Source organism: Marmota flaviventris, chromosome X (assembly GCF_047511675.1).
Source record: "Marmota flaviventris isolate mMarFla1 chromosome X, mMarFla1.hap1, whole genome shotgun sequence".
Taxonomy (NCBI): Eukaryota; Metazoa; Chordata; class Mammalia; order Rodentia; family Sciuridae; genus Marmota; species Marmota flaviventris.
The window spans coordinates 94,825,911-94,970,089 of NC_092518.1; the positions used below are offsets into that span (position 1 = coordinate 94,825,911).

The 144,179-nt window shown below is 37.8% G+C and overlaps 1 protein-coding gene across 4 annotated transcripts; it reads right to left on the reverse strand.

Annotated features, from left to right (window-relative positions):
- Window positions 1-11,582: 11,582 nt before the first annotated feature.
- Window positions 11,583-120,893, reverse strand: Chrdl1 (chordin like 1). 4 transcript variants are annotated; one of them, XM_027933009.2, is made up of 12 exons: window positions 120,548-120,893; window positions 116,824-116,972; window positions 99,417-99,529; window positions 96,357-96,450; window positions 57,427-57,569; window positions 55,846-55,939; window positions 38,020-38,087; window positions 30,407-30,575; window positions 26,699-26,893; window positions 19,847-20,014; window positions 17,538-17,627; window positions 11,583-13,969 (listed from the first exon to the last, which is right to left on the reverse strand). In XM_027933009.2, the coding sequence occupies exons 1-12, from the start codon at window positions 120,694-120,696 to the stop codon at window positions 13,839-13,841; spliced, it is 1,563 nt and encodes a 520-aa protein (XP_027788810.2). In that variant the 5' UTR covers window positions 120,697-120,893; the 3' UTR covers window positions 11,583-13,838. The 4 variants fall into 4 exon arrangements, with proteins under 4 accessions (XP_027788810.2, XP_027788792.2, XP_027788800.2 ...); XM_027932991.2 differs by having other exon boundaries at window positions 26,684-26,893; window positions 120,548-120,891; XM_027932999.2 differs by having other exon boundaries at window positions 57,427-57,572; window positions 120,548-120,891.
- Window positions 120,894-144,179: the final 23,286 nt, after the last annotated feature.

The following is a 144,179-nucleotide window of genomic DNA, read 5'->3' on the forward strand; positions in this document are numbered from 1 at the left end:
TCATAAAGTGGTAAAATTTCTACATTCCACTTGAGGTGATGAAATATTAATTCCAAAATTAAAAATTCTAAGTCAACTAGTTCTAAATCCCTATAGCAATCACTAAAGATATGAGATTTATTTAAAATTAAATGAAGTACAATAGTGAAAAATACCCAAATGATAGAAATAAAGCTGGAGGGTAGAAGCAAAGCACCAAACATAAAAATAAATGAAAATTGTAAACTAAATCCAAATATTGCTAATCATATTAAATGCAACCAATACAAAAGACACTAAACAAAAGATAGAAAATCAAGGTGACAAACACTCTTGTGATAAAAGAAACTGAAAAAGACAGAAAGAAACAGATAAAAGTAAAAGTATCTAGTGTTCATGATTGGAAGAATTAATATTGTAAAAATGCTCACAACACTCAAAGGGATCTACAGATTCAATACAATATCTTTCAAAATTCCAATGGTATTTTTCACAGAAAAAGCAATCCTAAAATTTGTATGAGACCACAAAAGCTGCCAAGTAGCTAAAGAAATCTGGAATTTTTTTTAAAAAAAGCTGATCTGAAAATCTACTATAAGATTCTAGTAATCAAAACAGCACAGTACTGGCACAAAAACAGACACATAGGTCAATGGAACAGAGCAGAGAGCTCCAAAATAAATTCGTTTGTTTATATCCAACTGATTTTTGACAAAGATGCCAAGAACATACCATGGCAAAAGAATAGTCTTCAACAAACAGTGATGGGAAAACTGAATATCCTCATAGAGAAAAATGAAATTGGACCCTTATCTCATGTAATACACAAAAACAACTCAAATAGATTAAAAATTTAAATGTAAGACTTGAAACTATAAAAGTATTAGAAGAAAATATAACATTTTAAAATATGCATGCATTTAACAATAGAGCTTTAAATACCAGAACAAAAATGGTTTGAAATAAGGAGAAATACACAAGTCCACAATTATTGGTGAAACTTCAGTACTCCTCTGATAGTACCTGGTAGAATGAGAATACAGAAAATACTATGAAAAACTTGGAACTAATTGCCATTTATACAACACCTCACTGAACAACAGGAGAATACACATTCTTTTCAAATGTGTGTGTAACATATACCAAGAGAGGGCATATTCTGGGCCATAAAACAAACTATGAGAAAATTTAGAATAGAAATCATGTAATGATCTTAAGAAAATTAAACTAAAAGTCAATAACAATGATATTCAGAAAAGAAAGAACTCATTTCTACATAACTCATGGGTCAAAGAGTAAGTCTCCAGGGAAACTTATTTTTAAAATATTTCAAGCTGAAAGTAAAAGTGTAGCATGTCATAGCTCTGAGACACAATTACAACAGCACTTAAAAGGAAGTTAATAATATTTAATGCTTAGAAATAAGCAAGGTTTCATTTGGTTAGATGAAATAAGCCAAACTCAGAAAGTCAAGGGTCATATGTTTCTCCTCATGTATGGAAGCTGGAGAGGAAAAAGAAAAGAAAGTTGGGGGTGGTAGAGATCTCATGGAAATCAAAGGGAGATCAGTAAAGGACCAAAAGGTGGGAATCAGAGAGGGAGAGTGGAAGTGATGGGGATTGATATTGGCTAAATTATATTGTTATATTGTACATATGTATGAATGTTAAAACAAACCCCTTCAATATGTACAACTATAATTCACCAATAATAATGTAGGAAAAACATTCACAAACCATTGAGGATTTTTTTAAATGGTAGAGCCATTATATTTGAGATTGCTGACTGCATAAGTAGTTTAATCATGAATAAATACTATCCACGAAAACTAAGAAAGAAAAGGGAAAATTAAAAAAGAAAAAGAAATAAGCAAGGTGTCAAATCAGTATTCCAATATCCATTTTGAGAAACTAGCAAAAGAATAGCAAACTAAACCCAAAGCAAGAAGAAATGATAAAAATAAAAGCAGAAATCAATTGAAACTAAAACTTGAAAAGCAGATGAATATCAACAAAACTAAAAGCTGCTCCAAGGAATATGAAAATCTGCCTGTGGACAAGGTGTTGTTCTCATTTTGAAAATAATATATCTCACACATACATTTACTAATATTTTTCAAGATAATATGAGTGTTATTCCAATTAATAGAGCATTAGATCTTTTAAACATATGGCTGAATTCCTAGTAATTTTTCATTGTATATATTCTCTTTTTTTATTGGTTGTTCAAAACGTTACAAAGCTCTTGACATATCATATTTCATACATTATATTCAAGTGGGTTATGAACTCCCATTTTTACCCCAAATACAGATTGCAGAATCACATTGGTTACACATCCACATTTTTACATAATGCCATATTAGTGACTGTTGTATTCTGCTACCTTTCCTATCCTCAACTATCTCAATCAGTAAACACTAGAAGTACATCTATTGTCATGAAATAATCACTGAAAGTTTTGATTGACAAAAGAAGTCATGTGTGTGCAAAAAGTTGAGAGAAAACATTGAATTAAATATAGTACACAATTTCCTCACTTGGTAAGGCATCAATTTGTTAGCAATAATTAACACATTAGTTTGAATTAGTTGGTTTGCTTCAGGGTAAGGCGTTAAACAATTCCATTCTAAAAGCAGAATGGGAATCAGAAATAGTCCTTAACAGTTCTGGTGAGTTCAAAAAGTCAGTCTTTGGGGTACCATGTGTACTTGGGAAAATCAATTACTTTTGTATTTATGAGATTCACACTTCAATGGATGGATTATTGTTTGGTTGGTAGCATTCTAAAGAGCCAAACTCCAAATGTTAGAAAACACTCAAGGAGAAATCAGAGGATTCAACCAGGGATGGGAACTAAAAGGGTGAAGTAGGCAACCAAATATGCAACCAAGACTAAAGTTTGTTGGGAGGGCAAGGACAAATGTTCCCCAAATTTTAAAAAACTGCAGTCCAGAGAAGATGGTTAGGTTTCCTTTCCTTTTGAGGGTCTCCCTTCCCTTTCTTCTTTCCCAGAAGCTTCTCCTCCCATACTTGCTATCAAGCCTTGCCCATCTCATCAACTCAGAGTCACATTTTTCTATCCAAAGTCATACAGTCAGCTGGAATGGTCTTTGTTTTTCTTGAGGGGTTCACTTTCCAAAGTAGTCAGAATGTCTCAGTATTCTTGGAGCATTGTCCTCAGTTTCTGAAACTTCAAGGTTCCCCCCCATATGTCACATTTGTGACTTCAAATGCACACTGACCTTTTCCTTTCAACCAAACATACTTCTTCTTCCCCTTTGTGCATCAGAGCCTTCTCTCAAGGCTGTTGTCTTGCTCCAGGCATCCCCCTGACCACGGCTTGGGGTTAATATCTGGTCCTTTCCAATCTCACCCCATGTGATTATGCCTTTGTTTCAGATCCAGGAAAGTAATCATACTCAGACTGGGTCTTCACTAGCCAAATCAAAAGGGACATTTGAGGAAACAATCAGCCAGTCCTTGCAGAAGGGGTTTTTTCGATTGCCTGACAACCAGCTGATTGCCTCAATTCTTCTCCCTGCCTGACATGACCTCAGGGCCATAAGTGGCTACTCCACCCGCCTACCCCCCCCCACACACACTAACACAGCAAGTGCACAGTGATGACTTCAGCTGTTTGAGAAGAGGCCATATCCCAAGAGGTCCTCCAGAGAGCTGATTTTCTTAGAATTTTAGAGAACAAGTCTCCTGAGAATTGGGCTGAAAATTCGCCTTTCTCCAACTTCTGTCTGACTGCCACCTAGTGGCATATGGGGGTGGGGTGGAAGTGCTCCAACAAGGTGCACTCAACTAATGGATGCATTGTCTATAAATTCCAAAACATATTTAAAACAATGAAAAAAATGGTCAGAGTTTTATTATTACCATGCACCTACAATTCTATACAATATCATTGGTAAAACAGTCCTCATTTGGTATATCACTGTCCCCATTTCACACCTGAGTGGTTTGCTCATCCCCTTTGGAAAACAATACAATACATTAGACTGAGTTGTCAGGAAATAGTTTGGATTTATATCCTTTCACCCCATAAAATTTTCCCTGTCTTGTGTCCCTTCTCCTTAGGGTCCTACTTTTTATTTTTTCTTGGTGTAATTACTTGGGAAGTTCTTTATAGGGAAAGGTTTGTAGTGGGTGCCCATCTTTCCCTACTAAGGACACCTACATTGTAACAGGAGTCACCTGAAGAAACAATGTTTTAGTCCAACAGTTGTACAAACCCTTTTAAATCAGTGAGACCCTATTTTAAAGTAAAATATGCTGTGGAACCCCAACTTCTAACTCTTAAGTCTCACCTTCATACCATTTGCTCTGGAAAATCTTCTTTGCTTCTACAAGATGAAGACAAGCCCCCAAGACCTTCACTGTCATAGCACCTTGAACTTGTCCATTTCCTACCATGTACCACATCTTAATTATTTGTTCAGTGTCTATATTCTCTAGTAGACTGTCACCTCTTTGCAGGCAGCTACTGCTTCTATCTGTTCACTGGAATCCCAGAGCCAAGCATAATGTTTGTTCCATTGGAGGTGTTTCATAAATAGCTGATGAATGAACAGAAGCCAGCCCTCCTATTACTACAACCCCAAAGTAAGTGAACACTGGAAATAGCCATGATACATATTATACTGTGAGCTTTTGTTGAAATTATGGTTAATAATAATCCTCAGATAATGTTTTAGATAAAAAGGACAGTTAACCAGGTTTCCCCTACATTGTAGTCAAAATATGACATTTTAAAAATAAATGTAGCAGCTTCAACTTCTGGTTTCTGGTGGGTAGCTTTTTCCTCTTCTCCTTGGTACTAAAGTCAGATTCTTGTTCTAAGTCCTAGCTGAAAATTTCCTGTCCTTTTTTATACCAGGACCCCCAAAGGCTTCTCTGCTGGCTATCTCAGGTTGGCACTTCCTTCAAAGCCATGCTCAGGTTCTGCCTGAAATTAACCCAAGCAGAAACTGATTTCTCCCTTCTTTTAACTACTAGAGTTCCAGGACTAATTTTTAAAGACATTTACTGGACACTTGCTATCATGAGGACTTTACATGATCTCATTGAACCCTTACAAGAACCTATAAGACAGGGGTTGTTCTTGTCCCCATTTTACAGAAAAGGAAACTGAGATGAAATAGAACAGGGAAAAAAGGAAATGAATCATAACCATGTATTAACTCTCTGTCTCCTGGTTTCCTCATCAGAGTGGACTCCTCACTGGCTTTGCTCCCAAAATTCTTATTTTATTATTGATTTTGGTGATTCTTTGAATAAAAATGAAGACTTTAGGCTAAAGCCTTTCTGAAGCCTTTTCTTTTTCCCCTGCCTTACTTTCTGATGAAGAGGGTTCCCTACAGGAATATGTTCTCAAACTTCAGAATTCCTTTTGCACCCGTTTCCTCCTAGGGTAGCACAGAACCAGGTCCAAATGAGTACTAACAGACAAATATGCAGATTGGTCTCAGTAACCCAGCAGCCCCTTCCTCTTCATCAGAACCTCTGCTACTTCCCACAGTAAATAAACCCCAATGTGGGCATTTTAGAGAAGTAGCAGGTTCAGAAGTAAAAGAAGGAGAAAGCCAGAAAAGCAGAAGTAACATTAATTTTTCTTACAAATGGTGGAGGTTAGGGCTACAAAACCAGGAACAATACACATAGCCTTCTTAGTGCTGCCTACTTTTCTTACTCCCCCAAACACACACAGATACACACACACACACACACACACACACACACACACACTCCTCTGCTGCTTCTACTGTCTGAAGGATCTCACTCACTTTAACTGTAATTATGTAATTGGGAAATTCAGCTTGAGGGTAATAAAGAATAATAAAGTCTTTAAAAGTGAAATGGCATCTGAAAGTTAAGTAACTATCATTCATTTCACTAAACTTGCTTCCTTCCTAATGCCAGACAGCTGCCCTGAAGAGATTCAAGGTTTGATTGGTGAGCCAGGTGGTTAATGGTGGTGCCTATGGTTGTTTGTGGAGCAATGCAAGTGGGGTAGTTGGATCCATAGTTGAATTCAAAGGGTGTAATGAAACCACTGGGTACCTGGAGAAGGCATGATGAAATGGAGGAAGAAGAGGAGACTGTCAAGTACAAACTTTGTCTTTTTTGAGATTTTTCCTAGAGCCTACCCTTCATGACCCCTGCCAGCCATTCTACCCAGAAAAAGGAAAGGAAAATCCCTGTTCACTTCTCTTTTCACCACCTGCCACTGCCCCTAGCCCCAGGACCAAGCATAGGCAGGTACTAATTAGTAGTACATCTAAATTTGCTACATTTAGGATTCAAGAGGTTTGTGTGGACTGGCTTGAGAATCTGAGCATCAAATAGAATGGTGTTTCTATACGAAAATGCACGCTTAATTGTAAACTTTTGGCTAATACTTCATTTCTAGATTAGGGTCTGCTTAGACTTGGAGACAATTCAAAACTCCTCTTGTCTACATTAACTTGAAGCCAGGCCTTGAGTCTCTTGTATGTGCAGTTTTGTGAAGGCTTCATACAAGTCAGCTTGGAGCCTAATTATTCACACACACACACACACACACACACACACACACACAGATATATAAGCATTCAAATATGTATTATAGGTATTCTAAATATTATAATATGGCATAAATAGCATATATACTATATACAATATAAACACAGAAGTTACTTCTCAATCATAATACTGAAGTCATACCAAGAACCCTCCACAGCTGAGAATCGCTGTGAGACCTATACCAGAAATGCAGAAACATCCAATTTAGAATTTTAAAGATGGAATTTAAATTTAAAAAGTAAATCCAATATTTATCACTTGTTCTAGATGACATTTTGTTGTAAATCATTAAGTAAAGCAAGCAATTTTTCATTTGTATTTGTTAACACAGATTTTATTGGTTTTCCTTAGAATAGGGTTAGAAAAAATATCCTGAAGGACTGCCTAGCCCCAGCATATTTAAGCATTCCCTGAGCTGCTTTCTTTTCCAACTGGAGAAAGAATCTCATCTGATGGACTCTTCACTTGGCAAATATTTACCAAATGTCTGGAAGTGTTAGGCACTGGGTCCCTGCCTTCTCAGAGCTTGCCAATCTAATTAGGAAGACTGTGGCTGGTCAAATATTTCACATTTTTACATATACAGTCATGTGTAATTTAATTACCAGGATATGTTATGCGAAATGTGTTGTTAGGCAAATCAGCTATTTGTGAACATCATAGAGTATACTTACACAAATCTGGGTGGTATAGCCTACTACACACCTAGGCTACATGGTATATAATCTATTGCTTCTTGGCTACAAACCCATATGGCATTTTACTATACTGAATACTGTAGACAATTATATCAAAATGATATTTGTGTATCTAAACATATATAAATATAGAAAAAGTACAAAAAGAATATGATGGAAGATAACAAATGATACAAGTATATAGGGCACTTATCATGAATAGAGCTTGGACTGGAAACTGTCCAGGTAACAGTGATTGGGAGTGAATGTCAAAGCCTATGACATTTCTGTACATGACTATAGGATTTATAAATGCTGTATACTTATGATGACATGTAAATATTCATAATAATTGAACCTTAGATTACTGTAACTCTTTTACTTTATAAAATTTTAGATTTTTTTCCAAACTCTTTGACTCTTTGGTAATAGCATTTGAAATATAAGCACATTGTACAGCTGTCCAAAATTATTTTCTTTCTTTACATGTTCATTCTGAAAGTTTTTTCATTGTTATTATTATTATTTACTTTTAAAACTTTTGTGTTAAAAATTAAGGCACAAACACACACATTAACCTAGGATGACATGGGGTCAGGATCATCAGTATCACCGCTTTCCACCTCTACATGTTGTCCCACTAGATCATCAAGGGTGGTAGCACCCAGGGAGCCATTATCTCTTATGATATAATGGTTTCTTCTGGAATACTCCTGGAGAATTACCTAAAAGTGTTTTAAAGTTAACATTTTGGGATGAGGGTATTGGGAATCAAATCCAGGCATGTTCTATGCCACTGATCTGTATTCCAAGCTCCCATATTTTTATATAAGTAGAAGGAGTACATTCTAAAATAATAATAAATAATACACTATAGGAGCTGGGGTTGTTGCCTAGCATGTGTGAGGCACTGGGTTTAATCCTCAGCACCACATAAATAAATAAATAAATAAATAAATAAATAAATAAATTGTGTCCAACTACAACTAAAATAATTTTTTAAAAAATACACTACAGTAAATGCAATAACCAATAGCAGTCATTTAATATCATTATCAAGTATTATGTACTCTATGTAATTGTGTGTGCTATACATTTTATGAGTAGCAGATGTGGCAGCATGCCATGTTTTCTTTTACACCAGCATCACCACAAATATATGAGTAACACATTGGTGTACCACATTACAACAGCTAAGACATAACCAGATAATAAGATTTTTTTTAGCTCCATTATAATCTTATGGGACTACCATTATATATGCAGTCTTCCATTGACTGAAAAATTGTTGTGCAGTGCATAACACAGCATGTGAAAGGTAAAAATCTTTAATGTCCCCATCTCTAAAATAGGTTCACAATGGTCCCTGCCACATATAGCTGTGGGGAGGATTAAATGAGAAATAATGAATACTACAGTGGCTGGTGCAGGGTAAGAACTTCTGTTTTTATTTCCTGTGACACAGAGGAGGGAACAACTAACTGTGCACTGAGGAAGTGGACAAGATCTCACATGAGCAGGGTGAAGTCTTAAAAGATGATGTCTTCATTAAGTAGAGACATCAGAGGATGAATATTCCAGGCAAAAGGTGCTCTGTGTGAAGGCATAGAAGCATTAATGATAAATTCCAGGAATAGGTATTAACCTGCCATGGTTGGATGATATAGCACATAGAAAGGGAAATGGTGGAAAACTACGAGGGGGAAAGGCAAGGCTCCACAGAAATGGTAATGTTTGGAATGGGTTTGAAGGTTGAGAGTAGAGTTTACCAGTCAAAGAACAGAGAAGAACTTTCTGGTGGTGAAAAGAGCATATAGAAAGACAAAAAGTTATAAATGTATGAAATATTTTGAGGACTGGGTGCTGTTACTGAAGCCCTGAATTCAAGGAACCACCTATACCATTTGGAGATTTTAAGTATGTCTAGGCATGTTGGTTAAATTGGTGAAATAGAACTTGAAGTTAGTTTGAATGAGAGTTTTGGTGAGAAACGGAAGCAGTACATGAGCCCCAATGGGGAGAGTCTTGTAGAACAGTCTTATCTGTGTCTTGGAGGGATGTACTCAACACAGACCCTGCACACTGGCAATTAATCCCTGAGAAAAGGGTGAAAGTAGTATGTGAAGGATTTGTTTCTATGAGAACTCTGTATAGAATACAAACTCCCAGAATGATTTGATCACTGCTTTAATATAAGGTGACATTAAAGTAATATGGGGTGAGGCATTTTCTCCACTTATTCACAGAATAAAGTGCTGCTGAGAAACAGAGGATTACAAAATTCCAAGCACCACCACCACGGTGACAGCTGTAGGCCCTCAGAAGAAATCCCCACCACCAATAGCACAGGAGGTGTGTGGAGATGAGGACAGTGAATGGGCTTTTTTTTTTTTTTCCTAGCAGTGCCTATCACAGAGGTAGGTGTTGGGGAAGAAAATCATCTTTTACTTTCTTAGGTGTAGTGATAGTGACCCATGAATTAAATTAGCAAAGGATGGATTAACAGAAGAAAAGGCACATTATTTTTATGACTATTTACATGTACAGAAGTTCACAAAAAGGAAGTAAAACTCAAAACTGTGGTCAGACTTAGGGGCTTAAATACCTTTTAACATAAGAAAGAGGATTTGCACTTCAAGGGATGATAAATTATGGAGAAGTTACTAGGAAATAAAATTCCCATGGGGGAACTGATGGGAGATAAAAGATTTGTTTTTACAAACTGATTCGGTGTTGACTTCCCCCCTTTAGTGATGAATCACTCTTCTCTCCTTGGTACAGGGGAAGGGGGACTGTCCTCAAAGGGAAATTTGTGTCCTGAGTCAAATAAGGAAAGGGCATAGAACTCTTCCTGCAGCTATTGATTCTCATTTGCCTTTAGTTCAGAATAATCCTTATGCCAAGTGGCAATATTTTTTGAGTGGCAAATTCTTCAAGTCATATTCTTTGACTTTTCTCCAATAGTTAAAGCAAAAAATGAACAAAAGGGAAGGTAACATGAGAGTAAGCAAGACTTTCTGTTGAACCCATTTGAGATGATCTTTGGTGCTTCCTTGGAATCATAGTGGGGCTAGGTGGGTGAAGAAGATGAGGTTGGGGAAAAGATCCTGCAAGAGGAGTTGATAGAGAAAGCCTATAAACTTTATCTCCATTTAGAAGACTAAATTCACAAGGCTGGATGAAATCTGGATGCAGCTAATCAGGAAAAGGGAAGAGAGCAAATGAAACCAAGATGTCAAGGGAGGTGGACCAATATTGGGATTTATAGCTCATCATTCCAGAAGAAAGTAAACTGGATTTATAAGCTAACAGATCAGTAGGACTAGGTGTACCTCAATGTAAGGGGTTGGTAAACAAAGGCTAAAATTTCATCTAAGTTGTGAGTCAGGAATTTTGAGTTCTGGGTGCACCATAGGGGAATGGCTCCTCACTCATCTCAGATATTAGGTTAACCGCCATTGTCCACTATCTTCAATTTTTCCTTTCTATTGTATTTCCCCCATATTTAAGAAAAAATTGCTTTTCTTTAACCTCATTTCCTTCTCTAGCTACTTCCTTCACCATACCTCTTTACACTCTGCAAACTCTTCTCCATAAAGAGTTGTTCTGAGCTGCTATCTCCAATTCCTCATCTTCCCATTCACTTCTACAATCCACTCCAACTAGGCCACTGTTCCAGTCACTCCAACAATACTTACTCTTTTTTACTAACCCCAACACATAATTTTGTCCGTATATGTCCTTATATTATTCAACATCTCAGTAGGAGTTGATACATTTGAGTCCTCTCTTGAAGCACTCTCATAGTTTGATTTCTGTCATAGGTCACATTTACCTGATATTGGAGGTTTGAGGGAATTTAGTCTGCATCAACATGCATGACAAAACTCTTCCCCTCCTCTTTATACACATTTTTTGTATAAAAATGACTAACAGAGGACCAATATTGAGTTCCTTTTTGAATACATGTCAACAGCATAAAGGGAAATGGTCAAATTTCAATTTCATGCTATCCTTGAATATCTATGATCATTAACGAATGCTCATTATGTACCAGACACCATTCTAATCACTTTATATGTGTTGACTAAAGTAGAACTCACTATAACTTTGCAAGCAAAGGGTAATGGTACTACTATTATCCCATTTTCCAGTTGGGGAGACTGGCAAACAGTCGGCAAGTGAAGAACTGGCTGAAAAATCCAGGTAGCCTGACTGCAAAGTTCACACTGTTAACCTCTATGCTATGGTATGAGAGGGGTATCAAGAGGACTGTAAAACCACCAGGCTTACCCATCACATGTTACCCAGTCCCAGGTCAGAAAGTCAATTACTCACAAGACTTGCCGGCAGATGACTTTTCAAAATTAAAATTTTATTAATTTAAAAATCCAGAAATACAGTGACTACATAAATAAGTACCATATTCAGGTACATGTCCTGTGAGAAGAGTGTAAGGGTAATACTGTTATGTTACTCTTTACTTGTTTACATGAGTTAACTAGAAAATGGTTAAACTGCAAGATGGTGCTTATGGTCTTTGTTGTTCCAAGGGTTTATGATACAAATAAATACACAAGAAGAACCACATCCATTCTTCTCTACTAACTACAGCTGGCCTCTTTTCTCCCCTTTTTCTATGTCCTACTCCCTACACAACACCAAATACTGGGGTTTCTAAGTTGACTTAACACAGCTCCCAGCTCATGCTTCCGACAGCACTTTGGAAAGGTGTGTCCCAGCACTGGGAGCCTATCTAGGGAAGCTCTCTGGTGTTCCCTTAAGGCTGAGCTTTCAGAGAATATCTGGGTGGGAAGGCTGTAGGGGGAATCATCTAGAAGGGAAATCACCACTTTTCTTTAGGATCTGGTTACTGGCCTCCATGCTATCGAAACACTGCCACCTCAGAGAGAGACAATGGCTGCCTAACCACCCCTTCCCCCACCAGACACACACAATATTGTGTGGGGCATTTCAGCCCAGGACGCCCTACTTCCCATTCCTAAGGGGAATGTGTGTGATGGGCTTGGTAAGGGCTTGTTCTATGAAGTCCTGGTCACAGGGCCCTTGCATCTCTTATGAGGACTGACTGTTATGCCAGGATGCCATCAAGACTGGACCTTTTATGTTTTATCCTACCAGTGTCAAAACACTAAGGAAAACATATTATCTCTCCTATGGCCATGGAATAGGAAATAATGGGATTTCTTGGTCTTTAATATTTCAAAGTACTCACTAGAGTTCATTCATGTTCCTTAGAGGAGACAAATCCAGAGGGACAGCTTGAGATCCTTGCTGTGAAAAATTTACGTTTCCCAGAAAGATGATTTCTAAAGCTGGATCTCCGAATGGATAATTTATGTTCTGGTATTGGACTGCAAATAGACATTTTAGGAGTAGCCTTCCCTAGAATCCTCAATTCAAATCCACTCTCCTTAGTAGATAAGGCAAGGATGATAGGGGGGTTTAATCTAAAGATCTTTATCAGAATTCTCAGCTCCCCAAATGCACAATAACTCAACTCTCTTAACTGAAGAACCAGCATTCAGAAGCTCATGAGGGTTGAGCCTCTTTGCAAAGTAAAAAATAAACTCCTGTAACTTCCCTTTTAAGGAGCTTCTACAACTTAATAACTCCACCTCAATTTTCTGGCTAGACAACTATGGCCTTAAGAAAATTAGTATCACTCTATTAGTGGGTGAGTTTTATTGCTGTGAAAACAAAAATGACCTATTTTATTATTATCAATTCCTTTCTTCAACAATTGCTTTGTCTTATATTGATTTAGTTTCTGGCAATTTTACCTAATTCTAGCTTCTTTATGGAGACTCCATATGCTCAGGGAGAAAAGAGAAAGTATATCATTAGGGAAAATTTATTTATCACTTCAAAGTGATTAAGGCCATGACATAGTGCTCTTATTCTTCACCTTGCCACTATTGTTGGTGACTTCAATGGCCACCTCAAAGGCCTAGAGGCAGAGCCTTTTTCTTCCAATTCTTTTTTGTTCTCCATGGGTACCAACACTCTCCAAGGTACTTCAGAGCCAGACTAAGGAAAGAAGGGCAGAGTCTAGGCTGGCTTTGCCTCAGAGTGGACACTGTAATTTCACATGCGTGTGGTTGTAATATGTATGTGTTCATGCCTGTGAGTATGGGATGTAATGTTTTTATAAAGAACAAAAGACATTCTGAGATTCAAAGATTATAATTTCATACAAATAATTGCTCTAAACTCCAGAACTTCTACTAAGCAATTCCCTTCTCTTTCTTTCATTTGAATAACTTTCTAGATAGAAACCCTGGGGTTTTGTTAGCTCTTTAACCTGCAAAGAAATGTGATTCTCCAAGAAACTAGAGCTGCAGTGTGATCTTCAATCTCCGCTCCTCCCATTAATCATTCAAGACTCTTTGAGTCTCTTTAGAGAAGATGTTTAAGGGCTGACACAACACTTCACATAAAGGAGCAAGTTATGCTGTGCATGGCATGAATAATTGACTGCATCTGAGTTTGGGGTTTGAGGGCACTGTTGACTTAAGCAAAATAAGCCGGCAGTCCAGCTGCAGCCTGGGTTGTCTTGCTTGACCCTATCAAATACTGTCTGTCTCACCTAACAGTGGCCCTTTTCAGACCTCTCCAAGTACAGAACCTTGACCAAATCTTCAAGTTCTGTTCTGCACACACGACTTGAACACATCTGGCTGATCTGAGCTTCTCCTTCGGTGAATATCTTCCACTGGCCTAAAAGGGAAACACACAATGTCCAAGAGACGGTAAGAGCAGAGCACAGCAAATTTAGAATAGAACCAATACACACCCCCATCCTACTCATGGACCCACCAGGAGATCTGAAACACAAACATACAAACAGCAGGTAGTATCAGCAAAAATGGTCCCCAAAATATCTTTCTGGGAGCAGATATGGAAAACAAGGCATGAAATTTTTACTTCAACACATGGCATTTGTAAGAATCCCAAGAATAATACATAAATGCCTCCTTAAGAGTAAAACCTAAGAATTTTAGAGGGAATATTTATAGTATATTTAGCATTTGCAAATGCTCTACTATCTGTTAGCTATTTAGGAGGTTCATTTGGCACCAGGTCAGAAAAGGCACCGTGGAAAATAATACCTACTACATTACTAGTGCCTTGCTTAATCTTAGGGACCTTACATACTGTTGTGGATTACTGGATTATTTACCAACCTTTTCTTTATTCCTGAAATGTTTTTGTCAAAAGCCTTTCACTTCTACTTCCTTCATATTCACGTGTTGTTCTTTGTAATTCCTCAACCTCTTTAAATTCTGTCTCTTGGCTCCTTACAGTGTTTCATTCTCATGTCCCCATATCCCTTTCTACTTTAAGTAAACTCAGCTATATCCCTTCATTCCCGTTGTCTCTGCCCACTCTGGAAATTCTCTTTATTCTTCTTATTCCTGATTATGGGGATGATCCTGGAGAATCCCTAATCCAAGGTCAGAAAGCTCCTCTTAACCCCAAACCTATTGTGAAACTCTTGCTTTCCTTAGCTACAATTGAACATGACTTCCTCCACTTGAGACCTGATGTCGTCTTTTATCCTTTCTCTCTTGGATTCCTCACTTTTCCCAATTCTCTCTGATTCAATGGGAAGTTAGAAGAGAAAAAGAAGGTCTAGGCAAGCAACCAGGCTCTGCTAAGTGCCCACTGTAAAGGAGTTTGGTTTATTTTTCTTTGTTCCCAGGTGACCCCATAGAATCATCTCAATATCTGTTTCCTTTAGATGCATACAGTTTGAAGCAAATACTATCTACCTCCATTGTACATTCTAAATCCTAATTGCTAAATCATCTTTTAAGTCCCCTGGAGCCGAGTACAGTACCTTGCTAGGTACTTAAATATATTCTTTGAAATTAAATGGTAATTTCCAAAGTCACATCATTGATCCTCGGATGCTAGACTGTGCCTCCTTTACTCCTTACACACATGTAAGGACTCCCACCACTTTCATTCAAATTTTTATACTATTCATTTAAATTTCTATCAGTCCAGCAGAAGACTTTGGACTTAATTAACTCTATTTCCAGCTACCTATTAAATAACTGTTTTCAGATGATCCTCAAGCATCTTAATTTAAACATGTTCCAATTGATGGGAATTTAAATTAGTACAGTCACTATGGAAATTAGTATGGAGATTAAAAAAAAAACCTATGAATGGAAACACTCCATATGACCTAGCTGTACTATTCCTTGGCATTTGTCCAAAAGAACTAAATTCAGCATACTATAGTGATATAAACGCATCAATGTTTATAGCAGTGCAATTCACAATAACCAAGTTATGCAACCAGCCAGATGCCCATCAATACATGAATGGATAAAGAAAATGTGGTGTGTATGCCCAATGGAGTTTTACTCAGCCATAAAGAAGAATGAAGTTATGTCATTTGCAGGAAATGGATGGAAGTAGAGAGCATCAGGTTAAATGAAATAACCCAGACTCAGAAAGTCAAGGGTCATATGTTTTCTATCATATGCCAAAGCTGGGGAGGAAAATGGAATTTCATGAAGATAGAAGACCAGTAAAGTAGAGGAAGGGGATCAAGTGGAGGGAGGAGTGGAAGGAAAGTGGAGGAACTGGGAAATGAAACTGACTGATTGTTATGTGCATATAGTTTGTATGCCACAATGAATCCCACTCTTCTATATAATTATTATGTACTAATAAAATCTTTAAAATATAGACACAAGAGTTTAGCTATAATATAGCCTGTATATGGACTCTAATAATAATGATAATGATAATGAAATTCGTATCTTCCAAGTGAAACACACATACTATCTATCTTTTCTACTTAATACCTGCTATTCTTAAGAGTTTCCTATGGGTACATGGAATTACTATTCTCTAAGTCTACGGAGTTGATAATATTGGAGTCACTTCTTTCTTTGACACTTATCTTGTTGATTTAACCTCAGAAATGCCCCTCATAGGAAGCTCTCCTCCCCTGTCTCACCAAATTAAGAAAGAATCATAGCTTCCTAATTCAGACTGTTGCCAGCTCATTCACTAATAGTTCACTTCTCACTCCAACATCAAGGACCTCTGCCTAAAAAACAGATCTGAACACATTCACTTGCTTAAGTGCTTCCATGGGGGTTCTTTGGCCTGTAGATCAAGTCTAACTTCTTAGCACAGAAAATTGAACACTTCTAAATCTGGCTTCATCAAAATAGGGGCTTAATGAATCTATCCAAAAACCCAGAGACATCTTTCCAAAGCACCATTTTGATACCACTCGGCTGTGTATACTTTGTGGCAACTCCCTCAGTTACCTGTCCTACCTGTGAACTTTTTACTGGCTTCTTCTAGGCCTACTACTTCCTACCAATTCTTCTCATCTTTCAGTGCACCCTATGTGGCTTTGTGATTGTTCCTCACCCCCACCCACATTTCTTGTTTGCTCCTGTCTGAGGCTTCTCTTAGGCTGCACCCTCTTCCTGGACTGATTTCTTGACCTGGTGCCCAGTCACACCCTTCTCTTTCAAAACACACCTCCTCCCCGAAGTCTTCCCCGACTAAGCCCACCTGGCTCTCATCTCATTGTTCTTTGCAGATTCCCCTGAGCACTTAGGTATTTAACTCCTCAGAACTATACTAATTCATGAAGGCATTTTCATGTTCTGTCTCGCCCATTAGAATTCCCTGTGGATAGAAATTTTGTGCCTTTTATTCCATTAGATGTGCTCCCCACCCCACCTCCCCAATGCCTAGCAGTATCTAGTCCCTAGGCTCCATCTAGTGTAGAAAGTGGGAGAGTTGCAAGCATGTTTGAATGCCTGAATGCTTTTAAAGAAACATGACCACCCAGGGACATTTCTGAAGAAGTCAAAGAGCTTCGATACAACACAGGAATTGATATACATTCCTTTTTTCCTCTCATCTCCACCACTAGGGAACATAACCTTCCAGATGTGAACTGTTCACAATTATACCAGACCTGGAATATTGGGAGGCTTTCTCCAACCCTCTTGAGACTTTGGGTTTAGCAGTTTCATAAAAGATATTCAGGGATGCTTGACCTGAGGTAGCTTATACTCACACTACATCTGGGTTTGTATTCATCATGTCCAAGCTTTTCAGTTCACATTCAGAAATCTTATTTGCTTATAAGTCCCCCAGGGAAGAAATTGAGCATCCTATAATTTTAATACTGCACATTGTTAATGTTCACTGGGAACACAGAGGGACTACAGCTGTAGCTATACTATAGTGAAAAGCTGGATGCATTTTTCAGGGAGGAATAAAGAGAGGTACCACTTACTCATGGTTGTCCTGGTCACCAGCTTGAAATGATGGAGCTCCTCAAACATCCTTTTGGAGATCTTCTCAATGTGGAAGTGCTGTAGAATGCCTGGGGCCGAGCACAAAGTAGGGCAGGTGGTCAGGCACTCTCTATGAGCATATCATCTCATTACTGGGGCTTAGGAGTATCGAGCTAGGCTGTGTAATGTGCTTAACCAGGAACTTGGATGGCTCAAAGGTTATAATTGACTCCATTTGTTTCCTTGGCTCACTGGCCTCTACTTGGCTTCTCTAGGGAATGGAGATAAGGGAGATAGTGCTGCTGACCACAGGACCTCCTCCTAGGGAAAGCCACATGGAATCAAGCATGGGTGCTGGTTGGAGCTTCTGCAGCCAAAGGCAGTATTAGAAATTCTGCCTTTGCCCCAGATCTGGGTAGACTACTATATTTATGCCAAACCACTGGGCTGCCCTCCTGGCTAAACAATGAGAGCCAACAGTAGGATAGCAGGCAGGTTATTTGTATAGATGGAGAAGCCATTCCTGTTCCTGAACTCACTGAAGAGCACATTTATCTTTGGGAAATATTCACAGCTCCTTTAGCCTTTCTTTATTAAAAGTAATAGGGAGAGTTAAAATAGAGTAATCTGCAGTCTCAACCTGGCCTGGGTAGCTTTAATCAGAATAATAGGTAAATAAGTGAAAACTGCTTATTAGTTAAGCAGCAACATGTCCCTAGCCCACTTAAATAAATCCTCAAGAGGTCTACAGGGGGCAAATGAGATTAAGTCTGAGTTTTTCTCTGATCACCAACACAGACCTTGATGACCCAGCACTGTGAACAGGAGGCTATTTAGATGCTACACTAGAGAGTTGCAAACCATCCACATATCTTAGTGGGGAGAGAAATATGAGGTGACAAATACTGGGCCTACTGCTGGGGAAGCCAATAGACCAGTGCCTAGATGACCAGTTATAGACCCACTATGGAGTTAAAGATGGAAAAATTGACATGCCTAAGTATAAAGCCAAAATAAAAATGGCCAAAAAAGCACGTGCATTCTAGCATATTTATTTTATTTTCTTTTTTTTAATATTTATTTTTTAGTTTTCGGCGGACACAACATCTTTGTATGTGGTGCTGAGGGTCGAACCTGGGCCGCACGCATGCCAGGCGAGCGTACCACTTGAGCCACATCCCCAGCCCTAGCATATTTATTTTCTAAGGGGTGAGGAAGAACATACTCTTCAGAGAAACAAAGGCTGTTATGAAAAGGGAGAGAAAAAAAATCCCCTTTTTAAAAAAAGTATGCAAGCAGTATTCCTGAAAGTGTGGTTCAAGTGTCACCTGCATTATAATCATCAGGCTATGTTTTAAACATGTAAATATTTAGGTCCTACCTAAGGACTGCTGAATATGCACCTCCAGGATAGGGCCAGATAGCTGCATTTAAAACAGCTCTCTGAATGATGCTGAAGCACACCAAAGGTTGAGCATTTTCAAGCTTTAAATGGGAGCCAGTAGCAGGAGGATGTGTAAAATTTTCCAACACTTGTGTATAATATTTTACACTTGGATTCCTGGAAAAGTTGACCAGACTAGATCAATACCAGCCTTATACCTACAGAATGGTGTGAAGAGCTGTAGGATCTCAGTGAATAGAATGTGGCTTGTTATGGTTGTCACTGTGAGTAATCAGAAAAAGAACTGGACATCATGACTGGGATTGTTTCTCCATAGAGTCTATAATCTTGTCAAGTCAGTGATGATGTTTTTAATTTCATACCCCAGAACATACAACATAGTTCTAGGGACTTAGCTTCACACTGAATAAATGGGTTTCCTGTTTGTTAAGCTTTGTATTGGAGAAGCAGAGCACAGTTTGGTAGTTTGCAATCCTGGCTACAGATTAGAATCACGTGTGGAGCTGGAAGAACAAACACTGATGCCCAGGCGCTACCAAGACCAACTAATCAGACTCTTGGGGTAGAGCCCGGATATTTGATATTAAAACAAAGCAAAATAGAAAAACTTTCCCAGATGATTCTGATATTCAGCCAGGATTAAGACTCACTCCTTCAGCTTTTGGTGGCATGAGAAAGACCATAGGAACAGCAAGGGTTAATATTAATACTAATCTTTAGCACAGACCATGGTTAAATATGAAAAGCCATAATGACAACTGTGTTAGACATGTCAGTTTCTAAGTAATCAGAAAAACTTCTGATTCAAACAGAGAAACATGTTGAAGCAAAATTAAGATGAGTCTTTCCTTCCTTCTCTGCCCCCACCTTACAAAGACAAAAAATTAAGGTTATCTTGCTCACCCTTTCGAATGGTCCAAACATGGACCTCTACCTGAGGTGGTCTCTCTGTTTCCAGTGCTATTTTTCTGGTAGTCTCCCCATCCTCCATGAACACAGACTCATACACAGGCATTGTTTCTTCTCCACAAAAGTATCCTTTGCTGTCAAAGTTTTGGCCTGGAAGTTCTTCTGGAATTAGGGAGCAAGTAGAAAAAGTAGAGTTTTATCATGGGTTTCTAAAACTCAAAGTGAATTTGTGCATTTACCTATCTCACTGTTAGCTATAACACCTTAGATAATCAACAAGAACATTTTTACAGAGACAGATTCCACTCATATTTTATTAGCTCAGGCTACCCTTTAGCAATCACCAAATCAGAAAGCAGCATGCAGCTATTGATTGAAATCCACATGATGACAGAATCCATAGTTGTATAGAACACTGGCCCACCAGCTAAACTAGATCTCCTTACCATCATCCTTGAGAAACGGACTTTTATGAGGAAAAAGAATATAGCCAGGTATAAATATCTTTGGCACTAAAGGGAACATAGGATTTTCCATACTGGATCAGGATAATTCTCTGTCCAGCCCAGTGTTGCCAAGAGAGGCCCAGGGAATGGGCAGACAGAGGGCCTTGGTTAACTTCCCTGACATCATTTACGTATACTTAGAAAACATTCATGACACTCATTTATGTGCATATACTTGCCCAACGGATCTATCCAAATTGGCTTGACATTTCTGAATGCTCTTTGATTTGTTTGTAAGGGGAATGATAATACCGGATCAACACTAGTGCCAAAACCTAGATGTCAGATTAGTCATATGCATGCTATGCCAAATGAATGGTTAGGAGACACAAAAAATTGGTCAAATCCCTCAACTATGGATCATTTCACGTGTAAACTAAACTGCTGGATTTTAGCTCCCAGGCATAAAGGTGCCAGCCCCCTAATATGTCCCCATTCTACTTCACCCTCCCCTACCTCAGCCCTCTTCCCCCAAAAGTTCCTCCTGGTTGGTTATCAGTGAGTTAAGTTTCTTTGCTAGCTTCGTAATCAGCACCCTCTTCAGCTGTGTATTTAAAGTGTACACTCAAATCAGGAACAACAAAGAGAAGCCTTAGACACCCTGAAAACTTTGAGTATGTGCAGAAGCCATCTGTAAGAATGTCTGAATTGTCGAGGATGAACCCGCTGAGTGTTGAGTGCTTTGGAGCTGTGACTCTAATTGGGGAGACTCACTGTCAGCCAATCAGACACATTTGGACGAGAAGTTGTAATCAAATTGCTATTGTATGTCTCTTGCTGACCTGATTAGCTTTCCCACCCCCACCACCATTTGGCACTGTAAGGACAAAACTATCATCTTTTCTTGACAATTCCAGGTTGGATTAGTCAATTTGTGGATTATCTCAGAATCCAGCTTCCTTTCTCCTTTTGTCTTTCTTTTCAGCTAATTAATTACTTGGCAGCCCAGTCTTTTTGGTGATATGTTAAGCAATTAAAGGATGTTTGCTAGCACTTTCCAAATGGGTGGAGGGAGGAGGTCACTGAGTTTACAGGGACTTGTATGTGTACAACTATCACCTTTAGAACAAAAGATAAGTTCATTTGTTAAACTTTGCTCATATCATTGGCTTAATATTGGCTATGGCTATCACTGATGTATGAAATTCATGATGTCACTGGAAATACCTGTAATATGCTCAAAGTCCTTGCAGTATACTGAAGAGTCCTACATCACCACCCTCTCCCCTCCAAGAGCTGAATTTATTAGACCAAAGAGATCTACAAACAACAAAAGCCATTAGTGACTCAGCCCTGGCTGGCACTTGAAAATACTAAAGGAAGCAAAATTTGTCTTTAGAAGGACCTATTCAGCAACATCTTCCACTTTCCATACTCTTACTTGAAGGTGCTTTCTGACCACTGCATGCTCACCTTACTTTTATTTCCTTCTGCCAGGCATGCCACATTTGACGTCATTTCTGACTATTCCCATTTCCTGTACGAATGCTCTTGTCAGGAACCCTCTAGAACTATGAAATTAATAAACCATTCCTTATGGAAGTGGTGACGACTGATGAAGAAAATATGTGAACTCAGTTCAGGTAAGTTTGAAGTCACAATGGGGCATTTTATGCCAAAATGCAAAAGGAGTATATAGGGACTTTCAGGTATCAGGGTGGCATAACTTATGTGAGAGGTGAGTTGAGGAACCTTCAGGAAGTTGAAGTCTTACCCAACCCTGTAGGTGACCACTGATGTGCAAGGCAAGGCCAGCTTCTCCCAGAGTAAAGGGAAGAGAGACAGGTAAGATACATCCTTTTATTTTGGTCCTTGTTCATTACTGGTAGAGTCTGCAATCAGTTGTTGCAATTAAACTTTTGGCTGGATTATTAGTGAATTTTATTTCTCTATTTACTTTATCAATATAACTGAATACACACTTCTTTTTCCTTAGATCTTCTTCCCTCTTCACTCCCTTGTTCTTTTTCCTCTATTGTCATTTGTCGTTTTTTTAAAGAGGCTCACAATGTCGTGAATTTCCCATTTCTCATCTCTTCACATCATAGAGGACTCTACTCAAATATTATCTTTTTAGAGAAATCAGTCTTTGGAAAGTGCTTCCTACCACAGTCACTATCAGTCCTGATCCCATTTGGATTTTTTTCACAGTGCTTCATCACAACCAAAAATTATTTTATTGATTTGGGTTCACTGTCTTCTCCACTAGAAAGTGAGAATCGTCTCTTCCCTCAGTGTTTATAAGTTTTTTTTTTTTGCACACAGTAGGCACTTAGCACATATGTCTAGATCAGATGTATACAGAGAGGCACATCCCTTGGTGTTCTGTAGTTGCTGAGTACCTGGAACAGATGCCCTATGTCATGTTACTGGGACAACGTGACTAGCAGGGATGATTCAACCTGGAGACAATCATGTCTGGCCCAGGGAGAAATACATCACCCAGAATGGGACAGAAATTCTCTCCTTCCATGTTGCCAAGTCAATCTATCTCCACACATCTGATCAGGATAAAAATAGGAAAAGCAGGCCTTTTAGAGAAACTGGTTTAGTCAATCAGATTTTTCAATATATTGCCCACTAGCATTTTGCAGGCCAGGTTTTTCAATGTCTATTGATCATTTTTTTTTAAAAAAATATTGGTACTTTTTAGTAATACATAATAATAGAATTTGTTTTGACATATAAAAAATATGAGAGCATGGAATATAATTTGCTATCATTCAGTCCACAGTAGTTCCAGTTTCCCTCTCCTCCTCCCTCCCCTATTCCCTTGTCTCTACTCTGCTGATCTTTCTGATATCTATCTATCTATTTATTTATTTTTAAGGTAGTGCCTTGTGAATATACACGAAGGTGAGATTCACTGTGGTATATTCATATATGTACACAGGAAAGTGCAGGGCAGTTTTTAAAGTAATGACTTCTATTATCTTTTCGAATTTAGAAACACTACACATTTACTACTGAAAATTTAGAAAATACAAACAAAAAAAGAAATAAGAATTACCCATAATTAAGTTACCCACAAATGACCAGTGTAAACATTCTGCCACATTACCTTCCAGTTTAAAAAGTCTAAGCATATATGAGCATATTTATTTATATATAAATATAATCTAAGCATATATATGCATATACTTTCTTTTTAACACAAAAATGTGTGACCATACTAAACACTTTTGTAGCTTGCTTTTTGTACTTAACATATGGCAAATAACTTTCCATGCCATCAATTCTTGGTGTACAATTATTTTTAATGGCTATTTAATACTACATAGTACAACTACACCATAATTTCAACATTCCCATGATGGTGGATTTACAGATTATTTCCAATTTTTCAAATCCTTCTTTGTATATTTTTGTGTATCTCTGATTATTTTCAGAGGACACCTGGGAGTGGAAATGCTTATCCAAATATTTTAGTAAACATTACAAACCTGAGAGGAAAACTATTTGAAAATTAATGCCTACTTTGTATACTGTTCTCACAACTTTTAAGTTCTTTTCCTTTTTGTTTGAATCACCAACATCAATAAAATCCTAAGCACACAGTGAAATGTGATTTGGTCTGGAGGTCTGAGATTCAATTGGAATATTATATAGCAAGAGGGTTTATTTTATCTTGGGTATTTAGGTAACTATTATATTTTGTCTGAAGTAGCTTCTATTACTATTTAAACTATAGATGTTAGACCCTTGACAGAAAATTATGTTGGTGGAACTACAAAGATGACGCTAAAGATTTGGAGATCCAGTGAGACCACAGATGTGGAAGTCATAACAGATCACCATAGTTGGATGACCTCAATATCCATATCATCCTTAGAATGAGGTTTCTCTCTCTCCCCCTAATAAATACATTTCATGAATTCTTATCCCTTCTTTCTACTCTATGTCAGTTAGTTCTTATCCTTCCTATCCATTCCATGCCCCATTTACTCTGGAAGATTGGGGTCATTATATTGAGGAAGATTTTGTTTGTGCCTTAAATTAGCATCTCAAAGTTTAACATACAGTAAATTAAAATCAACTGGGGATCTTGTTAAAATGCCAATTCTGTTGTAGTAGGTCTGCACTTGTAACTGGCTCTCAGGTACTGCTGATCTACCAGCCACACTTGGAGCGTAGTTCCCAAACTGTCTGCGCGTTAATATTACCTGGGGATCTTTAAAAATTTCCAAAGCCCAAGACACACATCAAATTGATTAAATCATAATCTCAGGGGATGGGACACAGGTATTTTTAGAAGCTCTTGGGGGATTCCAATGTGAAGACAAGTTTGGGCACCGCTGGCCCACATGAAAATGCTTCATTAATACACATCGACTAAGTGCATGTTTGCCTGTTAGTAAAGAGGGATTGCCTAAAGTGAAGGAATGAATGATTTAGCTCTCTGCCTACATTAAAAAAAATGTTTGGTTTCTCATCTGTGTTGATACAACTTATTTGTAGAAGGCATGAGAAATGAGAAATTCATGTGCCTGGGAGTAGCTACTTCATTGACTGTAGAATATTAGAACTGAACAGACTCTAGGATATCAGCTGCTCTAACCCTCTCATTTTGCAGAAAGGGAAACTGAGGCTCAGAGAAGTTGTTACTTGGTCTCAATCACACAGGAGACCAGTGGCAAGCCACAGTTAGAATACTTGATTACTCATCTCATATTTTGTCATTGCCAGGACTACTGATTATGTTTTTATTTAGCTCATGTCTTTAAAACAAACCACAATTTAAATAATTACTTTGCCTTTTTAAAAAATTAGTAAACATTTTCTGCTGGAGAAGACAATACGGCTGAAGTTGACCTGAGTTACAGGCCTTGGTCTTTTTGTTTATTTGCTTGTTTTTTAGCTTGGCCAGATTTACTTTTTAGTTATTTATTTTTATTGGTTCGTTTTAGTTACATATGACAGTAGAATCCATTTTGTCTTAATTACACAAGCATGGAATATATCTTGTTCTAATTCAGATTCCAGTATCTCTCCTTCCCCTCCCCTCCCCCCTACTCCCCTCCCCCATGCTTCTCTCCCCTCCCCTTCCCCCTACTCCTCTCCCTTCCCCCCTACTCCCCTACCCCCTACTCCCTTCCCTCTACTGATCTTTCTACCATTTACACATAGTGATCTGTTTTTATTAATTTATTGTGGGCCTTGGTTTTTGTTTTGTTTTGTTGGTACCAGGGATTAAACCCAGGGGTGCTTAACCATTGAGCCACATCACCAACCCTTTTAATATTTTTATTTAGAGACAGCATCTCACAGAGTTGCTTAGGGCCTTGCTAAGTTGCTGAGGCTGGCTTTGAACTCGATCCTCCTGCCTCAGCCTCCTCAGCAGCTGGGTTTACAGGCATGAACCACTGCACCTAGCAGGGCCTTGGTTTTTAATATCAATTAGTTCCATGACTTTGGTGAAGTCACTTTGTACACCTCAGTTCCCTTGTCTTTAAAAGGCAAATAATATAATTATAGGATTTTAGTGTTGGGAGACAGGGCAAGAGGGGAGATAGAGAGCAGTTAGATAATAGGTGCCAAAATACAGGTAGGAGGAATTGGTTCTGGTGTTCTACAGCATAGTAGTATACATAATTAAAAGCAATTTATGATGTATTTCAAAATAACTAGAAGAGTCCAAAGGTTTCCAATACATAGAAATTATAAACGTTGGAGGGGGTAAAAATGACAATGACCCTGATTTGTCCATTACACATTTGATACATCTATCAAATTGTTATAGTATGCCCCATAAATAAATACAAATATTATGTCTCATAAAAAGAAAATGCAAACACAAAAAAGAAAAGAAAGGATCCTAGAGATCAATTGTTCTAACCTTTTCACATGAGGCTGATGAGGCCAGGAGTGGATATGGCACATTTTTAAAGTTACACAATAACTTACATTTGAAGCTGAACCTGGTCTCCTACTATCATTCATCTATATTTCCTCCTACCTGAAAAGTGTAATGGATGTGACTGTGCTTTGATGAGCTAAACAGTAATAAAATTAAGAGGTTCTACTGTTTTTCCTAACAATTATAATAACCTAAACTCTCTGCTATTTATAAAAGCAAGAGTAAATAAAGCACTTAGGGCTGTCTGGGAGGTGTGGTAGACACGAGGAAATCCCCAGTATATCTCAGAGTAGTAAATTTCTTCTAAGTAATCATCTTATCAGTCCCTCAATTGAAGTTAATTCTTACTAGAACTATTATCATTAGAATTATATGACAGGTTAATTATGTTTCTGATGCCCAATGAAAGTTGAGAAGAACTATGTGTGGATCTCAGTCAACCAAAGGCAGGGCCTCCAACCAACGCACCTTTTGCCTTTTTACCTGGACACACCTTGCAGCACTTTCCATCTATTTTTTGAGGATACTTGCAGGGATATCGATTGGGGCAGTGGATTTTCTTACACTCTTGCTTGGTGACATTACAAGTGCACAACACACACTCCACAATGCCAAATGCCCGGAGGTTTGGATGCCAGGACTCGCCATGAGAATAGGTCTTTCCATTGGAAACACACACTGGAAGAGAACATAGGACTCAAAATTAAAGGCAAGGGAGCTAAGATGGGTTCCTAGGCATGCAACCCAAGGCCTAAACTCCTTAACACATGGAGCATCCTTTGTTCTTGTCATGGGCATGGAGATACATTTACAGAGCAGTCTGTGTGACCAAAGCTCAGCTTGGGCCACATTCTACCATCATTAGTTATCCAGGTTCTTCATCTGCAGTGGCCTTTGAATGCTCACAAATGGCCTAATACACATAGGCAGATAGTGAACATTTTTCAAATATTTATTTTTTTAGTTGTAGTTGGACACAATACCTTCCTTTTATATATTTATTTTTATGTGGTGCTGAGGATGGAACCCAGGGCCTCACACGTGTTAGGTGAGCATCTACTGCTGAGCCACAACCCCAGCCCTAATGAATATTTTTAATGCAGACATAAATGAACACATGAAAGTGGAGTTCTATCTATCCTGAGCACCTGCTAAAGAGTCTACAGTAGAATGTGGTATTAATATCTACAGTGCCATAGAAGATTTCTATGGCACAAGTTGATACATTTTCAGGCATGAAATTTCCCAAGCAAATGTGCTGATGAGGGAGGATAGATGCAAAAACTACTGCTGTTCCCAAAGGGCCAGTCTCTTCAAGACCCTGAAGCCAATCCATTCAAAATTTCAAATAGTATGAGAGTCTGATCCACCAATATGGGTGGGTATGGAGCTTAATGCTGCTTGTCCACTCTGTGGTGTGGGAAGGCAGCTGTTAAGAAAAGACTGAAAGGGAAAGGGCCTATAACTTGTGAAGGGGTGGTTTTTTATGACTCTAAGCTTCAGGAAATTTCCTCAGTCTCCCTCCTTGTAGTGGCTGTAGAGATTGGCTACAGTGAATTACTGCCCGCTCCACAGATATCCTTCATCACTCTGGCATTTGTTGAGTGGGAAGTATAGTTTGTTTCTGAAGGGCCTTGAAAGACCAAACACCCGGGCTGCAATCTGAGGTGCCCGTGAATGGAAAGGGTCACAGGAGCATCTTTCCATGCGAATCAACTTAAAACTTATTAGGCTCCTACGGTAAGCCATGGACTTAAGCCCCAGGGAACAAAAAAACTGTACAGGTCTGTGAATGGGGGAATTCTGAGAATGAGTTCTCTCCCCTTTATAAAGTGCTGAGATTGTGGAGATTTCAAGCTATGAGTGGGTCTGAGTATGTTTTTCATTATTCCCATCACCTCATCACACCAAGAGAGACCTGTCGGCATCCCAATCAACAACATCTCTAGGGTGGGTTGTATCACTTTGGGTGGGGTTGGGGGGTGAGAAATAGGCCCACTTGGGGCGTTTCTAGGAATTGACTGATTTGGCTGCAAGACAACAGCTCAGGATGAATCACTGGGCTATTTCTTTCTCATCAAGTCCACTGGGTCACATTAAGAAATATGAATGATATTGGCTGCCTCTTACTGTCCTTTGCAAGAGCTGCTAGAATGCTGGGCACTCTATGGGGTCAATCCATGTAAAGATTTCCAAGAACCTCAACATGAGTCAGAATAGAGACTTGGTACCTAAACTGGGGCTTAAGGCTGTAGACAGAACAACAACAACAACAACAAAAAACCAGACCAGATGTGTTATTCTCTTGCGTGCCCTCACCTCTTGTTTCTCCTCAGAGAGTGACACTCCCTTCTAGGTAATGTGGGCAAGTGCATATGTAGTATGCTTTAAGAAAATTTAGGCTGGATTCAAGTTCAAAATGGTGGAGTACTATTGCTTCTCCTCTTTGGTTCCAAGAGGGAACCAATAGATATATCTGAAAGGACCACATTGTTAGCAAGAGGGCTAAGGAGAAGGGTGAGCACATGCTGAGGAGCAAGGCAAGAAAGGCCTCTCAGTATCATATAGCTAGGTTCCCTCTCCTCTAAACACGTGGAGTAAGGGAATAGTCCAGACTGGGTAAGAGCCCACACTCAACAGTGGGATATGATGAGGTCAGTTCTCTAGAGGAAAACCCAGCCTTCTCCCCACCAACAAATTCTCAAGATGATTTTCAATCATCCAGCTGGGGAGTTGGGAGCTGGGGGTGGACACAAGTGATTCTCCAGTAAACTATAACAGAAAGGTCAGAAGAGAACTGCTGCATCCAAGTCAATGGGCGCAGATGAATAAATGTAAACCAGCTGGAGCTTTTATAGAACACAGAGACAATCAAGGGATGAGCCTTACACTGAAAATGAAGAAGCCTTATGGAAATTATGGGATTTAGGATTTTTAAAGTCCATTTCCCCACACTTGCTTTAAGGCTTTGAAATACTTTCAAAGCAAATGAAATCTACTAGGGGAAATTTGGATTGAAAAATAAAACTGCATCTTTACTTAACTCCTCCTCATTTCATAAACTGGTATCAAAATGCTTTAGAACATAAACATACTAAGTTTTGAATCAAACACAGATCAATAGCAAATATTTCCAATTATTTTAATACATCACCATTTTATTAATAATCTTATTTAGACTATTCTTTTAAGCCTGTAGGTTTCAAAAGCAATTTAATTTTTATCTGTAATCTGAAATTTACATCTAACTAGTAACAGATGTGATCAACTAGCTTTGGCTTGAGGAGCATTGTTGAGATTTATAGTAGGGGTTCTTTGTAATGGATTGTTTTTCACCCCTGTTATTCAATCATTTCGTTTAATAATTTATTACTTTAACTCATTCAGAGAACTGCCTTTCATTTGTTTTTCCTTTAAAGGTAATAAAACATGTTTGTGGTTTGGTAAAAAGGAACCAGCTGAGCTGTTAGTTTGAAGAGCTGGTTGACAGGATGCCTAAAAAAGTAAGAAGCAGTCAATTGTTTGATTGAATTTCTCCTCCTCCTACCTCTGCTACTGGGGTTGGATCAGTGGAGGCCAGATAATTCAGTAAAGGAGAAAACAGGCCCTGTGCATGTGTGTGGGTGCTTGCTGCAATCACTTGGTCAGTTGAGTGGGCTGTAGGTCAGTGTTAACCTGATCAGTTGTCCTGGTGCTCAGCCAGGTGGTTTCTGGATTTTCCCTAAATTACTCATTTCTCAAGACAATCTCATATGCTCCACATTGAACCAGAATTTCTGAGCATGGGGCCTGGAATATTTAGCAAGAGACCCAAGAGAATCTGGTTTGCACTGAGGTGTGTGAACGGCTATTTCTAAGGTGTGGATAAGAGCTTCAGAATGTTTGGCACTTTCAATGTTGGGTGCCCTACTGAATGAAGACCCCAGGAATTTTCTCAAATGATCCATGGAGGCAACTGAGAAAGCATGGGGGGTGCTGTTTCAAAAGCACAAAGGGAATTTGTCCACACTCCTTTAGCTGCATTGAGGGAAGTCCAAAGATTACCCTGGAGTCACTTGTTCACAACCACTTTTGTAGACTTCTGAGTGACCCACATGCAAATATGTGCTGTTGGTGGGAGAAAGGGTCCTTACCGGCTTCAGCCCTTAAAAAAATATGTGGCTGTAGTACAAAAGGAGGATGGTTCCTTACCTTGTCCGTGCTTGTGTTTGTTATTGATGACAATCTGCACGATGGTCCCTGATCCTTGCTGGGAATCCATAAGAGCTCCCCGGTGACTCCTAGCCCCTGGAAAGCGAGACAGACTTCCAGCCTGTCGGTTTGGTGGAGGATCATGATGAGGGCGGTGGTAAGAATGTCTCTATAAAATGATAAGAACACATTTTGTACAAAAAAATCCTCCAACGAAGTGGCACAGATTGAGTTAGATACATTAGATGACATTTGATGATTCTGATTTTTAGTGATGAACTCAGATCTTAACTGCATGTTTCCCTATACCAACAGAAGTGAGAATGTGATCATCTGAAAGCAGCACTGGCAATGTCTGAGGTTTTTCTCTTTCCTTGCAGAAGATCAGACTAGATTCAGAAATAAATTCCTGAGAGAAAAAACAACCAAAAAGGCTAAAAGTGTCTTTCCTGCTCCTCAGACTCTCAAATTTTCCAGTTTCAGGGTTAAGATAGTAGTCCACAACACACAGCAGAGGTGATGAAGGGCACAGGAGAAGTCTAAAATGCTGTGCAAATCAGGAGAAGAAAGAGAGCTGCTACTCAGGAGGGTTTGTGACCTGGGCCATTTCGGGTGGGTAGACTTTTTACAGGCAGTTTCTGGGGAAAATTCCAGGCAGAGGTTTCCAAGTTGAGAAGGTGTAGCAGAGAACATAGAGTCCATAAAAGGGAACAGCTGAAGGATAACATTCCAAATGGGGGTTGGTGCCGGATCATGGAGGACTTTAAATGACAAGCTAAGGGGTGAGGACTTTATTTGGTAAATGATAGAGGTGGGAGTGTGGAACCATTTGAAGGATTTTTTTTTTTAATGAGAGAAATAACTTGATTACAACTGTGTTTCACAGCATTGAACTCTGATTATGTGTAGGGTAAACTAGAGAGGAGAAGGTGGGAATCAACTACAGTCTTAATAAGATGCACTGAGACTGTAAACACAGGCAAAATGGCATAAGATCATACAGCAGGCCATTTTATAGACAGCACAAGACAGGATTACAATGCAAACTCCAGAGAGTCAAGGATTTTGTTTTTTCACTGCTGCAATTCCAGTGCCTAGAATGGTGTTTACCATCTAGAAGGTGGTCATCCAATACCTGTTGAAAGAGAGAAACTATGATCCTTAGGAAAGCTCAGAGTCTTGTAGTATAAATAATCTAAACATTCTTTGTGTATGTGTGTGTGTGTGTGTGGACTGAAACCAGGGGCACTTTACTACTGAGCCACATCCCCAGCCCTTTTTATATTTTATATAGAGACAGGGTCTTGCTAAGTTGCTTAGGGTCTTGCTAAGTTGTTGAGGCTGCCTTTGAACTTGTGATCCTCTGCCTCCCCAGTTGCTGAGATTACAGGCATGAGCCACCATGCCCAGCTCCAAGCATTGTTCTTTCATCAGGGGTTCAAGACACATGGTGAGCTCACTATCCTGCTACCTACTCTTCTCCCAGGAGTTGTGGCAGGCTGTGAGTACAGGATTATACAATGGGAGAAGAATAGAATCTTAAGGTTTAAAGCCTTTAAGATAAATAACATTAACTGTGTTATGAGTGAAGGAGGGGAAAACCTATTTAAAAATCTTTCATAGGCAATTAAAAGGGAAGATCCTTATATTTAGTGATAGAAATAGCAGGGAATGTTGGGAAGATAGTTATGGGGTCCTTTGACCCCACCATCCATTAAAAAAATGACTAAAGTTATGTACCACAGACACACATGTTGCAAATTTAGCTTTGGGAACTAATATTGCTCTCTTGGCAGGAGGAAGGAAGAGTGAACAGGAGCTAGAGTAAGTGGACCTTTTCTAGCCTTTTGAAAGAGAACATTATTATCTATATCTAAAAAGAACTCATTCTGGTGCATTGTTATAAAAATTCACACACATCAAATGTTACAAAAATTTGTTATCATGCACATGAATAGGATTTTCAGAGCAAATATTTCTCATTCCCACAATGGCTCATATGTTTTTTTTTTTTTTCTGCCATAATCACTCACATTCCACAAAGGCCATTACAGATCGTTCTGTCCTTTCTGTAGTTTGGCAAAGTTTTGCCAAAGTAACACAGAAAAGAAAGTTTGCCTGGTGGGTGTCCGACTGATGCTAAAAGAAAGGAGTTCAACAGGGAGAGAATTAGAGGGAAGGTCACTAACCCAGGAAAAGTTGCAAGTACAAGAAGTTCTCTGATTCATAATGGTGAGCACAAATTGAAAAGCTGTTCTTCAGCACCAGGAACTGGTAGGGTGGGAAAATGATTTGAGACAAAAAAAAAATCTCAAGGATTTTTATCAGAGGCACTGATGTAGACTAGTAGTCTCTCACAGTTTCACCTTGTTGTATTTTGTTTTGCAAGTAGAGAAATTGAGGCCAGAGAAGAGAGGCAATTTATTCAGGATGACAGTGAAGGTTGAGTTTTTAGAAATGGTAGGAGAGTAAGAATGGGGGAAAGCAGAGAGGATGGTGAACAAGAGGAAGAGGAAGTGGAGAAAGAATGGTCCACAAACATTTGGCTAAAAGCTGCTCCAAAAAGAACTTCTTTCAAAATAGAGCTCTTTCAGCTATAGTGTTCACAACCACTGGTTCTCCAACTTGGCTGCACAGTAAAATTGCCTGAGAAGCTGTAAAAATACTGGTGTCTATACATGGCATAATAAATACAACTATTAGGTTTAATTATAATGTACTAATAAAACTTTTTTTTAAATGCTAGTACCTGGATCCTAATTCCAGAGACTCTGAAGTAACTAGAATGAAGTGAGGTCTGGACAGTAGGATTTTTCTATAAACCTCAGGAGTCTCTAATTTAAAGCCAAGATGGAGAATCACTGACATGGATTTTCTGTTTGGGGTCAGGGGTGAGTAGTGATGGTGTGTGGTTTTGATTTAATGGTTCTTTTTGAGTTGTTCTTCTATACAAATGAAAAAGTCTTATCGAGGGCCATTCTGACTTTGTAACTTTGAGTAAAGGAGGAAAGACGTAAATACCTTGGAGTTGTAAGTGAAACTGTGGCTTATCATAGAAGTCGGTTGCAATTAGGCAACGTGCAGAGGCTGCTTGAGAAAACAGGTCAAAATCAGTTCATTAGAAATTACCATCAAGCTATGCTTTGTTGTATTTTGCTCAATATTTTGGTATGTCTGGTTTACTGACTTGAAAGACTGAAAAAAATTTTAGGTTTTTGAAATAGGCTCTAAAACAGTTATTTTCTGGTGTTGGAAAATACCCTCCATTGTAAAGGCTCCCCAGGATTTTTTTCTTCACTTTTCTCAGGTTTAAGACATAAGAGTTGGGAAAGTATGGGTCAGGGAAGGATGCAGAAAGATCAATTAATAAGTACTAAGTTTGATCAGTAAGTACTAAGTTACAGTTGGATAAGAGAAAGACGTTTTGACTGGGCACAGTAGTATGCTGGGAGGCTAAGGCAGGAGGATCACAAGGTTGAGACCAGCCTCATCAATTTTGCAAGACCCTGTCTCAAAATAAAAAAATAAAATAAAAAGGGCTGAGGATGTAGTTCAGTGAAAAACTAACCCTGGGATAACAATAATGTACCTTTTTTTTCAAAACCTAGAAGAAAGGATATTGAATGTTTTCACAATTACTAAATGATATATATTTGAGAAGTTAGATATGTTTAACATGATTTAAACATTACACAATGTATATATGTATCAAAACATCACATGGTATATGTATAATTTTTATTTTTGTATAATTTTTATATATGAGGTAATTTCTAAAAAGATGTAAAGGTTTTCTTGTCAGAGACAGGAGAACATCTGAGTCCAGAAAGGGCCTTTGCAGTGGTAACTTTGTACTATAGATTTGTAAGATGTTACCTTGGGGTAAAAAGTGGGCAAAGGGCCTACTATCTCTTACAATTGCCTGTGAATCTATAGTTATCTTAAAAGAAAAATCTTTAATTTAAAAAGTGTTTTCAGAAAGTATTCTAAACCACATATCCATAAAAGTATTATATTCTAGTCACTACTAACCTACAATAATCCCTGGCTGGAAGACACTTAGGCCAGTTTTCTTCTTAAACCACTGTTCTGACAATGTGGATGAGACCTGGATTTTTACCTCTTTTATGTTGTTTCTATTCCAAACTCCTTTTCTTTTTGAATAGCAAATTTCAATGCAATTAACTGGGGGCAAAAATCAGTCTGGCTGTTGTCCAAAAGAAAATCATGCCTGCTTTCATGTTTTAGCTTTCCATTCCTTGCCTCCTTTTCCTTCCTCACATCGCATGAGCATGCACACGTGCATACACACACACACACACACACCACTTTGTCCAGTGGCATAACGACCAATTTATGTAAAATTATGACCTGGAAGTAAAACAAAAATGGTTTCAGGTTTTTACAAAGGAGACATATTTGAACCACTGCTTCCTCTTCCTATTCACTTCATAAAACTTGGTAACCTGATGGTTTTCAGCCTACTTAGCCAAATAAACCAATCAGCTGTGTTTCTGTAGAACTGAGGTTTTGATAATTCCCCATAAAATAGGAACAGTCTACTGGATAGACAAAACGTTTTGGGAGCTGCCTTTTTGTTTTACCCCAGTGCAAGAAGTTGAGCCTGCAAAGGATATTCAGAAAGGATTCTCTTATCTTTTTACATTAGGCTGGGCAAAAGAAAATACCAAATTTAAAGAATTTCTCTCTGACTTGAGACAAACTAATGTGCATTAAAATCAATGAAAAGCCCCATCTCTACTCCAGCCCTCCCTCACGTACATTTCATTGCACCTTCCACAGCCATTCAGTCAACATGAATTTATTGGGTGCATGCTACGCACCAGGTATATATTTTCATTACTACAGATGATATTTATTATTCAAATCATATCCCATAATATCTATCCACTTTAGAACAAAGAAAAATATTTACTTATAATAAAGTGGAACCATCTGGCCATTTTATTCTACCATTCCCAAATGTTTGTAACTCCTTTGAAAATCAATAACTATCTCAAGGTCCTGCATTCTATACATAACCTCTTTTGCTAAAAGAAGTCCTAGATGAAGTCTTTCCCTATCATAAACAGTTTAGAAAAATATTAAATCTGAAAGACCAGAGATGAGGTTTGTGTACAGCATAAAATGAAGTCAAGAAGAAAGGCTAATTAATAGCATTACCAGAACAACCAGTAAGGTGATCACAGTGCTTACCATGAACCCTAATAATTTCAGGTGACTGGGCCATAAATTTGGTTTGGAATGACATCTGATTGACAGCCACTACTTTAGCTACTCAGCTTCCTACCACAATAACAAAAATTCAGGGCTGAGATAAAGAGGGCATTCACACAGAAAACTGAGACTGATCCCATTTCCTGCCATGATCTGGAAGACATCTTACTGTTATGGTTTAGATATGAGGTATCCTACAAAATGTCACATGTGATACAATGCAAAAGCGCTTAAAGTGAAATGATTGGGTTATGAGAGTCTTAACCTAATCACACTTAGTCTTAATGTAATCAGTGCATTGAACCCCTGAAAGGGATTAAGTGAGTGGTAACTATAGACAGGTAGGGTATGGCTGGAAGAGGTGGGTCATTGGGGGCATATCTTCAGGGTTTATATTTTGTTGTGATGAGAGCTCTCTCCCCTTGCCCCTGCTTCATGAGCCATGTCCTAAGCTGCTTTCCTCCTCCACATTTTTTTTTCACCATGATGTCCTGTCTTGCCTTGGGCCCAGAGTGATACAGCTGGCCATCTAATGACTAAGACCTCTGAAATTATGATCCCACCCCACAAGTTTCCTCCTCTAAAATTGTTCTTGTTAGGTCTTTTGGTCATGATCGTGAAAAAGCTGACTAAAATGCTCACTATAAAACAAATACAATTGGATGGAGAAAAGCTTCCTCAAGATCTATATTAAATGGCAAATGGGGAAGCCCACCCTGTCCTGTGGGATGCTGCTGTTTTGAGATATCCAGAGGATCGTTCTCCACTCCTGCCATAGTCCTTCAATATTCACTCAGAAACATCAGTGTCTAGTAAACAATATCACTGGAGAAAAATGCAAATAGAAAGTATTTAATCTCACTGCTCAGGCTTTGGGTTGAATGTTGGCAAGCAGGGGGCATGTAAATTAGATGTGATCCATGTGATGACCAGGAAGCACAGACTCAGCAACACTGTGATGTTTGTATTGGTCATTTGATTACAAAAATTCTGGACCCTTTCCTCACACCCTCACTATCCTCAGGTGTGCTCTATAATTCCCTAGGCTCCTATCTTACCTCCAATGCTTGCTGAGAACTGGTTCCTAAGGCTTTAGAAAATTAAATTTTATGCATTACAAAACTAATTCATGCTTATGGAAAAAGCATCAAATAATATAGAAGACAAAGTAAAAAGATAAATTTTACCAAGCCTCCCATTCTTCCTGTTCATTTCTACACTTCTATGATTACCATTTTTAACATGTTGGTATGTGGTCTTCCAAATCTTTTTTCTTTTCTTTTTTTTAATTTGTTCCTTTTAGATATACATAACAGTACAGTGTATTTTGACATATTATAAATACATGGAGTATAACATAAATTCTGATTAGAATCCCTTTCTTGTGGTTATACATGATGTGGTGCTTCACTGGTGTCCAGATCTTTTTTACATTCATTTATATACATGCACACACAATTTTTATGTAAGGAAAGCACCTTGTTTTGTTAGATAATATATCTCGGAGTTATCTCCCCTTGACTATATTTATATATACTGCATATACCCATAGATTCAGTGTATTTAACCACACTATTATTAATAGATGTTTAAGTTATCTCCGTTCTTTTTTTATGAAAACAATGCTGAAATGAATGTCTCTGTACACTTTATGAATAGGGTGCAGTGAACACATTTATGTAAGTCCCTTCTGAATCAGAACATCTCCTTTTCAGACACTAAGAACTTAGAAGTGTTAACTCTTCTTACACATACATTTTTGTAAAGGGGTTCTATTTTGTTAATTATTTCAAAATACTACAACGGAACAAAAGATAATATTACTGTATGTAGAAAGATGTTTACTTGTGTGGTTTATTCTAAGATTAGCAGTGATAGCAGAAATGAGATGCTATGGGGTGAAGGGAGGAGAAGCTGGCCCTCATCTTTCCTTTATTTTAACCATCTGATTGAGAGCCTTAAGGCTTATGGGAAGATTTATATGAACAAGTCCAAATTGATCCAAAAAATCCCATCGAAAGGATGGAATGGACTACTTTACAATCACACAGAAGACGCTCATTGTTGAGGATGGGGTAATGACTTGCCTTCTTTACAGGGGACATAAGATTTGGAGAATCATCCTGAAAGGGTATAAACTTCTAATATAGATGAAGGGCTGTGGTTTCTTTGTGTTTGTATCCTGGCCTCAGTTAACAATTATACAGTGTACCTAAATGGTTATAGGTTGGTGATGATGTCATGCTAATTTCTGAGGAAAAAGAAGAAAACTGGTGTTAAAAAAGGACCCTTTTTTTGGATTGCTGGGATAGTAGCCACAAGGAAAGGAAAGCTTGGCTGTGGAGTATTGAATTATTTGAGCTATTCACACTTACTGCTTCTCTGTTGGCAGGTTGCCGGAAGATATCACCATCAGAATGTTCCCACGACAATTCTCCATCCCCTGTTTATTAAAAAGGAATAAAGAAAAATAATACATACATAGAAGGGAAAACTATCACCCTTGTGACCCCAAAACATTTTTGGTAGTATGATTCCAAAGTTCTCAAGACGTTTTAGCTCTTGTGGCTACTCTTCAAGAAACAGTACTGAAGGATTTCTCTGGGTGTGCCTCATGGTTCAAAACAACTCTGAAGAAAGCTGCCACTTTCTAAATAGATCATCTAGCAATATTATCGTGAGTTTGGAAAATAAAAGGGAAAATAATCACTTTCCATGTAATATAACCAGCATTGTCACTTTTGCTTATTATTCCAGTGACAGTTTAGCATTTTACAGGTCATATTTAATTTGTGTTTAAACTAGCCTTACACAATGAGTTTTCAGAATTTGGTCTGCCTTGATTTGTTCAGTTCACTATTATGTCTCTGAGAAGGTATATGCTTATTTGAAAGTTAAGATAAAACTTGCTGTGATTACAGTATTTACATAACAAATATCCAGAATGCTCTCATCTATTTCTGCCTGACACAATTTTCTGTAGGTCTAATATGGCCCAGTTTTTGAACAGCAAACGCCTATCATTGCTGTCTTCCAGAGTAAGTGCTTTTAACAGGAGGATTCTACTTTAAGCATTGAGAGCAACAAACACGCAACAGATATGAATATTCCTTAGCTGACTGAAGGTCAAAATAATAGGTTAATTTCCAAGAACCTTGTTTTATCTATAACCAAACAAACAGATGGGAAATGGTCTTAGAGATGGTCTTACAGATCTTTTCACCACTCTAAATAAGTACTATATAAATTATACATATGGTTGAAGTTAAACACAATATTCAATCAGATATTTTGTGGGATAACAAGAAATATGCAAAAGTATAATTTAAATTTTTCTTTTCTAATTAATCTCTCAAGCCTTTAAAAACCTAAAACTAAATATTATTTAGTTAATGGTTCAATCATTGTTCAATAAACTGTTAGGGAAATTTATGCAATATCATTGGCTTTAAAGGACTTGAAAAATACCTGAAAATTAGTTTGATGGCAATAATATTATCAAGTAGTCTCTTGTTACAAAGTATGGATTTAACCCTTCATAATTCAAAGATAATCTTATGGAAAAAATGATGAATTTTGAAGACTTAATTGTGATTGCTAATCTTCCTAAAACACAGCTTTGATTGTATAATCATATCATTCTCTGATCAAAACCCTAAGTGAGTCCCCATCCAAGACTCTCTACAATCAGCCCCTACTTCATCTTTATTGAATACTTACCTTCTATCCAATTATCTCAGCTACTCTACAATGGGAACCATCTGACCTCGTTGTTTCTCATTAAATATGTGACTCCCTCTCTTGCTTCTATGCTTTAGCTCATGTTCTTTTCCCACCCCTCCTCCTTTTATTTCTTTTAACAAAATATTGTTAGTTATATATGGACACAATATTTTTATTTTGTTTATTTTTATGTGGTGTGAGGATCGAACCCAGGGCCTCACATGTGTGAGGCAAGCGTTCTACCACTACCTAGAGCCACAAACCTAGACCTTTTCATTCTTTTTTTGAGACAAAGTCTCACCATGTTGCCCAGACAAACTCCTGGACTCAAGTGTTCCTCCCATTTTACTCTCCTGAGTAGCTGGGACTACAGGTGTGCACCACCTTACCCAGCTTATATTCTTCTTTTGAAATTACCTTACTATCTCCCAATCCCCATAGCTCCTCTATGCCTATGAAAAGCAGTTAGGATTTTCCTCCTCTACAAAGTTGTCCTCAGACACACATGTATTTCTGACTGCTTAAAAAACTTAGTGTTATGTAGCCTTAGAAATGTAGAAGATTTCAAGCATGACTTTGTTCAACTGCTCCAATTAACAGATGGAAAAACCAAGGCTCAGAGAGGAGAAGTAGCCATTTACAATCAAATCTTTAACAGTACCTGACACATAGTAAACAGTCAATACTTGGCAAATGATTAAATTGGGAGGCTTTTCTGATCAACCTAATAAAATTCAAACCCCCATCTGATTTTTAAAAATTCCTTCTTATTGCTCTTTCTCTTTAGAACTTGTCACTATCTTACATTTTACATATGTTATTGTTTATTGTTCTTTTGTGACACTATAATCTTCATGACAACAAGGAATTTGGTCTGTATTTTTTATTGATATAATAAAAGTACCTTGAACAGTGATGGGCACATAGTTGATACTTATTCAATATTTGTTGAATGAATGAATTCTAAAACATTATAAATATTTTGTGCTACTAAATGTTTACCAGGTCTGCCTTATCTCCCTGAGTAGAGTATAAATTCCTTGAAATGAAAGACCATGTTTTAGAACATCTCTATATCCCCTCAATCACTACTTCTTGAAGTATGGTCCCTACATGACCACATCAATGTTTATAGAAGCTCAATTCACAATAGCTAAGCTATGGAACAAACCTAGGCATCTTTCAACAGATGAATGGATAAAGAAAATGTGGTATACATACCCAGTGAAATATTACTCAGCTATAAAGAAGAATAAAATTTTGGCATTTGCTGGTAAATGGATAAAACAAGAGACTATCATGCTAAGTGAAATAAGCCAGTCCCCCACCCCCAAAAAGATCAAATGTTGTCTCTAATATGTGGATGCTAATACACAATAAGGCTGGAGAAGTATAGAAGGTTCTTGCATTTGACAAAAGGGGAAATGAAGGAAAGGGACGGGGGATGGAAATAGGAAAGACAGTAGAATGTCGGACATAATTTCCTATGTTCATATATGAATAACCAAGCAGTGTAACTCCACATCATGTACAACCAAAATAATTGGAAGTTTTACTGCATGTATATATGTCAAAATACACTATACTGCCATGTATAAATAAAAAGAGCAAATAAAAAAAGTGTGGTCCCTAGACCAGAGCATAAACATCACTTGGAAATTTGTTAAAAATGTAAATTTTGGACCCCACAATACTGTATCAGAAACTCTGGGGTGGAGCCAGTGATTCGGTTTTTGATAAGCTCTCCAGGGGATTCTGATGCATGCAGGAGTTTGAACATAACTGTACTGGAGAATTGGCATATTGCTGGGTACATATCAGGTTCTCAATGTATGTACTGAATTAAACTGCAGTCAAAAAAATAAAAACAGAATTAAGTTTCTGGGTAGTCCACTCTCCTCTTCCTGGTTATTCCATATCTGAGGCAGACAAAGACTGCATGAAGACGTAGGAGAAACCTTGACTGTCCACTGTAAGAGTGAAGATTACAACCTTTGGTTGTAACTAGGAAATGATGCTCACGAGTCCGTTAACATTCATTAAATGCCATGTATTTGGAACGCCTGATATTGACAGGAGGAGGACAGAAATCAGGTTGGGCTCTTGCACTCAAGATATGTACACCATGATTGGAGGTGACAGGAAACCAATATAGGAAACAGCCTCAAAACACAGGCAGATCATCAACTGGAAATACAATTGGAATATGCATGCTTAGGAAATACTGAATAGGAAGATAAGCAGTCCGATATAATTGCAGAAATCTTCCTAACAGATCTAAGCCCCATTGTTAGAAGTAGATGTTGCAGAGCATAAATGGACAGCAATGTTGGGCAGAAAGTATGTCTTCTGAATAGAATTACATTTGCAAAGAATCAGAGCTTTGGAAATAGAAGTCATATACTGGAGGTAGAAGGCAAGTTGTGGCTTGAGCAGAAACTAGATGTGAAAACAAGAGAAATGGGCTGTTAACTGCATGGGACAGAGAATGCAGGGAGAAGGAAGGAGAGAATGGGGTGGGCTGTTGAGATAAACAGGGGTAGTAAAAATCACCACATGGATTTCAAAAATAAGCTCAAGAATTCACGTTTGCTCCTGTTATCAATTTTTAGGTAGGGATTCTTATGGTAAAAATGGAGTTTGTGGAAGCTTCTTCTGGCAATGAAATGTAGACTAGTCAGGGAGCAAGTGTAATCTGGAAAGCCAATCAGGAGGCTGCCACAGTAATAGGTAATAGGCCATGAGCATCTCCACAATAATAGAGAGGAAGGGTTGATTCAAACTACTGCAGATAAGAAAAGAATAAGAACCTGATGGAGGATCTGATCACAGAGGAGAAAGGCAGAAAAGAAAACAGTATAAAATGACTCTGGGGTTGCAAATCTGGAAAGCTGGAAACTACCCTTGACAGTGATTGAGTAGGGATAAACTTAGATTTACTTGTCCCATTTTAGCTGGCAGTGGTGGGTCTGAGCCAAATGAAAATAGACTAGAGAAAAGATTAGAAACCAGGAAAGATTTAGCAGCAAATGGCAAAATGAAATGTAAAAGCTATAGGATGTGGCTTCAAGCCTAATCTAAGTAGCTAAAAGAAAGAAAACAAATTACCAAAGAAAAATCATACAATAGCTCTCTTCATCAAATGCCCTTTTTAAGTGTAGATTTCATGATTGGTATTGACACAAAATGTTTACATAGCATGGCCTTCTCAGAAGTTCAATTTAGTACATTTAGACAATGGAGTTTTTAAAAGGACTTTTAAGTTAAATAGTGTCTTTAAGTACTTATAATCTAGTCAGAATGTTGAAGCATTGTGGACACATATAGTGCCTGTTACTAATTAACAGGAAGGTAAGATGGCAAAGCAATTAGGCAAGTCAGTATCAAGTATGGAAGCAGAAGATTAATACCCTGAAATGAAGGGAAGGGATAGGGAGGGGAATAGGAAAGACAGTAGAATTAATTGAACATAACTTTCCTAGCCTTGCATTTGAATACATGACCAGGGTAACTCTGTATCATATTCATCCACAAGAGTGGGATCCTAAATAGAATAAGTTATACTCTATGTATGTATAATTTGCCAAAATACATTATCCTGTCATTTATAACTAAAAAGAACAAATACAAAAATGAAAAATAAGATTAATACCCTGTGGCACAATTCAGATGAATTTGTTACAATCTGTATTTGAAAACCTGAGCACTTTTATATAAACTGAAACAATTTTACTCATTAAAAACTACTAGAGCTATTACTTTTGAACACACACACACATGTGATCTCTTAGGAACTGATAAAATTTCTGTTACCTTTGAGCTTTTGAAGTCATTAAAGGACATTATCTAAGAATGGATGTTTTGTTAAGTAACACCTGAAGGTTCCAATATTTTAGTTATCCTATTTAAATTTAAACTATGGTCATACTGAAATGAACTTCTTAGATGTTTACACTTTTTATGCCCATGAATGGCTCTCTAGACCTGGGTAGTATCTGTCTGGATAGCTGAAAATAGGTACTGTATGTCAATTTATTATCTCCGACATTATATCTTGAAAAAAAAAAAAAGCACAAACACCCTAAAAAACCTGTTTCTTTGCTTTTTTTCTGATTCACTGGACAATTTTTCTTGAGTGAGATGGAACCTCTTTCTTTCAGCCAAGGCTTTTTGTAAAAAAACAGTGATTCTAATGGAGACAGATGGATTCTAGTTAATTCCGAGAAGCAACAAGATGTAATTTTAACCAATTTTTTAAACCAAAATGAAAAACAACTCTAGTGTACTGTATGTCAAACAATATTCATTTAACCTTAAAAGCCACATGTGTTGTTTATTCAAACCTCAATTATACTCTGAGTGGTACCCTATGGGGCTGGAATGGCTTGGCTTTTTGGTAATGGGAGAAATGGAGAACAAGTATTTGAAAAGTGGTCAAAATCTAAGCTGAAATTCAGACTGTTTATAACTCCCATGGCTTCCATTAATCTCTGGTTGGCTCAAGCAGGTCAGGAAAGTAATTCCTGTGCTCTCAAAATGACCAAGTGTACAGTGAGATTCTAAGATGCCCACGAAGATAAGCCTTAGACAGCAAAACTACGCCAGCATGTGGCCACTTCTGAACCACACAAGACAACATAAATAGGATAGCCATAGGGCCTGATTTATTTGGGATAACCTAGTTTTATCGCCTATTTTTTCTGACAGGCATAATTATTAAGATTTCCCTCTTGCTTTCAAAAGCATCTTGGTTTGGATGGTAAACTACTTAGTCACTCCAACCATAAAGCAAATAGAAATGAAATGAATCCTCAAGACAGTAGAGTGATCTCTTCATTTTCAGAGGAATCAGTTAAAATCAGCAAAATTAGAGCAAATAGTGAAAGGGCTTTTGAGGAAAAGTGAAAGAGAACAGAGAGGAAGAAAGAAACCCATCATGAAATCTCTACCTACCATGTTCCAGGTTCTACATGAGGGCACTTTATTTGCCAATACTCAGTAATTGAGCTAGAGATGAAGGAGCAGGCGGAAGCAAATGCCCTCAGGGTGCTCCTGCCAATCATCTAACTTTACAAATTCTGCTAGGAGGAAGCAAGCACACTGAAACTTGAGGGAAGCTTTAATGGACACTGGAATAAGTTTCTCTCTTTATAGACATTTGACCTTCCAATAATTGTATGCATATAGTAGTATAAGAAGTCTTCCAGTATCTTGTAAGAGGACAGTCATTTTTTTTAGAATATACTTTATGGTCAAATAAAGCATTTTATTATTTGGTCTGTCAATACAAACTAGCATTTTAAACAAAATATTTTCAGAAAAATACTAAGAAACAGAAAAGGGGTAACTTCCTGCCAGAACTAACAAGCCAAATCTGAAGTATTCAAAAGTATTTATCCAAAAAATGAGAAATACTTAATTTTTTTAAAAAAAATGCATGGGGGAGAGAGTGTGTATGAGTGTGTGTATGAGTGTGTGTGTGTGTGTGTATAGGAGGGAATCAGAAGAGAGTACATAAACTACTAGCTGGCTGGTATCCAGAACCTACCCTCTGCTTTTTCATTGGAGATATGACTAAACAGATCCAAGTTCATGGTTAGAAATGGAGTCTTTCCTTTCCAGAGTAGTCCCAATGTATCTGTTAAATTGTTACCATATTTTGCTCCTGGGAACACAGTCATCACAAAGACTGTCTCTTCCAGTGGCCCTGATGAAAACAGTTCCCCAAATTGCTTAATTATCCCCAAGTTGAGAGATGGTATATGTAATGACTACGAGAATGGACTGGAATGAGACAGCCTGGGTCCAATCCTGGTTCTGCTACCTCCTCCTGCATGACTTTGAGCAAATGAATTAGCCTCTTTGTGCCTCAGTTTCCTTATTACTAAAAGGAGAGACAATAATTGCTCCCTTACCTGGTTAGGATGATCAAATGAACTTGTATATACAAAGCACTTCAAACAGTGCCTGGTACACAGAAATTATCATGCAAGTATTGTCTGTAAGTATTATTCCCCATTACCTTTTCTCCCCTCCTTTCCTTCCAGTTCTTTATTCTCTTATCAAAAATAAGTTACACATGGGGAAAACCCAGCTTAAGGGACTTCCACAAATGTGATAGGTATTTCACAGAGGAAAGAGTTTAGATTAAATAAATAAAGCCTGCTGCAAAGGGCAAAGTTATGCTTTCACATAGAAAGGAAATCATTTTGTTTCTAAACCTTCAGAAGTCAGGGTCCTAGAGACACAGATACAATAATAATAGCTACAGAGATTCCTTCAGCTCAGACCTTTCTGGCTTAGAGTCTCTCATAATTATGCGACTCATCTCTTCATTTTCATCTTTTTAGAAAACGAGTAAGCATTTTAATTAAAACCCTTTTCTCACTTGGCTAAAATGAGGCTTAAAAGTATAGGTATCTTCTTCATTGAGATGCAGTTCAATTTACATAGTTATAAAGTAGAGAGTTAAAAATTCCAAGTACCCAAATAAAATTGAGTCCTGTGCCACCACATCATAAGCTGAAAATAAAAAGCAGGACAGAGAAGGGAAAGTCAATGATCTACCCGTGCTTAGGGCCTGGTCAACTTAGAAAAGAAAGAGTGAGTCATAAGGTCCTTCTTTGCATGAACAAGATGTTGACTTTCTGTCCTACCTGAAGAGGACTAGATTAATAGGTGGAAGTAGAGGACATGAATCTGGTTTTAATAGCCAAAGCAAAGCAGAAAGTGGATGTAGTCATACTGGTTCCTTGCTTGTAAAACAACAACAACAACAATAAAAAACAAACAAACAAACAGATAATCAACTTCCCTTTTCCTGGACTGTGGAGATCCAGAATTTGTAAGTTCTAGTGTGGGTAGTAGTCAAATATGATTCCTGTGCCTGACAGTACTCTTCTTTCTCATGATTCTTTCATCTGTTTTCACTGTTAGTCAACAAATCAGATTGATTTCTATAGAGGTTAGAATCTAAACTCATGAGGTCTGTTCTAAAGAGAAAAAATGAGTACATACAATAGTGTGTTTCTGGGCAGTGATGCCATTCCTTGAAGTGATCAGAAAGACTAAGTCTGAAGAAAGAGTGGCTGTTAATACCTGCAAAGAAATAATTGCTGTGAAATGCTTCAAAGGAAATTCCTTATTTTTATTATAGAACCAGACTCATACACACACACACACACACACACACACACACACACACCCCTCCAACGTTATGAACAGGGTAGGGCATTATTGACCCTGATAGGAGATTCCAAATGGCCAATTGGGAATCATGGTTATCAATTTGTTAAGTTCAATATGAAAGTCAACACTATCCCATCCAGTCTGAAGGATTCTCTGTCTAGGAAGAAATATTCTAGACATAAAAGACATGCCAAGAAGGAACATGATGACCTAAGAGGGGTGGAGGTCCTGGGATAGTCAGTAAGCATGTGGAGATGAATTCTGAGCACAAGGGATGGAGAGAGAATAAAAACAACACAGAAAGTTTCCATGGAAGGAGAACAATTCTACTTAGAATTTAGAAGAGGAGAGTTAGGCAAGGATGGAAAATCTCTAAGATGGTCCCTATTTCTGAACATAAATGATTACTAATGGTCAGACTATTTTGTAGCTTTGAAAAGATCCAAATATTTCAATATATTTTGAAGCACAGGTGAGAACATATTTACTCAAATTTTGAGCTAATTTAAAAATATTTATTTTACTGTGGCAAGAACATTGAGGCATGATATTATACAGTAGATCTCTGTAACTTATTCATCTTGGAGGAATAAATGGGAATTGCTAGTCAAAAGGCACAAAGTTTCAGCTATGCAAGATGAATTTTGATTTTAAGTAGTAATTCTTCTCAATAACAAGGTTTCTTTCCTATCATTATGACCAGGAGATGGTGATGTTTCTGCAGAAAATGTGGGTCAATACACAAAGGATTCGAAATTGATTTATTAAGCTCTACATTTGGAGATGCTGTTAGCTCTTTAGTTTTCTTTGATTTAAAAAATCTGAAAAATTTAGCAGATTTTTTGATGTTTAGAAAACAACAGAGTATTTCATACACCAATTCCCTAAGATTCAAGCCGAGGTTGCATCTGAGGTGCAATTTTTTGTGTGTTTTCTGTTTTGGGAAAGAGAAATCAAGAATTGCAAGTACAATAGAAGTTGTTTGATACTGAAAAATTACTTTTAAAAGGAGCTTCCACTTTCAATTACCTTGAAGGATTTAGCAGAAATATCTCAATTTCATGAAAAGAGACCACAGCTCTGTCTTTGGGCTCACTTGAGTTGGGTTGGATTGAAAAAAAAAAAAACTGTGTTTAGTCTTCTGCCTCCACTGAGAACCCTATCAAGAACTTTCTGTGACTGTGACTCTCTTTGATTTTAGTGTATCCATCAGCAAAATATATGGTTTTTTCTATAATAGGAGATACATAGGGAGACAAGATGGTCCTTTACTTACAGAGGTTCCCAAATGAGAAACCAAGATACACAAAAAAGATGGCCAATACAAGAAAATATATTTAAATACTAAATTCTATTGCTGTCATTTGGATGTGATTTTTCTTTAAGAGGTATTATTAATGCTTTTCTTGGTAGACTGGATTAGTTCTTGCAAGAGCAGGTTGTTATAAGCAGGTTAGTTCCTTTGTTCCCTTCCTCTCTTCCACAAATACTTGTTTCCCTTTCCACATTTTTGCTGCATGGAGTAGCAAGCATATGGTCCTCACCAGAAGCCTAGCAGATAGGGCAGCCCAATCTTAAGACTTCCAGGCTCCAAAACTCTGAGCCAAATAAAGCTGTTTATTTTATAAATTTCCCAATCTCAATTATTTTGTGATAGTAATAGAAAATGGACTGACTTGTATGAGCTAGAGTAAGCTCTGAAGGTGGTCAAAGAAGGGGATCAATGAGGATTAGAGTGATCAGGCAGGGCAATTAGAAGAGGTAGAATTTCAGTTGGACTCTTCAAAGATGAATGAGATCTTAATTATGTAGGAGAGAGAAGAGGAACTTTTCCAAGCTTGTGGAGAATAGAGCTGAAGAGAAAGAAAATGGGGAGAAACATGACAAGTTATAGGATGAAGAGCTGAGCCAGCCAAGAGCAGGTGTGTGTAGTGATGTTAAAGAAATGAGGATGGGGGGGGAGAGAAATTAGGATGGGTAGTAGATTAAGGAATGACCTAACTGTTTTACAGATGATGCTTAAAAACAACCTGAAGGGGCTGAGGAAGTGGCTCTTTGGTAGAGTGCTTTCCTAGCATGCAGGAGACCTTGGGTTCATACCCCAGCACCACATAAAACAAAAACTAAAAAAAGGAAAAAAAAATGCATGCACATTGCAAATGCATTCATCAAATTACCAGAATCACTTAGTAAAGATACGCATCCAAAAAAGAAAGAAAGAAAGAAAGAAAACAAGCTGAAGAATTTAGATTGCATAATATGGTAAGAAATGGTAGTAGCTACAGTAAATCAACATGACCCAGTAGTTCCTTATGAAGAAAATTCTTACAGTATTGGGGAGAACATACAACGTAGAAAAAATAGCTTAGAAACCAGTGTAGCATGGAGGGGCTGCTGGTTTCCTAGTTGGATGATAAGTTGGGAATCCCAGGAATATAACACTGCTACCAGTTATATCTCTCCCCTTCCATTCCATTCCATTCTCTTCCCTCTCTGCCGCCTTGTGTGTGTACTGGTGATTGAACACAGGGGCACTTAACCACTGTGCCACATTCCCAGTTCTTTTTATTTTGAGACAGGGTCTCAGTTGTTTAGGGCCTCTCTAAATTGCTGAGTCTGGCCTCAAACTTGCCATCTTCCTGACTCAGCCTCCAGAGTCACTGGGATTAGAAGCATGGACCATTGCACTCAGCTTATCTCCTTAACTTTGAGCCAGTCTTTCCTCACCTTGGAGAGGGTGAAGAAGAATGTGTGAGGCTGGAGTTGAGACTGGAGAGATAGTCCTAGGAGTCTTCTTTTACCTCTCTGTCTAGGATGGCCCCCCTCAATTACTGACTTTCATAAAACCTGCCCTTTTTGTTATATAGTACCATTGCAATTTTTGGTTTACTTATATCATTACATGCTAAATGTCTGTATTATCCACTAAAACTTCATTAGAGTCAGTTCCATGTCTGTTTTTGTCTACCATTGTTTCTCCAGCACTGGCACAGTACCAGCTACTTAGAGGTTACTTAACAAATGTCTGATGAATGAAAGAAAGTAGATATTTACCCTTGGGACTCTTTAAGCCTGAAGACAGAGCAAGAGACAGATGGGATGAAAGTGGTCCCCTGTGGTTGTGAGTGGGAGGTTGAGGCCTTGATGTGGAAAGATGGGCAGTGCAGTTACTCTCTGAGGAGTATCTGCCAATCCCGATGTGCTATGTATGTCTCTCCTCCCCCTTTACTCTCTTGCACTAGGAGAGGCCTTTGTGACCCTGCTAATGGACTCAAAAAAGTGGTGTGGGGGTTAAGAATTTGGGACTCTGGAGTCACAGTAACTGGGTTCAAATTTTAGTTCTGACACTATCATGTACCTTTGGGCAAATCACATAGCTTCTCTGCCTACACTTTGTTGTCTGTAGAATAGAGATTAAAATAGATCGTACAATTGTGAAGATCAAATGAGTTATTGCATACATAAGTGCTTAGAATACCCCCTGGCACATAGTAAGTGCATATCATTTAGTATATATAGTGTACACACACACACACACACACACACACACACGACTTTCAATATAGTCAATGACCTACCCAAAATAATATTCCCTTGTCTATAATCAAGTATATAGTCTTCCTCTTTGCTTTGGCAAGATAGACAGAAGACAGGCAAGCAGAAATGATAAATGGTCGAGAGAAGCTGGGTGTGGGTTTGGGTTTGAGGCCTGCCTGCCCAGAATGTGGCCGAAGTACAATCTTTGAAGAGATCTGGTCTTCTGATAAAGTTTCCCTTAAGGTTCTAGTGGCCGTTTATGCTCTGCTTCCAGTTCAGATGAGGTTTGCTGAAGTGCCAGCAATGACATGTACCCTGCCAACACTCTCTTGAGTGTCCTAGCCTCACAGACATGTCTAAACAACCGAGGCTGGGTCTGAGATTCAATCCACATCTAGGATTGCTGTCTGATCCAGGGAGAAAGGCACAAATTAGTGTTTGGTGACAGTGCAGAGAGGCTTTTTCAATGGGGTCCTTTATATGAAGGTTTGCAAGTTCAGCACTCAAAAGGTTATTTCTTCTTCAGTATTTGGCCTGCAGTTAGGGTGGCCAGCACAGGGGAGAAGTGTCTGGGTTCCCTGCTGTGTGAGTAATATGCTTATATAAGGTACACCTTTGTAAAAACATCATTTCAACAGAAAAAAATAACTAGGTACTTCAAAAATGAGAACTTCAAAGGAGTTTCAACCATATTATATACAACTGAAAGATGTAAAGAAATGGGAGGCACAGAAAAAACAACAAATTTTATAAAAGTGTAGGACTTAGTCTTTATAAGGAAAGATGAAAGGAAACGGTGTTTTTAGGCTGGAGAAGAGATGGCAAAGGAAGAATTTAATGAATTGTGAAGTATATGAAGGGACAATACATGGTCAGGAAGAACTAGCTTTCATGTTCTGCTTCTGAGAACAAAATAAAGGGAAAGAAATGTAAATTGTGATAAGAGAACTGAAGATACTTAGTCCCAGGATCTGTTACCATAATGAATAGAAAGAAAGTTCTATGAGGCTTAAATACACAAAAAGACAAAGCTACTGGAAATTGAAGAGAGGATTCAGTTCTATTAATTCCAGGTTAATAATTGCCACTTCTTAAGCATTTTTACAGTTGAGAAATGCAAGTTTCTAATTGGAGTAGCTTGTTTAATGTAACTGCACTGTCAAATCTATGTGTTTCTGACTTCAGAACCTATGTCCTCTGCAATTCATTGTCTCTTGAATACAATAACATGTGTTTTCATTGTTTCCTTTTCTTTCTATTATTAATTATTCTTCAGTTTATATTTCACAATCCTTTACTCAAAACAAAATAATCTTAGCCTAAGAACTGTTTTATAGTGACCAGCTGGTTATATTAACAGCCAGATGTATGTTTCTGATCAGTATGGATTATTTTCCATTTGGGGAATACTCAAATTAAGTTGCAGAAAAAGATAAGAAGGCAGGTGAGGAATAAAACATCTATTTTTTCCTGAGTGAAATGTAATAACAACACTGGTACAGATATATATGAATACATTTTAAGAAATAGGTATGAAAAGACCTGGGGCCTTACCGAATGAAGCATAAATCAAATTAGGCCGTAACTGAGTCTATGTTAACTTTTAAGTGCTGGGACAAATCGCATATTAAGAGCTTTGTAATGTATTGAACAACCAATAAAAAAATAAAAGGAATGAGCATACACTGATAGTCAAAACTGGGTGAGTTATTTCAGAAAGAAATATTAACTGTTGGGTCCTAAAGTGGGATGGAGGAGAAAAAAATCTAGGGAGCAAGACTAACAACAAATCATTTCCTATTGACTATGAATTGATACATAGTCAGTAACATCTTCCACCGATGCTATATGGTGATTTGTTCCTCAAAGTTTCCTGAACTTGGAGTGGAGTCCCCCATGTGGCAGCATTAAGAGGTGGTGTGGAACATGTAAAAGGTGGAATGACTATTGGAGGTATTGCCTTTGGAAGGCATTAAAATAGTTTTCATGAGATCCTAGTAGCTCTCCAGAGATGGTTGCTACAGATAAGCAAGCCTGACCTCTTCCCTACTCTCTCGCCTCTTGTCTAGAGGAGATGTGATCTCTACCTCTTGTATGTGGTCCACTATCATACCATTTGCCATGAGGTGATGCTGTCAGAGGGGCCTTCACCAGAGCTGGTGCTTGGACTTGCAGCCTCCCAAATGGTGGGCTAAGTAAATCTCTTTTCTTTACAAACTTCCCAGCCTCAGGTATTTTGTTATAGCAATGACAGACTGATACAACAGTCAGTAAAAACAATAATTATATGCCATTTTAGTACTTTAGTATCTAATTCAAGTCCTGGGCAACCTTCTAGTAATCTTTCCAACCTAGTGTGCAGTCATTTAAATAGCACCTACTCCATGCCTAGTGCAGTGGGGGAAATAAACATGAACCAGAAAGAATTGATGCCTTAAGAAATTTATACATTATTAGGGATGAGAGACACAGATATAGATAATAAATGACTAAGATGACAGGTGATAAATGCTACCGGAGAGACACAGGTTAAGTGCTAAGGGATTGTAAATGTAGAGGCAGATTTACTCTTAGCTTGCAGGATTAAAAAATGCTTTTAAGTAGTACAAAAATTAGGGATAGAGGTGGGAAGGCAGAGAAGAGAGAAAGGCCTTCCATATAGTGTTTATCAAAATATGTCCTGATGATGATTAACTGCATTAGTACCTAATTAGTGCTTTGGAGATAGGTCTTGAAGGTCTGGCAGGATCTTCATAGGCAGGAATGAAGGGAAATAATTTCCCACTAAGAGGCACCATTCCCTGCTCCCACTCTTAACTTACTTTAGTGTACATGTGCAGTTTTTACATAAGCGGTCATTCTATCTCCTTTTCCTCCCAGTTCCTTATCATAAAATGGCCACCACTCATTCACCCCAAACTTGGTTACTATATGATTGGAATTAGACTACCTGACCAATCAGAAATCAATATTAGTTACTTTTCTATAGTTTATTTGGGTCTCAGACTTTTAACAGGCTGTTTCAACACACTAAGATACATAACCATGGTTCCAGGCTATCTCCAGTTGGTTATGTGATTTTGGAATGTTTTCTCAAACTGATAGTCCATACACTACCATTCTGCATCAGAATGATGATGCAATCTATCAGATTCCTGGGCCCCAGTCCAAGGCCACTAGATCAGAGTACCTGCAAGTATGTTCCAGAGATATGAATTTTAACACATTGTCTAGGAAATTTTGAAGCAAAATAAAATTTGAGAAACATTAAAAGAGGGAAGAAAGAGCAAAAGTACAAAGGTAAGAAAGCACAGGAACAATATGAGTGAAACCTGAAGGGTATGAATGGAAGAATATTGGGCTGTAGAGGTAAATGGAAGCCAGACCAATGGGGGATTCCAGCATCAGAGTCAGGGGCTTGACATGTATTCTAGTGGCAATAGGCAGCATATCTTTCAATGGCAGAGTATCATGGTTAAGAGCTCAAATCTTGAGCCAGGCTTCCAGAAGTCAGCTCTTAGCTCCTAAACTCACCAGTTACTTGACTTTGTGTAAAGTTCTTAAGCTTTCTCTGCATTGGTTTCTTCATGTATAAAATGGTATAATAATAATAGGACTCACCTCATAGAATTGTCATGAGATTAAATGAGTTCATATATGTGAAATGCATAAAATTGGGAGTGGAACATAGTAAATATGATGTGTCAGCATAAAGACTTTCGAAAAGGCGTGTAACAAGGTTAAGGCTATCTTTGTGGAAGGTTAAGATGGCAATAATGCATATAAGTCACCAGCCTGTCCTTGTTGAGCAAACCCTATATTTCCTCTAACTCATGTTTCTCAGCCTTGGCTGAACATTGGAATCACTTCCTCCTCCTCCTCCTGGTTGGGGCAGAAATCCACCAAGACAGTTCTGATTTGAGAATCAGTGTTCTAAGTATATTTCAAATCTGTCCCCTTTCCATTACTGACTCCTCACTATATGCAACACAATAACCTAGGTTCTTTTGTTGTGTTATATCACTTAAATTTCAGAACCATTTTTGAGATGGATGCTAATGTTATCCTCACTTTAAAAGATTGTTTGGAAGGTTGAATAAGGTCATCTAGCTAGAAAGGAATAGGCAGTTTGATTCCAGAGGCAGTTTGATTCCAGAGGCACCACCCAAAACCACCACTTGGTACTGTGTCCCCAGTCCAAACAGTCACCCTTTCACACTAGAGAGGTCACCTCCCTGGTCTCTCTACTTGCATTATTGCATCCCTCCATTTTAATATGGAAATTACAGCCAGTGAAATCTTTTGATACATCAACTGGATAATGTCACAATCTTGCTCAAAAATTTCCATTGATTTCCCATGTGCTTAAAAGCTGAAATTAAAACTTCTTCCCATGGTCTTCCAAGTCATGTATGGTCACACTCATCTGTCCACCTCTCCAGCCTCATCTCATTGTCCTGCCAGTTTCAACCACAATCACCATATTCTAGCCACAGTTGTCCTCAGGCTCATTGTATGCTCCAAGCTTCCCTACCTGGGGCCTTTGAACTTTTTTCCCCTCTGCCTGGAATACTCTTCCCCAGGCTCTTTACATGGATGGCTCCTTTCCATCTTTCAGATCTAAGCTTAAATGTCATCTAGTCAAAGGTCTTCCAGACCTGTTATTTCCTCAGTCCTTTATTTCTTTAATAGTACTTATGTTGTTTACATTTGGATATTTTTCATGTATTTGTTTATTATTTGCCTGAATGGTAGAATGAGAGTTCCAGAAGAGCAAAGAACATATTTGTGCTGCCATGTATGCTACATATAGTTGTGTAGGTTATATAATGCATGAGGGTGCCATAGCTAAACAGATGCATTCCCAAAGACTTTCTGGCAAATGGCAATAACATATCTTAATAAGGGGCCACTTTTTTGTGATACATATAATCCTGCCATATAGTCTAGGAGTACCCTATATGTCTACTCCATTTACTAATGTATACCTACTTTTAGCACCTTGTTTTGCATATAGTAAATACTCCAAAAACATGTTGATTGGATATAAGGAAAGAAGACAATATTAGGATATTGCCAGTGGGAAAACAGAGGAACACACAAGATGGCTGATAAATTTGGTTATTTATGAAGAGGGAACAAAGGCAAAATTAAAAGTGACTAGTTCTGACCCTAGAAGCCTAGAGGGGAAAAGTGGTACCATTCTTAAAAAAAAAAAAAAAAAGAAGAACCCAAAGAAGAAAAGACTGGTTTGAGAAGATGATGATGATTTAATTTTTTTTTCATTTGAGAAGATGATGCCTCCCATTTTGTTGTTAGTGAGCTTGTCATTATTTTATTGCGAGATTTTAAAAATAGAACTAACTTGGTCTGCACAGTCTTTGAAATGGTTACACTAATACTTTGCAAGGTCTGTTCTTCCTTTAAAGGATGTACATGGAAATGGTTGTGTTTTACGATACAATAATTTAGGGACCAAACTAGAAAGGATTAAGGAAGGAGAGATAAATATAATCACTTTCACATTAGATGACTCCCACCCAGTATTCCCTGCTGAACTCCAACACAGTTTCTTTTAGGCTGTGGCCCTTAAAAATCAATGCTTTTATTCTTCTTTTGTGAAGCACTTCTGAAAACTATGATTACCTTAGCCAAACTCCTTTCCCTAAGAGAATAGACAAATATTTTCCTCTTTTCTAATTTCTGCTACTCAGGATGGCAGCAGCCCAGGTCTTGGTATGTGAAACACCTACCTCTGCATACCCGGCAGCAGGAATCTGGAACCGAGACTGGGAATGCACAAGTTAATTTGGGACAAGTCTTGAGACCACAATACACATTCCCCTCCTGCCAAGGAGAAATAGAATTAAATCAGAATGATCTGGGATAATATTTTTAAAGGCTTATCTCAGTACCAAGGATATAGTAAGGACTCAAAACATGGTGCTGCTCTCCCATAGTCAGTTCTAGGTACTTCCTTCATTTCACTATGCATTTTTTTTTTTTTTTTTTGCTTGCTTACTATTTCTCCTTGCCAGAGATTAAGTCTGAGAAGAGTTAGCAAGCCAATCCTAGCATCCTGGTTGGTCCCAAGTGGTAGAAAGTATTCTGTGAGGGCTGATATGAGCCTTTAAAATATCAAATATAGTCTTGCTTCTTCCTTCTTTGTAAACTACATACCTTGGTTCCCATTATACCCGAGATGGATGTTGGGAGCATAAGGGCATGAAGATTTAGGTCAAAACTACTGTTTGTAACATTCATTAGAGTACCTTTTTCAAACCAGAAAAACAGGCTCTCTTTGAGGTAATACAAAATTATACAAAATGGTCTGAATTATGCAGCTCAATCCAGTGCAAGACAAGAGAGAGGATTCAATTTGCTTGCTGGTTACATCTGTCCTTGCAATAATTTCCATTTCCTAAAATTCTATCTTTTGAATGGTGTTCCTTAAACCTTTCTCTTAGTTCTTAGAAGCATATCCTTCTGGGACTAGAAGGTTTGCTGAAAGCTCATTAAGAAATCAAGGTCACAACAAAATTCTTCCATATTACTGAGATACTACATGTTTACCATAAATCCCAAAGGGAAGATTCTAGAAATTTCCTTAGCTATCCAGTACTTAATGCCCCTTACAAGTGATGAAGTTATTTCTATACCTAACTTTATTCCTTAATGCTTCATTTTAAATATCCATTTTGTACTCCATTTCCTAGTTTTATCTATGCTATTCTCTGGAGTGCACAATTAGGTAAAGACAGAATGAGTGTATTTTATTTGTGAACTATATGCAGTTCTTTCAATAAGTGATGTCACAAGAATTATTGTAATTAAGCATATATAGAATTTTCTCATTGTAGCACACCAGGAATTATCTGGTTAGTAAAATACTTCAGAGATGGAAACAAATAGATACCACATTTTTCTTTGTGAATTGGATTGAGTGGCCCTATCCAATGACAATGGCCCTAGAATGGCACGGAATTTTCGACCAATAATATTTTCAGTGCTTCAAATAATTATGACTCCCTTAGATAAAGGCTTAGGTGGTATAACAATTATCAAAAGGAGTGAAGATCAAGTCAAACAGATCATCATCACCCATTTAAGCAGTCTTACAGCTTTAAGCCTGGGACAGAACTGGGCCTGAGCTCTTCAAAAGAGTTGGTAAAAATTGGGGAGTTTGGATTGGCAGGGAGGTTTATGATTTGAATATAATTTATCTTTCATTCAAACATCTTACAGTGTAAGCTCAGAGGAAAAAAACACAAATAAAGAGGAAGCTTTCTTATTTGGGTAGGAGTTGGCAGGGACACTGAGAGGCAAGGTCTTACCGAACAGCTGCACTGGGTGCACTGATTGGGTTGCCGGTTCTGAAAGAGCCCTTCAGCCACGAACAGCTCCCCATGTTGATAGGTAGTCCCATTGTACTCACACGACTTGCTGGTCACCTTACTGTTCACTGGGGGTAAGGAGTCTTCTGAAACAGGGTAGAGAAAACAAAAAAACACATAAAGTATTGAAAACATTGCAAAGAATTTCATAAATCCCAACAGCAGATGGGGCTGTACTACATAGAGGGAGTTAAAGGACAATCCTTGCTTCAGTGGCTAATGATTTCACATAGCACTAAAACAGCCGACAAAAATAGAAGCTGACATCATCATCCATTCATTCTTTTATTTGTTGGGCATTTATTGAGCACCTACTATGTGTCAGGCATTGTAATAAGCATTAGAGAGAGAACAGAGAACAAAGACAAGGTCCCTGCATTGATGGAGCTAATAGTCCTAGATAAATGAGATATTAACTTGCCTGAAAGGAAACAGTCCATGTTATCTCTTTTAAATCTTTTCCACCTATTCATTCAGAAGAGGAACAGTCTATTATAGCTACTATAGAAACTTTACCTTCTATTGTGTTGTTTTTTTGAGGTGGGTAACCAGGGATTGAACTCAGGGGCACTGGACCACTGAGCCACATCCCCAGCCCTATTTTGTATTTTATTTAGAGACAGGGTCTCACTGAATTGCTTAGCACCTCACTGTTGCTGAGGTTGGCTTTGAACTCATGAATCACCTGTCTCAGCCCCGCCAGCCGCTGGGATTACAAGCATGCACTGCCTCATCTGGCTTCTATTGTGTTTTATATCAGTTCTTGGATGCTTGTTCCGGCCTTTGCAGGTTTTGCTTATTGTTAATCCCTCTACAAGATTGCTCCTTCTCTCCACTCTCTTCCAGTTACTGAAATCCTAACTGATACAGGCTCTGCTCATGTTTCCTTACCTCTACAAAGTATTCCCTAATAATCCCAGTCCACCGTCTGGAACTCTCAGGGAATAAGATGTCTAAATCACACAATTCAATATTTGAATATTATTAGAACTCATTTGATATCTGAATATTATTAGAACTCATATTTGTGAATCATGGTAACCTAGAAAACCATTTACAAAGAAGCTTCATATATATTGTTATAATGGAGCCTCAACAATGCTGTGGATCAAGTAGGGTAGAGTCTTATCTTGTTTTTCATTTCAGGGAAACAAGTAACTGAGATTGAGTGACTTATCTGAAGTCACAAAGCTAGTGAATGGTGAAAAGAGGAATCAAGATCTGGTTTCCTGAATCTAAAGTTCACCTTCTATCAAACAATATATGCATGTGTGTGTGTATTACTTTTTAAGAACCAGGATTCTCAAATGTCTCTTTCCTCCATGGAGTCTACTGTAGGGTTACCATGTAGCAAAGGGTCAATATACTCGGTGAGTTAATTCTAAGTGAATGATCTCTAGAAATCTTTTCACTGTGTTTCCTTCAGTACTTGATACATATATATGCACACACATCCACACACAAACATACACACACCAAATAATAATGAACATGTTCTAAGATTAAACTGATCATTGATTTATGAATTATCAAAAGGCACAAGCAGAACTTGGAAAATGCCTGCCACAGGACAGTGAGAGAAGAGAACGAGTTGGGTGTTTCATTAGAAGCTTAGAGAGTTGGACCATCCTTGCTATCAATCAAAACTATGATGAATATCAGTTTAATTTATGTGGACAAATTATACCTCCATATAACTTCTTTTAAAAAACAAAATGAAGCCCAATGTGGTGGCACATGCCTGTAAAGTGACTTGGGATTCTGAAGCAGGAGGATTATGAGTTCAAAGCCAGCCTTAGCAATTTAGCCAGGCCCTAAGCAACTTTACAAGATGCTGTCTTAAAATAAAATATAAAAAGTACTGGAGAAATGGCTCAGGGGTTAAGCGCCTCTGGGTTCAATCCCTGGTAGCAAAAATTTAAACAACAAAAAAATGAAAATAATTCCCAGAATGTAATGGAAATGATTGATAAAGAGCAATAATTTCTATTTTATTGTGTGATAAATGCTAATAATACCTACAATACCCATAATAATAATATAACAATACATGAGTTCTAACTCAATGCCATGCACAATGGAGAATTCTTATGCACACATTATTTCATTATACTTACTAACCATGTTTTAATGTAGACATAATTGTGCCCTTTTTGCAGATGAGAAAAATTAAGGCTTAGAAATTGATTTGTCCAAATTGATTTGTCAAATAACTTGTAAGTCGGCAATACCTGGATAAATTAATATCTGACTGATTCTAGAACCTTCCATCCTAGCCACTATCAAGAAGGGTACTGACCACTTCAAGTCTATAAAAAGGAAGAGATCATTTAATTTGAAACCCAAACCAACAAAATGTGAAGGCTGTGGTGTCTCTCCACCACCATGTGGCCCCAGATATCCAGAAAACATAGGCATTTTCCTTCAGTTTCAACAATTAGAGTAATAATTAAATTTCTATACTTTGCAGCATTTAAAAATTTTTCCTTAATTTTGCTTTAAAAAGAAGAAGTCTCCACTCCGAGGAAAAGTTTAACTTATACTAACTGCCCCTTTCACTGGGCTAAGAATTCTAGCTTCTGCCTATATGTGCATATATCCAGATAGCAGGAATGAGTAAAACTCATCAGAGAAAAGACAGGAGTGGGATCATTTGCTCACGGGATCTAATTATTCCAAATCTCAGACTTTTGTGATAAAGGAAAAGTATGATGATCTACAAAATAGTATTTGCCATGGCTTTGACAGAAGCCAGTAGATCTTTGGAATGCCCTCCTCCAGGAAAAGTTTGGAATTATTTAGCCTTAAAAAATGGTGTTGGGGAAGTTAGCCACCACCCCCCCACCCCCCCAAAAAAAAAATGCCGAATGTTTTTTCTGATATAAGGAGGCTGACTCATAGTGGGGTAGGGAGGGGGAGCATGGGAGGAATAGACAAACTCTAGATAGGGAAGAGGGATGGGAGGGGAAGGGAGGGGGCAGGGGGTTAGCAAGGATGGTGGAATGTGATGTACATCATTATCCAAAGTACATGTATGAAGACATGAATTGGTGTCAACATACTTTATATACAACCAGAGATATGAAAAATTGTGCTGTATATGTGTAATAAGAATTGTAATGCATTCTATTGTCACTTATTTTTTTAAAAAGATCAATAATTTTTTTTAAATGTGGAGCTGGTGTTGTGGCTCAGTAGTATAGTCTAGCACATGTGAGGCACTGAGTTTGATTCTCAGCCACACATGAAAATTAATAAATAAAATAAAGATACTATGTCCATCTACAACTAAAAATATATTTTTTAAAAATGTGCATCGATTTTTATAATTGGTTTTCCACTAAGGTATAAATGGCAGTGCAACTGTGGAGTGAGTTTTTCTACTGGAAGCAGAAAGTCTTCCTTAGAATAGTCTTGGGAGTAACCTGGCATTGGAATCTATTAATCTTCTCAACAGGAGACAGGGAGAAAGCAAGGCAGGAAGACAAATGAGAATCAAAGAAAAATAAAGCAATTATGGTCAAGCTTACAAACAGTGTATGCAATAAAATTAACATCTTCTCACTTATCATTTTACTCTTCGAACATCCTTAACAGTGTAGGCAGGAAATTATGAAAGTTAGGCCCAAAATATTTAACCTATGTCATACAACTGCTTCCTAGGCACTCCTCTGCCTTCAAGCTTATGTTCTGTTTGCAGAATGGATGTGAAAACTTTGGGATAGGATCACTAGGTCATAACACTAGCATGAGCACCAATTTCCATAACCTTGCACTTTACCTCTTTGGGGCTCAATTTTTCTAAGAATGGGGTATGAGACTCGATCTCCCCTTGTCTCTTTAGAGGGCCAACACAGTATGCTTCCCAATCACAGAAGCAAGAAAAGCCACCTCAGTCTCTACCCTCTCCTTTCCCAGATTTTCGGAGGTGGCTGGGCTTCTAACTAACTGTCCTTGGAACAAATTCAGTGTTTCTGGCCAAAAACTGGCAGAAAGTCAGTCTAAAGCCATGCTGGCTCCAAGACCCCTCAGGAGAATGCTACAACAAAAATGACCAGGCTACATGATGTCTAGCCTTCCCATCTCCCCTGTTTCCAGTCAAATTCCCACAATGCACTATAAAAAGGAGAGGAGGAAGAACATCACACAGTAAGCAGAGCAGCAATAAGGCATATTAGTACAAATGTGATGAGAAAAAAGCACTTCCCTCAGGGGAGGAAATCTTATATGTAAGCAGAATGATTTCTGAGGTGCTCAAAAAGCACCATTTATTCTAACTATCTCGTAACACCTTTTCTCTCACTGATGCCTGAAATGGCTGCTTTTTTACCATCAATTTTTGCAATCTCAAGACTTTCCATGAGAGGCTATGCATTGTCAGTAACGTCTTAGTGGGAATAACCATGTTCTAGGTTTTTTCTGCTCTTCAAAGTGCCTGGAAATTTTTACCAAAAAGTCTGTGGTCCTACCCCACTTCCTTTGGTACATTATTCTTCCCTTTCCTGGTACTACCCTTATCCCCACTCACTGGAACCCCAAGTCTTCAATCTGTTTGCTCCTTTCCCCTTTCTCCCTCCACCCTCAGATTTCCATTTTCTCAATGGGATGGTTCTCAGCTAGTATATATCCAGTTCCACATCAAGCTCCCATTATGACAACATAAATGCAAACCTCCCCAGAGCTTCGAGGGATCAGTTGCTAATTTCCTCAGTGCCAAGCTGTACCTTCTTTAGACATTGCAATCATTGCTCTGGCTTCTACTTCACTTTTGATACCTGAGCCTCATTCTAATGTTTATCTGGTACTCTGACATTTTTACTAGCACATCTGCAATCAACTGGTGGGTGAAGTGATGGAGGAAGGGAATGGAGATAAAGGTTTGAAAGAAGAGGTTTATACTCCCTTTAGTTTCCTGTGAGGTACAGAGAGAGATGCACACATAGATCCATCAAAATATAATTGTATAATCCAATTGAGGAGAAAATTGTAGAAAGGCTGGGAAATTCACTGCTTGTGAATTGTGTTTTTCAGCTCTGTATCTCATCATGATGCAAGAGAAAACAACTGAGCCTGGTCTCTGGGGTCTGCAAACATTGGATCTCTAGGATCACAGATGCTATGATCTGAATGTTTTTGTTCCCTCAAATTCATACGTTGAAATTCTAACCCTCAAGGTGATGGCATTAGGAGTTGGGGCTTTAGGATATAAATGCTCTGCCTTCATGAAATCAATGTCCTTATAAAAGGTCTAAAGTGGCTTGTTTACCCCTTCTATCATGTGAGGTTTCAGAGAGAAAGTGTCCTCTAAGAACTACAAAGTGGAACTTCAGCAGACACTAAATCTGCTGGCAACTTGATCTTGGATTTCCAAGCTTCTATAAATGTGAGAAATTAATTTCCCTTGTTTATATTCTACTCAGTTTATAGTATTTTGTTATAACAGCCCAAAGGGACTAAAACATACACTTTGGTATGCTTCTGATTTGTGATCCTGGGAAGACTACTTAATCTCTTTGCACCCAGGTTTCCTCACCTTAAATATACTTTGATAATACCTTTGATAAGTCTGCCACAATGCCAGGTTAAAGCTACAAAGATAAAGAAGATTCTTCTCTAATTTCAATAGGATAATGTTCTCATTAGAGGAGCAGGTTTTAAAAGGTGATAAATAATAATGTATTTAAATAACATGTAAAGGTTCATAATAGAAGAAGTCAAATATTACAAACTGCCAAATAATATCAAGTGGGAAACAGTATCTTGGGATTAAAAATTCTATTTGTCCCTAATATATAAAGAGTTCCTAGAAATCAATTAGAAAAAGGCAAATGATCCAATAGAAACAATGTGCAAAGAATATAGACAAATGACAGAAATGGCTTTTGAAATAAGGAAATATGTTCAATTTCTTTTTAATTCCTTCCTCCCTCCCTCTCTCCCTCTCTCCCTCCTTTCCTTCCTTCCATGCTGAGGATTGAACCCAGTGCCTCACATGTGCTAGGCAATCTCTCTACCACTGAGCCAAAACCCCAGCCCCCAATTTCTTCTTTTGTGTTTTTTAGATATACATGACACTAGAGTATATTTTGTCATATTTACATAAACATTTAGTATATCTTAATTCTAACTGGGATCCCAGTCTTGTGGTTGCCCCTAATGTAGATGTTCGTTGTGGTGTATTCATATATGTACATAGGAAAGTTGTATCAGATTAATTCCACTGTCTCTCCTATTCCTATCCTTCTCCCTTCCCTTCATTCCCCTTTGTTTAATCCACTGAATGGAAAATATGTTCAATTTCATTTGTAAGATAAATACAAATACAAATTAAATCTGCATCAAGATACCATGTTTTTCTTTATAAGATATCAAAAAAAAATCCAGAAGTTTGAGTAATATACTCTCTTGGAAAGGCTGTGAAGAACCGATAAAAACAATATGGATGGCAATTCAGCAAAATCTATCAATTTGAAATACACATACACTTGACACAGCAATTTTTCTTTTAAGAATTCATTCTGCAGATATATTTTCTCACATGTGAAATATATAGCAATTATATATTACAGCATTGTTTTTACTGGCAATACATGGAAACAACTTCTATATCCATCACTAGACACCTGGTTAAATTTGTGGTGACTCATTAATGATATATTATGTAGTTATATAAAAGAATGAATATGCTCTCTATGCAGTATGATAGAAAAATATATTATTAAATGAATAAGGTGTAAATGATGTGCACAGTGTACTAAATTTTATATAAAAATAATATAATTTAAAAAGACTATGTATTCACTTTACTTGTATTCTCAAAAGAAGACCTGAAAGATACATTAAAATGTACTATAAGATACAGGGGAGTTATTCTTGTGGGAGTAAGATAAGAATAGGTAGGATGTGAGGCAGTGGTGAATCAGACATCTGAATATATATATATATATATATATATATATATATATATATATATATGTGTGTGTGTGTGTGTGTGTGTGTGTGTATACACCTATGAATATATATATATATATATATATATATATAAACACCTACATACGCATTCACAATCTTGAATTATAGAAATGTATTTCTCACTCAAAAATTAAATTTAAAAACTATGTTTGAAATAATTTTACTTGGAAGGTCATGAGCTAGACTACATGACCATTTTAGATCTCTTCTAACCATAAAAAAAAAAAAAAAATCAGTCTTCCAAATCTGGTCATCAGAAGCCCAGATCTGTTCCTACTAGTCAGATAGACCATAGTTAAGATTCTGTGTTCTCAGTCTTATTTTGATGAAGGGGTTTTCTCCTAGCAACACTATTCAGCACCTCTGGGAGAAGATGGAGCTATTGCACTGCTTTCTTAAATAGTTTAAAGTCATTATACAAATTTGGGCTGGCTTTTAGGCCTTTAAATGGAAGGAAAGTAGAAGTAGAGGTACTGCTTCAAATTGGTCCATCAGCTGAACTGGTGATGCCTATAATCTAAGTCCTTCTTTTCAGAGCTCCAACCAGCATCACTTCTTTTTGCCCCTTGATGTGATGACATAACTGGATCTACTTTTCTTGGGCAGAGTATTATGACTTCCAGATCTTTCCCCAACTTTCTTTGGCCCACCACATTGAAGTCCTGCTAGTGGGCCTCAGCATTAGTCCCATTAACTAATTCATACTAGGGGTTAATGGAAGACAGAGTCATATTCTAGATAATTATATTGTGATATGGGCTTTTGAAAGTGCTTTATCCATATTAAGGTTGTAGAACACAGAGCAAAGGGTGTGAAACTCCAGAACTTAGGATTCATGTGAGAGAGCTTGCTGAAATTGTAGCTATCAAGATCTGTGCTAATAAGGGGAAAGGCCTTACTTTATAATGTTCCATTTGTATTCAACTAACCTACTTAGTTATTGTTTATTATCTAAATTTTGTATTCAACTAACCTATTTAGTTACTGCTTCCCATCTTTGAGCCTCAGTTCCCCTGTCTGTAAAATTGGGATAATAATACCTGCCTCACAGGTGAAAGAAGCAAACAAGATAAGATATAGAATGGGCTCAGCATAATACCAGATACATATTAGTGTTATAGTCTATCATTTGTATCTTTTAGCTAGCTATAAATATGGGATTTCTGGATGGAAGAAAGCAGACTGGTAAGGGAAGAGCTATGGGGTGACCTAGTCCTGTCAGTGAACATCCTCTTCCCACACTGGAGACCATGCTCCTGCATAAGGCTGATGCTGAACTCCAAACAAGCAGTAACACATTTTAGTCAGTATTCTGTATTGTAACTTAGAAATTCTCAACCCCTGCACCATAGTGACAGCACTGTTTTCACCCTCATGCAGTCAATTATTGTTTCTCTACCACACAGAAATTCTCAGCAATTGCCAGACCTTGAGTGGTGACTAAAGAGTCACTTCTGAGCCATCAGATTCATAATATGTGCTTTGGTATCACATTATGCTCCAGTTCTAAGTTGACACCGTCTGTCCCATCCCCTCAGGTCAGCAGGAGGCCAATCAGGTGTGATTTTTTTTGGCCCAGCATTTTCATTATGGCCAGAGGCATTTACCAAATCCATATACTAGATTCTGCTTTGGATTTCCTGAAGGCTCAGACAGGTGGACTTAAGGGTAAAAAAGGCCACAAACATATTTGTGATTATGAGTGGTCCTAAAGCCAAGGAAAAGAAAGAAAAAATGAGCTCCTCAGACAACTGTCCCACTGTAAGTTAGCCATCATTTCCAATCTCCCCTACTGTTGCATGTTCTCCAAAATTGCTAAATAAAAGTTATTCTTGATTGGTCTAAGTTTCATCTGTTTTGATCAGTATCTAAGCTGCTTTTCAAAGAGGATTTTACTTTTTCCCATTTAGGATGCCTCTCCACTTCCCCATTTATCGATCTTGCTACTTCCCACTCTTCATGGTCCAGTTCTAGTTTCACCTCTGCAAGGAAGCCTCACCTATTTCTGCACATGACGGTTTCAGTGGAAGAAAGAAAAATGAGCAGTCAGTAGATTACTGCCAATATGGTAGAGCTTCCAAAGGCGGCAAGTTCACCATGACCTACACTCTCTTCCTTTTTGTTCTATCAGAATGCCTGTTATACTCCCAGGTTCAAGCATTAGTTAGAGCAGAGTTTTAATAAATTTGTAGTAATGGGTACAGAAGATTGGAACAATTCCCTAATATAGAGCAATACCAGGTCAGGGGACCAAAATAACAAAACAAGATCCCAGTTTGCACCCACTAGGTTGGCTATAATGAAAAAGACAATAATAACAAGCATTGGTAAAAATGTGAAGAAATTAAAACCCTCAAAAATTGATGGTGTGAATGTAAAAACACGAAATGGTTCAATAGCTTTGGGAAACAGTTTGGGTGTTTTTCAAAAAATTAACCCATACAGGTATCAGAAGAATCAGCAATATCACTGTTAGGTATTTTCAATTCTCAAAAGAATTGAAAGTTCAGAAACAAACAGATACTTGTACATGAATGTTAGCAGCAGCATTATTCACAATAGTCAGAAACAATCCAATATCCATCAATGGATGAAAGGATAAGCAAAATATGGTATATTCACATAATGTATATATTCAGTTATAATGGATGAGGCTTGAAAACATTATTTCATTATGCTAAGTGAAAAAAGCCAGTCATAAAATATCACATATTGTATGATTCCATTTATATAAAATGTCCAGAATAGTCAAAGATGTACAGACAGAAAGCCAATGTGTGGATACCAGAACTGGTGTAGAATAGGCAATGACTGCCAGTAGGTACAGGACTTCTTTTGGAAGAATAATGAAGATATTCTGCAATAAGTTAGTAATGTTGGCTTCAATATCTTGTGAATATACTATAATCAAATATACTGTACACTAAAGAGCGAATTTTATAGCATGGAGATTGTATCCCTATCAAGCTGATACCCCAAAAGTTAAACCACTAAACATTCTACAATACAGACAAAAAGCTATGTATCAAAATGGGAGAGGCATAGACACAATAAAGGTACTTTGTAGCATGGTGACAGGGAGGCAGGTAAAGAAGGGAAGTTACGGGGCTGTGGTTGTGGCTCAGCGGTAGAGTGCTCACCTAGCATGTGCAAGGCCCTGGGTTCGATCCTCAGCACCACATAAAAATAAAATAAAGATATTTTAAAAAGGGAAGTTACTAGCAAATCAAAACTACACTGAGATTCATCTCACTCCAGTTAGAATGGCAATATCAAGATACAAATAATAATAAATGCTGCTAAGGATGTAGGGGGAAAGGTATATTTGTACATTGCTGGTGGGACTGCAGACTAGTACAACCACTCTAGAAAGCAGTATGAAGAGTCCTCAAAAAACTAGGCATATAACTCCCATATGAGCCAGCTATCACACTCCTTAATATTTATCCAAAAAAACCCTAAAATCAGCATACTACAGTGATATACACCAATTCTTATAACAGCACTAGCTGAATTATTGAATCATAATGTACCTAGGTGTCCATCAATGGACAATTGGATAAAAAATGTGGTATATATACACAATGGAATTCTACTCAGCCATAAAGAAGAATGAAGTTATGTCATTTGCAGGAAAATGAATAAAATTGGAAAGCATCATGCTAAGTGAGATAAGCCAGACTCAGAAAGTCAAGAGTCTTATGTTTACTCTCATATGGAAACTAGAGAGAAAAAAAAAGAAAGAAAAGGGATTTATGAAAGTAGAAGAGAGACTAGTAAAATAGAGGGAGAGGTTCTTGGGGAAGAAGGAGGGAAAGGAAAGGGGAAGCAAGAGAGAATAAAACAAAATATGCTATATGCTCATATAAATATGTCACAATGAATTCCACTATTATGTATATAATTATAATGAACCTATAAAATTAATTTAAAAAGAAAGAGAGAATCACAAAATGGTAGGGGATCCAATCCTAAATCATAAGTTTGCTCCATGTCCCCTGTCATGGGGATCCACTTTGGAGATGGAGTGGGTCTGTCAGACAGCTGAACTAAAGAAGACTGATAGAGGAAAGACTTTGCTCCTTGGAATATTCAAGAAGACTCTGTGTGGGCCCACACCTTCAGCAAGGCTAGTGGCTTCCCTACTCCTATCCCCAGTCCAACCCCCAGTGGGATCCCAGGCCAGCAAATTCTTGTAGCAGATTCAGCAGATCACTCTACAGCTAAACAGACAGACACAACATTCTGTCCCAACCAAGAAGGTGGCGAGTGAGAGGAAACAGTCATCTGATGCTCCAGCTGGAGAGAAGAGAGTAGGAGAGGGCGCTGAAAGCTCACACCCTGGTCTGATCCCAGTTGTCCCCATCCTCATCCGGACCCCATCTGCATGCTGTTTTTCATCCCATTTCCCTTAATGTTTCAGCTGCTGTCAGTCAGTAGCTGACCCCGCCTGAATATGCAGGCTTGTTAGGCAGATGGCTGGGAAGGATGGCTTGAGACATTGTGTGAGAAGAGACCAAGTCTCTGTGAAACCAGGGGTGTTTGCCAACTGGACCTAGATTTTTTTGGGGGGCTGGTTATTTGTATTTTTGGTTGTGCCACTGCCTGGCTCTGTGATGGGACTCCTGGTTATTTTGCATCCCTCTCTCTCTCTTTTTTTTTTTACACAATACCTTTATATATATATATATATATATATATATATATATATATATATATATATATATATATATATATATATATTATGTGGTGCTGAGGATCAAATCCAGTGCCTCACATGTGCTAGGCAAGTGCTATACCACTGAGCCACAGCCACAGCCACAGCCACAGCCCATATTTTGTATCTCTTGTCCTCAGTTTCCAAAGAACTTTCTGTATTTCTGAGTGTGTGTGTGTGTGTGTGTGTGTGAGAGAGAGAGAGAGAGAGAGAGAGAGAGAGAGAGAGAGAGTGTTATGTTGGGATTAACTATTTTACCTGCTTCTACTTCACAGAGATGTAATTACTTTTTAAAAGGTTCAGGGAGTAACAGAGCCATATGCAACACAACCCATTGATTACAGATGCATCCAGATAATTAAGTGAATTCCCTATGAATGCAAAAATATTTATGGTTGTGTCCACTCTGATCATCCAGGATTGAGACATTACTATGTTCCGTGTGGACTGTGGCAACTTAGAAAAGGCCCTTGGCTTGGGATTTGTTGCCTTCCAGGTAGCAATTCTAGCCTTGCAGTGTCAGTCATCTGTCTGGGAGCAAGCACAAAAGGGCTGAAGCCTCACAGATGGAGAAGCATCACAGCAAGGTTCAGCCAGGGTCATGAAGTACATCTCAAAGATGTCTCCATCAAAGATGTACCTCTTGGCTCATCAATGCTCTACCAGCTGGTCTGGGCCCCTGTGAGCTCCTTGCCAACTCTGCTCTGACTCATGTGAGACTCAACCACCCCGTCAGACTACCCTTGGCTTACTCATATCCTACTCAGGCCCAAGGGTCTGTCAAACACATTTTGATATCTTGCAGCAATTGTAATGGTCTATCTTTCCCCTACTATCTAGTGCCTGACAACAGGTGTATCTCTTTCTAAATTATTAAAACCCACAAAAGAGATACAGCTTATATTTTGTACTTCTCCAACTTCTGCTGACTCTGACACTAGAACAGAGCATAGCATGGAGGAACAAACATGGTATATGCTTCCATGTTGAGAGTCTATTGTTAGATTCAGTAAGATATAAACATAACTATCCAGGAACAAGGTGGCTTATTATTTAAGACCCAGATAGATGGAAAGAAGTAGGGTGACTCTCAAGAGTGATTGTGAGATGAGTTACAGTATTTGAGTGAAGGAGAATGTATACATAGACATTCTCTGGGAAAAGGGTCGATGGATTCTACAAGACTCTCAATGTGTTCTAGGATGCAAAAGAGGTGCCTTCCCTATTGAAATGCAAAGCTAGTACCAGTACCAGAGCTCTGCAAGCAACTCTGATCCATATTCTAGGGCTCTAGAGTTCCACATTCTAGGGCTCTAAAGTTATACAAACTCATTTTCAGCTTTCTGTGTGATGAGAGCACTTACTGGTGGATGTTTCTCACAATCCACTCTTTCAGAGGGAACCTCTATGTTCTTCCCTATCCAAATTTCTTCCACTCTACTGAACAGCTTTATCATCAGCTCCATTATTCAGCTCATGGACCATTCCAATCTCATTACATAAGCTTCCTAGGATTTCTCACATATATCCCCAAGAGAAAACTGGAAATGGCCTTCTCTTTTGACAAAACAGAAATGAGGCACCAAGATACAAGAGGGACACTATTCTTTAGTGCCAGAGCAAGGAATCAAATTTAGGTTTTTCAATTTTACTTATAGCCACAAAACATGAGAGTTAGAGAAGCCCAGGAAAATCCAGTCCAATAACTAAGGAAGATACAATACAAATTCCACTGTATTCACAGGCTAAACTGCTCAAGCTTAAATCTTCATCTGACCTTGGATTGTGTAGCCCAACAAAAAGAAACCCTTTTACAGGGGATCTGATAGGTTTGTATTATTCCTTTACTACTAGACTATGGATTTTTTAAATTTCTAATGACCAAAAGGTATAATAAATGGACTTGCAATTGCAATGAAAATGCTAAGTCTACTGTTCTGCATGATGCCTAATTGTTAATGACAGGTTTTGTGGTAACATGTGTCACTCATTGCCTTCCTCCTCTCCCTAAATAAATTAAGAATGAGTTCTACTATTACTTGGTTAGTTCTAATCCTTTGGGAACCAGGCTTTTCTTTTGAAGGTCAATGACCCTTTGAAATGGACAAATTAGTCACTACCCTCAAGCAGCATTTACAGAAACAATGTGAAGCATCTGGATGAGACAGTGGGGAGTTCAGTGGAGCATTCCTTTGTATTGCCTACACCAGCATTTCCCAAGTCTGCTGTGCAGAGCACTAGTAGCCCACAAGATGTTCTGTGAAAACAAAATTCTGTGATTCAAATAGAGTTGGAAAAAAGATCCATAGTCAATGTTCACAGTGCCCCTCTCAGCATGTTAAAGGATCTCAAAAGTCCCAGAGTAAAGAAACCTGTTGAACTACAACTTAGCATTTTCTTTGACTGACTTTACTAAACCACTAGGAACTTTTTTTTCACCTGGTTAACAACTAAAAGGATCCCAGGACCACCCCCTTGGAAAGTGCTGCCCTGAACCACATCTAATAAGCAGATATTCTGAGGATATGGATATTTGCCATCTCATGGACATTATTAACCACTGAATTGAGGATCCTGTTCCCACCCTGAGTTACTCCACTTTCAGCTAAAACCAAACATTATTTCTAAATGCAGCATCTCTTGTAACTCTTCTCTTCTTTCATTCATTACCAAATCCATTACATCAAAGGGGGAAAGCCCCCTCTACTCCATGAAACACTAAATAGTGCTAATAAATGAAACCTCACATTTTGCCACCTGCAAGGATAGCCCAATGCTATCTACCACCTGGGGATACAAAGAAGTCAAGCCAAGGAGTTTCCATTTTTCCTGCATATGATGAGAAGTTAGTGTAGTGATTTAAACAGTGAAGTGATTTAATGAGATTTTACATTTTTGAAAGAGTATTATGGGATGATTGGAAGAGACAATGAAGTAGGAAGCAAGACCTCCCAGAAAGTGATTGAAAAAAACCTATTGCTATCATATCACATACAAAAGGGAAGAAAAGACGCATTCAGTACTTAAAGACTGACAAAAGTTATCCTCAAACATGTATTTTGTTGTGTTTAGAAAACTGTTAGCAGCGGGCCTCAGAAAGTGGTCCCTGGGGGCCACTGGCAGAGTCTGCAGAGAAAGTGGTGGCAGAAAGGGCTCCAGACTGCTGGAACAGGGGGAACACTCTTAGGAAAATGCAATCTCCCTCTTCCTGGAGACCAAAAGAGGGGACACATCTGACATGTCATGGAATTACTATAGAAAAAGAGAAAGTATCATGTTTATTCTTCTAGGAAATCATTTAAGAACGAAAACCCAAAGGTCTAATGTTCTCTCTGATATGTGGATGCTAACACACACACAATAAGGGGTGATGGGGGAGAATAGAAATTATTAGATTAGACAAAGGGTAATAAAGGGAGGAGAGGGGGAAATAGGACTAGGAAAGACAATAGAATGAATCTGACATAAGTTTGCTATATACATGTGTGAATACATCACAGTGAATCTTACTGACATGTACAATTAGGACTGGGATCCTAATTAGAATAAGATACACTCCATGTTTATATATCTAAAAATAACAAAAACTAAAACAAGCTAACATATTTAACACATACATACACACACACACACACACACACACACACACACACACACAAAACCAAAACCAAAGCCCCTGTAGGAGAGAGAATAATTTAGGTACCAACATACAATACAGAGAAAGGAAAGGAAAGGTGTTACAGAATTTAAATTCAAAAGAAATCCATTGCTGATTGCCATGGGATGGTGACTACTATTCATCAGGAAACAGTAGTGTCAAAGGTGAAAAAAAGTCAAAGATTAACAAAAATCTGAAACTCAGATTCTTCTTTTGGCAGCCAGATGCTCCTCATATTAGTGCAAAGTTATTGAAGGGAAAGGTGATTGTAGTGGTTGGGGATTAAGCGAGTAAATAAAATGTGTTAACATCTTGGATTTACCAAGGCTGGAGAAGCAATGAGGTTCAATCATTGTTTTCAGACTGGGATTTCTCAAAAGGAGAGCAAGTAGACCAGAGACTAGTGGGAGTGGTTTCAAACTTCACATATCACTTCATCTTTCACTGAGAATCACATAACATAATGAGAGATGTCACTGAGGAAAGAGCAGAACATGCAAATAATGTGAAGACATAAAAGAGCTTGAAGGTCACAGTTCCAATAATTGCAGTAAACACACAAATATATTAACAATGAACATTTATAGACTCATGCTTTCACTGAGGAACTTCAAGTTCCTGTTCATTAGCTCTTTTCTCCCTACAGCAACCCTCCGATGTAGGTATTGCTGTTATTTCTCATTACAGATGAGAAAACTAAAGTTAGGAAGCGGTCAAACCAGAATTGGAACTAAGGTCTGTGATCCCCAAAGTGGAGTTGAACTATATTGTTCTATGGATGTAGGCTGCATTATCTGAAAATACATGTAGGATAAAATAGCCACCTACACAGAATCTTTTCTGTCTCTAATGGCTTTTCCCAAGTTCTTTCACCTTAAATGGTTGGAGAGAGGGAGGAAGAGAAGGAGGAGGCTATATTGTCTTAGGCTGTACCCATGTCAGAATGGAATGACAAAAAGAAGGAATGTTTAAAAAATGGCACATGACTGAAGTTACTGGGCTAATGGAATAACCTGAAACAGAACAATTCCCTTTTACAGAACCTGAAAATGGCATCTCAGACACCAGCAACTCTCTCCTCAAAGTGTAGTACAGGGACTAGCAGCATTAGTGAGAGATAGTTAGAAATGCAAAACTTCACACATCCACACCAGACCTATAGAATCATTGTCTGCACTTCTATAAGACACCCAGTAACTCATGTGCACATGCAAGTTTGACAAGTGCTATTCCAGGCCTTCTGGTTTTAGAGCTCATCTTATTCAGAACCTTCAGAGATGCCTTATAAAAGAGTCAGATTCTCAAAGGTTGAGTGAGTATTGAGAAGCCTGCTCTCCTATTCTGGACACACACATGCAGAGTTGGTTTAAAAAATGTCTCACTCGAGAGTTAACCTTAAAACTAAACTACTAAACTATAACTTTTGTCTCTAAAAGTTCATCCATCTCTGTAAGAAATGACAACATGTATTTATCCACAGACTATTATCCTGGTAAAGTGAAGGTATCTAATCAAAAAAATAAAATGACTGTAAAATTAGAGTGATAGTTCTCAATGGGGGACATTTTTCCCATAGGAAACATTTGGCAATGCCTGGAAACATTTTTGGTTATCACAGGTGGGGGAGGGTGTTACTGGCATCTAGTGGGTAAAGAAACCCTGGATAGAGGAAATAATAGGCATGAATGATCTAAATATTCAAAACTCAGCTCAGGAGAAAGGAAGCCTGAAAGATCTCTCTCAATTTTAACAGATTTAGATTAGACACTGAAGCTCTAGCTGCCCTTGAAGGAGTGATGTGCTCCTTTGAGCTTTTCTTTGACTTAAAATAATTCTTCAAAACTACACCATGTAAAATGAACTGCTCAGGAAATCATAATACCCACAGAAAAAAAAATCTTTATTATAAATACTAGTCTTCTATCCTAGCATCAAATAAAACAGGAATAAACAATACCTACATTTTCCCTTTTCTGCAACACACAGTATATAGCATGAAGTAATTAAAAATTAAAAAAAAAAAACCTGAACCAAGAAGTAACTAAAATAAACACCAACCAATAAGGTTAATGTAATTATCGTATTTAAATGGTAAAAAAAAAAAAAAAAACCCTACATGCCTATAAGCCAGGGCAAAAGCAAAATGGGAAAGATTAGTTATATATTGTATACACACACACACACATTCACCTTATTATGAACTTATATAACTTTATTTTAATGGCTTTTCTTTACTTCCTAAGAGTATTAATGGTTTATGAATGGTTCTAGATTCAGAATGAGTTGACCAGGTTCATTTCAATCAATGTCATCTCCTTCATGTTCCTGCCCCAAGGACTCACATTCTAAGCCTCTGTGTTAATAACAATATAACTGGGCTGGGGATGTGGCTCAAGTGGTAGCACGCTTGTCTAGCATGCGTGAGGCACTGGGTTCGATTCTCAGCACCACATAAAAACAAAATAAAGATATTGTGTCCACCTAGAACTAAAAAATAAATATTAAAAAAACAATATAACTGCCCTTACATACAGATCCAGAGAAGTATAAAACAAGATATGAGATTTCGGAAATCAGATTTATCTTTATTTATAATATAGGGCCTCTGAAGGCATAACTAGTCTTCTACTTCACCAAGTCCTATAACGCCTATAATGAGTGGCAAACATTTTAACATTGAGGTTATTTTGTAAAGATTTCAGTCTAAGATTCAGCCAGTCTCAATTCTTCTTATGAAGAATCACCCTGGCTTCAGATATTATAGTGGCATACACAATATTGTTTGCTTATCAAACCCATTTTGGGACCCAGCTATATGACAGTTCATTTCACAGTTTCACCTGTTGTTAGGAGAGTCATGTGAATGAGTTCTAGTTAATGAAATTATGGTGAGAAATGGTGTACACACCTTAGAAACCTGACCCGTTAAAATCTTCTACACAATGTTGCTTCTCTTCCCTCAAAAACTGAGAGTCACATGCAGAGGATACAGTAGAGGACTATGAAGCCCTAGGGGAAGGTGAAGCCACTCAAGTGAAAGGCACCTGAGTCCCTGAATGACTACATGGAGCAGAGTCCTCCCTTTCCATGGCCACCCAACTTTACCCTCATCATGTTTAGCCACTGGGGATTTTAGGATTGTTGGGTAATTGGCTTATCCTAATTATTTTATGTTTGCAAATGTATTCCCTTCTCCAAAATCATTAGCCCTAAGTTTCACTTCAGTCCATAACATTGCATTGATATCACCTATGATTTCAAGTTCCATGTCCCTCTTCCATCCTGATAATTGTTATCCATAGCAGTAAAGGAAAGAACTGCCTAGAGTCAATGTGCTTAGAATTCCCTTTCTGATTCAAATTCCCATTAAAATCAAATCAAAGTGAAATCAAAACCAGAGACATGGGAGGTCCAATTGTTGTCAGGCTTGTTGCCCAATGGCAATCAATTCTTGGATCCAATGGCATGTAGGACCTGGCTCAGAGGCCTGAATTGTTACTCATGGCTGGTTTACACAGCATTTCAAGGAATAATTAGTATCTCAATGCTTTAGCCCCTATGCTATGTTTCCATATATTGAGGGCTAAAAAGGCTGAGGAAAGGCAGACAGGGTTATGTAAAAGAGAAAATTAGACCAGATAGCCTATTGGTGAGGTAAGAAAGGACACAAAGAAGAAACCTAAGAGGGAGTTCTTGGAGCGTTCTATCACAAGGGTTGTTTGTCAATACTCCAGTTCTCCCCTGTCCAAGCACGTGATAGCACTGCATTTCCCTATCCCCTAGAAGTCAAGTCATGGCCATATGACTTGTTCTCACCAATGACATAGGAGAAGAAGTAATCTGTGTCACTTCTGGACAAAGTTTTTAAAAGCCAGGGCACTGTTTACTATGTTCTCTCCCCATACCACTGGAACTAAATTCTAGATGGTGAGGATCTGTAAGCCAGGGTCCCTGGATGAGAATGACATGTCAATCTGAGATGGACATGTGGTCTAAGTAAGAAATAAACCTTTATAGTTTTAAGCCCTGAGCTTGGTGCATTTTAATGTATTGTGATTTAGTCAATTCCAATTATTACAGAGTATCCAATACTTGATGAGGAATGGACTTTGTTATTCAAAATGGAAAAGATGAAAAAATTCCTACAACTTCTATATCTCCTCCCAAAAGAACTATAAGGTAAGAGCAGTCGCTTCTTCAAAGTTATCCAGATACTCTAACAGTTGAAATTGGATTATGATCTGCTAATTTGTTATATCTACAACAGGAGTTGTGGGCTAACTCCTCTGACCCATGACTTATTTTTCTAAATAAAGTTTTATTGGAACACAGCCACGCCCATTAATTTACATAGTCTATGGCTGCTTTCACACTGTAATGGAAGAGTTGTTGCAAGAGTTGCCTGCAAATGCTAAAATATTTACTATCTGGCCCTTTGCAGGAAAAAACTGTCAGACCCTGGTCTAGAAGAAGCCAAATGAAAACAGATCCATGGAGGATCTGGAAAAGAAATCCAACATGCACAGCCACTCAGAGTAAAGAGTACATACTCTTGATGGCCATGTAGCCAAAAGCAGACACAGATCAAGAGTTGGTACTGGCAGGATTTTTCATAATGAGCTTCAAACCTTTTGGAGGCAGAGAGGCAGAGGAAGCCCTAATTCATATGACTTCCAATAAGCACATCATTAAAGTTCTGTTGTTTATACCCCATTTCCCCAGAATCAAGATAGGGACAGTTTCTGAACAAAAGATATACACAGTATATGTCAGGATTAGTGAACCTGACAGTCCTCAGGATGACTCAGTGGAAAGTTGCTTAAGTGCTTGCTCAAAATGATTCACTGCCCAGAGAGTCCATGGCAAGTGAGATTCTTAGGTTAAACTGGGTGGTGCGGTTTGTCCACTTCCCTGAACTCAGCACAGGGCAAGCAGACAGGCCCTAAGTGAGGAAGCAGACTCTTGGAGGGTCTAATGAGGGTCTCAGCCTGCTGGATGTGGCCTTTGGTGAAGCCACTGGCTGCCCTCCGGGGGTGGGGGTGTATATGGTGTGGCTGGAATGCTAGGAATTCTGGGCTGGCTTAGCAGGCACTCCAATTGGCTTGGTATTCTACATGCTCCAAAGACTTTCTCCAGTGTCCTTGGCATCCAATGACTATACTTGGGATTCAGATTTTTAGGACTGGGTGGGTCCCTGGAAGCCTTCTATCTCAGTACCAGATCACTCCTTCATTAGGTGGTACCAGCAAAGGAGCCGGCCATTCCACTGGAGATGAGACACAGGCTATTTGCCTCCTTGCCTTAGCCTGGCTCTTGGCAGGGCTGACTGGAAGAGCCAGCTGCCTGGCTGAAACTCAACCTTTGGTGGCTGTTAACAGGTTTTGCTTTAATTTAGCTATTGCTGTGTTACCGTTGGTTGGCTCTGGGTTGGGGCAAAGGCCTGGCATAGCGAACAGAAAGGATAAGAAAGATGAAAGGAGAATGAACTTGAACCTATGAATTGAATTGTCTTCCCTTTTAGCAGCTGCTTCTGGGGTTAGTTAGGACTAGGTGTTTTCTCTTGCTTTCTAAGGTGACCAGAAGGATATAGCTCCAAAATCTTTTACCTGTGGCATTTTTTATCCTAGATTATTGTGGAAATGTGCGGAAGGGAAAGAGTTATATGATACCCCTGGTGACCATCACGTGTAGAAAATTCAGAATATAAAGACACTCAGAACCCAAAATATTACAGCCTCTTCATCAGTCTGCCATACAGATTCTCAGCATTCTCTAGTTTATACCTGAACACATAGAGGCCAAGACTCCCTGGACTGAGACAAAGATGGCATGAGCTCTGGCTGACTCAAAGGCACTGAGACAGAAACAGAGTTTCTTGAAAAATAAAACACAAAAGATAACAGACAATAGGGTTAGAGAATTAATTCACTCCACAAGCATTTGCCTTGAGCCTACTTTGTGCCTTGGCACATGAGGAGATAAATACAGACTTGGGATCCAAATTATTTCCAAATGTCAGGGGATGAATCTCAATTATAAGCAGTGAAGAAAGTAGTATTTACTCTTCGAAAATTTGTCTGCAAGGGAGACAAGGTAGAAGAACAATCCAGGAGACAGAGAGACCTGGTTCTAGATTCACTTAAAGTTACTAAGGAGTACTGTGGCCTACAGTAAGTTACAATCTTTCTCAGTTTCCTTTGTCAGACATGGGGAGAAGGGGCTAGACCAAATATCTATGGCTTTAGAATATGTGATTACTGCCCTAAAGAAGTTTATGATCTAATTGCAAGACACTTAAACAAACAGAATGTACAAAATTAAACACAACATTAAATTCAATGCAGCACAAATCATCCAATGAATGGGAGAGAATTGCATCATAGACTACAGTAGCCTCTAGTCACATGTGCCTAGTTATATTGAAACTAGTGAATACTAAATGCAATTTAAAAAGCAGTTTCTCTCTCTCACAGTAGTCACATTCAAGTGTCCAACAGTTACACATGCTAGGGGCTATCATAATGGAGAGTGCAGAAAAAGAATATTTTCATCATTTCACACAGTTCTATTGGACAGTGCCAGTAAAGACATGTACCAAAGATGTCAAGAGAAAACAGAACTTCCCCTCTATGCCTTCTAGGTCAGGACTCACCATGGCTGTTCAGTTGTGACCAACTGCTGATCCTCTGAGATGGTGGTGTACTCTGTGTCTTATGAAGGTTATTGTCTTGTTCAGAGAGCTGAGTAGCTCCACACTTTCCCCATTGTCTCTGTTCCTTTGATCTCTCCCTAGGGCCTTGAGGAATGCCATAGACATCCAGTCCTCTCATGAAAAATTCCCTTTTAAGCAGATGTATGAATAATCTAGATAATCCGGGAATTCAGGCATCTTTTAGAATTCCCTGGGCTACTTTCTCAAGAGGTATTGTATGCAAAGTCCTACAAAGACCAGTTCAACTGATCAGTAAAAGTCAGCATTACATTTCTGAGTCTGGACAACCAAGCATGGCCAGGACTGAGGAGAAAGTCCTTACATGCTCCCTCCACTGCACTGTTAATAACATTGAAAAAAATATCCAATGTCATCCCAAAGACAGATTTCAAATCAAAACAAAGCAAATAAAGGAAAGCAAAACAAAAGAACAGCAAGACAAGCACAAGGGCTCCCCAGGGTATCTGAAGCTTGTGGGATGGGTGTGGGTGTGAGAGTGTATGTGAGAGTTCATGTGTTCGCGAGTGTACACACAAAAGTCACATGTGTGTGAGTGGGACTGGTGTTAGGGAGAGACTCAGAGGCTTTTATTAGGGCTAGGCAAATGTGCCTTTGACTCAGAGGAGAAGCCTCTGTTTCTCCTGGTAGGGAGAGGAGAATGTAACTTTTGTCAAACAACCTCATGCCTGTCCTTGAAAGGGGGGCAGGGAGGACAGTGTCATAACACAGAGAGTGTTAATGGCTGCTATTTTAACAATCTAAACTTACTGCCCCAGGGCGCCAGTAGAAGCTAAACAGTCTTACTGCTAAGGATGCAATTTGTAAAAATCAAATAAATAGCTGAAGGCACACTCACACTGAACTTGTGCCCAGCTCAGTGTCAATCAACAAGTTTCCATTGAATGCTGGACAAGCCAGCCCCTCTTCCAAAGAGAACACAGAAAACATTGTAAGTTCACTTTGGGGGCAGCTGGATGATCTTAAGTATCCTGTCCTTCCTAGTATTTTTCCCTCCCCTTTTGTTCCTTCCTTCCTTCTCCAGCTAAGACTTTTATTTCTTAATTCAGCCCCTCCCAAGTTAATTTCTTTATAAGTTATGTCCCTGGCTCTGGAGTGAGTGGAGGGGTTCCCCTATTGGGTGTTCCTATAATGAGGACAGACCTGCTGACCTGGGCCTCAAAGCAGGTCCTCACTTTGTAAAACAATAGCTTTTCGCCCACCACACATTCTGGAATGGAGACAGAGTACACAAATGTACATAAAATGATATCCAAATGTACACTACATAATTTTCTGTCTCCATCTGGGAACATCTACATTCTGATAAGCCAACATGTTGAAATATTATATTGTCCCAGTGTTAAGATGTGGGCCTAGGCATGTATTTGAAACTAGCCAGACACCGCTGCTAAGTCTTAACATAAAATCTTGATCTCCATTCTGGCCAGCATGTTCCCATTTCTCCACACTGAGCTCTCTGTCCCTGTATCCTGAAATAATAAAAACAATAGCTTAAATTGATTAAGGTTTGACTATGGGCCAGGCACTGTGCTAAACCCCTTATATACCTTAACTCAGTCAATCCTCAAAATACTGTTTTAAGATAGGAGATAGTATGGTCCCACTTCTCTCTCTCTCTCACACACACACACACACACACAAACACACACATACACAAACACACACACATAAACACACACACAATCTCTCCTGCTTGCATACTCACACATATGCTCATTTCCACTCATACTCACATTGAATTCATGTAAACTGAACCAAATCCTCCACCCCATCTCCTTGGTGCTCAGTACATCAAAGTCTCCTTCCCAAAGTCTCGCCCACTGACATCTGGAATTCTATTATTTGAGTATTCTTGTAGCTTAGCATTGATCCTTTGCTGATAAACAGAAAAACCTTCTGGAAGGAGTAACCCTGCCTCATCTCCATCAGATATGAATGACTGCTTGAGAGTTGAGTGGCTGGGAAGAGGCAATAATGGGAGAGATTACACAAGAGGAAAAAAAGGTACAAAGAAGATGTCTGGGAGCACTGAAGACAAACTTGACCTACTTCCTACTCCTCAAAATAATGTCTAACTATAGAACACGTAAGGTCCTCTGGAACTAGGGCTCCACCAACCTGACCTTTCCAGCCTCCTCCCTCCTGCCCAAATCACATTCAACTGCAGTCAGAATTCACACACATGCCTTTGCATATGCCCTCCTGATCTCTCTCTTTCCCAACTGGCAAAATCTCATTTATCTGTCAGAACCCAGCTTGAAAGCTGACTCCTCTATGAGACTTTGCCTGGCTCCTGGCTCTTATAGATTGTCTTTAACCTCTTTCTGTCTGTACAGGCATTGTCAACACCCCTACAAGAGTACTCATCACATTCTGTTTCAATCGTCTTGTTATGCCTGTTACCCCCACTACACTATGAGCTCTTGAGGCAGAGACTATATATATATATATATATATATATATATATATATATATATATATACACACACACACACACACGCATAGGTAGATAGATATAGATATAGACATATAGGTATATATAGATATAGATATAGATATATAGATATAAATATATAGATAGATATAGATATGAATAATCTGATCCAAAGTTTGTATTTCGTAAATGTATATGACGTGGATGAATAAATGAATGGATAAACTGCCATCACCAAATCAAGGTTAGGTGTGGACTGCCTTCACTGAACGTCTCTGGGTAAGGCTGCTGTCCAGTGTTTCTCAATAGGGTTACCACTGGAATTTTGTGTGGGACAATTCTATACTGCATTGTGTTCCTACTCATTGTGGAACACTTAACATCCTTAGTTGCTACCCACTAAATGTCAATGACATTCCCCACTATATCACTGTGACAACAAAAACAATTCCAAAACTCTGGGAGAAGTATTGTGTATGTGTGTATGGAGATGATCCTCTTTGGTTTGGAAGTGGCACCACATCAGTGGCTCTTTTCCCTGATCTCATTGGTCTAAAAGGCCCCTTATAGTAGGATCATGCTGTGCTCCTACAAGAGGTGCTAGAAGATGGCCTCTGACCAGAGCAAAAATTAGTAAGTAGGGACCAAAATAGTCCTGGTCAGCAAACAGGAATCATGGCAGCCTAATCAGCATGTAACAACACAGAGCAAACAATCCTGCTCCCTATTTTTATGATTTGGAAGAAGGATGGGTCGTGCCTAGTCAAAAAAAAAATTAAAATTTTTTAAAAACTTCAAGTTTTCCAATCAGTTCAAGGACTTTTTGCCTTGTCTCTGAGTGCATTCTCAGCATTACCCCATGTTTCTGCTAAGGGATTTCTCAGCTTTGAAAAGAAGGTTAGCATTATTGTGTAGTATGTTCATTAGGCACCTCTGAGAACTTACAGGAAAATAGAAAGGCAAGGCAGAAGTGATGCCATTTATTTATGCCTTCTGTGTAACAGTCATTAAACTTGTCACACTTTCCTTTGGACCTTCCACATCTTTTTCCTTAAACTGGAGACCCATGTTCAGTGTTTGGTTATGGGGTTGCTATTGGTGGCATCCCTGGGAATGTGTATCAAAATGCCAAGGTTCCAGCTTTGACCATAGTATAGATATGCCCAAATGTAATCTGGGTATGGGATTTAAATTCCCTTCTTTTCAGTAATGAACATCATCTTGCTTTCATTTACCTACTTTTCAAAGCAATTTCCCACATCAACATTTTTGTTCACTGTCAATGTAAACCTTAGGAGAAGGTAAAAATTATCACTCAATTTACTAGTTGGTACAAAAAAATCTAATCTGTGAACATACCACAGTAAACTGAAGAATTTCTTTTCTGGCCTCATATCTTTCTCAATCCATGATAGCACAGTCCACCCTTACCTGGAAGAGGGCATACATACCTGAAAGGATCAGAGTTCCCCTCTCTTTTCTAAAGGTGGCCTGATCTGCCTGACTTCTTGGAAATACATGGGCACTCTGGTCAGTGATCTAAGCTTAGAGCTAGATGGTTTCATCTACTTGCCAACTTACTACGCACTTGGCAGCTTCGAGATCAAATGCCTCAAATGACTCACGTGCCTTCTTACTAATTTCAAGGGCCCATCTAGAGGACAGAGGGCACACCATTCTGTAGACTTTGGTACTGCTCTGCTTTGTACAAAAAAATAAAATAAAAAGACAAAACCAAACACCAGGAAGACCAAAACTATATAAACAACTACCTCACATGCAGTCAAATACATGTAAAGAAACTTATGCTTGGTCACAATTTTTCAAGGTCATCTTTTTCATATTTTTAATTTTTATTTCCATATTTTAATTATACATAATAGTGGGATTTGATAAGGTCTTTGGATCACCTTTGCTTCTAATCATAACTATCTCAAAAAAGTGAAACTGTAACACCATTGAAAGGATTCTATGCTGGAAAATGTTTTCAACATGAATGTGCAGTTGAACTGATGATTATAATGCAAACACCATGTGACCACCTTGTAGATGCAGATAGCACATTGGCAGCACCCCAGAAACCTTCCTACCCCACTGGAGGTCACCACCATCTTGATTAGTGTGCTAAACATTTCCTTGCTTGTCATTGTAGTCTTATGTACATTTGTAGTCTTATGTAGTCTTATTTATGTACATCCTCAAACAATATAGTTTAGTTTTACCTGTTTTGAATTTTTTATTAGTTGAGTCGAAATGCATGCATTTGTAGATTTTGTGTGTCTTGCTTTTACTCAGCATTAAGCTAGAGCTGTAATATGCTAACTTTCAGATGACTCTTGCTCCCCTTATTCATGCCTAGAAGTACCTCCTTGGGAATAACTTTCTTATACTGAAGCTAATTTCTGTTCTATTAAAATAAAGAAATAAATTACAATAATAAATGAATACACCACATCAACCCCTTTTGGAGATGGAAAGAGAAGCCATTTATTTTTCTGAAGCTCACTGAAGTCCTCCCTTTCTTTCACCAGGGTCAGTAATTACAGATTTCCTTCAACATTGCCTCATGGATTTATACTCTAATCCTTTAATAATCTTTCTATAATAGAATCATATTTAATGGCTCCAGATATGAATTCCCTCATGGAGCAATCTCCAGAGAGGCCCTTTTAGAAGTGTACTTCTCCATATAAGGGAAACTGGGATGCATTTATACCATTATGGATTCTTCCAAAAATAAATGGCAAAAGTTGATGGTAATCAGCTCCTAAGAAATGATACTCTCTGACATACATTAATAAGAAATATGTTTGCCTTTCAAAACTTAATATCTTATACAGTCATTAATACTATTTCCTGTTTGCCATATCTGCCATTGTCAGAGACAGTGTGGTCTCTTCATTCTATGAAAGGAGCACTGAAAACCAATAGTTTCAAGATTCCACTAAGACCCTTTTGCTTGCCTCCTGACTTCACTTCCTCATCTGTATTATCAACCTCCTCCCAGGTGTCTTCTAATATTTCTTCCCCATTTAAAAAAGAAAGAAACATAGCATGGATGAACCTTGATGACTGTGCTACATGACATAAGTCACAAAAGGTTAAGTACTATATGATTCCACTTCTATGACAGACTAGTCAAATTTACAGAGATGGAAAATTGACTGGTGGTTGTCAGAAGGTGTGGAAGGGGAAAAGTTGGCAGTTTGTGTTTAATGGGCAGAGGGTTTCAATTTGAGAAGATGAAAAAGTTCTAAAGAGGTTGTTGGTAGTTTTACAAGAATATGAATATACTTGATGCCACTGAACTATATAGTGGCTTACATAGCTAATTTTATGTTGTGTATCTTTTATCTGATAAAATATTTTTTGAAAAGTGAATAAAATGTAGGAAGGAAGGAAATTAAGAAGGGAAACAAAATAAAGTAAGGGGGAAATAAAGCATGTTTCTCTGTTCTTTCCTTAAATATCATTTCTCTTCTATTAAAATAAGAAGTGAATACACCCATAAACCACACAACGGTGAGTATGGGCTCTGATTTGGCCTTAGATCCCTGAGAGCATGATCCTGTGGATTTGGATAAATCAAAGCTTATTGAATTTATTAAAGGAAATAAAACAAAACTTGCAAAGATAATTATTGTATCATCACGTATTTTGAAAATCTCTGCTCCTTTTCTTCTCAATTAAACTAAAATCCAACCAAACCTCTTCCTACCCCTCCTGAATGCAACTTTGATGTATCTTAAAGGATACAGTACATATGTTTTATTTATAGCCTCTCTATAATTGTAGGAGTACAACCCTAGAAAACTCTTTATAAGCAGCCACATGTACATTGCTAAACTACTTTCCATTCTCTGGTTCTTAGCATGTATGGGGCAAACACAAGAGACAACAAACACATCAAGACATTTATAAAACTTAATACTTGGATGGCCAAAAATGGAGTCCTGTGAGGAGGTAGATTTTGGAACACATTTCAATAACTGACACCCTAAGTCTGCCAGTTTCTAAAGTCACTTTTAGGGAATAGCTGATGGTGTAAAAATCTAAATACAAAAATCAGACAAAATCATTCAATAAAGACTGTTATTTATCTTAGTGGCTACAAATAATCTGGCAAACCTTTTGGGTTATAGTTATTTTCCATCCAAAACCCAGAAGTGAAACCCTTTGGCTCTAGACAACAGATAGCAAAGATATTTGGTTACTTCAAGAACATATTGGTTTTAAATTAATAACCCCAAAGTAAAAAACTTGAAAGCTGGTAACTCATCCTAGAAACAACTATGTCCTCTGCCATGAATAAAAAATTTATCCTTAACATTGGGGAGAAGCTTGGTGCCCCGCAGGACTGTAGAGAAGGGAGAGCCTGATGCTCTAGTTTCTTCCTTTGACTCCCTGCTCCTCCATAACTCTTCCAGGTACCCAAATCCATCTAGCAGCTTCAGGACTTTTTTCTCCAATACCCACCTCCTCCCTCTGCAATCAAATTCTGCTTTCTAAATCCAGTGTTTAGATTAAGTTAAAATGATTACAGAGAGTTAAGTTGCCACTTCCAAAGGTAGACACATGAATGTATCAAGAAGCAAAGCTTACATGAAAAGGGTGAAACTGTAATAATGACAATTGCAGGTGTCAGGCAACTTGGAAGAGAACTGGAGATGAGGCTGATCTGATGGCTCAATGGGTCTTGGAATCACAAGTCACAGGAAATCAAGGTAATAATCATCTCCTCTGCTTACTCACGTAGAAATCAGGCCCTGGTTCAAGGGTAAGCCCTGCAACTAGGATGAAAACCCACTATAGGACATTTTCATAATCCTTTCCTTAAAATACCCTAGATGTGACTCTTTGGAAACAGACTAAGCTGAAAACACTGATTTTATTTCAAACTATGTTGATTGCTTTTCCCTTTGAGAGTTTCATTTGTTTATCAGCAGAAATTCCTGGGCTAATTCCGAGAAATGCCATTCATTTCTTGCCAACAAGTCATGAACAATGGGTGGGGTAGAAGGGGGAGCTCCCCATGGAGGGTCCTGCTTCTGGACATGACAGCCAGGGGCTGTGAATGTGCAAAATGGCAGAAGAGAAAGGCTTTGGATGGGATCCCTGGGAAAGAAGAGGAGGCAGACCAGATGGCACACTATGTACATGCTACTACGGGGTTGGTCCTGGGGAAATGCCACATAAGCAAAATGTGTTTCCAGGGTGCCTATGCTCCCCATTATAACAGAAACAGCATTGTCATGTTTTCCATAGCCCTTTGCAGAATTCACAGGGCCCTCTATTCCAAGATATTGCCCAGGAATGCTCTCTCACATGTCCTGACCTCCATTCTCAAAGCCTCTCCTGGGCCCTATTATTGTAGTATATTCTCCAGTGTAAGTGATTAGAATGAAAGTGGTGTTTTAAATGCATGGTACTCACTACAGATCAACAGAAGCAGAATTTCTAGCACAGAGGCTGGGAGTTAGCATTTTACCAAATTTACCTAAGGTTACCTTTGATCATGTTAGAATTTAAGAAACACTAGCTTCAAGTCTTGTGCAAAAGTGATATGCTTCCCAAATGAACATCTGTAATGAAGTATGTACCAATAGCTTATTGCTATAACAAAAATAACTTCTGGGAATAGAATGGCATAATCTAACACTTCCTAAAACACACTAAGGAACACTTATCCTACAAAGTGCTCTATTAAAAATGACTCCTAGGGCTGGGATTGTGGCTCAGCAGTAGAGCACTCTCCTAGCACGTGCAAGGCCCTGAGTAGGATCCTCAGCATCACATAAAAATAAATGAATAAGGGTACTGTGTCCAACTACAACTAAGAAATAAATATTCTTTAAAAATGAGCCCTATGGCTGAATAAATTTGAAGAACACTGCATCATACATACTTCTCTAGTAGATTCATACTGTGTAATAATAAATTAAAGGCTCTGAGAAGTCCTGCATTAAAAGAAACCTTTTTAAGTTTCTCTAATTCAGAAACTCAAATTTATCTGACCATATAAATATTTTCCCTAGTAAACCCTAATACTATTCCATAAAATTATGTTCCTAAAAGCAAACTTTGGGAAATACTGTCTAAACCCTGAAAAGTAATTATAAAAATAGATGTTTCTCTTGTATAGAAAGCAAGTGGAAGATTTATTCAGGACAAATGGAGGCCTCTTGATATCCCTCAGGCAGTGCCACCTCTGCACCTTCTTGAGGGACCAATGTTGGTTAATATCCACTGAAAGAAATAGAGAAAGCAAACAGTTTTGCTCTATCATAATGGAAAATTACATTTTCCCCCAAAATCCTTTGTTTTTATGTGACAGGGGACTTTAGCATGCTAACAGGAAATCATTCTTCTTCATTCATTTTTATTGGTGTATTATAATTATACATAATAGTGAAATTCATTATGCCATACTTATACATGCACATGACATAATTTGATCAATCTCATTCCCTAGTAAATCACATTATTTCAATGAAATCAAGTTATATAGGCAAAGATGATCTCACCTTGCAGGAGGCAAGTTAATTGCCACTTCTTTGGAAAAGGTTTTAACCCTTCATACTCTGAAAAATGTCCAAGGACTAAGTGTAGAAGAAAAAAATAGAAATAAGGTATAAAGACAGTTAAAGCAGTTTAACAAAGCAGTCAGTATAGATATGGAGGGTATAGTGATCAACAGTGAACATCTTCTTTGGCAACCCTCAATAATCAGTTTAAGAACAATGATAATAACAGCATAATGACTGTAATAGAGTAAAGCCTCTGCTATCTAAACACCAATATTCCAGGATCCTTAAGCTTTTGATTAGCTTGGGATTCCAGAAAATACTTTTTTTAGAAAAGTGTAATCTTTTGCAGGCAAAGAAATGGCATCTGACCGTTTTGCATACTAAAGCTAGGGTAGTCACCTTACTAAAAATAATAGTCTATTTGACTGTTGTTGTTTAAAAGTAATTGACCTTTAAATATAATCCTAGAAGCAAGTGAATACAGAATTCAATAGAGAACAAAAGAAGAGAGAAGAAACTGAAGGGCCATCGGACATGGATAATGACAACATTAGCAAATCAGTAGCAGCCATGACAATTGCAATCAGCCATCAAAGAGATGAACCAAAAGAAGATGGGATGGTCTTAAAATTGGGGAGAAATTGTTTAATCAGTAAAACATAGAATTACCAAATGGCACAGAAACCTCACTCTTAGTTATATACCCAGAATTGAAAACACATGCCACACAAAAATACATACCCAAATGTTCATAACAGCATAATTCACAGTAGCCAAAAAGTGGAAACAACCCAAATAACCACCAACTGATGAATGGATAAACAAGTGATCTAACCATGCAGTAGAATATTATTCAGCCATAAAAAGGAAAGAAGTACTGGCATGTGCTACAGCATGGATGAGAGCCTTGAAACCATTATGCTAAGTGAAAGGAGCCAGAAGCCAAAGACTGCCTACTGATGATTCCATTTGTATGAAATATAAAAGAGAAAAATCTACAAGGAGAGAAAATAGATTAGTGGATGCCAGGAGCTGGAGTGAGGGGGATGAGAAGGGACTGTGTAATGTGTACTGGGTTTCCTTTTGGAGTGGTGAAAAATTTCAGGAACTAAATTAGTGGTGATGGTTGCACAATATCATAAATGTTCTTAATGCCACTGAATTGTACACTTTTAAATGATAAATTTTATGTTATGTTCACTTTACCAAAATAAAAAAATAAATAAACCCCCTCTTGAACTTTTGCCCTTTGAAAAAAGAAACTTGAAGAAGCAAAAAAAGTCTCTCTCCTCGATTACTATAATACAGGAACTCACAGACACACCATAAACCTAGATCCCCCTTCTTATATAAATAAATGTATGAGATGGGAAGAAAGGGGAACAAAATCTTTAAGGTCAGAGCAGAAAGCCCAAAAAATAGATACAGAATGGTCACGTGAATTAAAACATCTATCTACCTCAACTTATGTAGTCCGTTTCTGCTATATAATAAATTTGTACAATGTAAAAATGTTTATATTTGTTTTAAATGAGAGGACAAGGTTAAGAGAGAAATTGCCTATGTTCATACATAATATTTCTCAGCAAACGATTATTCTGCTTTACCAAGTAACAGTAGCTAAATGCCAAGTACACTAAACTCAATTGAAATCAGGAAGCATAAAGAGATACAGTAAACACTCTATTATATTCCCATTCACTCTACTACATTCTTTTTCTTGGTTCAGTTTGACAGCATGCTATCTTTTAAGTATATATTACATGATTCTCCTGTATATTGGTGAATTTTTCTCTTGTCTCTATAAATCATCAGCCTTAATCCTTTCTTATATCCCCTTGCTTCCATCCAATGTCACTATTTTAAAAGGTGAAGTCTATATTTCCTATATTCTTTTATTTATTATACAAGTAAGCTCTTTTCAAACCATCCTACTATTTTATTAGTATAGTTGTTTTTTAGTACTCTGGTTACAAACTTTCCTAAGTTTTGAGTGGTTTTCTCCAATCTTGTTTTTTCCTTAAGTCCTGTTATTTTTCAGTGTATAATTTTGCAGAATGTGAGGGTTTTCTGAAATGCATATTGCACTGTGGCAGTAATGCCTATGTTTGATAGCTCACTCAACCCAAATACTACTGAAAGAGAAATGACTTAGGGCTCCCAGCCTTTCCCTTATGGGAACATGGTGCATTGTTGGAATTTAGAAGCCTGGGCTCACCCCAGGTGCCTCTCTTGGCAAAACCACACTGTCACTATCCCTATTAAAACTATATGACAGAGCCAAACTTTTTCACACCTAACCAAAAGGAAACATTGTGGATTAGGTCTCTGGTAACCAGATCAAATCAGTTATTTTGGCAATTTTATAACAGCTCTTTAATAACCCAGGAATGCTGGAATCCCTCCAAGGGAACCCAAATTTATTAATTCTGAATCACAAATTCTCAGTGGAATGACCATAAAAAACCCTTAGATAATATTATTATTTAAGCTCCTGGTCAGTATAAAAGTCTCTTTGGTGATAAAATTATGTAAAAAACAAAAGGAATGAAGTTGTGCTGTTTTTCTGTAGTTCCTCTCTTTATACCACTTCATTCCACCAAAAGATAGGGAATTTCATTCCTACGTGTTTCTAATTATCAGGGACCAAACAGAGTCCTACTAAGAGATCAGGATGAATTTAATGATCTTCATGACTTGTGCAGTTTTTTTTAAATGTGTATTGATTGGTTCATAATAATTATATATCAAACTGGGATTCATTGTGGCATATTCATACAAGCACATTGTGACTTTTCCATTTAAAACGTTCCAGCCTCCATGTAGCACCAACTTCTTTGGGCCTGGTAGAGCCCTGTGGTATGTGACCAAGACTTGACCTCTGCCACAGAGACTTGGACAAGTTATGCTGAAAAAAAAATTCATTTGCTGTTCATGGAAATGAGTATATATTTCTCTCTGGAAACTCTGGAAAAGTAGTCTGTATACTCTGATTGCCATGGTTTAACCAGAGCTGCAGGAGAAAAACCTCAAACACAGGTGAGATGCTTAGACAATTCAAGGGTAAGGAGTTTAAAAAGTCAGAACTCTGAGAAACACAGAAAAAATGGAAATAGACAGCTCCTCCATCTTTTCCAATGGAAAAATTCCTGCCTAAACATGGCAAGTAGGACTGCCCCATCAAGTTTGTCACTATCTAGATAATATTCCTCCATATCATACTGCTGATATAGGACTGTACGTAAAAGTAGTGCCTTATGTATGTCACTAACTGGTTTTCTCTTTTGGACAGAAAATTTGTTCATCATCTTGGCTTTAAATACTCCTTTTTTAAGTGAGGACATTTTTCACAGTGTCTTCTATTAGATTAAGACAGAAAATGAGAGCCCCTTCCTTTGACCAAACATTTCTGTGGCCCTGAAGGCATGAGTTTCTTCATGCCTAATATTCACTGGGGTGGAAGGAATACAGAGAGTCATCACATCCATTGCCCTAGCTCAAATCAGGGCTGTGCCAAGTCTATCTCAGATGGGTGGGTACATTTTATTTCTAGAAATAGTAAAGAGAGTAAAATACTCTAGTCATTTATTTCAGAATTTAACAACTGTAGCCCAAAGGCCTTCCTTTATCAAACTCCATTCTTCTGTGCTATGATTTAAACCCATTGATTTTGTTTTATCTTTAATAGAAAGATTAGTTGCATTCTGGTTCAACATGGCAAAGATAGTACATGAGAAATCTTTTCCAAACAGAGAAGAGCAATGATGTGAGAAGCTGAAAAATGAATGAAACTTTAAAACTGAAAAATTACAGAAACAAAATGAAACTCTTTGTGGAATAAAATATAGGTAGAAAGAAAGATCAGTAGTTAAAGGGGGTCAAAAGGCAGTTGAGGCTACATACAGATAGTTGGTTCTAAACAGCTCCAGTGAACTACAGCCTGCAAGAGGCTTCCTAAGTGAAAGTGGTATGAGGGCTTAGATCTTGAATGTTCCCCAAAGGCCCATGTGTCCAAGGCTTGCTCATCATTATATGGCATTATTGGGAGGTGGTGAAACCTTCAGGAGGTGAGGCCTAATGGAAAGAAGTTAGGTCACTGGGGGAGTGCTCTTGAAAGGAAATATTGGGATCCCAGCCCCTTTCTCTCACACTTTCTCTTTTTCTCTCTCTCTTTCTGCTTCCTAGCTGCTACAAGGTGAAATGTTTCCTCCAGCATGTGTTCCCCACCATGATATACAGACTAACCACTTACTCAAAGGCAAAAGGGTCAGCCAGCCATGAACTGAAATGAGACTATAAACTAATAAAATAAACCTTTCCTCTTCTAAGTTGATTTTCTCAGTATTTTATCACCATGATAGAAAGCTGACTTATGTAGCTGGGTAACAGGGTCACACTTCTCATATGTAATAAGGGGTTGACATAGTTCTGCCCACCCAAAGTTGTATCCTAAAGCACACTGATTGTCCAAAGTAGGCAGTTGTACCTGAGGTACCAGTCCAAGATCTTCGTTATTAGCGAGTAGCACTGCACAAGAAAACAGGTGGAAACAGATCACCTAGGTATGAGGAACACAAGCTGGGACACTAATACATAACCTGGTTTAGAGCTAAGTGAGCCACAAAGTCAGAAACAACAATTCTAGAAAGAAGGAAGTGCTTATGTAAGACACAACTCCCAGAGATATGAGCTTTTAAACAAAAACTAGAAAATTAAGAAAAAATTCAGAACTAAGAAGGGTTTCCAAGAAACACAAAAAGGTTCAGAATTTACATCTAAATAAATAAAGATATTAGAATGATATGAAGTACACATTAAATGCATTTAAAATACTATGAAGAAATAAAAAAAAAAAGATCCCCAAAATAATGTGGAATTACAGAAGAACAACTAGTAGATATTTTTAAAATAATTTGTAAAAGTGGAGAAAAATATATTTATTGAATATAAAATAAACAGAAAAACCCAATAGATGAACTAAATAGTATACATGAAAAAATACATGAATTGGAGTATAGAGTTGAAGTAATAACATTAAGTATACCGAGACAGAAAAATAAAGGAACTATTAAGAGACATAGAAGACAAATTAAATGAGATACAAAGCATAAAATAAAACTTTGAGAATAAGAAAAAAAGATAGAAAGTGAAAAGGGAATGTTTACCAAAATAATGACGGCAAATTGAAGAGGAAATTAAGTACTTTGACTGAAAAACATCATATGCAGAGCTGGCTAAACAAACATAAATCACATATCTACACATCTCACCATGTGCAACAAAGAAAGAAAAAAGAGAAAATATGAAAAGCTAGACAAAGAAAACAAAAAGACCTACCAAAAAGTACAATCGAATAGTAGACTTTTATTAACAAACAAAAGAAGTCAACAAATCATTTACTAATATCTTCAAAGTACTGAGGGAAAATGAACATGCCCGATTATCATTCAAAACTCAAGACATTTTTGCATATAAGGATTACAGAACTTTAGCACTATTATCCTTAGAAAGATCTTGCATAGTTAATAAGAAGTACAATGAACTGACAAGGAAGTGAGCTGCAAGAGCAAGAAGGAAAACAAAAAAGAAAGCTTGTTTGTATACTCTGTAAAATGAGATTTTTAAGTCTTAAAAGAAAATGATGTTCAATTCTTTCCATTTCCTGTCCTCTGGGATTTAGGACCTCAATTTTTATGGTTTTTATTGAGCAATACAACTATACACAATAATGGGATTCATCATGATGTGTTTTTGTTTGTTTATGCCTTTATTTTATTTATTTATTTTTATGTGGGGCTAAGGATAGAACCCAGTGCCTCACACATGCTAGGCAAGCACTCTACCACTGAGCTATAGCCCCAGCCCACATCATGATGTTTTTATACATGCACATAGCATAATTTGACCAATTTAATCCCATAATTCCTACCCTTCTCTCCTCCTGATTCTCTTCCCTTACTGCATTGTTCTCCCATCTATTTTCATAGTATCCCCCTTTTTATTTCCCATTTCTCCCTAGCTTCTATATATGAAAGAAAACATTCAACCTTAGACGTTCTGAGTCTGGTTTATTTCACTTAGCATGATGTTCTCCATTTTCACTCATTTTCCTGTAAATCTCATAATTTCATTCTTCCTTATGGCTGAGTAAAACTTCATTATGTATATATATACCACATATTCTTTAGCCATTCATCTATTTACAGGCACATAGGCTAGTTCCATAACTTGGCTATTGTGAATTGCACTGCTATAAACATTTATATGCTCAGTTCTTTGAACATTTTTTTTTTTTTGCTTCAAATAATTGCTGGCCTATACTTTCCTTTATTTCTCAATACTTGCTTCCTACCATCTGCTTCCCAGGCAATTGGGGTAGGTGACAGCCATACTCTAGTTTATGCTTTACTAGGTTCTGTGTCATGGCCATGCCATAGTGGTTTAGATAGTTTCCTATAGTATTAGACCACTTTTGGAGAATTCTAGGAAAGAAAGCTTTTATAAAGCAAGTTGACAGGTTGCATGGAAGGTTAAAAAAAATAACAACCCCAGAGTAGTCATTTTATCAGAAATATTACTCCCATTTACCAGAGCCTCTCATATATCACACCCTTATAATCCAGCTTAAGCAGAAACAAATAATCATATACAAAAATAGTAAGCCTCATGTAGGAATTTATTCCAAAAAAAACAGTTTTCTGATTCATCATATGCCAAATCAATCTCTCATATCTTGAAGCATGTACTATTATCACCAATACTCAGAAGGATAAACCTGTGACCTGGTAAGATCTTTCCCATCAGGGGAAGAATTGCCTGTGTTCATCAGAGTGTATTCACTGATGCAGAAAAGTATAATTTATAAAGAAATAGCAATAACAATGCCAAACTAGGGATACCAATAAAGCTATGGATCGATCATCTCTAAAAGAATTTTCATCTGTACATAGTTACACCAAAACTGCCAACAATTTTAAAGCATTCTCTGACTCCTTAAAGTCCACCCAAGAACCCAGAATCAAGAACTTTTGTCCTAGAGGGAAACAGAATTGACTTACAGGATGACAAGGCTTCTACTTCACAGATCCGAAGACTGTCACATAGCTTTCCTAGGACTGCTGTTGGGAGCACAGACATTCTCTGAATCTTTCCATGCTTCCACGCCTTTGGTGTGGGAACCAGGCTCCAGTCAGACATGAACAGTGTCATTGACGGAGTCCCTGCCTCAGAAAAACACCCTAACCACAAATCATGAAAGTAGTGGTCCTAATGGTCTTGTGAAAAAAGTCTCTGCCTGGCTCCCCCCAGAGTTGCTCTTAACAGCGTGTACTTAATAACCATGCAATGTGGAGGAGGTGACTATTCAACAGGCAGGCAGCTTTATACTGTCATAAACCTCACTGGCTCAGCTCCTTTGATTTATGAACAGCCCCTCATCATTTCGAAGCTATGCTTGGATGCAATTCCAGCACTAATTGCTGCAATGCTGCAACTCCCCTGGTGCCTGCTGCCCATGGCAGGAAGAGGCTGTTTATGACAGAAAATCTCTGAGCCACGATTCCCTTCCCCCAGTTGATATCCCCCTTCAAATGATTAAAAGCCCAATAAAAATTTGTTACTGGGTACCCAATAACTTATTAGAGCTTAGAATGTGTCCCGCTTGGGCTATAAACAGTATTTAGGGGCCAGTTTGGGCTGCCTAAAAGTGTCCTACTGTTATTTCTGTCTGGCAGTTTCCCTTCTGGGGAACTTAGGGGAGATGGGTTGAACTGGGTGAAGAGGGAGGAAGGAGAACCACAGATGGGAATAGAAGAAGCAAACTGGTTTACCTGGACAGCGAGGGCAGCACAGATGAGGGATATGCACAGGAGAGAGGCAATGAAGATTTGGACATCTGACTCGGCTGCAAAGCACATTCCCATTCTGAAAGAAGGAGGCACCAAGAAAGAATAAATATCTTTCAAAGGTCACTGGGATCATGCCAGTTTGGAAAACAGTCATGCAGGGACTCACCCAGACAATGAATAACATTCCCAAGAAGCTGAATGCAATCAGCATTTTCTTTCCTTTCTCATCACTAGCACCTCTTCTGGGTTGGTTGATAGCTTACCGGCATGTTTTTCTAAGGCTGGATCACTACTGCTCCAGTTTTCAAAGACTACCATTAATTGTGGGAAGCTTCTTCTGGTCTGGCTCTGGGCATTTCTACCCTTCCCTAATTCTCTAGCTGCATGTCTTTTCTAAGATCCCACTCTGATTTCATAATCACCTATCCAATGCCATTTAAGGGAAAGAATGATGAGCAATGGGTCCCTCGAGTTGTTACCCTCCCCTGGGCAAGAAAGTATCCCTAACACATGGATTTTGGATTCTATGTAAGCCTGCCTTGGTCCAGTAGGCAGAGTGACAATTCTCATTTCCCTTTGCAGCCAGAATGTTTTCTGAGAACAAGCTAGAGTTAGGAATTGAGCTGATTATGTATTATGCCTGGGTGGGGCAACTGGGTCTCTGCCTGACTTACAATTACATGATCCCAAACTCCGACAGCTCTCAGCCATTGCTAGAACAAAGAAAGACTTTCAAAATACATTTCACATTTACATTTCCCATCCATAATTCATTTGAAGCAAGGGCTACTTGTATCTGTAAGGCTGTTGTAGAGAAAAGGGTAGTGAAGAGCATGGAGAGAAGATGCCTAGTGCATCAGCTTCTGGCATTGGGATCCTATTAACATTTTCACTGCCTTGCAGACATCAAAGCCTTGGCCCCCAAGGGTTAGCTGTCTATCTCCAATGTGTTGGGTCAAGAATCTGATAAAATTATGACAAACCAGGCAGTTAATCAGTCCCCAGGTACTCTATTTAATACATGCCCTATCCATTTAAAAGGGCAGACTTCTTTTATACAAATTGTAATCACTTTACCACAACCTATTTTCCTTTATTGTGTGCTTTCTACAATAAATCCTTGGAACGTTACATTTGGAAACACCACAGAAGCTTCTTATGCACCACACTTCTCAGAGACTGGTCATATCATCTGGAGGTGAGATCATCAAAGCACACCAAAGGCACACTTTCCAGGTGAGATCTAAACTGATCCTTAATGCTGTGTACTGAATCGTGTTCTAGGGTTAACCGTTTAATAATAATAATAATAACTACAATGATAATTATGATGACGGTGATGGCAACAGCAGTTATTGTTTCTTAGATGTTTATCATGACCGAACGTTGTTTTAAGTGATTTAAATGAATTAGTGATTTTAATCCTTGCCACAGCCTCATGAAATAGGTAATATCATTATCTTATTTTAAAGAAGAGGAAGCTGAGGGAATCTCAGAGAAGTTAGGTAACTTGTTCGAAACAACATGGCTCACTAGTGGCAGAGCCAGGGTCAGAAACTTTATTTGTCTTAAATCTAGAACCCATTGCTTCTAATATCTCCTAATATTACTTGAAGGTCAGGTTTCTGCATCCTTAAAATTGTTTAGTGTACAACCAGAGATATGAAAATTGTGCTCTATATGTGTAATATGAATTGGAATACATTCTGTTGTCATATAAAACATTAAAATTTAAAAAAATTAAAAATTAAAAAAAATTTTTTAAATGGGTGAAAGGACTAGGCTTGGAAAGCCCGAATTTCTGTTAAATGGAAGAAAAAAAATGCTAAGCTTGCATGTGAGTGTTCCTGCTCTAGCTCGGCAAGTGGGAGGAATTTCATTCCTTAAACAAGTCCTCAAGTAAGACAGTAAGAGAACGGTCTTGAATTTTTTTTCCATATGATCAAAATTCTCAATCCTTAAGATCTAGTGCAAAGCTTCCTTTCCTAATTTGCTTCATGCACAAGTCCTCCCCCAAGGGTGATTTTACTCCCCAGGAAATTTGACTATGTCTGAGACTTTTTTGGTTATCACAACTGGGATTTGCGCTACTGACATTAAGTGGATCCACAGCAGAGGTGCTGCTAAACATCCTACAATGCATATGACAGACCCCGCCACAAAATATCTATCCATAAATGTCAAAAGTGCAGACACTGAAAATCCCTGGCCTACTACAATGATAGAAGCTTATTCAGGAAGATAGACCGTGGCTGTGATCTTGAGTAAAGACCATGGAAAGAAGGTGAAACTACCTGCTTAATTTATTACAAAGATGGCATTTAAACTTTCCAAATGCCTGTTTAAGTGATGTGATAGAAGCCAAGGCCAGGGCAAGAGAATTCTAATCTTCACAAGATACAGGCCAAGGTACCTCAGCCTCAGTCTTAATTAAAGTTATTAGCTGAGACTACATAAAATATACTCTCCCAATGAACTAGTATATAATCTGTCCTAATCTCCTCTCTTAAGGCAAGGCTTGGAAATAGTTTCCAAAAAATATTATGTCTTATAATCCAGAGATTATATTGAGCTTTTTTCTAATATAAGCTCTTCTGCTTTCTACCACCATGCTCTATATCATTAGTCTAAAAGACCATAGATACCTGTCTATAGCAATTATTCAGAGATCCCATACAAATCAAGCCAAAAAGCAGTACAGGAAAAAAAACAGATTTTTTTTTCCTTGCAATCTGCTTCATTTCTTTTTCCTTTTTCTTTTCTTTCTTTCTTTCTTTTTTTTTTGGGGGGGGGGACTAGGGATTGAACTCAGGGGTACTTTACCACTGAGCTACAATCCCAGCCCCGTTTTTGAAAAATCTGACAGTAAGTTACTTAGGGCCTCACTAATATGCTGAGGCATCCTGCTTCAGCCTTCCAAGCAGGCAACACTGTTCCTGGCTCTTTCTTCGTTTGGTTTAAGCCTTTATCACCTATACTGTCTGGCCATCTGAGCATTGCTAAAGAACAAACTGGGAAATTTTGAGTCATATGGGATTGTACCTCTGAGCAGATGCAGTTCACACAGTAAACCAAACCATAAGGTTCCAGGTAAGGATGCCATTTCTCACCCACTCTGTACTTCTTGTCTTGAAACACACAATATGTCTCTGAATCTGTGAGAAAGGAGATAGAGAAAATACTTGTTAGTAAACATGAACCAAGTCACAAAATCTAAAATCAATCATATATTCCATCCATTTTAATAAATATACATCAGGAGAAAAAGCATACCAAATATCAATAGAACCGTACTACTGGCTTGGTGTTTTATTGAATTCTTGCAATGACCCATAAAGTAAATACTACCAATAGTCTTTCTTTTATAGATGAGGATAATCAAGAAGCATATTATCAGTAACTGAAAGGAGACTCAAACCAAGATTTGTCTGAGTCTTAAATCTTAACTACTGTTCTGATATAAAGGTAAGAAAAGGTAGCATGTTGTGTGTCCATTTTTTTTTAAAGTTAATGTTCCCCTTGCTTTGGGAATGCAAGTTAATGTCTGCAATGTGGATGTATCAGAACATTCTAAAAGCTGCTTAGTGATAGTATAGAAGCAGTGGATTACACAATTTGTGTTAGGTCTCTGTAAATGGCCTTGACCACACATGCTAACATCATCCAATCATTAAACAAGTATTTGAGCATTTACTGTTTGTCAAGCACTGTGCTAAGTGCTAGGGACAAAACAAAGAGCAAAAATTTTTATAGATAGTCCCTGCTCCCATTCAGCTTATAGACCGCCTTTTGCATGAACAACTCCCAATTAATTCAAACCACACACTTCCCTTTGTTGGAATAGAAATTTGGGCAGCCACAGCTTTGTAGCATAGCACACTTGAGCTCATATACCATGTTACTTGTTTTATGTTTCATGGTTTATTTCTTCATCATAGTCCTCAAAAGTAGGCAACATTCATTCTTTACTCTCTATCCACCACACGGCCTAGCACACGGTGGCCAGTAAATGTAAATAATTGACAACTGATTGGTAAACTGAATTTCCAAATCAAGCAGTTTATCCTCTAACCCCATCCTCTTCCATCTCTTAATTTTCATGAAACAAGGTCAAAATAAACCAATACTCTTCTTTTAGCAAACATATTGCTTTCCCTCACTCTAGAATACATTTCTCTGATTATGGAAATCAAAATAGTTAAGAAAAGACACATAGACAAGAAACTGGGAGAAGATATTTTCAATAAATTATAAACAAGGTAGTATTAGAACATTTTTAATCATTCAAATCAATAAAAGAACAATAAATTCAATAGAAAAACTATTTAAGAACATGAACTGGCAATTTATGGAATAAGAAATGAAAACAAAGGATAAATATGAACAAATATTCAACCTCACTAATAATCAAATGAAAACAATACTGAGATAAATGCTCCATATCACTTATTGGTTTAAAGACGTTCTATAAATCTTTCCAACCAGCCAAAGGTTGAAATTTACTTTTCAAAGTTTTATTTCCATTTTCTTCAGAACCTAAGGATTCCAAAGGCAATAAAGGAGAAAAAGAAGAGGGCAAAACACATTTTAGCCTGTTTTACATCATTACTACTACAAATAGTAAACAGAGCCTAACTTCTAGTGACCCTAATAAAAAAATGTCATGCTAAAGGCCTATTCCCTCAGTTTCTTTTACCCAATACATCATGTCCAACTTTCAATCAAAAATTACAAACTTACTAAAAGCCCAAAAACAGAGTCTGAGGACTTGATTTTCAAACAAATCAAGCACCAGAAACAAATTCAGATATAGCAGATATTTTGGAATGATCAAGCCAGGATTTTAAAATAATATGTTTTCATTCAATCCCCGCTACTGCAAAAAATATCTTTAAAAATAATTAGAATTAATATGACAAGGATTTTAGTAGAAAAGTGTACAATATGCAATAATATGAGAGTAATGAAAACAGTTGAAAATTCTAAGAAAGAATCAAAAGGAAATTGGAGAAATTAAAGATATTGTAACCAAAAACAAACAATGCCTTTGACAGGATCATTATACACTGGAAAATGGGAATAAATGATTGGAACATTAAAGAAATGCCAACAGAAAGCCCAAAAACTAAAATAAAATGGAAAAAAGGAACATACCATCCCCAAACTGAAAGAAAATAAGAAAACTTTTACAGATATATAACAGGGATACCAGAAGAGAAAGAAATAAAGGAAAGGAACAAAAGAATATTTGAAGCAAAAATGTCTGGTACTTTTCCAAAATCAGTGACAGACACCAAAGCACAGATCTAGGAAGCTTTACAAACACCAACTAGAATATATATGGAAAAAAAAATCTACACCTATGTATATCATGATCAAAGTGCAAAAAAAATCTGTTTTGCAAGGAATGTCAGTAGAAATTATTCAGAAGGAATAAAATGACATATTTCAGAAACTTGGATCTACATAAAAAAGGAAGATCAGCATATGCCTCTAATCCCAGAAGTTGGGGATGTTACTGCAGAAGGATCACAATTTAGAGGCCTGGACAACTTAGCAAGACCCTGCCTCAAAATAAAACAAAAAGGACTGAGGATATAGCTCGGTGGTGGAGCAATCATGGGTTCAATGCCAATAAATATGTTTCTATTGATGAATCTACATTGACATATAACTATCACCAAGAGTCTATAGTTTATATTGCAGTTTACTCTGGCTATTGCATATTCTATTGGTTTTGAATAAATATATAATGACATGTATTCATCATTACAATATCATGCAAAGTAATTCCACCACCCTAAATTTCACCATCCTTTTTTCTTTGTCTATGCACTCATTCTTTCCCCAAACCCTGGCAACCACTGAACACTTTACCATTGCCATAGTTGAACATCTTCTAGACTGTCATATAGGGAGAATCATACAGTATTTAGCACTTTTAGATTGGCTTCTTTTACTCAGTTATATACATTTACATTTCCCGTATGTTTTCTATGGCTTAAATAGTTCATTTCTTTTTTGCACTGAATAATATTCCACTGCCTGGATTTGCCAGTTTATTTATCCATTCACTCACTGAAGGACATCTTGGTTAAATCCAAGTTTTGGCAATTATGAATAACTGCTATAAACATACGTGTACAGGTTTTGTATAGATACAAGTTTTCAATTCCTTTGGGTAAATACCAGGAACTCTTATTACTAGGTAGTGTGTTAAGTGTATGTTTAGTTTTGTAAGATACCGCCAAAATGTCAACCAAAGTGACTGGACCATTTGGCATCCCCATCAACAATAAGTGTGAGTTCCTGTTACTCCACATCTTTAACAGCATTTGGTGGTGTTAGTATTTTGGATTTGGGCCATTCTTAATAGGTAGAGTGGTATGACATTTTAATCTGTATTTCCCTGATAACATGTACATGGTGTAGAACATTCTTTTCATACACTTATTTGTCAACTATATATCTTCTTTGGTATAGAGTCTGTTAAGGACTTTGGCCTTTTTTAAATAAATGGGTTATTTGTTTTTATTATTGAGTTTTAAGACGTTATTTTAATATATTTTTTGAGTAAGAGTCATTTTTATCAGATGTCATTTGCAAACATTTTCTTCCAGTCTGTGCCTTGTCTTTTAATTCTCTTGATGATGTCTTTTACAGAGCATAAAATTTTAATTATAATGAATTCCAGTTTATCGATTCTTTCTTTTATGAATTGTGCTTGTGATGTTGTATCTAAAAATCCATTGCCAAACCCAAACCCAATCACATTTTCTCCTATATTATCTTCCTAGGAGATTTGCTGCTTTGTATTTTACATTTAGATCTTTGATCCATTTTGAAATTTTTGTGAAGGGTATAAGGGTTTTTTTAATCTTACTTTTATATATTTATTTTTATGTGGTACGGGGGATCAAAACTAGTGCCTCACACATGCTAGGCATGCACTCCACCACTGAGCCAAAACACATGCCCAGGGTGTAAGTTTTATGTCTAATTCTATGTATTTATTTTTTGATGCAGACATATAATTGGTCCAGAAACATCTATTGAAAAGACTGTCCTTGCTCCATTGCATTTCTTTCACTCTTTGTGGAAGATTAGTTGATGATGTGTATGTATATTTATGAGCTCCCCAATTATGTTCCATTGACCTATGTCTATTCTTTTGCCATTACCACATAGTTGTGATTATTGCACCTTCACAGTGTATACATCCTTGTATATAAATCTTTGAGTACCATGCTATTCTTAATAAAAAAATTCTTAGAAGCAGATTTCTTAAGTTAAAGATTTTGGATGCTTTTAAATTCACAATCTACATTGCAAAACTGACTTCCACAAAAGCTATGCTAATTTCCCTTCCCATTAACAGTGTACAGAGATAGATATTTTTCAGTGCTTAAAACTTTTGACATCCAGGCATGGTGGCACATGCATGTAATCCCAGTGGCCTGGGAGGCTGAGAGGATTGTGAGTTCAAAGCAGGCCTCAGAAATAGCAAGGTGCTAAGCAACTCAGTGAGACCCTGTCTCTAAATAAACACAAAATAGGGCTGGGGATGTGCCTCAGTGATTGAGTGCCTCTGAGTTCAACCCCTGGTACCAAAAAAAAAAAAAAAAAAAAAACTTTTGACAATTTCATGTGGAAAATGGATGGAACAAATATTTTTTATTAGCAAGGATGAATATATTTTCATTTTAGTAAAATATTTTATTCTACCTTTTATATTACCATTTTATGTTATTAACATAATGTATTACTATTTTGTTATATTAACATTTTATGTTAATCTATATTTCCTAAGAGTATGTGCTCAAACTCATTAATTAACTAAAAGAACATAGAAAACTAAAGAACTCTTTTTAGGCAGAAATTCTGTGTTTTTCAGCCAAATATGAGAAATATAACTTTCTTGTATAGACACAAACTAGACTTCTGCTCCACAATATTCTAGTAAGAGTAAGAAATAGTTTAAATATTTTAACAATCTCAGCATCTTGATCTGATGAGTGATGGTCAGGATATTCCCAAGACTAATGTCTAAATGTGGCATCTTTCCCTACCTTTGACATATCAGAGAGAGGAGAGTAACAGTCTATCAATAAATTTAATGTCTCATTAAAAAATACTGAAGTTATTTGCATTTCACATACACAACTTATTTTGACATTTCAGAAAAAATCTAAGTAAACTTGGAAACAAATCCATGAAGGTGGTTCCTTCAAATGGCATTATTAGGCTAGCATAAATAGTAATAATTTCATGAGTCTGGAATCACTAATACTTGTTTTAGTTCTTTCTCAATAATGTATTTTATTTCTTATTTTTTTAGCATTTTTAAATTTTTAATTTTTTTCTAATTAGTTATACATGACAGCAGAATGCATTCTGATTCATTGTACACAATTGCAGCACAACTTTACATTTCTATGGTTGAATACAATGTAGTGTCACACTATATGTGCAATCATACATGTACCTAGGGTAATGATGTCTATCTCATTTCACCATCTTTCCTGCCCCCATGCCCCTCCCCCTTACCCAATTCAAAGTTCCTCCATTCTCCCCATGAACATCTCCCCATTATGGATCAGCATCCGCTTATCAGAGAGAACATTCAGCCGTTGTGGAACCACTAATACTTAAATGGAGGAAAACTAGAAGTTATTTTGTAGGATTAAATCCACATTGCAAAGTAGGACAGAACCTGAACATTATGCATTTGTTTCTGTATTAATTTTCTTGCTTGAATTACTACACTCAGGTTGACATCAGATCTACCTATTTAAAATATGAAATTTGATGAGCTTTGCTATCAGCTATATGATTTGCATGATTGGATGATGTACTCCTTTCTTGAAGAAATTTGATAATAGAAGATATATACTTCTGGAAGACTAAGCAATCATTAAAATAAAATAAGCTATAAAACGTGGATTCCATGTGCATTTGTACATTTTTTAAACTCTCATTCAACTTGTTAAAGATTCTAACATGTAGTAAAGGCTGATTCCCAAAAGACCGTATGTACTGATGCCAAAAGAAGGGTATTCTTCATTACTTGTAAGCAGGTTGCTCTTCTCTGAAATATTTTTAAAACAGATTATTTCACTGAATATTAAATAAATCACTTTAATATGTCTGAGTACACCATTATTCATGAAAAACAGGGATAACCCAAACAACTAATTTCAACCAATATGTGCAATTTTCCCCCAAATTCAGTCTATAAAGAATATTGTTAGACAAAGTGTGAAAACTGAATGGTATAAATTTTCCTCCTCCAAATTTGACTCAAAAACCAGGAGATAAATGATTAATTCCTAGAAAATAGAGCTCAATGAATGATCATGGGGCTGGGATTGTGGCTCAGCAGTAGAGTACTTGCCCAGCACGGGCGGGACTCGGGTTAGATTCTCAGCACCACATTAAAAAAATAAATAAATAAAGGCATTGTGTTGTGTCCATCTACAAAAAAAAAAAGATTCATTCTCTCTCTCTCTCTCACTCTCTCTCTTTAAAAAAAAAGAAGAAAATGGTGATCATAAAAATAACAGCAAAAAACACCTAATATTCGTGAAGCATTTTCTAAGAGCCAGGCTCTTTTCTAAGGGCTTTACATATATTAATTCACTAAATTCTCACAATAATCCTACAATGTTGGTCCCATTATCTCAATTTTACAAATGAGGAATCAGAGGCATAGAGAGATGTGGAAACTTGCCCAAGTTGACATGGTGAGTCAACTATGGAAATGGCATTCAAGCCTAAGTAGTCTGGCTTTAGAACCAATGATTATGGCCATTATATAATTGTGTGTCTTCTGCTATGTAGTTGGTAAGGTACAGGTCACACATTTTTAGAACTTGAGAAGGGTTTCCACACATTCTTGTCTCATCTTTTCTCAAACATCCTTGCACTTCACTTTTGACATATAACTTTGATCACCTTTCAAAGAACTGGTGTTGTTTGTAGTGAAGGCAAGTCATACTCAGACAACATCAAATGGTATAGAGAGTAAAGACATTATTTTACATTTTTTTTGAATATTCTTTTTTATTGGTTGTTCAAAACATTACAAAGCTCATGACATATCATATTTCATACATTAGATTCAAGTGGGTTATGAACTCCCATTTTTACCCCGTATACAGATTGCAGAATCACATCGGTTACACATCCACTTTTTTACATAACGCCATATTAGTAACTGTTGTATTCTGCTACCTTTCCTAATCCTCTACTATCCCCCCTTCCCTCCCCTCCCATCTTCTCTCTCTATCCCATCTGCTGTAATTTAATTCTCTCCCTTGTTTTTATTTTTTCCCTTTCCCCTCACAACCTCTTATATGTAATTTTGTATAACAATGAGGGTCTCCTTCCATTTCCATGCAATTTCCCTTTTCTCTCCCTTTCCCTCCCACCTCATGTCTCTGTTCAATGTTAATCTTTTCCTCCTGCTCTTCCTCCCTGATCTGTTCTTAGTTGCTCTCATTTGTATCCATGTCAGTGACAAAACATAAAGTGTATGCTCATGCTCTCAAGGGGTTTGAAATCTTGTTGAGAAGACAAAAATCATCCCCAGCTAAAAGTTCATTTTCATTCTTTTTAAAACAAATAGCATTTTCCTCGTGTGTTAAATGGAATTTATTCTACATATTATACCAGTACCTTCTAAACTATGTTTTTTTTTCCTCAAAAAATATTTTTTAGTTATAGATGAACACAATATCTTTATTTATCTTTATGTGGTGCTGAGGCTCAAACCCAGGGCCTCACACATGCCAGGCAAGCGCTCTACCACTGAGCCACAACCCTAGCCCCTAAACTATGCTTCTTAAGGATATAAATATCTTCCTCAAACACTAAATGCTGATAGTAACCTGATCCTAATACAAACATAGTGGTTTTTCATCAAGTACATTGGTGGTTTTTTTTTTACAAAATCTTTTTTAGTTTTAGCTTGACAAAACATCTTTATTTTATTTACTTATTCTTATGTGGTGCTGAGGATCGAACCCAGTGCCTCACATGTACTAGGCGAGTGTTCTACCACTGAGCCACAGCCCTAGACCAAGTACTTTGGTCTTATTATCTCCATGGTATAGGATCTGTCCACTTTTATTCCAGAGAGAAATCCACAACTCCTTGAAGGAGCAAAATTCAGGAACTGGATGAAAGCAAGGAGCTGAATAGTAACATCATTGGTGCTATTAAACAATGCTTCTGCAATTACTGACAATAATATCTTTTCAAGCAGATGACACATGTAAACACCATAATCTTCAAAACCTGGTTTTGCATGGCTGTTAAAAGTGGAGTGGTTAGTACAAATTTACTGATTTCTCTATGAACACACTAGATATTATCAATTTTCAAAAATTATGATAAAGTCAATTTCAGCACATGCTTTTAAGTTTGACCTTTTAAAATTTGTTTGGCTCCACTTAGTAGAGAATTTAGTGAGTTATACGGTATAATCAACCACACCTAAAGTTCCAGTATGTCACCTTGGATCAGTCACACAAATGAGATGATTTTATTGAAGCAAAGACATCTCATCAACTTTTAGGAGACATGAGGGAAAAAAAAGTGATGTCATTACTTGCCAATACCTGAGAGATACCAGCTGGAGAATGCATGACTTTCTATTAAATAATGGTTCTCTGAGAGTAGAATTTGATCCCAAAGGAATTCCAACTAATATGTGAAATGGACCTTCAACCTGCATCATCATAGTTATTTTTCAAATGGTTCAGCTGGCATTTAATTAGAAATGGAAATCCCTGCTATTTTAGTGGCCCCTGTTAACAAGAACAAAAATTCCAAAAAGTAAATAGCAAAAGGGATGAGTCACTGTACCATCAATGTTGTGCCCAATCATTATTTCCCATCTTCCAAGATTAGGTCAAAAGGTCAATAACCCCATCACCAATCCAAAAGCAAGAAAACATTCCATGAACTGTTTTTGATAAGAGCTATTACTGTAGACACACCATCATGTCAGTATTACAATAATATTTATTCTATTATAACACATATGGTCAGTGGAGAAGGAGAGATGGATCTTTGCTGTTCATTATATGAATAGATACAAGTAAACAAATTTTCTTCTTTTTTCCAAGGGTTGAACCCAGGGGCGCTTAACCACTGAGCCACATCCCCAGCCCTTTTTATTTTTATTTTGAGACAAGGTCTCGGTCAGTTTCTTAGGGCCTCACTGAATTGCTGAGGCTGGCTTTAAACTTGCCAATCTCTCACCTCAACCAGGGAATAAATTTCTCCTTTAATTATTTATTTTTTAAAAAATTCCTAGATGGCTGGGGTTGTGGCTCAGTGGTAGAGTGCTCGCCTAGCATGTGCAAAGCCCTGGGTTCAATCCTCAGCACCACTTAAAAATAAAAATAAATAAAATAAAGGTATTATGTCCAACTACAACTTAAAAAAGTAAATATTAAAAAAAGTTTCTAGAGCAGTGAAGAAAACTAAAGACATAAATACTTTTCTTCTTTGTTTATCAGAATTGTATGAAGGGCAATATATAGTAATTGCATAATTTTTTTCAAATTTCTCTGGCATAGAGTTTCTAAAGTTGAAGACTATCAAATTCCCTCAGGACTTTAAGACTTCATTTCTAGGCTGTGGAAACCAGTGAAAAGGGGAAGCCAGAAAGAAGCCAAATTCTTCATTCTGTAAATACAGCTGATTCCCTTATCCTGGAATTAACTATCTTATTCCTATTCACTGGATCATTTGCCCCAAATTATTTATATATATATATATATATATATATATATATATATATATATATATATATATATAGACATATATGTTGAGTGTCCTATTCACAGTATGGGCCTCCTATTATTCGTCTTGTGGCTATTTCAGATTTTTGCTAACAGGTGGGCAAACGCAATGAAAAGAAAAGGGTTTATAATTCAAGAGGTTTGACAGTCAAGCAAGGTGACACCATTGGCTAGGATAAAAACTGGAGATTTTCCATGAAATTCCAATTCATTGTGAACTTCTATCTCTGATTAGTATGGCTAACTGATAGTTGATAGTATTCTCATTAATCTTTCTTATAAGAACACGGGGAGATTCTTTCATAGAAATGCTACTTGGCTGATGTAACCTGACCTGAGTATATTTTTCTAGCAAAGATAATCTCTTCCATGTCTTATGGCCTAGGATTTTGGGCAAAAATACAAGCCCCTATTCAAAGATAAAACCAATTATTCTGTCTGTCTGCACCTCAGCTTCACAAGCCTCAGTTAAAGGACACTTTCCATTTTGTCATGAATAGTTTCTTTTTCTTTGGTCAAGAAAACAAGTTGGACTCTTAAACTTTTTACAACAGAATCAAATTTATATCCCATGCAAATAAATGTAAACCACCAAATTTTCACTATTTCTTCGCCATCAGTGCATTTGAAGACTCCAATTGTGAATAGACATAATAAATCTAAACTGATCTAAACTGGTTACAAGATTGTGCTTCATTTTTGTAAAATAATATGTATATATAGCTGAACTTAGAAAAAAAGAACACACACCAAATAACTATGGTTGAGATTACTGCTGATTTTTGTTTTCCTTATAGTTTTACGTATTTTCTGCATGTTTAACAATGAGCATCTATTTTAAAATCAGAAAAGATATTATGGTGATGTAAAGGTTGCTTAGGGCATCTGGTAGGGTAGTTGACAATTCAGTCTAGTAAGCATATTGAACATCCATCTGTTTAAGAATGCTATGTTGTATCTTTCAATTAATTAAGGTCATTCAAAGGTAAAGGACCTATACTGCATTCCCTTACTGCTTGTGGAAAGATGTTTATTAAGTTATAATTTAATGTTTGTACTCTTACTTTCACAGAGGGTTAATAAAGAAATACAAAATAGATAAACAATTCTTCTCTCTTCTAAGAAGCCAGGATTAAGTATGATCTTCTTGTACCACCCAGAATGTGCTTTATTCAAACTCTCATAATCAATCCAAGTGGTAGATGAGAGGTGGGAATAGTCTGTAGCTGAATCTGTAAGTTTTCCAACAAGCCTGAAATTTCTATTTTTATCTTTTCAGGAGGAATAAGCCAAATTTACAGTGCAAATACTATAATCTACTAAACCACATGCTAAATACATCTATTCTTTCTGCTTTCTTCAGATGACCTCTATTTTATTTCATCTTTAAAATCATTATTTTCCACCTAGACTTTCATCTCTAAACTATATCTAACCTTTTTTGAAACAACCAGGCTATAAATCTTGTTTTTAACTTTTTAAGTTGTAGGTGGACACAGTACCTTTATTTTATTTTTATTTGGTTCCAAGATTGAACCCAGAACCTCACACATGCTAGGCAAGCGGTCTACCACTGAGCCACAACCCCAGCCCCAGGCTATAAATCTTAAAGGAATAAAATTATTTTGCAATGACTCTGTGACAATATATAAAGTCCAGATAGTTTGCTTCAAGTACCCAAAACCAGTGCTTTGGTTTCCCTTGCCCCGCCTCCCTATCCCCTATTTTGTTGTCCCTTAGTTCTCTGTCAAGGAAGCAAGAATTCTTGAATTTTTACTTCAAAGGACATGAATGACTCAACCAATACCACACAGCAAGCATCACAGGACTGACCAAAAAATCAGGTCTCTTGACTTCAAGTGCAGTCCTCTTTCCACTAAACTACAGGGACATTCCAATCCTACTGAGAAGGCAAGGAAATCTAAGAAGTATGGATATAAAGGCACATATTTTTAACCTTCCTCACAACTTTCCTTTGGCTTAGATTCCTTAGGTTCCTGAATATTTTCAGTCCTAGTCCCAGTCTTTTAACTCTCAAATATTATACTGCCTCTCTTAGGAATTCCTGCTACAAAGTTCTTTATTCATTCACTTGGATCATCTCTAATGTATTAAGTAGCTACCATGTGTAAGAGACTGGGCTTCTATTCAACAGAATGAATTGGCTTCCTCAAAGAATTGCTAGAGGCAAATTGGTGTAGTAAACAGAACACTGAATTTGGAGACATGGATTTTGGTTCCGACTCTGACAAGGACTTGCTCTCGTCCCTGTATGGTCATTTGACCTCATTTGGTTTCAAATATCGATCTTAAAATTAAGGGTATAATATAATTTGACTTGTTGGAGAATTGCTCTAATAGCTACCATTCATTAAAAGCTAACTATGAGGGATGGGTTGTGGCTCAGTGGTAGAGCACTTGCGTCACATGTGTAAGGCAGTGAGTGTGATTCTCAGCACTGCATATAAATATGAATAAATAAAAATCCACCAGCAACCAAAAAGGTAGTTTTAAAAAAGCTAACTATGAGGGCTGGGGTTGTGGCTCAGTGGTAGAGCGCTTGCCTAGCATGTGTGAGGCACCGGGTTCAATCCTCAGCACCACATAAAAATAAATAAATAAAATAAAGATTCACTAACATCTAATTTTTTTTTAAAAAAAAGCTTACTACGAGCCAGGCACTGTGCAAAAGCACTTGGTATACACAATTTCATTTATTCTTCAAATTACCATGATGATAATCATTATGCTATTGTTTCCCCTGTGTTCTGATAAGAAAACTATTGCTGGAGTGGATAAGTAACATTCCCAAGGTACATAAGACAGTCATGGAGCTGGGAGCTGAATCTAGGCTAACTTCAGAACCTCCATGCCAAGCCACATTGTAGTCTCCCAAAATAAAATAATAATTAAGAATTTAGTTTAAAAAACATGAAACTATCTAATTTTAAAATATAATTCCTTTCTTCTACTTCCAACTACTTAAACTTCTAAGATGTGACTAGGTCTACTCTTTTGCTTGCTTCTTATTATTATCCAATAATCACCTTAAATGTCCAAGAAGAACCTGGAAAACCCATGCCTTTCTGGCTGGCTTTCACAACAGAGACAGAGAGATCTGGTGGCCTCTGAAGATGGTGCTTCACATATCTCAAGCTTTCTAAATATCTTCTTCTTTCTCTTCAATCTTTTCATGGCCTTCCTTTCCTGAGAAGTCCAGAGGCCCACTTTAATGCAAATATGAATGTTAGAAACTTTTTTCTCTTAAGGAGAAAAATGAATGAGAACCAGGTCCCTTGAAGATCCAATCAACTCACCTTATAAAGCAGGGATAGACTCCATGAAATAGATATGTGAACAATTTGTCTCTAAGTCTTTGCCAGACTTGGCACAGGCTGGCCCATTAGAAATATATAATAGAATATTTTTTAATAATTCAATTTTCAACCTCACTTTGATCAATAGTTCATTACCTAAGTTAGATCTGCCAAACGGGATGAACTCTTCAGCCCATTTGTCCCATATTTGCATGAATATTATGCTGTGAATGTTACGCTCCTTTGAACTTCAAAAGAACTTCCTGGCCTCATTGACTACAACTTTAACAACAGAACATAATGGAGTTACAGAAAGATCTTTCCCTGGCTAAAGACCTCAAACCTTGCTGGGGGGTGGACAGTAACAAACTTTTACATAAGCAACAAGTGGCTCATTCATCCATTGAAGTGCATTATCAGTATTTCCTGGTCTGGGAAGCCTGTCTTCTCTCTTATTAAAACAACTGTAACTGTGGCTAATTAGCTAACAGCAAGTGGCAGCACAAACCTTCACCATTTCTTGTCAAAGAGCTTTCCTCAAATAAAGCATTTTTTTCCAGCCCTTGTCATATTTCTTCCTTCAATTGAGAGAACATCTTTCACCATAAGAGTATTCCACCTACATTCCACCATGATGCCCCAAATAGGAGAGCAAACAGATGACAGAACCCCTTCCTTGACCTACAAGCTTATATTCAAACCAGCTCCAGAAAATATTTTGGGTTCCTTGGGTAAAATGGAATGAGACCACAAAGAGAGATATGAAGGTTTATTTCTCGTTTTCCCCAGTTACTTTTTAAATTTAAAAAATAAACCTGCTTGACCTTCATCAACTCCCATACCAACTACCCTTCTCCAGAACTGGACAGTAAAAACATGAGAAATGTGATATTCTTTTACTTTAAAAGACTTTTCCCTGATGAAAAAGCCATAATTGCCAACTGTGGAAACTTTGGAATAGATAGAAGCAGCACAAAGAAGAACAAAAATAACATTCATAATCTTAACATTCCGAGATTAAAAAAATAGTTCCCTACTGCATACCATGCATGAATATAAATTTCAAATGGAATAGAAAAATATGGATAAACTCCTAAATTTTGGCAGCAGCAGAAGAAAATATAAGACTATACGTGGGAAAAACCTTAGGAATAAGAAATCCAGCAGCCATATGGGAAATGAATGACAGATCTGAATACATAAAATTTTAAAACTTCAATATGAAAAATACAACTTATACAAAGTTTAAAGCAAATGACAGAATGAGAAAAATAATATATGTTATATAAAAGGCTAGTGACAAAATTTGAAATAACAAAAGGTTAATAAATAAGCTTTTATACATAAATAAGATATGCAGCCCAAATGAAAAAAAAAAACAGGTAATTCACTGAAGAAATTTAATTGAACTAAAATATTGTTGAAAAGATGCTACAGTAATAGAAAAATCAAAGCAAAACTAAAATATGATTTCTCATATTAAACAGTCCTCTAAGTACAAAGATTAATACTCTCCAAAGTTATTATAAATGGACTCCCATAGACAGATGGTGAGATTGTTAATTAATACAACTTATTTGAGGAGAAGTTTGGCAGTATTTACCAAGATTAAAACTGAACATTTTGGGGTTGGGGCTGTAGTTCAGTGGTAAAGTGCTTGCCTCACATTTATGAGGCACTGGGTTCAATCCTCAGTACCACATAAAAATAAATAAAGATACTGTGTGTTTATCTACAAATAAATATTTTTTTAAAAACTGAGCATGCACTTTGTCTACAAATTTCTCACAAATACTTTCATTAGTGTCTAAGATGTTCACTAATGCCTTGCTTATAATGGCAAAAATTGAATCAACCTTAATATCTACAAATAGAGACTAGCTAAAAAAAATCATGGTACACATACACAATTGGAAGCTATAAAACATCAGAAAGGATATGGCACTGTTATATTGCAATGTTATGACATCAAAGGATATCCTACTCATATTGTTGAGTAAAAGCATGTTACAGGAAAATGTGTATAAGCTCCAATTTCTGTGAAAGAAAAAAACATATAGACATGTGTGTATGGTTTCTGAACCCAAAGAAAAGTTTTGAAGTGCATATAGCAAATCACTAGTTATGTTTACTTTTGGAGAATGAAATGGGAGTTAAGGGGTACATGTTCTTTATGCAGTTAGATATTTTCATTTTGTTTTGAATAATAAGCATATGTTAATTATAATTTAAGAAATCTAAAAATAAGTTAATTTATACATTTTCCAGAACCACCAAATTTTCATTAAGCAGTCCTTTCAAATGGTAGTATGATATTACTTTGATCATTTATGTAACCAATCCCCTATGGATTGACATTTCTGTTTCTAACTTCTCATCATTAGAAGTGCATTGTCTCTGCATACATATTGTGTGTGTGTGTGTGTGTGTGTGTGTGTTTTAAGTCAACTTAATGGGACACACACTTTGAGGTTTCCTCTTTAGTAGAGATAACTTTATACATCTTTGAGATAGTCAGCTTGGGTGCAGCCACATAGAATGAAGCTCACTGAGGGAATGAACTTGGACTCATGACTATAATCCTGAAATATTAGACGAGAACTGGGTGCTTTAGGCCATCTGTTACACAATTGCCTTTATGCCACCTGGATATTAAAATGGCTGGGGACAAATTCATAGGCACTATGAAACATTAGAAAATACTTATTTGGGTGCATAAGTATTTTTAAAATTACAGCTCTCTTTGGTTTTTCAACAAAGCTTTAAGTTTCATGGACTATGTTCTTCAATACTTCTTAAATATCGAAGGCCTCACAGAAGAGATGGTCTAATTAGAGGTCCAAGCTTTCTCCATGAAGCCATCAGTAACAGGCCATAATGGAAGTTTCTTTCTAAGAGAGGAGGGATGTTTAATTCCTGATGATTATAAACGGAGCTAAGAATAAATCTACAATATTTCTATCACATCCACTTAAATCAAGAAGAACTTTTGGAAGAGGAAGGCTCTGAAGATGGACTATATTCAAGCAGAAGCCGGAGGAGGTAGTTTAAGGAATACAAGGAGAGAGGGGCATGGATCCAAGTTTCCTTACTGAGATCATGCCCTGATAAACTTCTTTTGGTGTCTCAAGCTTACTAGATAGTACTACAGAGCACTCATGCTTAAAAGCCTAACCAAAATCACTATTTCTCCTGGGAAGAAGATTAAGTTTACTATGAAAATCACAGTGGGACAGAAATGCATTTAACTATGGAATAAGCTTGGCACCATCCTCCCTGTCAGCAAGCCTTCTGCCTGATATATTTAACTTATGCTGATAAAGGAGATAAATGTTTAAGTGATGGGCTTCAGATGCTGCTGTGCTGCAGCTCCTACCAAGAATATTTTCATAGCTTCTTCTCATGAATAAGTTCAGTGGAGCAGAGAATGCCCCTCTTGGACCAATTCCATTTTGTGCTTCTTTCTGATGCAGCCATAAAGGGGAACTAGAGCTATGGTTTTTCCTTTAAATATAGAGCAAGCAGCCACCTCAGAAGTTGCTGCACTTGGCCTGATGAAGGTAAAGCCCATACTATACAAAGGCAGCACGAAGCACCTAACAAGATCAGAAATGTCAATGGTTCCTCATAAATCTCCCAAATGTGGTGGTAAGGAGGGTTAATTATCACCCTCTCCTGCCACTCTCTGCTTTCTCCAATGTGTTAGCCCATCACACGGATCGCTGACTTTCTAGAAATATTCCCTGGCTTTGCAGGGACGTTCCTTTCAATAAATGACATCCAATTTACTAACGGTCCCTGGAATCTCAATTTCCTCAAAGGATTTTTCATCTGAATCCAGTTCATGTGAAGGTTTCTTCCTTCCCCGTTTTTCGGCACAAGGAAACAGGCAGAGCCTGCTTTACTTTTTCTTTTCTTTTTTTCTTTTCTGTGTTATTCTTTTTCATAAACTGAAAACCTTTTCTTCAGTATCTAAAATTTGGGAAAAAATCCAGCTCATCTGTCAGATATTTCTAGAGTTACGTAAAATGGAATGGGATTTGTACAGTTTAGAAAAGGAAAGGGGAAATAGGCTAATGTGTCATGTGTTCTATGAGATGAAAACTATATAATAATCAGAAAAACAGCACCAAACTTAGTTAGCCTTATTCAAAATCCTCATTCTTTTATCAACTCATGAATAAACCAGTAACATTCACTTTCTTCTTGTAGAATAGCAGAATGGCCACATTTGGGTTAAATCACAGTCCCTACAGAATATAGCCACATTTGCAAAGAAATTATAAGAAAGTATATTATTTTTAAACTCAAGACACTTACGTTTTACTTGTTCTGCTTTGCTTCCTTCTAGGAAAAGAGAGAACAACAGGAAGGAAAAGATGTATTTCATGCCTCCCATTTTCCACTTTTTTCTCATTTGGGTCACTGCAAAAAGTAACTCAGAATCTTCAAGGAGCAGTGTACTCAAGCTGTTGGAAAGAAGCAGAAAAAAAAGACTTAAAACAGATCCCTTGTAACGGATAGGGATCACTGATGCTTAGGGGTCTAGCTTGCTAGAAAAGAAGTGCTGGAGAATTTACATGAGTGCAAGCATTGTTTGCCTGCATAAGAAAAAGGACTGCCTCTCTGGTCTTGCAAAGATGTAAGAGAAAATTCAAATGAATGAGCATGCATCACTATCCAACACTGAACCTAAATTTTTACAAGCAAGTCATAGGAAAATAAAAAATAAAATTTGAAATCCTTCTTTCCAAGGGAATTAAAGTTGATTTCTCAAGAGATTTTTTTTTTTTTTGAGAGAAAAGAAAAACTGGAGTTTGCAAAAGGGCTATTTTGGCAAGCAAGGTAAAAATAATAGGCATGAGACTCAAGCAATTTCTGAAATAGAAGTTAATTAATCTAAGCTTCAAGACTACTGTTATCATTAATACTTTAGGGATCAATTACAAATTGATCAATATTTCTCCAGTGTCCTCTATGAGATCCATAAGGATCTTCCGTTTGGCTACTTACATTGGAAGAGAGATGTAACAAGCAAATGGATGCAATTCAACACCTGAAAAGTTTTATTGCTTAGAATGGTTCAGACATATTCCTACCCATAAAGTCCATTGTAAAATGGAAATTTAAAATGGCCCATTTTAAGAGAAGTTAGGCCAACCTAAAACAGGTCATTTATTCACCTTGTACTACCATGCTAAAGACCATTAAAAGAACTGCAATTCTTTAAAATATGAGATTGGCATTTCCAGTCTAAGGGGTAGAAATCTTAAGCCTTTTGAGCCTTGGAGCACAGAAAGTTTGCTGTAGCTCATACTCAGTCACGAGTCATTTCCATGGACTTCAGAGTTTGCAAAATTCTTCCAATAGGAGATTGGAAAATATTTAAATAGTCAAGAAACACAACACTCAATCTGGGGTTAACCCTGACTACGAACTAACTCAATGATCTTTTCAGAAAGTCCAATTTAAATATTGGGCATGAAGAATTTGAAGGAATGCAAGATGCTCATTTTGGAGCACTGAATCTCTTTGGGTTCTGAAGTAGATGCCACAGCTCCAACTTTAAATGCTAGGAAGCTGCCAGCATCATTTAACATCCATTGTTTCAAATTATGCATATGTAACTGAAATAAACTGATCATAGAGAACAATTTATGCTATCCTGCAGGATTTGCAGTGGCCCATCTGCCTTCTTTCTCTACCTTTTCCGAGCTCCTTATAAAAGAATCAAATTCTCTTAAGACACTGTTCCTAGTTTCCAACAGTGAAGTCTTAGTCCTCTCCAAGAATTTATGGTCCAATTTCAATCCCTCAGAATATCTCTGTACCCTGAGAGCTACCAGGTTCCCCTGAAGCAAGACAATTGCATGAACAGTTAAATGCAGTTTCCCAACTTAGTGAGAGGTTCTTCCTGACTCTACTTTTATAAGCTTATACCCCAGGTTTCCAAAAGAGAGAGCTTTTAAACTGCTGAAGTCCAATTTATCACAATCATATATAGATCTCAGGGGGTATTTTTAAAACCATGGCTTTTGGGTCTCCCCATGCAAGAACCAACAGAGTTGTTTTTCTTGTACAATGGTTGGGCGGTTCGGTGAACAGTAGCATTGCTTCATAACTCAAGCTGGCAAGAAAACGGCCCTTAGAATTTTTTGCTTTTCTTGGGTCCCAGCTAATGTTATGAGCAAATAGAAAAGTTGGTGACTAGAGAGCAATTAATCTCTTTTGGCATTCCTGTCATCTGTGTGGCCTCCCAGGCGGTGATGGAGAACATCAGAAAATGAATCGCTTTATAAATATTCACTTTTGATTTACAAGATCCTGAAGTCCTGCCTTTGTATTCTGTGCAGAAATATGAACTGAGAAGAGTTCCCTTCCCAGGTCTCCCTACCATTCAATTTCTCTTTATCTTTTTAATTTTTTTTTTATTTTTGGGGAAAGGGTGGTTCAAGACATTTGTTGGGACTGCAGGAGTAAACACAAGCAAGCAATGCTCAGCAAACATCCGACTCTTATTCTTGCAAAGAGCCAAACTGTCCTTAATTTTTCAAATTATACTTTGACCCAGTTAACTGGAGTTATTTCTGCATTAACTCTCTGTCGGCTTCACACAGGCTGTTGGGCCATCAAACTTGCACTGACTCTTTTACAGGTTACTTAGAAATGTAACCATTGACAAGTTTCAGGGGGATCCAGGACCCAACAAGAAAGCAACAAAGAAAACAAAATCCTACAATGAATACTGGGGGTGAGGGCTAGTCTGGGAGGGTTGTGGAATTTATAAGAGAACAGAAAAGTGTCTGATACTAAAGGAAAGGTATTGATTAAGGTGCCTGCCTGAAACAAGCATTCACATTGTTCCTTTACATCAAGTGAGGGGACCAATGCTCCTTGCCCAGCTGTAAATGCAGAGTAATCTGGGCCATCAAGTGACAGGAGCCCACACTCAGAACAGGTCTCCTAGGTAGAACAGAACCAAAGAGACATTCCCAAAGGAAGGCTAAGGGATGAGCACATGTTAGTCAGTTCTTCATACCCCACAGTGTCTCTTTAATCCTCCGGAGAGGCTTGACTGACCTTGTAATCTCACATTCACTATCATCTGTGGGATAGCCCCTAGGGTAGCAATTTTCTTTCTGACAAACAATAAGAAAGACACTAGAGTCTCAGGCCCTTGTCCATCAGCTGAAATCCTCTACTCACACTACCACCCAACAAGAAAAGCTCAGTTAACTCCTGGTGGGTTGCCACCAAAAAATGTCAGGGCTTAGCCCAGGATATGGCTTGTCAGAGGCAATATCTTCCTTGCTGCTTAGGAGTAGCAAAACAATGCCTTGTATTTGGCTTAAAAAACACCTTTCTATCTGTCATTTCACTTCATTCCACACAACGCCACCTTCAACATGGGCATGAAGAGGGCGATAGAGTGGGGGACAGAGAATTCAAATAAATTGAGCTAGTGGCAGGGATGGGAGGGACTGGAAGGCAGGTTTTCCAGGCCTATGTTCTAGCAATACCACTGTTTCCTGAGCCTAGAGTCTAAGTTCTGACCCCAGCGGCCTGGCCAGAAAATGAGGCAGATGTCCAGAGGAGAGGGAAGCCTCTTGAACTCCACCCAGTTTCATTAACTTTAACACGTATTAATCAGCCACCGGTTCAGGACACCAATCAATGAGAAAACAGGCTCTAGGACACATGCAGAATTATGGGGCCTGCAGAGTCCAGTTAGGCAGTTCCGCAGGGAGTACCCTAATGGCCTCTGAAAGCACCAGAACATGTAGAAACGTAGGCCGAGTGAGGAGTGGCGAGTTGTGAGTTCAAATCCAGAGCCCCCAACTTGCCTGGGTCCAGTGCCTTGGGCCCCACCTCCATCTCAGCGGCTGGCAGCTGGACCATAGGACGACTAGGGATGGCAGGTCCCAAAGTTCAAGGCTTCCTGGGGGAACTACCAGGGATGCCTCCAGCCAGCAGAAGGCACCCCACCTGTGCAAAGGCTGGAAAGGGACGTGGGGGAAGCGGGCGCCGAGCATCGCTCACTGACCTGGGCACTGGCCTCCGTCTGCCACGCGTGCACGCGCTCCGAGCTCCCGGGGACGCTCCTCCGAGGTCTGGGGCTCGCAGGTTGTGGCGAGAGCTACAGTGCGCGCGAGGGGGGAGGGGGGACTCAAAAGTGGGTGGGAGGAAAAACATCACCGCCCTCACACCACGAGGGAGCAGCGGCTCGCTCCGCTCCCGGGGGCAGAGCCAAGGCGCGGGCGCGCCGGCCCGGGGCCACCTGCCCGCCCGCCTGCCCGCTCCCCACTTGGCCCGAGAGGCGGGCCGCTCGCGACTGGCGGGAAGTCCGCAAGCACGCAGCCCCTGCAAGCACGCACAACAGCTTTATTCCTGCTCCCCCAACCCGAAAGTTTAAAAACCGGGAGAAAGTGTGAGGCTCAGCCGGCGACTTTCCCATCACGCAGCGCCCCCACTACACCCCCCCCTCCTTTGGCTAGGCGAGCGTTGGGGTCTTAAAGGGACCGCACATCTCCTCCGGCCCCTCCTCCCCCGTGCACTGGATGCACCTAGGAGCTTCCCACCGTTCGCGCGCGCCCTAAAGACCCTAGCTACCTTCTGTCTTCCCTGCCTGGAACCCCCTCACCCTTTCTCGCGAGGCAAAACGACTTTTGCAGGCGCACCTGGTACAATCCTGGTGTACTGTATACAAGTTGGGCTGGCCCGGCAAATTACGCTCTGGCACGTCGCTTTAACATTTCGGGACATTTCGCAGATCTTTATTGTGGCAAGTGACAAAGGTTTGGCCTCGGTAAAGACGGGATGGAGATGGGGGTGGGGTCGGCGCTGAAGAGAACTTCGAAATCTACTTTCTGCTACAAAGAGAGCTCCCAAGCCCCATCAGAAAGGGCCTCTCTACTAATTGTTAAGGGTCTTGAGGAAGAAAACTGCTTTAGCAGTCCCAGAGAGTCCAAGTTGGGCCAAGACCCCAACCTTAAAATCACCCAGCACTGCTGATGTCTTGATGAACCTGAGACAAACTACTCCATATTTGTATTCATTCAGTGAAGCATAGTTGCAAAGAATTATCAAAATCCTTTAAGGCCCCTGAAAGTGCTGCCTTAACAGTACCCATTTATATCTGTAGTGCCTAAATTTGGAGGAGAGCTGGTGGGCTTTTTTACATGAACTGCATAGTATCAATATTCCTAACGTGTAGATCCTTACTGGGTACTTTAAAAAAAAAAAAATAGGGCAGGGGACTATGGCAAAACTGAGGCAGCTCAGCGACCTCCTCTTTACCGCCATTCTTGAGATCAAGACAGGAAGATTTCAGATACATCACTTAGAGTAAGGGTCATGAATTCATTAGAAGGGAAGGAAAGGGTAAAAGGGGACTCTCTCAAGGGAGAGAGTGGGTTATCTCAGAGAGGAGAGGGGAAAATGTGTCCTTCTGTTTTATTGGGGGTCCTAGGAAAGTTTCCAGATAGTATCCACCAGGTCCACCTCTTGACTTTTTACCAACAGCAGAATGACATCAGAGTTTCAAGTCCCCACTACCATGACAAGTCTAGGTCACTTTGGCCCATGCTGACCAACTCTAATTGGAACCTGGTCTAACAGATTTTGTGATTAGGAGGAATTATCCTTATCTCCCTGAGTTCTGGGATCTGCTCTATGTAAGGGGCACAAAAGTCCCCCTTTTCAGGGTAACTTGTGTTCTTATTAGCATTTCAGGCCTGTATTCCTCCTGCAGATAACAGGTAGTTTGCTGAGGAATGTAACATATCCTGTCGACTTAAGCCAGTAAGGGATGCAGGTAAATTGCTTTTTAAAAGACAAAGCATGTGGGGTTCAGCATTGTGGGCCTGGTTTATAGAATTATTCCCTTGCAGGGCTGGGTTTCTGGCTTAGTGGCAGAGCACTTGCCTAGCATACATGAAGCCCTAAGTTCAATCCCCAGCACCCACAAAAAAAAAAAAAAAAAAAAAAAGAATTATTCCCTTATCTTCATGTTCCCACTGCTCAAGTCTGTCAGTTCCCTATCACTGGCATATGTATTATATTAATATTATTTTTAAACCCTCACAAGAAACTGAACTATCAATGGCTTCAAGTGTGAGTTTCTGGAAACCATCTGAACCATTTGACTTAGTCAATGTTTTCATTTCACAGAAGAGAAATCTGATGTTGGGGGGTGGATGATGTAGCTAAGGTCACACAACTAGTAAATGACAGACATGAGATTCCAATTCAGAATTCCCAATTTTCAATTCTGATCATTACATTCAGTCAATAGCTGAAGAAATTGACACTCTGAGAAATTGTAGTTTGTCAAAAACAAACAAACAAACAAAAAAAACACCACATATCAGGAACAGAGAACAAAGAAAATTTAAAATCAGAAATAATTGTTCCTGGAAGTTACTTCCTTTTTTCTTTCTTCGGAAGTGTTAATATCATCCAACTAGCCCTTACTTTGCTGGAGATGTTTATTTCACTGTTAACAAAGGAAAGGGGGCCCTTTCTGAAATGTTGCCTTCAGGGCCCAGAATGTCTAGCTCCATCCTGTTGCTTGGGTAGCCATACATTGCCACATGCATTCAATTTGTGCTGTAGTATATTAGTTTGAACTTGGTGATTTGTTGCCTTATAACTGTTCTCATGCTATTTAATGTGCTGATGTTTTGTCTCACTATACTGTGAATTCTTCTAGGGCAAGAACTGGTTTCAAGAAATAGTCTGGGACAAACATGGATCCTAGCATTTAAAATAAATAGACTTAATGGAATTTGAAAGCTCCATCTATTTATCTACAACTATTCACTCCCATTAGTTGATGTAGTATTCAGATTACCACATAATAAGACATTGCAAAATTTACTGGCTTAAAATAGTTATTGTCAATTGCTTCTATTGAATTCATTCTACTGAACTCATTCAGAATCTTTTATACATTTTCAGGCAACTATATATGGGTCTGCTGAAATTCTCTGAAAATTTCTTTATTATTGTAAATTGTGATCTTTGTGTCAGTTCCAGTCTTGATTTCTGAATTAGAACTCTGATTTGGGTAAATCCTAGTCTAGACTTCCTACAAGGTCTTATAAAACTAAACTCATGTTTATCTCCATGCTTTATTTTCTTTATTTACTAAATAGGGATGAGAACATAAATAATTTCATATTCACTTTTTAAAATTTATTTTTAAAAATTTTGAGATAATTGTAGATTCACATGCAGTTGCAAGAAATGATTCATATGGATCCTGAATATCATATGGATATGTCTTTTACCCAGTTTTCCCCCATGGTGACATCATGTACAACTTGAGTATAAGATCACATTCAGGAAATTGACATTGATACAACCCCTTCACCTTATTCTGATTTCACCAGTTTTACATGGACTCATTTGCCTGCATGTATAATTCTACGCAATTTTACCACATAGGTAGGTTCAGGTGATCACCACCACAGTCAGGATACAGAACAGTACAAGAATCCCCTGTGCTACTTTTGTACTCACACCCTTTGTTGTTTGTTCCTCCCCTTGTCTACTCCCTGACAACCATGAAACTATTATCCACTTCAATAATTTTGTCATTTAAGAATGTTACATATGGGCCGGGGTTGTGCCTGAGCAGTAGAGCGCTTGCCTGGCATGTGTGAGGCACTGGGTTCCATCCTCAGCACCACAAAAAAATAAATAAATAAAATAAAGATATTGTGTCCATCTACAACTAAAAATATTTTTTAAAAGAATGTTACATGGAATCACACAGTATGTAACCTTTAGAGAGTAGCTTCCCTGCCCCCAAACATAATCCTTGCTCCTTTTAATTACTGAGTAGCAACCCATGGTATGGATATGCCAGTTTGTTTAACCATTCATCCATTAAAGGGCCTGTTGGGGCCATTTACAAATAAAGCTGCTGTATTTGTCCACATGTTTGTACGTAAACAAATTTTCATTTCTTGGAGGAGATAAATGCCCAATAGTACAGTTCTTGGATTGTAAGGTAAATGCTTATGTAGTTTTATAAGGACTGTCAGGCTATTTTTAGATGTCTATGTCTACAGTAAACTGAGATTTGAACAGGATTACCCACCAGCAATGTATGAGAGATCCAATTTCTCTGCATTCTTGCCAGCAGTGGTTGTTGTCATTATTTTTATTGAATCATTCTAATACATATATACTGATGTGTCCTTGTGATTTTAATTTTCATTTCCCTAAAACCTAATGATATCTAGCATCTTTCATGTGAATATTGGACTTCTGTATACCTTTGCAATATTTCCTCTGAGTCTGTAGATCGTCTTTTCATCCTCTTCTCATGGGCCTTTATAGAACAAGAGTTTTTAATTTTGAAGTAATCTAATCCATCAAAATTTACTTTTATGGATTATGTTCTGGTGTTAAGTCTAAGAACTCTTGGTCTATCTATAGGTCCCATTTTCTCCTAAACTTTTGTTCTAAAAGTGTTAATATTTTTAAGTTTTATATTCAAATCTATGGTCTATTTTGTGTTAATTTTTATATAAAGTGTGAGGTTTAGGTGGAAGTTTACTTTTTTGGCTATGGATGTCCAATTACTCCAGTATCATTTGTGGAAAAAGCCATCTCTTCTCCATTGAATTCCTTTTACAACTTAGTTGAATATTGGTTAGGCAAATTTGTGTAGGTGTATTTCTTGTTTTTCTCTTTATCCCATTGATCTATGTGTCTATCCTTTTACCAGTACCACAGAGTCTTGATTATTATAGAAATATAGTACATCTTAACATCAAGTCAAGTGATTCCCCGACTGTATTCTTTTCCAACATTGCTTTAGCTAACCTAGGTCACCCAGATCTCCACACAAAGCTGTAGAATAAACTTGTCTATGTCTACAATAAATTGAAATTTGAACAGGATTACATTAAAACTGTAGATCAATTTGGGAAGAATTGATATTAATATGTTGTATGTTCCAAATCATGAATACAGTATATCTCTATATTAATTTAAATTTTCTTTGATTTCATTCATCACTGTTTTGTAGTTTTCAGCATAAATCTCTCATACATATTTCTTTAGAATCATACTTACATATTTCATTGTCTTTGGGACAATTGTAAATGTTATTGTGTTTTAATTTCTGTTTCCATATATTCATTGCTAGTGTATATGCATGCATTGATTTTTGTGTGCCAATCTTCTGTACTATGTTTCAGAACTTATTTAATAAATCTATAAGTGGATGTATTACAGAATCATTAATATTGCACAATGTTCTGATGTCATAGATTTTTAGCTTTATAAATGCTTCTTGTCCCACTGGAACATGAAAACATCACATTATCAAATTAACTTTCAAAAAGTGGCCAGACTCATAAAGATTGTGGCATAGGTTTATCCCTTTTTACAAAATAATTAAACCAACCTAGAATTTGTATTATTCAGATACTTCATTCAATATGTAGACATTAACAATTCATTCTTTTGGGATTGGTAAACTATATTTTATAAGCCCCTTTGTCACTCGTACGTATTCATGCTTATTACTACATTTTTGTCTTTTGTTATATTTTTCTTCCTACTAGCCATTTCTAAAAAGCACTAGAAAAAAGAATTGGCTGTGACTAGAGTGGTTCATCTAATGTTTCCAGCTTTCTTCCTTTTGGGCTCATGGTAGGATTTTATTCTTTTTCCCCCTTTTTGGTTAAGCATGGCCATCTGATTTGCTTTGGTCAATGAAAGTGATATGTTGCTTCTGGGTGAAAACTTCAAAGGTGTATAATTCACCCCATTCCCTTCTCCCTCCCACAGGAATGTGTGCATGTACCGAAATGAAGCCTGGATTTCTGAGTGATTGAGATGAGCAAACCCCCTAGAAGACTTATTTTTAATATCTACAGTAAGTGATAAAAAATCATTTGTGTGTTAATCTTCTGACATTTGAAGGTTGCTTATTTTTGCAGCATAACCTAGCCAATCCTAACTGCTACCACTAGCTAAAACAATTATGTTTCCTAGAACTTCAAAATCAGAGCAGTAAATGGAGAAAGGAGCTTATAGAATCTTGGAAACAGAGTTAATAGAAACAGGTGCCTTTTTTTCTGGTGCTAGGGGTTGAACCTAGTTCCTCACACATGCTAGGCATCTGCACTTCCACTGAGCTATATCTTCAGCCCTTGAAGCAGGTATATTTTGGTTGAGTGTATTCATTTTAGTTAAGCTGTCATTTTTCCATTTATGTCTTTCAGTTATTTATAGTAAAGAAAAATAACCCAAGGTTATTTTTTATTTGGGCTTTGTATTATATCTGAATAGGATTTTTAGAGAAGTGGTTTTCCTTCTAAGTGATTTAAAGATATTTGTGGAAGTATTTTATGTGATTATTTACCCAAAGGATAATAGCTCCAGGTTTATAAGAAAGGCCATTGAGAAAACAAGATTTGGTTTACAGGAAATTTCAGGAATATATTTATTGTCAAAATCGAGGTAAACTTATGGTATACAGGATTCTAGAAAACACCTTAAAGATAAAAGGAATGACTTCCTTGATCCAAAGTTATAGTGTGCCCCTCAATTACCATGAATGGGACACATGGGCAGAGCATAAGAATTACCATTTTGGATCAAAGTTGTTTTGTTTTGTTTTGCTTTTCACAAAATTTAACTGCATTTTCAAGCAGTTTTACAAAGGTATTTTTAAAACTTGTTAACTAGGGAAAACTTGGAATGGATCCACCATTTGACCCAGCTATCCCACTCCTTGGTTTATACCCAAGAGATTTAAAATCTGCATACTACAATGACGCAGTCACATCAATGTTTATAGCAGCTCAATTCATAATAGTTAAACTATGAAACCAACCTAGATGTTCTTCAACAGACGAATGGATAAAGAAAATGTGGTATATATACACAACGAAATATTACTCAGCATTAAAGAAAAATGAAATTATGGCATTTGTTGGTAAATGGATGGAGCTAGAGACTATCATGCTAAGTGAAATAAGCCAATGCAAAGAACCCAAAGGCTGAATGTTTTATTTGATATATTCACAACGGGGGTATGGAAAGAATAGAATTTCTTTGGATTAGGTAGAGGGGAGTAAAGGGAGGGGGATACAAGGTAGGTACATTATTACCCTATGTATATATATGACTACTCAACTGGTGTGATTTTACATCATGTACAGCCAGAAGAATGGGATATTATACTCCATTTATGTATGATGTGTCAAAATACATTCTACTGTCATGTATAACTAATTTGAACAAATGAAACACTTGTTAACCAAGGATGTCATACAAATAAATTGGAGATAGGATATGTCCAAATGTTATGCTATGCATAGAAAAAATGCAACGTGATAGAGTAGAAACTTCATCCCTACACATTCTATTGCTATAGAAAGTTAATCATGTTACCAAATTGCATTTGCTTAGATAGCTTAGTATAGGACCTCAAGGAACTCACAGTCCCTGAAACTACCATGAACTTCCCAAGGTATTCAACTTTATTCCCAGAGTGATGTAGCAGGTTGATCCATTATTATTTTTTCAGTAGAACCAACAGCAGTGTCTATCTTCTTATCTTAATGACAGCAGATATCTCTCCTTGGGAAGTAACATGGTACACTCAAAGGAATCAATGCTTTGGAAACACACATACTTGTACTGGAATCTCAATCAACTGTATAACCTTCATGAACCTGTTTGCTTATATGTCAAAGGGAAATTATAGTAATGTTGCCTTTGAGATTCAATGGCCTAATGTCTGTGATGTCCTTGGAAGATAGTATATGCACAATAGTTGCTTCTACCCTCACTTTCCCCTCCCTGTCTCCATCCACTTAATACAAATGTGAAAGCTGTTACACATTCAGTAAAGTCCTTTATTAGCTATTCAAGCTTCAGATTGCCTGTCTCATAACAGAGTGGGGATAAAAGCAGGAAGAGAAAACCAGTAATTAGCCCTATTTCCCACCCTGTTCTTGAAGGCAGGGAGTAAGTTGGAGAGTAGAGTGCCAACATACCTTCAAGTGGAATAGCGATGAGGCTGATGCCAAAATGAAAATCACTCTCTCTTTGCACACAGGTGCACAATACCAGGCTTTGTCCTAGTACCTGGAGAATATCATTAGATGTTAGGTTCAGGTCTGAGGCTAGTATCATCTTCTTCAGCTTTGTGGCACATGAACTGGATACATTACACAAGCCAGAGTAAAATTATAAGAAGCTACTCATACACTCAGATCCAAATTGTCTGTTCTTTCAGTTATCAAGGAAGGAAAAGTTGTTTTTGATTAGGAAGGATGCTGGCATCTCAGCATGGAAGGTATAATACAGGGCATAGGAGAAAGAACCAGAGACTTCAGAAAGCAAAGATGTCAATCTGCTGATTCAAAGGCTGAGAAGAACCTGTCTACATATTTTGCCTGGACTAAACAGAGTGTTTGTTTTTCAAAATTTGAGTTGTATCTAAACAATCTTTAATTTTTATTACTGGGAGATTTCACATAAAAACTTTTATTCTAGTTCATCTTGAAAAATTAGAATTGCTAGCAACACTGGTCTCTAATTGGTAACATAGGTTGCAACAGAGTGAAGGTGGCTGCCTTGAGACAGCATATGTACTTTCGAACTGCCACAGTCCCCCACCACTCCATATCATTTCCCATTTGTTACCCTCAGGTCTATTTTACTCATTCACATTACCTTTCCAGCCCCTAGAAACATTAAGTGTGGGGCTGGAGTTGTAGCTCAGTGGAACAGTGCTTGCCTAGCATGTGTGAGGCACTGGGTTCCATTCTCAGAACCATATATATAAATAAAATAAAGGTCCATCAACAACTAAAAATATTTTTTAAAAAGAAACATTAAGTGTGAACCATGGTGTACAGTGATGATTGTTTAAGAACTGGCTCCTGGGGGTGGGGGGGAAGGAGAGTCCCAATATTTAGCAATTTCTAATTTCTGTTGTGTAAATAGCCACAACATGGCCAATTTCAAAGTAACAATATGTTGTCACTTAATGTGGAGTTGGTAAAAGCTGTTCCCAATCACTTTACAAGCTGGTGAGAGCTTGTAAGTACACCACTGGCTTCAATTCATTCAAAGAGCTTCAGCAGATTAATTGGTCAGGAGTATGAGCCAGGAGATTTTATTCACAGGCTAAAAGTCACATATTGACCAGAGTCAGATTCATCACCTGATATGGAACCCATTATTCACCCACACTGCTTTCTTGTTCCCTACCTTGTTATTTAGCCACAGGCCATTCTGCAGCTTTTGAGCTTGGCTAATCTGAGAGGGAGGTGTGGGCTGATGAGATCAGGAGACAAAGTACAGGGCTCCTCACAGTATTGGTGAGTTTTTCCTGTCGACTGACTACTGGACTCCTTTCCTCCTTATGAGGAAGAGATTAAGGGAGGGGACTGGGGTGAATTCAGTGTTGCCTATTTAGAAGCCAAGTCCAGAGTGAAATGGAAATAGGCTGTGAATCACATCCAGAAACCCCTTCTCACACTAGAAATACGGGGCTGCTGACCTCATGTGCAGATGGCAAAGACCTCAAACAGACACATCATCTTCTCCCACCCAATAAGGCAAAATGACTAAGTTTGTATAGAGTACCCTAGAAGGTGAAAACACTGAAGTACACAACTTAGTCAAAATCTTATTCATTTACAACAGCAGAAACTGAGGCCCAGAGAGGAGGGTGGGATCAGTGATACAATAAAGCCTAGAAGCCAGGTTTTCTGACTGCTGGTCTGGGACTTTATCTTCTGACTCTCAAGGGGTTAAAAAAATGAAGGATTTAGTCCACCAACTAGTTGTGTTGCCAAACCAGCAATATGAATAATATTTTTTGACTGAATCAACTGTCTGTTTAGGCATCATGTAGACACAGTCAAACACTCATCTCTAGTTTTCTCTGTTTGGATGACTTAAAAACTTAGCAGAGAATCTGCACGTCCACGGAGTTTTGCCAAAAGAATCTGAAAATCTAAACAGTCACTCTCACATTGGCCCTATAACGAATTGTCCAAGTCTTCCCCCCGCTTTTCATATTAGAGAAAATATAATGTTTTTGACACAAGAGAAGCTGCATCAGAACCTGGAAGAATTCTTGAAGTGTAAATTAGAACTCTTGGCTCTGGTCCTGTCTCTGCTGTGGACAGGTCATATCCCAAACTCCTGCTCCCTGTGGACCTCAGTTTTCCCATCTGTAAAATGTAAGAATTGAACTCTCATAGCATTAAAGCTCAGGGTGTGCTCAATTGTAAAATCATATTCTAGATGTCCATTCACTCAGTTTATTGGCACCTTCTGGGCTGTGTTTCTTTGGCCACAACACATTCTGGAACCTGAGTGCCAGAGACATGGCTACACCTCTGAAAGCCTGCAAGACTTAGCAGTTGGGGTTGTTTTGCATAGCAGTTACACAGGCAGCCCCAAACTTCTATTCTTATTAGGGACCCTTCTGCTCACTGTCATTAAATTTTCCTACCTCTAAAGTCTTAAAAGCCACCTGAAATTGGGGGGAAAAACAAAAACAAAACAAAACAAAATAACCTCAAAGAATCATATCTTTAAAAATAAAAAAGTCTAAACCCAAATGAACCTTTTACTAGATTATGGGCTCCAGTGCTTATTCCTCAAGGGACTCTTGTGAAATCAGAGACGAAAACTTGAGAACAATCAGACAAAGAGAAATGTCAAACTAAAGGTTTGGGTTTATTTAATTTTATTGTTTTCAAATCCACCATGAGTTGAAGGGGGAGGGAGTTAAAAGAACACAGAGAAGCCCACTCCCAGCTACAAAGTCCATGTGCTAAACCATGTTTTTCTGTCATTTAGAGTTCAGCTTTCTCCAATATTAATGGAACTTAAGCCAAACAAGAGTTTCTTTTATGCTTTCTCCCCCAGCTCCCTGCTTGCTAAGTCCTGTGCAAACTTGCAGCAGTTTCCAAGCACACGGCTGTGAAATTATCAGGGCTGGACTAATGCCAGTACAAACCAATTTATTGGGGTCCTGAAATTAACTAAAACCTAGAAAGCTTGATTAATTGTGGCACAGCACAGCAAGAAGCATTCAGGAGGAGGCCATCATGCCAGAGTGCACACCCCAGAGACTCTGTTCTGCCTCCAGTTTTCTGTGCATGTGAAGAAGAGTTCCTTCGGTGGACAGGGCTGTGTTGCTCTTATTTATTCATACAGCACAAAAATGTCATTTCCGAGTCCAGCAGGGAAAATGGTAGTTAGTGGGTCTTAGCTACCTATGTAATCAGCCAATCCTATAATAGTAGTTCTTGGGATTAATTTCATTTAATTTAATTATCATCTTTATGCAGCCCATTTGACAAGCTCTACTTTTTTTCAAAACAACAGTGGCTAAATATGCCTTTGGAGAGTCCTTGTGGAGATCCAGTACTTCTGTGGTTTCTTGGAACACCTTATCACATGGGACTAGGACAAGGGGAGTGACCGTGTGACAAAATGTCAGGGTTAAGAAAGATGGTATGTGTGCTAAAAAGATGGTAGGGTATCCTCTACAGATCAGAGCCTTCCCCTTCAGTTTCTATTCAGAGTGATACTGAATCAATCTATTGCAAAAGACTCCTCATCTAAAAGTACCTAGTACAATATCTGAAGAATTCTTCACTGTGGGACAAATGTGTGGCTTTAAATGGGTCACTTGTCAGAAGGTAAAGGTCTCAAGCTTCTGCCCAATTGTCTTTGAACACTGGCATGGACACAGTTGCCTACATGTGTGTTTTTAGATTGCTGGGCTCAGGTCTAGTTGGTTGCCTTTGTTATCATCCCCAGACCTAAAGCCCATCTGAGTAGATCCAAGTCTGGCACTTCACAGTGTCCCCTGGTGCAACTGTATCATTAGTAAATTTGAAATACTGCTTCACTTCTTGATAAATTGCTATTGGCTCCAACCTCCCTAAGTGTCCCCTACAGCTTCTACTATCATTCTACTTACAATCCACAATTAAAGGGCTATTGACTGGCATGGTAGAAGGCATAGTCTCCCACTTCAATGAACCATCTGTCCCCTTTTCTAATTGTTCATTGCCCATGCTGGACTAGAAGTAAACTATTTTGGTTAGAACCCTGAGTACTTCACAGAATATCTTTATTGCTTGTGGTGGTAAGAAGGAGATGCTTACTGAGAAAAATACTATGTAATCTTCATAAGGGAAACAACCACCATCTTTTTCACTCTTGAGGCCAGCACTGATGCCATGAGCCTGGACACTGGCAGCAGACTCCCCAGGTAGGGAGCAAAGCATCTGGTACAAGGCCTAGCACAAAGTGGATGTGCACCCAAAAAGACAGCTCTTGGGTTGGGGAGTGTGGCTCAGTGGTAGAGCACTTGTCTAGCACATATGAGGCCCTGCATTTGATCCCTACTCCTGAAAAAAAATAGGCAGCTCTGGCTCCTGAGGAAGCAGCTCTCTCCAGTCTTCTCTGGTGTTATCTTCCCTAAAGGTAGTTGGCTCCTTTGAACTAAAATCTACCCTAAAGAATAACCACCCTGGGCTTTGTAGTAGTCCTCAGAATGGAGAATGAAGTGGTAGAATGACACAAAGGACCAAGTGACCCTCATCACCATTCTGTGTGTATGTGTGTGTGTGTGTGTGTGTGTGTGTGTGTGTGTCAGGATGGAAAGATCTTAGAAATGGACTCCAGGAGACCAGAGCCTAGTACTGATACTGCCATTAGTAACATGTGTGCCCTCAGGCAAGTCTCTTCACCTCTCTAAGTCTATCTGGGTTTCTTCATCTATATAATCCTAAGACAACTCATTTAGGTGATTTTAGGGTTCTTTCTAAGCTTTGGGATTCTGTGAAATTGCATTTTTAATCATCAGAACACTATCTACCATTTATTAGGTACTCACTGTGTGTCAGGTATGATATTATTTAAGTTTATACATACTCTTTTATTCAGACCCCTCAACAACCCTATGAAGTAGGTGTTGTTATTGTCATCCCATCTTTTACAATTAAGGATGGTCACACAGATAGTAAGGGGCAGAACCAGGACTCAAGCCCATGTCTTTCTGAATCTATGGCCTGTGCTTTAGTCCCCCTTTGACCCCATTCATTATGTGTGTCTATGCATTACAGACTACAGGACATGTGCTTATACATATCTCGTTCTATACTACTACCTCTATTTTCCTTATCACCACACTACTCCAACAGTGAGTCTTCTAGTTTCTCTGTCACCAAATTTCTACCTTGCCAGATTTGTGCCTTACAAATTTCATTTTCCCTCCTCCCCATCTCCATGATGTTTCACAGACAAATAAATAAAATAGGCAGGGGGCCAAAAAATATAAACAGATTCCAAAAAGTAAATAAATGGTCCCACCTTCTCTCTTTTAAGATTGGATTAGGAGAAGAGGGCTGGCTGAATATACTCATGACCCTAGAAACTGTTCTCAAGCAGAGACAGCCAAGCCAATAATATTTAGAAAAATAACAAAAATTGACTGTATTTAGCTCTGCAGAGGAATCCTGCTGGTTATTCATAGTTAAATATTAACATCTCAGCTGTTTCTGGCCAACTGAGTGACAGGCTATAGATTTGGTTAAATGACCCTCTACAAACCCAATGTGGCTGTAAACTTTTTAGAAGAAAATAAAAGTAACCTTTATATTAATAGTTAGTGACCCAGAGGATATTAGCTGCATCTAGTGCTTGTGAAGTCCAAAGCCCATATGACTTCGAGATTATTGGAGTTAAAAGAAATGTGCAGATATCATCTATTTCCCTTCTATTACAGACGAGGTAACAGAACCAGAGAAGTGAAAGAATGTACCCAAGGTCACACAGTTAGTTAATTACTGGCTGGGTCAGAGCTTGACCTGGGCTCTAGCTACCACCCTTATTTTATATAAATGAGAGTGAGGCCCAGAGATTTGCTGAAAGTCACACAGCCAGTTATGAGGCAAAGGTAAGACTAATGTGTCTGGTTTGCCTCCATATATCATATTCCCAGATAAACATAAGACTTAATTGAACAGCTTATTCATGTACAGATTTCATGTCAGTTGTATCAGAAATGTGATTTTCTTAAATCTTTCATAACTAAACCAAATTTCTATATCATGTCTTCCTTCAGTAGTAAACTCTCCATCGTATTCACTCCTAATTATTTCCGTCTCCTCCCCTTTCTCCAGAGTTGAATCCAAGTTTTGGACATTACTCAGAGTTTCCTTAGAATGAGGTTGGAGTGATGTGAAAGGGGGATGCTGGCATCTGCTTGGATACAACAAATCCCATCTGTTCTTTGGCTGGGAATTCAAACAGGTCACTGTTGCACTGTCCTTTGTTCTCCATCACAGAGCTTCTCCAGGTCTAGCTTTCTCCCAGCCACTTCCATGCCCCTTGAGAACATAGGACAAAAGATTTCCCCTTGTCTCTCTGGAGATTCAGGAAATTAAGTGTGACTGAACAGGCCCATCAGTTTTAGGCCCAGCTGTAGACATTTCTTCTGATTCCATATAACTGGCCATAGGTAACTACTCTGGGATCCTTCTCAGGCCTGCAGGATCAGTCTCTCTTGGACTGCCAAAACTAGTTAGGAAATCCATAGTTCCTCCTACTCCCAGGACTCTGCCCAGTGAGGTGTCAGACACAGGACCCCTGCTCATGGATCACTATTATCACTCACTACTACTATCCTCACTGACTCTCCAACTTCACCATTTGGAAGATATTTATGTTGTTGTGGAGGCAAGGAAGACTCATCTCTCTATATCCACTGCTGATGGCCAGATTCTTGGGATAAGGAATAAGAAGACCCAAACCCTGGGCTGAGGCTCAGTTAGTATAGCTTACCTCACATGCACAAGAGCCTGGGTTCAATCCCCAGCACCCCCCCCCCAAAAAAAAAAAAAAAAACCACCCCAAACCCTGCTGCTGTCAAGTAATCCTCTCTTCAATAGATTATTTGTTGTTTCAAAATTGATCCTTAGATACACAGAAGTGAATTAAGCATGATCTTTATTTCAATAAACAGTACCATCATTGTTCCATACATGGCCCTCTTTAATTTAGCTTATTTAATTTTAATAATTGTAATGAACTCCTAAAACATTCTATTCAAAACAAAAGCTAGGCCAGGCTTGGTGGCACTGCCTGTTATCCCAGCAGCTCAGGAAGCTGAGGAAGGAGGATAGCAAGTTCTGAGACAGCCTCAGCAATTTAGCAAGGCAGGCCCTAAGCAACTCAGCAAGACTCTGTCTCTAAATAAAATAGAAAACATGACTAGGGATGTTGCTCAATGATTATGTGCCCCTGGGTTCAATCCCTGGTAGCAAACAAACAAACAAACAAAAAAGCTAGAAGGTTGGGGAACCTTAAAAGTAACCTATACCTGGGCTGGGGATGTGGCTCAAGCGGTAGCGCGCTCACCTGGCATGCGTGCGGCCCAGGTTCAATCCTCAGCACCACATACAAACAAAGATGTTGTGTCCGCTGAAAACTAAAAAAATAAAATATTAAAGAATTCTCTCTCTCTTTAAAAAAAAAGTAACCTATACCTAACCATGTGTTCCACCACCCTCATATCCCTGCCACCCCCTACCATGCTTTACCTGATATGACCATTATCCTGAATCCTGTGTTTATCATTTGCTTGCTTTTATATCATTTTATTGCATATATATATATTATAAAAAGCAATTTTTAATTTTACAGTCATGGTTTTCTCACATTCTATTAAATGTGTCATATATTACCTTTTGGGACTTCATTTTTCATTAAATATATCACTAACTCCATCAACATTGTCATTGATTGTTTGAAGATATTACAGCTTATTTATCCAGCCTAATATTGATGGGTATTTGGTTTGTTTCTATTTGAACTTCAAAAGCCAACAATTGACTCTTTTCTTCCTTTCTTCCATTATTTATGCTGTAATAACCCTACTCTGAGGCAATGGATGCTTTATGATGAATTGCTTGATAGGAGAAGCGTAATGGAGTAACAGGAAACACCTGGAATGAAAGCACATGCTGGTTAATATATCAAAAATTATTCAACTAGGGTTGGGGTTGTAGCTCAGTGGTAGAGCGCTCACCTAGCATGTGCAAGGCACTGGGTTCAATTCTCAGCACCACATAAAAATAAATAAATAAAATAAAGGTATTGTGTCCATCTACAACTAAAAAAAAATTAAAAAATGTAAACTTTACCTAATCAAACCCTAAGCATGATATTCATTAGTTAAAAGGAGTGGTGTGAAGGGAGAGGAGAGTGGATGGCTCCCTGCCACATAGCCCAGTTACTGAAAGACCATCTCAAAGGACTTTGCAGGAACCTTGTCTTTATAATGAAAATACATATATGAATTAGTCTGTTTTCTCCTCCCTTGTCTCCTGATAATTTTGCTCAGAAAACCGGATAGGTTGGGTAGAGAAAGTTTAAATAAGAATGTGATTCCTGGCTCAACATTACCATTAGCATCCTTTAGTCATGTTTTACATTATCTCCTTATTTACTAAAGAACATTGATTCTACTAAAGTTACACTATCATTAGTGACAGCGCAATTTGAGTCAGGATTTCTTAATATATTTCCTGTTCTCCATCACTATTAAGTACCTCATGATACTGACAAGTACCACTTACAGGCCAAATGCTGGAAACAAATAATTTTCCTGAAGATTCTGGGTGTGAAGTGTGTTTATTACAGGAAGGGAGCTGGTTTATATGGTTTACAAAATAATTTAATGATAAACAAAAAATTATTTAAAGATAGAGTTTGCTTTGAGGATCTTCTTTCCTTTCAATTCCCCTGTCTATGGCTTAGGAACATTGATTTAGGGAAAAGATTAGGCAGTTTGCTGAGATGGTGGAGTATGCTGTACTCAGTTTTAACTTCTTCAGCCAGTGGGCAGTGCTTCCTATTTCTTTAATTTAACTGTTTGTCTTCCAATATCAACATAAAACTTATTCTTCTGACTGATACCAGGTGCTTACAGCTCCGAAAAGCATTCACTGGCAACTGTAATATTTGTTTCAAAACAGAAAAAGAAGATTAAAATTATTCTGGGAAAATATTTTTCTTGATTCACTACAAACACCCTGCCTCCAACGTAGGAGTTATACAAAAAGTCAAGGGAGAAGTTGGAGAGAAAGTAAAAATACAGTACAAAAAATGACTTTTTCCACATTTTTATTGGTACATAATAATTATATGTAAAGATGGGATTTTTTGTTATATATTCAACATGCACACAGTATAACAATATAATCTGGCCAATATCAAGCCCCAGAACTTCCTTTCCCCTTCCTTCCCCTCTTCTTAACCTTTGGTCCCTTTCTTCTACTGATCTCCCCTTGATTTTTATGAGATCCATCCCCACTTTCTTTTCCTTTTCCCTCTCTAGCTTCCACATATGAGAGAAAATAACTGACCCTTGACCTTCTGAGTTTGACTTATTTTTTAAGTTTTTTAAGTTGTAGTTGGACACAATATCTTTATTTATTTTTATGTGGTGCTCCCCTGTGCCTCGTATGTGCGAAGCCAGTGCTCTACACTGGGCTACAGCCCCAGCCTGCGACTTTGACTTATTTTGTTTAGAATTATGGTCTCTAGTTTCATCCATTTTCCTGTAAATTACATTTTTTTCCTTATGACTTAATGAAACCCCATTGAAAATGATTTTTAAAAATATGTTCCACACCAGGCATGGTGGTGCACACCTGTAATCCAAGCAGCTCAGGAGGCTGAGGTAGGATGACAGTGAGTTCAAAGCCAGCCTCTCCCTAAATAAAATATGTAAAAAGGGCTGGAAATGTGGTTCAGGGGTTGAATGCCTCTGATTTCAATCCCCAGTACTCATCCTCCCCCCAAAAAAAAGAACTAATTTCTAGGTTCATCCTGTCGTCACAAATGACACATGGAATTTTGGTCAGAGGAAACAAATTTTCAATTATAAGATAAGTTAAGGAGATCTAATGTATACCACAGTTCCTATAGTTAATAATAATGAATTTTATTTCTGAAATTTGCTAATAAAGTAGATCTTAATTCTCATCACAAAAGAATGATAACTATATGAAGTGATGAACATGTAATTAGCATTATTATGATAATCATTTCACAGTATACACTTATGAGAAAACATCATATTGTATATTATAAATATGTATAATTTTTATTTTTCAATTATACCTCAATAAAACTGGGGGGAGAAATAGTCTCAAAGCTTAAGGTTGACATTCTTTGTTTCACTCAAAATGTTCCTTCTTTTCTTTCCTTTCTTTTTCATTCCATTTCCTTTTGTCTCTGTACATGACAGGGTCTCACTATGTTGCCCAGGCTGGCCTTGAACTTTTTCTTAGACTTAAGCTGTTCTGTCTCAGCCTCCTGAGGAGCCAGAACTGTAGTCATGGGCCACTATAGTGGATTTCTCTAGCTTTTCTATGTTCTTTGTGACCCAATGATAAATTGATTGTGACCTATTGTGGTTAAAATGCTTCCATTTCCAAAAGCAAGAAATCAAATTAAATTTTTTTAAAAAGTAAATTTGGTTTACGGCTACCTGTCACCCAAAGGAATTGGTTAAGAAGTGAAAAATCAAATCAACTAGATGTTTTGACTATGTGTAACCAAGCAAAGTGTTCTAAGTGAGTTTTTCCTCATATTAACTAAATCTTTTGGTGGTTTGGGTGTCATAAGGAAAGTCTCAGAAGCAATTTTATATCCATTTTCATATTTGTTTGCCAGTTGGATATTAACAGAGTGAGGAGACTAGGCTGCTAGGAATTCCCACTGGAAATAGACTCCATCTTTCCCCTTCCCTTTCCATCATATGTTTGATGTGGTATATTTCAGTTTAACTGAAAATATTCTATTTAAATTTTTTTTAAAGTTGATCCTTTATCTGTATTTTCATGGTCATATCTCTTCCTGTTAAAGACTGAATACATTTTTCAGCTGCTTCAGAAGTATAAATGAAAATTCTAGTCATATCATCCTCATCAGTTGCCTCCCACATGTGCTCCTGAGAGGTCCATTTGGTATCTGCATTATAGTCCATGGGTGCAAAAGAAAAAATTCTGCTGATGGGCTCCAAATATGTGTTTTTGAGTGGGTCAACCTGGCTCAAACTTGAACTCCTTCACATGTGAAATAAGTATTCATGTAACGTCTAATATTTGTGAGAAACCAGAGTTCCTTAAGCCTCAGATAAATGGTGTACTAGAACAATGGTTATTGAAATAACAATAACTATAATATTAATGTGTGCTAAGCATTGAACTAAGTATAGTTTGTCTCATTCATTTCTTACAATAACATCATGGACATGGTGCTATTTTTATTCCCATTTTACAAAGAAGAAAGTTCAGTCTCAAAGAGGTGAAGTATAATTCACTCAAGGTCATGTAACAATGAAGCTAAGATCTGAATCCAGCTTACAACAGAATTTCCTGCATGGCTAAGCATTTCACATGTGAATTCAAAGAATTTGGCTTTTGATAAATAAGTTGGCATACCTAATTCTAGTTGGGTTAGAAATTTATTCAACTTGGAGATCTAAGTTAGGATCCATGGTCCTAATGGCTTTGAGCCACTTTGACTAATTTGTTTCATTGTGCCTGCAATACATATATTTACCCATTTTGCAGACAAGCTGACCATTTCACTGATTTGTCTCACTTGAAGGTCACTGGTCCCATCAGGAAACTGAGGCTCAAGAAAGTTAAATTCCTTTCCCAAAGTCATGCAGCTTTGGATATATGGAATTTTGTACTCTAACACCAAGAACAGACTTAAAGTAAGCCAGGGTGGAAGCTACAGTTCCAGTCAGAAATAATCCAGGCAAGATAAGATGGTGATTTGGGCCAGGGTGGCAAAGAGGGTGTGGTGAGAAATGATCATATTCTCAAATTTTGTTTAAGATACAGTTGACAGTATTTTCTGATAGATTAAGTGAAACGTATATCCCCACGTTTTGGGATTTTAGCAAAAGGAATAAAGAATTTGCATATACTGTGAGATAAGAAAGACAACAGTAGAAGCTGGTTTAAAGAAAATCAGGTACTGAGTTTTGGACACATTAAATATAAAATTCCTAACTGACATCTAAGTGTGTCCATTAATAAGTAGATGGAATCATCAATGTATTGATAAGACAAAATTATGACCCAGGATGGGATCGTCTAATGAACAAGTACAGATAGAGAAGATGTACTAAAACTGAGCTCTGGGTACATCATTATTTAAAAACTAGGGATATGAGGCAAAAATCAACAAAGAAGACTGAGAAGTGGCCATGGAGGAAAGAGGACAAAGATAAGAAAAGTATCCTAGAAGCTTGGTGAAGAAAGTAGGAGGACAGGGTGATTTACTATGAAAATATGTGCTGATGCAATAGTCAAGTTAGGGAAACAACTAAGGTGCCTTCAAAAGGTGAAGGGATAAAGAAAATGTGGCACATATACACAATGGAATATTACTCAGCTGTAAAGAAGAACGACATTATGACATTTGCTGGTAAATGGATGGAAATGGAGAACATCATGTTAAGTGAAATAAGCCAGCCCCAAAAACCAAAGTTCAAATATTTTCTCTGATATGCAGAAACTAGTCCAAAATGGTTGGGGGGAGTGAGAATGGGAAATTTAGGAGGAATTCCATCAAAATAGAAGACTGATGGAGTAGATGAAGGGGACTAAGAGGGATGGAGAAGGGATGTGATAAGGAAAGAATGAAGTAATGAATCTGACCTAACGTGTTCCCATGTACATTTATGAATATATTACAGTGAATCTCACCATCATGTACCCCCACAAGACACTAACTAAAAAGAGCTAAAAGTAAAGAGCAGAAAGATCAGAAGAGTAGAGGGAACAGAACCAAGAGAAGATGAAGGGGAGGGAAAGGGGAAGTACTGGGAACTGAATTAGAGCAAATTATATCCCATGTTTTTCTTTTAATTATGTGAAAATGATTCCTAATGTTATGAATAACTAAAAAGAAGCAATTAAAAAAGTGTGCTGATGGGCCTATTAAGATGAGAACTGTGAAATAATCCTTGAATTTTACAATGTGAATGTTGCTAGTGATCGTGATAAGAGTAGTTTTTAAGGAATGGTGGAAACCAACACTTGAATAGACGGAGTTCAAAAGAAAGTAGGAAGAAAGAAATGGGCTGCAGAGAGTACAGACAATCCTTTCCAGAAGTTTTTCCATAAAGAGAAAAATAAAAATAATTCAAAGGGGAAGTAGAGGTTTTTGGTTTAAATATGAGAAGGATAAAAATATACTATTACATGATTAGGGAAGATTCAGTAAAAAGAAATTTCTTAGTGCTCCATCCATCAAGTGCTTACAAGCTTTTGGTATTTATATTGAACCATGAAGAATGATTGTTAAGGTTTGCTACATGTTAGAATCCCTTGGGGAGTTTTTCTTTTTAAAATTCTAATGCCTAAACCAATAAAATCAGAATCTCAGTGGCTGGTGTGTGTGTGTGTGTGTGTGTGTGTGTGTGTGTTAAATCACCTGAGAGGTCACAAGGAAGCCCTAGAAAAGCCACTTGCCCCATCTAGCTTCTCTCCTACCCACTAGATCCTTAGTTAAGGCACCGTCCTGTTTAGTTGCAAAGGAGATAAAACAATATGCTATTATCAATCATTAACATCTTAGAGAAAATTGTTCCAGAACCTTGCCAGTGTGACAGCTAGCTTAATACAGGATTTGGCAGAGATGAGAAATGGCACAGATAATTTTTGCTGGAGGGTAGATAGAACAATTCTGCATTTCTCATTCCTTTGATTCCACATCATGACTAGAGTTGTTCTTTTGGAGTCAGAAGTGCCCAGCAGGCTGCCTGTCATGGCCTTTGTTTTTCACTTGCAATTTCAAGCAGAATGCTGCATGTGTGGTAGAGCAGCAGGCCGTGCCATCCTGAACTACAGAGACTTCTCATAACTCAGCATAGGAAACTGAGCCTTGAGATTTCCACCCTTTCCCCCTTGCTGTTGAGAATATGGATGCACTAGTGGGTACATAGTCTTCTAGTGTCTCCGGAGGAAACAACATACAAGGCCTAATATGTCAGCAGACAACAGAGAGGTCTAAACTATGTGCTGTGAAAGCAGAGACTAGAGAACAATTCATTCTAACAAGAAGCCTTCATTCACATATTAATGAAAAAATACTTACTGAGTGCCAATTAGGTATCTGGTGCTGTACTAGGTTCTTGAAATTATATCAGTGAATAAAATATGACTTTGTAAAAGTATATATTTATTGAGGTAAACAGAAAGTAATAAGTGTGGTATATTTAATTTTGTCTCTCAATATTCACCCTTTACCTATACTCTAACTAGTGACTCCATGGTTCTTCCTACTAGAGACAGAGTATATTATTATTGTATTTTATTTCATTAATATTGTTCTTGGCCATAAGATTTGCTTTACCCAGTGGAATATTGGTGAAGGTGATGGAAACAAAACTTATATTATGCTTGTGTAGTTGGGCTTTCTGGTGCTTCTACCATAAACTTGAGAAGGGAATGTCCTTGTTTGCTTGCTGGTTCAAAGAAGATGAGAAACCAGAAGAGGAAAATTAGACCCAAATCACTGGTGGAAGCCAATTCCCAGTCAAAGCAGAAATATAAGAATGTGAAAAATGCTTGTTGTCTTAACCACTGAGAATTGGAATTATATGTTAATATAGAACTGTTTGGACAATTATCTGTCTTTAAGATCAATGGAAAAGATAGATTCACACATATCTATACATATATATGTATAAGTATGTTAGTGCTATGGAAAAAAAGTAGAAATGTAAGAGAGACCAGGAATGCTAGAATCAAGGATTTCAATGTTACAGGAGCAGAGTTATTTGTGGAGAAAGTAGTGAGGAACAAGGATAACATTGAGACCAGATTATGTTGGGCTTTGCAGGCAATTGAAAGGATTTTGATTAACTGTTTCTTCAAGCAACCCCATTTTTCACATGAGATGTCTTTCAAGACCACTATCTGAGCACAAAAAAATGTCTATTACTGCTAGATTAGTTATTGTGATTTTTGTTTAAGTACAATATGAGTTAATGTAGATCATTCCAATTCATACTTAGGATGATATGTGACTGGAATTTGTTTTTATTATTATGATTATTAATACATGTTAACTTTACATATTAATGAGTTTCATTGTGACACATCTGTACATGTATATATTGTTCATTGATCATCCACACCCTCCTTTACTCTACCCTCTCCACCATCCCGTCTTTCCTTGCTCCCCTCAACACCTTTTCTAGGTCCTAATCATCCTCATCCCTCTTTTATTTCCAAGTCTTTTTTTTCAGGTTCCACACAAAGAAAGAAAACTACAGACCAATATCTCTAATGAACCTAGATGCAAAAATCCACAATAAAATTCTGGCGAATCGGATACAAAAACATATCAAAAAAATTGTGCACCATGATCAAGTAGGATTCATCCCTGGGATGCAAGGCTGGTTCAATATATGGAAATCAATAAATGTTATTCACCACATCAATAGACTTAAAAATAAGAACCATATGATCATCTCGATAGATGCGGAAAAAGCATTCGACAAAGTACAGCATCCCTTTATGTTCAAAACTCTATAAAAACTAGGGATAACAGGAACATACCTCAAT

Excerpts from the sequence above, each read along its gene's own strand:
- Chrdl1 (XM_027933016.2), bottom strand. The coding sequence starts at position 120,696 with ATGTTTTTCCTCCCACCCACTTTTGAGTCCCCCCTCCCCCCTCGCGCG. Across the intron at positions 57,573-96,356 it reads GTGCTGCCCTCGCTGTCCAG|AAGACTCCTTACCCCCAGTG; the intron begins GTAAACCAGTTT and ends ACCCTGTTTCAG. Across the intron at positions 55,940-57,426 it reads GCACCCAGTGCAGCTGTTCG|GAGGGGAATGTGTATTGTGG; the intron begins GTAAGACCTTGC and ends TCTCCTTGGCAG.